Consider the following 144,179-nt stretch of genomic DNA (forward strand, 5'->3'; position numbering starts at 1 on the left):
TGATTGAGCGATGTAACAGGCTCTTGAAGAATGGGTTACGCTTGCCTGTCACACCCTCGTCTTTGCGGGGCTGGAGTTCCAGGCTGGACCTGATGCACCAAACCTTGAATGAATAGCCACAGAAAGGTGGCCTGGCCCCAGTGGAGGCTTTGTTACACCAGGCCACCACCCTCATTCAGTTACAGATACATACCAAGGATGACCTCCCCTGACCAGGTATGGGGATGAACGGTAACCTGCCGTGATGAATGTTGCTTGCCCCAACACCCCTGAAGGCGAGGGAACAGAAAACCTGGCTGTGGCCATGGACCCTCCAAGCCCCCACTGTGGTGGTTGCCACTGTAGCTCCCTTGGGGGAAGGCCTACAGTATGACTTGCTTGTCATTCCTTGGGTGTTCAATGCATAGTCCCCACGGTTGACTGTTCATAGGGGAATGGCCAGGGAAGGAACCCTTCTCAGGGGACATATGTACTGTCTGTGTGGCATGTTATGAGCTCCCCCGTGACTTTTGCATGGAGACGGGACTCAAAGGAACCATGGGGAGCTGAGAAAGTATGGTACCATCTCCCAGGGCAAAAGCTCGTGGTGACCACGTTGTTATCCAGGGATGAAAGTTTAGCTTGTATTTTGCCTGAGGGACGTGATTTACCTCTGTTAGTACCTGTGCCTGCTCTATCATTTTGGCTGTAGGTTAACATGCTCCAACTGCATTGTGGACTGGGCCCACACCTACGCTGAAGTGACCAATGTTTCCAACTCTTCGATCTGTACCACCCTTCCAGCAGCAGCTGCGGACTGCTTTCCTTGGCACATACACCCCGTGTCTTCAGTGAACTGGACATGGTTGGAGACTTGGGGTCCCACGGCTGATGCCTCGAATGCAATGCAGCAAGCTTTGGACAAAGGCTGCCACAAGGCCCATGGTGCACCCACCCCCTGGCTGGCCCATAGTGTTTATAATGGGTGGGGCTGCCTAATGGGGGAACATGTAGTACCCCCAGCCCAGGTGCCATGATGCATAGAGCAACATTGGGGTAACACCACTGTGGGATGCCTACCCATCACAGCCTGTGTAAACATAACACATGTCACCATATCGAAGGTATGGTGGAACAAGTGGCCCCACCAAGGTTGGTCCCCGATAGATGTTGTGCCCCCGGGGAGTTTATGGATCTGTGGGGACACAGGGTGGCCTTACCTACCAGCACACTGGACTGGACATTGTACCTGGGGGTGGCCTTATGTACCTGCCACCCCCATGCCACCTGCCATGTGTTTTCCCCACATTGCCCAGATACCCACATAAATGGGAGGCACTACACTCTCAGTTTTTGTGAGTGCAACAAGCCCCCTGATGGTTGGCAATGACTATCCCTGGAGCAGATGTCATAACTGTAGAAGCACAAGTTACTGCTCTTGCAGAGCACAGCACTCGGGCTCTGAATTACATCCGAGTGGCCCTCCTGTTAACAGATGAGGTTGATCAGATCAGAAAGGTTTTGTGGAAAAATCGAATGGCCTTAGACATAGTAATAGCTTCCCAAGGAGGCACCTGTGCCTTTTTAGGAACACAATGTTGTACCTTTATCCCTGACAATCAGCAGAACATAACAGTAGCTCTGCGACAGGTCTCATGGGAGAGTAAGGTGGTCCAGAGCCTTACTGATGACCCCCTGCAGAAACAGTGGGCATCCCTAGGCTCTGGCCTACTCTGGGCCCTAATAGTCATAAGTAGCATAGCTGGGATCCTAGTAGTGAGCTGTTGCTCTCTGTATTGTTGTTATTGTTACGGATGCAGGGCTCTGCCCTACAGGCACATGTCCCTGCCCAGAGGGCACTCTCAGCCTAGGGGGTAGAGTGTAAGGGAAATGGCTAAGCTTTAGTCAGGAGTAGGCTGAAGTGCCCTTCCAGCGCAGCATGACTCATCTGGTTTGGAGTGCAGGTGCACAACCCCACACATTATGTAACCACACCATGTGAGGTGCATTAGGTATCACCCACGTGATCTTGTGCTTAGCTCGAAGCCACTGTTGTCTGTAAAATGTATAATTACCCTGCTAACGCTGTACATATAGCTTGCTCATGCCCAGAGAGAGAGAGTAAAGCCACGTCAAAACTGTCTACGATTCCTTGAGTGTTTTTGCAGCTACCCACCACTCGCCCACTGACTCCCCTTGGACCTCAGTTAGAACCTGACATTTTATAAATGAGGAAAACAGTTTAGAAGTTTAGTTACTTATGGCTGGTAAGTGGCAATGCCAGGATTTAAACTTAGTTCTGTTTGTCTCCTGAACCAAAGTCTTTAACCACTACACTGTACTGCTGAATATTTTATTTAGTAGATTCACTTTTGCAAATGATTCTAATCCCTCATTACTTTTTGAATTCTAAGTTTTACCCTCATCATGTGTTCTCTCTACCTCCTAAGGATATCTAGTACAGTTGTTTTCAAACTTGGTTAGGTATCAGAATCACCTACTTGAATATGCTTCATTCATTTTGTAGATATTTCTGATATATACCAAATTTTGAGAACCATTGAGTCTGTTAGAATAAGGTTCAGCTATAATGAACAGAAATAGTGCTATAAACTAGTTTCTTTTTCTCCCCCATTAAGAAGCCCAGAATAGTCATTCTAGAGCTGGTATCGAGCTTGGTGTGGGGAACAAGACTCCTACTTTCTTTGTTTTGTGTGGCTTCCATTCTTCTAAAGTCATCTCAGTGACCAATTGCCTGTTGGAGCTGCATCTACATCTGCATTCTAGCTAGCAAGAAGGTGGAAGGGTGGAAGAATACATACCTTCTCTTTAATGATTGTCAGGAATATGCACCACTTCCACTTAATCCCATGGGTCAGAATTGAAACATACAGCCATGCCCTCCTGCAAGGAAGGCTGGGAAAAGTGGTCTTTATTCTGTGTGGCTACGTAGGCAGCTAAAAATTAGACATTCTCTTATGATGGAGGAATTAGGAGGAATAAACCTTCAAGAATAATTAATCTCTGTCACACTCAGCAGGGAGGAAAATTTACCTAATCCTTATATCTACATTTGACCATGAGACCTAAGAGAAATTCTTTCTATAAGAGGTTTTTAGATCTCATAATGAAGGTGGCTAAGGCAGTGGCTCTCAAACTCTGCTGCACATTAGAATCAACTGGGATCTTACAAACTAATGATGCCTGACTTCCACACCCAATCATTCTGACTTAGTTGGTATGAAATAGAACCTAGACATTAGGGTATTTAAAAGCCCCCCATAATGATTCTGATTTGCAGGAAAAGTTTGGACTAAAGGAGGGGAAACACTCCTAAATCTTTTCCTTAACTCTATCACAGGATCTTCAACCTAAGATACAAGTAGTGTGGATAAGATCCACTGAGTGTTGTTTTGCTCCATTGATGGGCTCCTATTTTTTCCTGTGCCATTGATATCTCAGCAGTTGAACTAGTGAATGTTACTGGTAATAAAGTTACATGTGACCAGGGAAGATTCATTATCGGTATTGCAAAAGACAAAGACAACTCAGACGATATGTCCTACTCACAAAAGCCAGTGACATTTTCATGTACAAAGAACACATTTTAGTTGTAGCTATATTTATACACATGTTATTTGTATGTGGCATGAAAATAGCTATTTTGGTTTTCTGTGTGTGCACGCATGTAGCAGGACCCAGACACAGTAGTGAATCATCCTTAAGTACAGCATTTACATTTTAAACACAGGAACCTATTCAAATCAAATGTGGAAGGCCCTCTCTATTTGGCAGTATATTTGTCATCCGGAAGCTCAAAATAGCCTTTTAGAGATCTAAGCAGTTTGAGCTAGTGGCATCTCAACCTATTACTAGCTGTCAGATATTTTATCCATTCAAGCAGATAGGTGGGCAAAGGTTATGTTTTCTTTGAATTGCTAATGCAGAGGTCTGCCTTTTAAGTTGAGATGTGAAATGAGAAGAAGAGGAGTAAAAGAGGAAATTCTCAAAGACGAAAGCTAGATAGGTCATTTCATTCACCTCTTCACCTTCAGAAAGAATGACATTAAAACATTCTAAACAGATGAGAATCTATACTATTTTTATAGCTCTTCAATGACAGGATTGCACAACCACATTCCAACCATACCACATTTCATTGCAACAATTTGCAGCTAGGAAATTTCTTTTTACATCTAACCCAAGGATTCTGACCAGGTTGATCTCATTTCCTTCTCGCTGTTCTTCAGAGGGACAACACCATTCTTTTATAAAATTATCTTGGTACTTACATAATTAAATTAATCTTCAGGTTTCTCTTTTACAGTCCAAATACTAATAACATCCCTTCACACCTTCCTTTTAAATAGTTTTCAAATATAATCAGCTTTGCAGCAATCTTCTTTTAACCTAGGGGTTCCCAGACTTGTTTGCACATTAGAATCATCTGAGGAGCTTCAAAAACTACTGATGCCTGTGTCCCACCCCCAGAGATTCTGATTTAAGTGTCTGGAGTATGTACTAAAGTGGAGATTTTTTAAAAAGATTCTCAAGTGCTTCAAAAGTGCATCAAGTTCAGAAACCACTATCTGAACCTGCTGCAGCCTATTACCCACTTCTCCTTCTGTTTGCTAATAGAACCTTGATAATAGTCCCAGATAAGAAATCATGACTGGCCTAAAACTGTGGTTTCCAGTTCTGCTACCATTAGAATCACCTGGAGAGTTTTGACTATATGGAAGCCTGGACTCCACCAACAAATTAAATCAGAACATCTGGGGGTGGGACCAGGAAACGGTATCTTTAAAAATGCTCTCCAAATGTTTTTAATGCACCACCAGGGTTGAGAGCCATTGGTGGAGGTCAGTGACTCTCAAAGTGTTTTTTAAAGTCCGGAAGCATCCGCATCAACTGAGATATTTAAATAATACAAATTCTTAGGTCCAAACCCAGGCCTACTGAATCAGCATCTCTGGGGGGTGGAGCCCAGCAATCAGTGTTTTAACAAGCCCTCCAGGGGATTTCAATGCTTGCTAGAGTTTGAGAAGCACTAGTCTAAGTCCATTATGATAAGCCTGTTCCCTGATTTCCCAGCCTTCCTTCAACAACAGGTGGCTATGTGACCCAGTTCAAGCCAATGCCACCCAGCAGAGTTCTACTGAGAAAAGGTGGTTTCTGGGAAAATTTTTGCTTTCTTGGTACAAGGGAACACACATCATGCACTTCTGCTTCTTCTTTCCTTACAGTCTTGGGGGTAGGTAGTCCCTGAAGCCTCAGCTGCCATTTTGGGATCATAAGCAAAACACACTTGTGGAAAGTCCAAGAAAATCACAGCGATGCTGCCCAATACTAGCAGTAACCTACCCCCAGACTTCTAGTTATAAGAAAAACCCTACTTGTTTAAGCCATTGTTAGTAGAAATTTATGTTGCTTGCAGCTGAATAAAATCTTTATACAGAGTCAAATTTCCAAGTACCTTTTACATGGAGAAAACTCAGAGCTGAACCCAATACTTTTACATGGAGCTAGTAACACTAAATTTCAGGGAAGGTCATCTTCTAATTGTGATATTCTAAACACTTCATCAGTAGATCTTAAACCTGGCTGCCTATCAGGATTACCTGAGGAAGCTTATCTTAAATGATTCATGGACCTCACCCCAGATATACTGAATTTGAATCTCTCAAATTGGGACTGGGAGACTCTGTAACTTAGCAAGGCGATTAGTATGCCCTCAGCTGACCCCAGTCCACAGCATGGCTGAGACTAGGGTGAGGCAAGTAAAGAGCCCAGGGTGCAAAATTTAAGGAGGCACTCACTCTCAGGGTTGTGCAAGCATAGGGTCAACAGTTGCATGTCCAGAGAGTAGATGCCTTCTTAAATTTTGTGTCCTAGGCACCTCATTTGGCCTCTTCCTAGCCTCTACCCTGATTCAGATAAGGTAGATGTATCAGGTGGTGCCAGTCATTTGTCATGACATGGTGGCAACCCCAGCCAAATATTCCTTTACAAAAATTCACTGATTGTTCCAACTGAATTATTTTTTTAGTGGTGGTTCCTGCATCATAAAGACATAGCCTATACTCTATAAATAATGATAATGTATAGTTTATTTTCAATTTGGGTTATGCATCTAGGTGTCAAATGACAACAATTTCCTTCTGAGTTGAAAAATAACTACAGCACTGATTGTCTCAGTCCCTGTTCACCCACATAAAAACAGGAATGTGATCCTGAGAGAGAAGAATTTAATTAGGTGAGTCAATAGGTGTCAGATATCAGCATGTTGGTGGCAGAATCCAGGGCTGCAGTCCTCATGTAGCTACTAAATAATCAAGTATTGGTTACTTGAATTAAAAGTGGAAACTAGTAGGTGTTGGTAAAAATGTGTTGAGCTTGGCTACTCCTGTTTTCCAAAAGCATTTTAGGACACATATATGCTGCAGTATCCCAGAAATAGAAGTGTGGGTAACTTAACCCAAAGTTGTGGTTCCTGTGTCCAGCCTGTGTTGGATGGTGTGTCAGCACAATGAATGCTGAAGAATCTCTGTGGACTGTCATTCTAGAGCCTCCTAAGAATGCCTCACTAGGGTTGGCAGAGAGGTAGGGGTGCTGGCCAGGCAGACGAAGGGAAGTCCACACACGGCTTTGGTTGAAGCAGTGCCAAAGGCCAGGATAAAAGCTGTAGACCTGTTTAACTCCAGATTTTAGGGCTCTCGCTTTTGATTTTATAGATGTAGTACTGATGGGAATAGCTGGTGGTATGTAGCGGGAGGACAGCCTGAACAAAGTGAAATATACGAGGTTCCTCTCATCATCCCTCCCTACTTCTGCAGAGGTGGCATTAGAGCACCTTTCATCTTAATGTGACTGGTGAATACCCCAGCATCAGGCAGATATTTCACATGTGCTTGCCAAAAATAATAACCACTCTTTTCTGCCCAATGGATGCTAGACACTCTGATTCCTCAATCTGTGATTGTCCCTCAGGTCTATGGCAGCAGGAATAGATGTCCTGCATCTTACCATGGAGAGGGAATTAGTTACAGTTCTACTGGTGAATCAGGAATTGAGTAACTCTCCTGGAGGCAGCTTCTCTACCTCCTTTCCTGACAGTCGTTAAAGCAGGCAAGGCGGCACTCAGCAGCAACTGACAAGCTGGAACTGAATTAAATCAACACCTGAATGGTCAGAGGGTTTAGAAGGAGCCAAAAATGTGTTTTCCAGCCAGGATGATTGAGAACCCACACCTGGTGCCAGAGTACAACACACAGGTGCCTGCCAGGGCACCCAGGCAGATATGCTATGCTCCTGGTATAGGGTGGGTGGAGGGGGCTCTGCCTGCAATGTCACACTCCTTTAAACACAGGTTGGGTGTTGCTACAAGATGCATCCTGAGGTATGAAGAGAAGAAATGACACAATGCCTGGGGCTTGTTTTAACATACTTCAATTTAAGAACTTCAGCAAAGAAAAATAATAAAGGGGGCCAGATAAAGCAAATGTAGCAAAATTGTGATCATTATTGAATCTGGATGTTGGATAAATAAGGATTTTCTATTAGGGTAAACAGGATTATTCTTGCCCCAATAAGACAAAAAGGAATAGAATAATTTTATGGCAAATAGGATTATTCTAATTGTTCTCACTTTGTGTACCTGAACACTTTCATAATTAAAAGTCTGTTTAAAAATTCCAATCAATCATTATAAAGCTTGTAAACCTCACATTAAGTTGATGTATGCCTTTGAATACTACTCATTTCTTTCAGGTGACAGCAAGCAATAGGGAGCCAGAACTGCATGGAATTTGGTTTGAAATGTCCTCCTCACCCAGCCCCATCCACCACCACCTACTCGGGCTCAGAACCCTTATTTTTTAGTGAAAAGATGGCAGGACTGAGGCTTATGAAATCTGAACATGAGTTCTTGTTCGTTCATTAACAGTGAGACCTGCAACAACTCACTTGCCTGCTTGGAAGCCTCCTTTCTTCCTCTGTAAAATGGGGATGATCCTTTAATACCAGCTTTGCAGGTTACTGGAGAATCACATGAAATAATGTACACTGTGAAGTGTGAAGGCAGTGTTGGTTGTTATTAACACCAGCAGCCTGACCTTGAACCAGGCAACCAAATGCTCTGTCTCAGAGCCCTCATCTATGAGATGAGTGAGGGGATTACATCATGGTACACAGGCTCTGTGAGAACCACTTAGGAGGCATGTTAAAATTCAGATTCCGGGCCTGCCATGGTTTAGATATTTGACCCTCCAAACATCTTGTTGAAATTCAACCCCTAATATTAGAGGTAGGGCCTAACGAGAGGTGTCTGGGTCATGGGGGCCGATCCTTCATGAATGGCTTGGTGCCAGTTGTTGAGGTAATGAGTGAATTCTTGCTCTATCAGTTACCATGACACTTGATTGCTTCCTCTCTGGCTATGTGACCTCTGTATACACCAGGTCCTCTTCCCCTTCTACCAAGAGCTTGTCCCATGGTGAGCTGAAGCCCTCACCAGAAGCAGATGCTGGTACCATGCTTCTTGTACAGCCTGCAGAACTGTGAGCCAAATAAACTTCTCTTCTTTATAAATTGCCCAGCCTCAAGTATTCATTTACAGCAACACAAATGGACTAAAACAGGGGCCCACCACAATCTACTAATCAGGATTTCCAGATGTGGGGCATAGAGAAGTTACACGGCTGATTCTGCTTTGCAGCCTAGTTGGGGGCAGCTGAATTCAGTAACTGTTGAGGTCCTTTCACGCTCTAACAGCCGAAATGGCTGTTTGGGAATTTCGAGTCGATTGAGCCAAGTTATTTTGATGGTTAGGTGCAGATCACAGATTTGGGGTAATTTCATGGTGATAAACAGTGAAAGAGAATCAGAATAAACAAAGGAGAGGAAGCTGGGCACTGGCATGGTGGACTGAGGCCTTCATAGCTAGGAGTAGACACACACATTAATAGAGTGGAGGGGGCCAGCTGTTCCGCCCATGCAGCTGTCATATAAAAATGACTGGTGACAGGGGCTTCCCAAGCCACCTGAAAGAGCTTATAGGAGGAGAGTGAATTGTCTCAAGTCACCTATAACTCATACAGTCTGTGGGACTCTTAGGGTGGCTTGTCCAGGCAGCAGGCCACATGTGGGAGGGTGGCCTTGAAGTCCTGGCTTCAGGCCTGCAGCTCCTTCACTGCCAGGCCCACATGATTGGCTGCCTACCACGCCTGCACTCATCCTACTGGCTGCTCCTCTGCTTATCCTCACAGTACATTCCAACATTTGTGAACGCTTGCTCACAAGTCTCTCTTCCCACATTCTAACTTCTTTCAGAATTCTTGTTTGTCTCGTCTGAAAAGCAATCCAGTTCAGTATTTGTTGACTGCCTGTTATATTCAATGCCTTGTGCTAAGGACCTCAGTTGATACAAAGAGGAGAAAGGAGTTGTGCCCTTGAAGCATCAGTCAAATGTGGGGAGAGAGGAGAGAATCAGACAAAGCACACAGATAACCCAAACCCCAAAAAACTAGCAAGTACCCTGAGAATAGCATAAGTCGTGAAAGGATTTCAAGGAGGACGATCACATTCAAAACACTTCATGGCAAAAGTGGTATTAGAAAGGGGTTTTGAATGGTAAGTAGATTTTTACCAGGCAGGGAAGGATTGGGGTACAGCAGGAGCAAAGACACAGAGGTGGCAAAAGAGGATATGTGTTTGGAGAAAAGCAAGCAGTGACATCTTGATGAGGTCTTGGAAAAAAGAGGAGGCCAAAGGATCCAAAGGTAGGCTGGGACCAAACAGAAGCAGCACTTACTTCAACTTGGTAAATAAGAAAGGTTCCTAAAGGTTTTTGAGAAGAGACCTGACACGATCCAAGCAGTACTTTGAGAACTTTGACTTAGTGCCAGTGTGCAGACTAGAGAGCCAGATGGACTAAGTGACCTAGAGGGGATGGGACAAGAGAGTAATGGGCCACAGGGGTTCCCCAACACCTCAGCTGCCAGAGTCCAAGAAACCATGGAGTCAGGGCTAAGAAGGAGGGTGTCATGAGGTGTTATTCTTAAAACTCGTAGGATAAGATAAGAAGCCCTCCACTCTAGACCTATACCTGAGATCGGGAGAGGTCAGCGTTTTCCTGCTGTAAACCAAAGGCATACAATCACCATTCCTGAGAGAGTTTTTTTTGAACATTGGCCAATTTACCTTCCACTAATATTAACAGCCATTCCATGGGGATCTGCAAAACAAAAACAAACAAAAGTGATTGAAATGAAGGCTAGGGCACCTTGCTTTCTTTGCATCTCAGAACTTCTAAACAGTCCCTGAGCGTAGATTTTACTCTTTCATGGAAGTTTCTCTCCTCCCCCTCTTTATAGGATCTGCAAGATCGCACTTTCTGATGGCTTCATCCCCTAGCATCATCTGGCTACTTCTCCTGCTCCAAACCACCACTCCTCCTGCTCCAAACTGCCATCTCTCATCTAAACTACTTCCAGAGCCTTTTAGCTGCCTGCTTGTACTCATGCCCTCTCCCTCTTCCCCCTCCAAGTCACAGACAGTCAGAAACAAACATCCAGTTCTGTTAAAGCATAAATAACACCATATCACTGCCTGGTGTCAGCCCTCCAATACGCCTCTCATACTTAGGTTAACATCTGAAGTCCTTAGTGTGACCCACGTGGTCTTCAATGATCTGGCCCCTGTGTCCCCCTTTACCCTTACTCTCCAGCCACTCTGGCCTTTCTGCTGTTTTCACACCCACTGAGCATGTGCCAGACTCAAGCCTTGCCCTTGCTTTCCCTTCTGCCTGGAATGCTCTCCCCCAGATATTTGCATGGCCAGCAACCTCACTTCCTTTAGAGTTCTTTTTAAATGTCACCTCCTCAGAGAGGCCTTTCTGAATCCTCCAGTCCCTCTCTACCCACTTGCCCTGCTTCATTTTTCTTCATAGAGTTAACCACAATAGACACTTGTATAATGTCTGTGTGCTCCGGTAGAATGTAAGATCCCTGAGGCTAGATCTCCATTCTGCCCACCTCAGTTTGTTCGGGGCCTGGATAAGGGCTAAGTTCTCAATAAACAGTTGTCAAATGAATAAATTGTAGCTCTTCTCTCTAGCAAACACCTTCCTCTGGCTCTGCCTTTGTTTCTCAGTCCTCATTCTCTTTAGTCTTTGCAGAGTTTGATCTAACTTAGCACCATGTCTTTCCCCTTGATCAGCATGGAGCTGAATTCATCTATTATGGCTCTGATACTTTCATGGGCTCCCTAAATATAAATACGCCTGAGGATTCAGTCCTTACTCTTCAGCTCTTTTCCCTACTTCCCTCCCTCTGCCTTTCCTCCATCTTCGTCTCTTCCCTCTATGCAGATGATATCCTAATATTTACTTTCAGCCTAGACTCCTCTAGAAACTCTCCTTCCAAATGCCTCCTGGGCATTCTAAAGGGACCTTATGTCTCATATACTTAACAACTTCATTCTCTTCTTCACTTTTCTATGTCTGTTAATGGCACCACTATTTTCTTGACCCCTGAGTTAAAAGCCTTAGTGTTGTTTTTTCCTTCCTTCTTCAGATCCCCTTTCAATTAGTCACAAAGTTCCTATTGAATCTTTCTTTCAAATGGCTCTTACATCACTCCCACTGTTTCCATTGCCACAGCCATGTTCCTGGTCCAGCCTTTACTACATGGCCAGAACCAGCTTGACCTCTTTGTTGGTAACTTTCCTGCTTATAGGACCCTATTCGAGGCCCCCTTCTCCTATATCTCTACTTCAAGGAACTCCTCCAGGCTCTGAGCCAACTAACCTAACCTCACTGATGACCATGCATTTCCAGTCCAAGTTAGGTTCCCTGTTCACCCCTGCACTGCCCAAACCTGCCAACCCTGATCTTAATGTGTAGAAGCCACACGGAACAAGCCCACCAATTCCACAGCCTGTGCCCAGCTCCTAGCTCCCATTTCCCCAGGTGTTTTACTCTGTTTGTGCAGCTAACAAAATACCTGAGACCAGGTAATTTATAAAGAATAGAAATTTATTCTATTTATGCTATTCCAAGGAGGCTTGGAAGTCCAAGATTAAGGCACTAGTAGGTTAGGTGTCTGGTGAGGGCCAGGTCTCTGCTTCCAAGATGGTGCCTTGAACTCTGCTTCTTCCTAAGGGAATGAACACTCTGTCCTCGCATAGTGGAAGACATAAGTGCAAAAGGGTCTACAGTGCTTCCTCCAACCTCTTTTATAAGGTTGCTAATCTATTCACAAGGGTTGTGTCCTCATGACTTAATCACTTCCTAAAGGCCCCACCTCTTAATACTATCATATTGGTGATTAAGTTTTATAAGAATTTGGGGGAGATACATCCAGACCATAGCACCAGGCAATGAGGTTTGAACCCCTTGCCTTTACTTTCCTATCCTCATTCCCAGCCTCAGATAAAAATCAGAATATTTTTTCAGAATCATTTTGAAAGAGCTGTTTTAAGCCTTGGCTTCTCTCCCCAAAAATTATTAATGGGGCCGGGTGTGGTGGCTCATGCCTGTAATCCCAGAACTTTGGGAGGCTGAGGCAGGTAGATCTCTTGAGGTCAGGAGTTTGAGACCAGCCTGGCCAACATGTTGAAACCCCGTCTCTACTAAAAACACAAAAATTAGCCAGGCATGATGGTGGGCGCCTGTAATCCCAGCTACTCGGGAGGTTGAGGCAGGAGGATCATTTGAACCCGGGAGGCAGTGGTTGCAGTGAGCTGAGATCACACTACTGTACTCCAGCCTGGGCAACAAAGTGAGACTCTGTCTCAAAAAAAAAAAAAAAAAAAGTATTAATGACTCTCTATTTCCTATAGAATGAAGACCAAATTCCTTAGCTTGGAACTCGAGTTTGACTACAATCTACCTTTTAAGCCATAGAATTCATAGAACAGGCGTAAGACTCAAATGCCAAGTCCTACCCCAGGTAGACTTCAGAGGGGCTGGGAAGATAATAGAAGTGAAAAATATGGGTCCTATATTAACAGTAAGGAGTAGTATGGACTGTGGCAAATGGGAGAACATGTGGCCTATTTAAAAGCGAGAGCTGGGTGTTGCTATGAAGAAATTTGGGCTGAAGGTTGCCAGATGTTCTATTTATTCAACAGAGGTTATAAATCTGAATTTTTAGGCAAAATTTCCTGAGTTTTTAAATGTTGGCTCAAAACAAAAAGTAAAGTGCAGTGCAAATAAATCATATCTGCAGGCTGGATTCAGCCTCAAAGACGCCTGTCTGGAATTCTGCCCTCTATAGCAACCAAATTGGTTTATTCACTGTCTATCAAACACTCCTTACAAGTTTTTTTTCACTGTTCCTGATCAACCTGGCAGGCATTCTCTGTTGGTCTTCACTTGGAAGTCCTGGCTCCTTCTAGTCCCTTTACTTCCTCCATGAAGCTTCCTCGGGCAACTCTCACCCTGAGTAATCTTTTACCTCTGCTGTCATAGTACTCATAGCCCCCGGCCAACACAGAGAGTGAAATAACTAAACCAAGTGTCAGAGGAACTGGGTCACACTGCTCCCTGCTAACCAGTTAGGTGAACTTGGCAGGACCAGCATCTTTCAGAGAATCAATTTTCTCATCTACAAGTTGGAGCCAATAATTTTTGTCCTACCCCAGGTAGACTTCAGATGAAATAACAAAATTATAAACTGTAGAACATAATATAAATTAATAATCATAAACCTAAGTAGTGCCTTTTATATGGCCTGAGAAGCATGTTCCACTTCCCTGATCCATTCAAATTTCTACTCTCCTAGATAACTATTTCATACCCTTCTTTCTCTCTTCGAAACTTCATCCCTAGGCTAGGCTGATAACCTTGTTTCCTATTTCACTGAGAAAATGAAAACAATCAGAAGAGAATTTCTACAAGTTCCCACCAACACATCTACCACCCACCAGCATATGCATCCAAACTCTGCTCTCTTTCATTACTGTGGATGAATCTAGCAAAGATCTAAGTGTGCACTTGATCCTATTGCTTCTCACCTACTGAAGGGCACTTCTTCAACAATTCTCCTTTGTTCGGCATCATCAGTTTTTTTCCTTTCTACTAGATCTTTCTCATCAGCTTAGATCTTTCTCATTGGCCTATAAAACTTAGAGTAAACAAAAAAAACCTCTGTCTTGATTCTACTGCTTCCTTTATGTATCTCCTTGATTTTATACCGAAACTCAAGAGTTGTCTGTGATTGCTGCCTCCAATTCCTCTCTTCCCATTTCCTCTTCCCCACTCCCCCTGTCTTTCTCCTTCTGTGTAAAGCCTACCCTAATCAGGCTTTTGCTCCCATCCCTCCACCCATATTGCTTTTGTCAAAATCTCCAGGCCCCTTTACACTGCTAAATCCAGTGGCAGCTCTTAGTCTTCATCTTATTTGGCTCTTGAGCAGCATTAACAGAGTTGATCATTAGGCTTCCAGAATACCACACTTACCCACTTTGTCTCCTACCATGCTTCTGACTGCCTCTGTTGTCTTTGCTGATGCTTTCTCATCTCTACAACAACTAAATGTTGAAGTGTCCCAGGTCTCAGTCCTTCAACATCTTATCATTTCTTTTGCATTAACTCTCTTGGTGATCTCATCTAATCTCGTGGCTTTTAATGCCATCTCAATACTGCCAATGCTGATGATTCCCAAATTTATAGAAGTCTAACCCTTCACTACACCCCTAACCTAGAAATCATACTGCCTATTCACTTGATGCTAATAATGATCTCAAACTTAGCACGGCCAAACCTGAGCTCTAGCTTCCCTTCATACCCCAAATCTCTCCTCCCAAAGTATTTTCTTCTCTGGCAGAGCCCATTCCTTCATCTATTAAATATTTATTGAGAACCTATTCTGTGCTAGAGCCTGGTACAGATGCTTACAGGCTTACTGACGGTCCGGGGGTAGAAACAGCAAAATTCATGTAGGGTTGGCATCACTCATGACGCCTCAGTTTTTCATGCTCTCAGCTTTACTTTCATAACATATCCAGGGTTTGGCCACTTATCATCACTTCTACTGCTGTGATTCTGGTCCAAGCTGCCTTATCTCTCACCTGGCTTACAGCATTACACTCCTAATTGCTCTCCCTATTTTTTTACTCTTGCTCTTCTATGGTCCATTCTCATGCCAGCAGCCAGAGTGATCCTCAAAATGCAAGTCAGAGCATTGTCACTTTGCTGCTCAAAATCCCCTGATGGCTACTTATCTCACCCCACACAAAGTCAAAGTCACTGCAATGGCCAACAAAGTCTTTCCCACATCTTGTAATTTCTGATTGCCCCTCTGATCTCATTCCCTACAGCCCTCTCTCTTACTTACTGTGCTCCAATCATTCTGTCCTGTTTTTTGTTTGTTGCTTTGATTCTTTCTCTTTCTTTTCTTTTCTTTCTTTCTTTGTTTCTTTCTTTCTCTTTCTTTCTTTTTTCTGTCTTTCTGTCTTTTTTTCTTTTCTTTCTTTCCTTTCTTTCTTTGGAAAGGTGAAAGAATAAATGTAAGAACTGGATAAATGAAAGAATGTCTACATGCCACTAAAAATAAAAACACTGTGAAGGGCTTTCCCTCCCTCCCTCCCTCCCTTCCTTCTTTTCTTCCTTCCTTCTTTCCTTTTTTCCCTCCTTCCTTTTTTTCTTTTTCTTTCTTCTTCCTGGAACCTTTTTGGCATGACCCTGTCTCAGACCTTTGGACTTGCTATTCCTTCTTCCCACAAGGCTCTTCCCCCAGATATCACCATGGCTCACTCCCTCAACTCCATCACATCTTTACTTAAGTGGTACCTTCTTAGCAAGGCTTTCCCAGGTCCCCCTATTAAAACACTAATTTCCCTTTCTCCCTCATGCACAGTTCCTTACATTCCATATTTTCTTTTTATCTGTTGTTAGATGGTATCAAATCTATTGCATTTGTCAACATCTAACATGCTATATATTCAGTTAACTTGGTTTTATCTGTCTCCCACCCTAGAATGTAAGCTGTACGTAAGCAGGAATTTGTCTGTTCATTTGTTTGTTTGTTTGTTTGTTTGTTTTCATTGATCCGTAGCACTGAAACAGCACCTAGCATATAGTAGGCATTCAATAAATGTTTTGGGGAATGAATAAATGAATTTGGCAAATTGATCTTGTCATCTCTTTGTATTTTTTGTTGTATTTCATGAACATTTTATTAGCCTTTCCTGTGAATATTTTAACACCTTTTACCAAATTATAAAATCATGAATTTACATATTTTTGTTCCATAACCCAAATAGTACTTCCTACTGCACACAGAAGGTTCCTTTAAAATGAGAACAGTTTCAATAGTTCTATTCTTCCCTAGACTTCAACTCATGCACTATTTCTTTCTTTTTTTGTTTGTTTGTTTGTTTGTTTGAGATGGAGTCTCACTCTGTTGCCCAGGCTGGAGTAGAGTGGCATGATCTCGGGTCACTGCAACCTCCGCCTCCTGAGTTTAAGCGATTCTCCTGCCTCAGCCTCCCCAGTAGCTGGGACTACAGGCAACTGCCATCACACCCAGCTAATTTTTGTATTTTTGTACAAGTGAGGGTTTCACCATGTTAGCCAGGCTGGTCTCCAACTCCTGACCTCAGGTGATCCGCCCACCTTGGCCTCCCAAAGTGCTGGGATTACAGATGTGAGCCACCATACCTGGCCCCTCATGCACTATTTCTAAGGTCCAGTGGCTTGTCTTCTATTTTGCACTCAGCCATGGGTAGCCCCAGGTCTACTCAGTACTGGGAACAGGCAAGGGGATTTCCCATTTGGGTGGAATGGGCAGATCTGTTCACCAAGACAAAGTTGCAGTCAGAGACAATCCAGGCAAACAAAAAATTGTAGAAATGCAGCCTTGTTAATTTACATTTGCAAATTATGGCTAACAAATTCTCACACTCCTGCTTGTCTTCATGATGGCCTTGTGGAAAATAAAAAAACTAAACTTTCTAGATTGGATTATTGCTATGATGGATGTTAAAGGCCTCCCTCAGAAGGATTTTAGCCATTCTGGCTAATGACCATCCTCCACTTGCTTGATCCAGGGACAGCAGTGCCCACCTCACCCACCTGCCTTGAGGATATCTCTCTGAGGCATTAGAGAACAGGGAAGTGCATGGAATTAGCTCAGTACTGATTCTATTACATTACATTTCTATTATATTTAGACTCTTACTCATGGGTCCTGACAACCAATTGCTTTGTAATATATATTCTGTCTTCAGTATTACATTATAAGCTTCCTGGGGTTTTAATTAATTTATTTTTAACTTATCTCTTGTTATAGTCATCCTTTTCTACTCCCCTCAACCCCTACCTCCTGGGGTTTTGTGTAATATCTTGCACATAGTAGATACTCTCTGTTGGATAAATGAAAGAATGTCTAGATGGTACTAAAAATAAAACAACTGTGAAGGGCTTTCTCAACCTGGGTAGGCCAGTATTCCCTCTGAACTATCTTTAGGATTAACTTGCTTGATTTTGCTTAGGCAGAACTCACCTTCTACTTCCAAAGTGTGATGGAACCAGGAGCAGTTGCTCATATCTGTAATCCAAGCACTTTGAGAGGCCAAGGTGAGAGGCTCACCTGAGGTCAGGAATTCAAGAAGAGCCTGGCCAACATGGCAAAACCCCATCTCTACTAAACATATAAAAAAATTAGCCCAGCATGGTGGAGTGTGCCTGTAGTCATCCCAGCTACTCGGGAGGCTGAGGCACGAGAATCACTTGAACCCAAGTGGTGGAGGTTGCAGTGAGCTGAGATGGTGCCACTGCACTCCAGCCTGGGAGACAAAGCGAGACTACATCTTAAAAAAAAAATAAATAAATACATAAATAAATAACAAAGTGTGATGGGATGCTGGTCCGTGGGGGGTTGTAAGAATTCTGTGGCAAGGTAAGTGCAGAAACAGAAAGTAAGCATTTAATAACTTATATAGCAACATGACATTGTCCTTAAACCCAAGCACATGATAATGTTTATAATAATTCATTTTTATTATATTTTACAGCAGCAATTGGTCATGATAAATTAAAAACAATTTTTAAAAAACCCTAGTTGTTTCCTATGGGTAGCAAGAAACACTGTTTTAATGAGTTTGCTTTCAGTACTTTATCAAGGTGCTCTATAATATGTGAACACTGGGTTTCCCAAATTTTTGAACATGCTTTTGCCACGTTGCACAACATCATAACTATTTCTTTCTTTAAATAGAACTTTTATGTCTGACTTCAGTTTATTTTTTAAAATACATGATCACAACATAAAGGGAAGACCAATATCAATGGCCATGAACAGAAGTTAATTACAAAAATAAATGCAACAAAAACAAAGCAAACAAATTAAATTCTAGCCAGAAACCTGCCAAAAAGCTCTGAACATATGGCCTGTTAAAACAGTAATAATAGTAACAAGCAAGTGTTGGAAAGGTGTTCAAATCCATCAGCTCCAAACTGAAACAACCTCCTTGTTGTAATCAGAAGGAAAGAGAATTAGAGGGTCTCACTGTGTAATTCAAGGGCACTTCCTGCCCTGTCATTGTACATCCCAGAGCACTAGCCGCAGTGACCCAGTTTATGAAAGCACTGACAGTGTTTCAAAGCCTGGCATAGGATGCATGAGACATGTTTGTTTTAGTAAATAGGTGGCATTCCCAGAGGCTACAAGACATTATTCTTTAAAGAGTCTGTGTTTCAGATGTTTGTTTATCAGGGTTTTTCTTGTTTTTTGCAACATAGAGCACACTTTCTCCAGAAACAATGATATAAATAGGACCACAGAAGCAAGAATGCAGATGGATTACTTCACATTTGCAATGAAAAAGAGTAGCAAAGAAGGCTGTTGCAAATGTGTGGTGAGGCATTTCAAACTCACAGGCTTCCTCTGCCCTAGTGGCTGCTGGTTCTAAGCTTCTGGCAGGCAGTCCTTTCGGGAGAATGGACAGAAGGGCCAGGGACAGTCTTTGGCAGACCACAGGGCTTCCGAAGTCCCTAGAAGGGAAAGTGTCAGCCCTCCAACCACTCCCTGGACTTAGCAGTTGTCACAGGAATGGCTCTTATTTGAAGCTGGGAGGCTTAGTGGTTATGGCCAGAGCAAGGAAGGTGAGCGCATACCGTGAGGAGCATCCCTCCTGCCAACCTAGAGCTTCAGGGAGCCATGGTACAATCCTACTGTCTTTCCTGACGAGAGCTAGCACAGCGAGCCTGAGTGTGGGGAGGGAGCACATCTGGAAATATCTCCAATTTAGTCAGGGCAGGGGTCCCTCTCACCTCCCTGCACCTTCTTCCCAGTACTGCCTCTGCCTGGAAGCCGGCTGGAGGCATCTCCTTTACCTAGTGTTTCACTCTTTCTCCAGAAGCTCAGCAAGTAGAGCTGACAGTACCCCAGGGGACTCCTACAATTTCCTCAGTCTCCAGGGAGATGCCTCCTGAATGAAACGATCTAAGAAAAGAAACACACACAAATACACACTCCTTCCTGTTCTCTCTCAAGCACCAGAATATTTTCTGCACTGGGCTCCCACACTCAACAGCCTCATTATTCTCTCTGAGATTTTCCTCTCCTTCCTCATTCCCCTGCCTCTGCTACCACTCCCACCTTCCACGCAAACACATGCGTGCCTGCACTTACACACACACTCATGCGGTTTCCGCACAGCTATCTCTGAGGGTAGGGGCAGCCACTAAACAGAGGAGGAACTAGATCATCTATCTTGAAAATTTGCCTCAAGCTCAGTAGGTGAAAACTAAGAAAGCTGTTCTCGGAGGTACTGGAGGGCACATAACTCTTTTCCCATTCCCCTGTTGAGTGTGGGAGCCCAGAGCAGAAAATAGTTTCCTCCCCTCAACCCATCCCCCTCCATCAGTGAGCCTATAACTCATTTCAAGCCTGCTGTTGAAACCTAACTTTCCTCAGCCAGAACAGCCACAAGAAGTTATGGCTTATCTTCCTCCACCTCCCTTGCTCTGCTCTGCCATCCCCCCAGTTTAGAAGACTATGTCTGGCTTTTCTATTTTTGCTGATGAGATAGATACAGTGCTAAGGGTAAGACAGTGTGTTCAAAATAGTGAGGATACATAGGATGAATTTGTTTTAAACAATATTTTAGTTATATTTCCAAATAATATGCTGAATATTTTTTTCTTCAACCTCCAGACCCCCTTTCAGGTGAAGCATCTCTAAAAATAATGCAATGGGTCCAATTGTTGATCTGAAAAAAGTACAATAAAAACACTACAAGAGCATCCAGAAGTCTGGAAACACAGGTGAAATTGTGCACTTCTTGTTTCAGATTTACAACTAAATCCACTGCCTTAAATGTAGAGATTCATCACCTGAAACATGGTTGAAAACAAAAATATACTGAGTATTTTTTAAATGTGAATACCATAATTTTAAAATGCCAGTTTCTCCTATGCTTTGTCCTGTAATTTAAAAAATTTAACAAGGGGACACTATGATTGGTGTACATTCCTGCCTACAATCTTCCAAGTTAATTGGATTAATGTAAGAGCTACTTATCTACACATAAACCATCCTATGAAAAAGACTGACCAATTCAAATTAGGAGTGAGCTTCTAATATTTTTCAGAAAATACCAAAACTGAGCATGATTTGGAGCTTTGCATTATAGTGAAATCCTGAAGCCTCCAATAAGAGTAGGAAAGGGTCACAGTATCCTATTTCTCTTTTACTCTGAAAATAAAATTCTAATTACATAAATATTCTGTCTGTATTACACAATAAATCTAAATAACTGAGAGAAAACTTTTGCCTACAATCTTGTCACCTCAGCAAATCCAACTTTTTGTTTGGCCCTGATCTTTTCTAGCCATTGTGGATAATCACAGTGGGTGCCTTCTGCCATTTTCAATTAATACAATTTCAGAAGCATGTTCCATGTTGCTGTGTAGTCCTTGTAATCTACATTTTAATAGCTACATCATCTTTTACATTATTTTCCTGTTGTCCAACATACATTTCATAATCTTTTCTATAAGAAATAATGCAGCGCATCTTTGTTTATTTGGCTTTTTTTCCCTTACGAATTACTTGTTCAGAATCTATTCTAAGAGGTAGGATCAAAGGTCAAAACCCTGGATATGAGGAGGTTTTTATTTCTTCTAGTGACTAAGGAACTCTGAAGGTTCCACCCACAGCCTCCCACTTTTACATTTGAGATAGACATTTCTCCATCAGAAATGTATCCAGCCACTGCAGCAGCCCCACTGGAATGCTGGGACAAGCTCACGGTTCATTTTCGGGAAAGTAGAGGCTTAAACAGTATGATTTAACCCATACAAGCTTGTTATATGTTACACATAGTTCCTACAAGGAGTATCAACAACACTTTAAGATTATAACAATTTCACTGAAAAAACAACTCATAATCAAGTGGTGACATTGAAAGAGTTGTGTGCCCCTTTAATAAACACAAAATAGTCCTCATTTTTGTTTTAATTTGCATTTCTTTTACCACTAGTGAGGATGAAATCCTTTCCATGTATTTGTTTACTGGTTAGTTCCTCTTGGAAGAGGCATCTCTTTCCTCAGCTCATTTTGTATGAGCATTTTATAGAACACAGATTTTAAGCTTTTTCGTTAACGCTAGTGATATTTTGCAGTTTCTTTTCCCACTTTAATGTAATTTTAAAGTTATATTAATGAGCTATATTCACCTTCCGTTCTCACAGAATTGCTTCAGAAAACTTTGGATACTGGTTTTTATTCAAAGGGCAGATACAAATCACTAATATGCATGTTTCCAAAGACAACAATAGAAAAGTATCAAGTGTTTGCATTTTTATAACATGCCAGGTATAAAGAATAGAAATGTTTTTTGTCAATGCTAAATTTATATGGTTAACTCACTTTTTTGCACAGTATAAAAAGAACAATCAATTAAAATAGACTAGGACTCTGGGGAACCTCGAGGTAGGTCATGGGGTTAGAGCCTTTGGAATGTGTAGAGACAGGAGCTGGGCTTTCTTGGGATGGCATAAGATAAAGGCATGTGATGCAGGATGGATATACGCAGGTGGACTGGCAAGCAATGAGGTAAAAGAACGTTTTCCTTTCTCTCATCTTTCCCATTTACTTCTCCTTACCCCTTTCTTATCACTGCATCTGATTTCCTTAAGAAGTAGTTTGCAATTATTTTTAATATCTTGCTTCCTTTCCTTTCTTTCTGCTCATTCCTTCCCAGCTCCTTTCTTTTCCTTTTCTCATTTGATAGCAGTATAACACAATTACACTAGGGTCAGACAATCTGGGACCAGGCTTTACCATTTCATATTGTTTGACTTTTGCCAGGTTACTCTCTGAGCCTTAGTTTATTCATCTCTAAAATAAAACAATAATAGTACCTATTTCTAGAAGGCTGTTATGAAGACAAAAGGAGAAAATATTTGAGTGCTTAGTACAGTACAGTAGACTACTTTATTGTTCACAAATATTTGGTGTTTCTCCCTGGGGGAGCATTAGACTTCCCAACCCCACTGATGTCAGCCTAGGCCATGAGATTTGATTTAACCAATGAAATATGAGTGAATGTGACACATGACATTTTGAGGAAGAAGATTGAAGAGCCAATACACCATTTGTCATGTTTCTCTTTTCCCTCTACCATAATGACCTGCAATGTTCCAGACAGCTATTGCTCCATTCCTCAAAGTCACATAGTAAAGAAAATATAGACTAAAATCAGAGCCAGCATACAATAAAGATCTAAAATAGCAAGAAAGAAACCTTTGTTATTACAAGTTATAAGTCACTGAGCTTTGGGGATTGCTTGTTATCACAGCAAACCTAGGCAATACTGACTAATGAACACAATATATGGCATATTGAAAGTGCTTAACATTCATTGCTAATATTATTCATGATTATTCTCTTTTCTCCTTTTATCCTCCTACCATAAATCCTAACTCTGCCTCATGGGGTGAAGTAAAAATTGAGGAAAGAAGTAGATCAGAAGCTTTGAAGAGTTTTTTTCCAGGTGATGGTAGGACCAGCCACTGGGAAGGAGTCATATTCAGCAGACATAGGAGAGAAAAAAGAGTTCCTGAAGATTCCATTATTTATCTGTAACTAATATATGAAAGTTTGACTGGGTTTTTCTGAACATTCACATAATGCAAATACATAACATGGAATGTATTTCTGCTTTACATCTATTATCCCTGGAGAAAGAAGATGAATGAATGCATACTAAGTTATGAAATGGGTCATAATTAATGTGAGATATATGTAAATGTATTATTTATGAATGAATAAATAAGCACTACTTGCTGAAATCCTAAAAGCTGGCAAGAATCATTAGAATCCTTAGGAATATTAGCTCTGGCTTAATTCAAACAGAATAATCAACCCTTGATGTCAGGGGTACTAGTTAAACTATTTTTCAGAGTTCCTGAAACTCTTGAAATCTAAATATTTCCAGTATTTTTCAATGGATTTTCTCCTTTTAAAATTCACCTTAGTTTATGTAAGCTATAATTTGTGAATATTGTAGTACTTTGGCCTCTTTTCAAACGTTACTGACTTCTGTTTCTAATCATGATGGAGTAACTGGGTCTAGACATACCTTCCCACTCTAAGCAAAATGTATGAACAATTGTTTGTAGTCATTGAACAACAACAGGTAATTCAGTGCTCTGAACCCTGAGAAAAATGAGATGAGCTCTGCAATAGTACTAGCTTTCTGCCTAGGATACTTTTCATATGGTGGTGTGGCATGGCCAAGCAGAGTGTGGCAGTCTTGCCAAGTTGAAAGATTAGAAATTCAGAAGGTGGGAACAGCTGGGATTGGAATAGCAGAGTTGCAGGAGGGGGAATTCTACTAACAAAAAAGAGAGAGAGAGCTTCAGAAAATTGAGTAGGGGTAGGGTTGCCCTTGAGATCGTTGCTGAATAAGTCATCATGAAGACATAGGGGGAAATTCCAAAGAAGCTTCATAACGAAATGACTGGGGAGTTGTAAACCAAACAATTCACAGTGTTCTCAAAGGCCTGGAAGTCATTTGACTTCTTTCCAGCTAGAGAAGTGTGTCCTTAATGACACCTAATAACACAGCTTCCAAATACATGAAGTGAAAACTAATAGAACTGTGAGGAAAAATAGACAAATCCACAATTATAGTCAGAGGTTTCAATACTTCCCTCTTGATAATCAATAGAACAAGTAGACAAAAAATCAGTAAGGACAGAAGACTTGAACAACACTACTAACCAACTTGATGTAATTGACATTTGTAGTCTACTCTACCCAACAACAGCAGAATACACATTCTTTTCAAATACACATAGAATAATCATTGAGATAGACCATATTCTAGGCCATTAAACAAGTGTCAATAAATTGAAATCATTCAGAGTATAATATCTGACCACAGGGGAATTTAATTAGGAATCAAAAATAGATACCTGAAAAATTCCTAATTATTTGGAAATTACACTACACACTTCTAAATAATTTATGCAGCAGAGAAAAAAATACAAGGGAAATTAGGAAACATCTTGAAAATAATAAAAATGAAAATATGACATATCAAAATTTATGGGATGCAGCAAAAGCAGTGCTTAGAGGGAGATTTATAGCTCTAAATGCTTATATTAGAAAAGAAGAAAGGTCTAAAATCAATAAAGCCTTCAACTTACATGATAAAAAGAGGAAATAAAACAAAGTAAGCAGAAAGAATAAAATAATAAGGATAAGAGCAGAAATGAATAAAATAGAACACAAAAGACAAAATCAATGAAATCAAAAGCTGGTTCTTTGAAAAGATCAATAAAACTGTTAAGTCTCTAGCTAGACTGATCAAAAAGAAAAACATACCAACAATAGAAGTTAAAGAGGGAACATTACTACAGATTCTATAAATATTAAAAGCATAAGAATGGAATATGAACACCTCTGACAATAAATTTGACAACTTAAAAGAAATGAACAAATTCCTTGAAAGATGTAAATAACCAACCTTGATTCAAGAAGAAATAGAAAACCTTATTAGCCTCATATTTATTAAAGAAATTGAAGTTCTAATCTGGGTTTTACTGCAGGCCCAGGTGGCTTTAGTGGTGAATTTCATCAAACATTTAAGGAAAAAATAATATCAATTCTTTACAAAATTGAGGGGGCAAATTTCCCAACCCATTTTGTGATGCCACCACTACTATGATATCAAAACCTGATAAAGACATTACAACAAGAAAAGGAAAACACTGACTAATATCTCTCATGAACATAGATGCAAAGATCCTCAGTAGATATGAGCAAATCATATCTGGTAGTATTTAAAAGGATGCTGTATCAGAATCCAGTGAAATCTCAGGAAAATAAGGTTGATTTGAAATTCAAATGTGATCAGTGGAATTCACCATATTAACAAAAAAAAGAAGAACACTATATGGCCATCTCAATAGATACAGAAAAAGCATTTCATAAATGCTTCATTTATGACAGTCTCTCAGCATATCAAGAACAGAAGGGAACTTCCTTAACATAGTAAAGGACATTTACGAAAATCTGCAACTAACCACATACTTAATCATAAAAGACTAGATGAGAAAACATGGGAGAAAATTTTTGTGAACTTGGGATAGGCAAAAGTTTCTTAGAATAAAAACAAGGACAAATCATTAAGGAATGATAAATTGGACTTCATAAAATGAAACCCTCTGCTCTTAGAAAGACAAAATTAAGGAAGTGAACAGACAAGCCACAAACTGGGAGAACATATTTGCAAAATATATATTTGACAAAAGACTGATATCCAGAATATATTTTTTAAAACCCTCAATAGTAAGTAGTCAACTCAATAATAAGAAAAAATAATCTAATGAAACAAGGTGCAAATGATTTGAAAATAAGATATATGAATGTTGTGTAAATACAAGAAAAGATACTCGCTATTTATCTTCAAGGAAATACAAATTAAAACCACAGTGTGTCACCACTGCATATCCATTAGACATTAGAAAGGCCAAAATTAAGAAGACTGAAATACTCGCTGTTGACAAGGACATGGATGGTCAGAACTCTCATACGTTGCTAGTGGGACCATAAAACACTACAACTGCTTTGGAAAATAATTTGGCAGTTTCTTTCTTTTTTTTTTTTTTTTTGAGGCGGAGTCTCGCTCTGTCACCCAGGCTGGAGTGCAGTGACGCGATCTCTGCTCTCTGCAAGCTCCGCCTCCTGGGTTCACGCCATTCTCCTGCCTCAGCCTCCCGAGTAGCTGGGACTACAGGGGCTTGCCACCATGCCCGGCTAATTTTTTTTGTAATGTTTTTTAGTAGAGACGGGGTTTCACCGTGTTAGCCAAGATGGTCTCCATCTCTTGACCTCGTGAAGCGCCCGCCTCGGCCTCTCAAAGTGCTGGGGTTATGGGCGTGAGCCACCGCGCCCGGCCGCAGTTTCTACAAAGTTAAACACATACTTACTATATAACCCACCAATCTCATTTGTAGGTATTTATCCTAAATAAATTAAACCCTACATTTGCTTATATTAGTACATGAATGCTTACAGCAGCTTTATTCATAGTAGTCAAAGATGCAAACAACCCAAGGGTCCATCAACAGATGAACTGATAAACAAATAACAGTAGTATATTACTCAACTGTTAAAAGAAACTATTAACGCCTGCAACAACATCAGTGATCTCAAAAAAAGTTTACTGAGCAAAAGAAGCTAGACGGAAAGCAAAAGAAGCTAGATGGAAAGAGTACTGTTTGAATCTATTTATATGAAATTATAGGAAGGAAAATCTATCTAATCTATAATTAAGCAGTTTAGTGGTTGCCTAAAACTAAGGGTTATGGGTCAGGGAGCACGGACTGCAAAAGGGCTCAAGGGAACATTTTAAGGTGATGAAAATGTGCTATTTCTTGATTATGCTATGCATGGTTGTAGTCACTTGTTAAAATTCATTGAATCATAACTTAAATTGGATGCATTTTACTGTATGTCAGTTATACCTCAGTTAAAAAAATTTTTTAAAGTTGCACACAGTGGTTAAGGGTACATACTCTGAGTGTGTCAGCCTGGGTTGGAAACCCAGCTCCAACTGTTATTAGCTGTGTGACCTTGAGCAAGTGACTTAACCTCCCTTTGCCTCAGTTTCATCACTTGCAGCATCAGGATAATAATAATTGTACCTGCCTCATAGGGTTGTTGTAAAGATTAAATGAATTAATATAACTAAAGTGCTTAGATAGTATTAATATTATTACTGGTGTTTTAGTTGGTCGACTGGCCTCCAGAGGCACCAGTTTCTGAAAATGGGCCACTCTCTCCATTGTTTATTCTTTTCATCTCACATTGTTCCCATTGCTCATCTCTAGTTTCTAACAGAGGGTTACACCGGTGGTAGATACTTCATAACTATTTGTTTAATGGATGAACTATTTCTTAATGAATAAACATTTATTCAACATATTGCATGAAAAGTGCACCTGATGATAGAGTTTCTGTTTGGGGTGATGGAAAAGTTTTGGAAATAGTGGCGATGATTGCATAACATTGTGAATGTTGCTAATGCTACTGAATTGTATACTTAAAGTGATTAAAATGGCACATTTTGTTATAGATATTTTACCATAATGAAATAAAAAGTTTATGTATACCTAATGGAAAAAAAATCCTACAGCTTTGTGTTCCAGCTGTGCAGAGGCTTTATAACCTCAGAAGAGTCAATATACTTGTTTCATCTTGTCTATGGCTAAAACATGCAGGAAAATGACATTCATTTGTAAAGTTCTTTAAAGTCTTAAGGTGGGAGATGTTTGTGAGCATCTCGACAGGAAAAAGAAGTGAAATTTGGATCTATTGTGAGACACTTTAAGTACCAAAAATGCTTGATCTATCAAGCATTTGTCTAGTAAGATAAAATTGCCACCAACTCCACTACAGCTTGCTTCCCACACAAAAGCTATAAAAATATAGAAGATTCTGCACCTGTTAGCAAAATTATGAATTGAAATATCTTGAGTTCCGGTGTTAAGTTGCTCAATAACTATATGATTAACAACCTTTATCTTCAGAACTTATGTAACATGATTTACCTGAATATCTTTTTTTTTTACTTTCTTTATTATTATTATTATTATTATACTTTTAAGTTTTAGGGTACATGTGCACATTGTGCAGGTTAGTTACATATGTATACATGTGCCATGCTGGTGCGCTGCACCCATTAACTCGTCATCTAGCATTAGGTATATCTCCCAATGCTATCCCTCCCCCCTCCCCCCACCCCACAACAGTCCCCAGAGTGTGATCTCCTGTGACCATGTTCCCCTTCCTGTGTCCATGTGATCTCATTGTTCAATTCCCACCTATGAGTGAGAATATGCGGTGTTTGGTTTTTTGTTCTTGCGATAGTTTACTGAGAATGATGATTTCCAATTTCATCCATGTCCCTACAAAGGACATGAACTCATCATTTTTTATGGCTGCATAGTATTCCATGGTGTATATGTGCCACATTTTCTTAATCCAGCCTATCTGAATATCTTAAATACCTCTATAGAAACACTGATTTTGCTAATAATGGTCAGTTTTTAGGAAATGTTCTCAAAGAGGCAGCTTGAAAAATATCATTAGTTTGATTATTTCAGACCCGTCTAAAGCACATGGATGAGTGTTCATCTTATGTATATAAAATATTTACATATTCTTCCTTTCCTTGACAAAAATTACTTCTTGAGAACCCATGCTGCCTGAAATGATTAAAATTACATGTACATGTTCAAAGGAAGAACAAAGAGCTTAAGTAGCTAAATTAGTTTGGACTAGTGTGTAGTGTTACTTCCTACCATTAAGGCAGGATAAAAAGAAATACAATAGTTTCACTAAAAACGAAAGTTTTGTTCATTTTTTTGTCTTCATTTCTCTGTTTACTGCTGCATGACAAGTAGAGAAAAGACGAAGCATGTTAGAATCCATGGCAAAATCTGCTATGTATTTTGGCTCTGGTAGACTATCAAAACATCAATTAACTCATTTTCAAAATACCGCTATGATATAAGTTTCTCTCCCTCAAGGAACCCGATTCACTTATAGTTACTAATCTGCAAAAAGACACAGGGAGACTTTCATGAAGAAAAAAGATACATATGGTAAACAAACCTATGTATTATTTTCTTTACAAAATACACAAGCTAAAGCTTTGAATGAAACACCAGGTGGGGGTTGGCAAGATATTTTAAATATTTCCAAAATCTCAGTAAAAATTTTATTGACATTAAAACAAAAGTTCCTGATCTTGCTTTTGGCTTGCATTGCTATGTTGACTAAATGCCCTAATTAGGGGTTATATATGTCTAATTGGGGATTACATATGATTTAAAGTGAAAAATAATTATCACATGGTAAATGTAGTTTGTTTAGTAGGCAGATGTTTTCAAAAATATGAGGTCCTTGTGGGAAAAGCATAATGAACAAATCCTTACTGATGAAAATGTTGGAAACCATGAGCCTGTACTAATCATTTGGCAATTAATTGTCTTCTGTACTTCTGCTGCCAGTATTTATTATTTATATCTTAACTTCTGCTGAAAGCATTTACATAGTATCACACTACATATTGTTCTGTCAATATTTTGATTATTTTTTAATCAGCCCTATGAAATCATAGATCTTTAAGGAAAAGGAGATATAGATATCTATAAGAACATTCTGTTTTTCTAACAGGCAGTTTCTGGCACTTAGTGAGTGGTTTCCCTTTGTCCTCCTCGCTGACCAACGGGTTGTTGGTAGAATTTTTCCAGTCAGATCCGTTCATTGCACTCATTCAACAAATACTTACTGAGAGCCTACTATGTATCAATTGTTGTACCAAATGTTAAGTGTAGTTAGGCAAAGGAGATATATATATATATATATATATATGGAGTAGGCAGAGAGTGTTCAAGGAAAAGGGAACAATTTATGCAAAGCCTTGAAGCAGGAAAAAGCTGGGCTAGCCCCAGGAACTGAAAGGACAGCAGGTTTAAGCTCTGTGGGCAAAGAGGAGAACGGAATGAGATGAGCTTGGAGAGACTAGCAAAAGCCAAATCATGCATGGCCTTGTGGGCCACAGTAAGTTCTTAAAAGTTTACTCTCCAGCTGTTCTCAGTGAAGATATTGGGGCAGAGTTGGACTGAAGATGTCAGGAAGTATATCAGAGAAATCAGTTTGGAGGCCATTTCCAGAGTCCAGGTGTTGGCTTATATCAAAGTGGTGAAAGGATAGTAGGAACCAGAGAACTTACAGATGAATTAGATGTGGGAGATGAGGGAAAGGGAGAGATTTCTGATCTGTATGAAATGGAGTGCCGTTTACTGAGCTGGAAAGACTTGGGATTGACAGAGCTGGGAGGCTTTCAAGGGAATCTAGAGTTTGATGGAGAGTATGTTATGTTTGAGATGCCTGAGAGACATCGAGAGAGAGAGAGAGAAATAGAGAGAGAAAGTTTGAGTTACTAATTACATTTTTAGGTCTGGAGCCTATTAGAAATATAGTTTATCAGCATATATTGATAGTATTTAAAGAAATGTCAGAAGAACTCTATATTTTAGAAGTTGAAGAGAAGAAGACTATATAGAAATAGCCAAAGTAGATGGGAAACTAGATGGGTAATGTACCAGAGGTCAAGAGAGGAGAAAGTTCAGCTGAGAAGTATGCAGCTTGAATGCTGTTGAGCAATGAGCATGAGGACAAGCAAAGAGACTATTCAGTTGCATGCTACCAGGGTCACTGGAAGCTTTAACCAGGCAGCTTCAGAAATATCTAGGATGCTGAAGACGGATCAGAGAACATGGGAGAAGTATAGCATTTTGAGACAGCACAAGCAGACAACTGTCTTTGGGAGTTCAGGAGAGTACATAAAAAGAAAATTCAAGAGGAGGAGAGAGATTTGGGGGAGGGAGATGGAGGTGAGATGTGAACTAAGTTTTTAGGTATGATGAGCTTCATTCAGGTAGCTGCAGAGCATCCAAGTGAAAATATCTTACAGAAGGCTGGATTATGACTTGAGAGAGAGCTTGGAAAGCATGCATGTGTAGCCAAAGCTGGGATAAGAATCTTTAGCCCGGCCGGGCGTGGTGGCTCACGCCTGTAATCCCAGGACTTTGGAAGGCTGAGGTGGGCGGATCACAAGGTCAGAAGATAGAGACCTTCCTGGCCAACATGGTGAAACCCCATCTCTACTAAAAATACAAAAATTAGGTGGACGTGGTGGTGTGCACCTGTACTCCCAGCTACTCAGGAGGCTGAGGCAGGAGAATCACTTGAACCCAGGAGGCAGAGGCTGTAGTGAGCCAAGATCGTGCTACTGCATTGCAGTCTGAGTGACAGAGTGAGACTCTGTCTCAAGAAAAAAGAAAAAAAAATAGAATGTTTAGCCCAGATCCCCTTTCGACATTACCCTGTCTGCTCCTATAGTCCACGCTCAAGGTCCTGACATAAAAAGGGAGATTCAACACAAAACCCCTCTTCCAGGCATAAGTCCTGGACTGCTCTGCTCAGCTAGCAACCATTGGCTCTATCTTCTCTCTAGAATCTGTAAGCCACTCAGTCCCTTACCTTTCCCTTTGACTTTTTTTTTCTGCAAGCTAAATTTCTACAAGTAGCATTTCTGGACCACAGTATGTTTTGATCTGATGGGTCACAGGCAGCCGTGCACCCTCTTAGGGACCACTGGACGTTGAAATGGGATGTGGTATGTTTCTATGTTCTTGCTCTGAATGGCACCTCACTTCTGCTTGGTTTCTGTAGGCTTTGCTAAATAAATTAGAAATTTAATATTTCCTGGGATCAGTTAGTGTGGTCTGTTGGGCCATCTGTGGCCCAAGACTTTCCTTCAATATTAGGGAGAGGAGAGAAGTTATGAAAGTCAAAGGAGGTGGGCGGACTTTTGAAAGTGGAACCCATTATGTATGACTGCTGAGTTTTCTCAGCACTTTTGTGAAAACTGGTTTAATAAAGATTCCTCATAAGAAGTGCTTTCTCATGAAAGTAGCATACAAGTATATTTATAGGCTTATTTTCCTTTTTTCAAAATAACTTTAGCATACACCTACTCAAATAAGCTACCAGTCTCATATGAACTGACTCATTTGTCAATAATAAATGCAGACGCCAGTGTGGGGGCTGACTACTCCATCAAGAACACGTAAAGTATATTGTGTTTTTAGCTTAAGCATGTTGGGAAGCAGTAGACTTTTCTTTTTCTTGTTGTTCTAATGGCATCTGCTGACTCAAACATGGTTTCTCTGTCCTGAGAGAGACTGTAATTCATTGCAAAGGGGACAAAAACACAACATGGGCAGAATGTAGGAGAGATGATTTATGGCACACCAAGAAAGGAATATCTCAACTTTATTGTATTAGTTTCCCAGGGCTGCTGTAATGAAGTATCACAACCTGGATGACTTAAAACAACACAAATGTACTGTCTCAGTGTTGTGGAAGACAGAAGTCAACATTAAGGTGTCAGCAGGGCCGTGATTCTTCTTAAACCTATGGAGGAATCCTTCTTTCTCCCTTCATAGCTTCTGGTGGTTTTGGCCTTCCTTGGTTTACAACTGCATAACTTTAATCTCTGCCTTCATTATCACATGGCATTCTCACTGTATGTCTCTGTGTCTGCATGTGGCCATCTTCTTATAAGGATGCCAATTATATTGTGTTAGGGACCCATCTTAACTGATTACATATATTTCCAAATTATCATGACTCTATTTCCAAATAAGATCATATTCTGAGGTACTAAAGGTTAGGACTTCAATAGATCTTTTTCAGGGGAGATACAGTTCAATCAACAACACTCATATTCACAAAAAGAAAAAAAATGAAAAAGAATAGTTACGGATAATGGGTTGAGAGGCTAGTTGACCCTATTACTGTTCTCAAACTACTACTTCTTTACCCTCATGTAACAAAAAGAAAAAAATTGCTTCCTGGGTATTCCTCCTATTTGGCTAAATTGCCCTCTCTTCCTTTCTTCAGGTAGATATGGTTATGTACCTATTTATCACTTACTACTCACCACTAAATATTGGGTAGAGGTTCTCAAATTTTGTTGTGTATTTCATACTACCTGAGAACTTGTTGAAAACATACAGAAGCCCAGGCCGTATCCTATTTCAATAAGCCTGGGCCCCTCTATCTTCTAATGGCTCTCTAGGTGGATTCTAATGCGCTCTAAAGTTTAAGAACCACTGGCCTTGGGCTTGCAGTCTTTCAACCCCAACCTTTGCCAGCATCATGGAAGAATTCATTATCTACAAAGATGACTCAGCCATCACCAAGTCTTCTCATACCTTGCCTTATTCACCCTCAATGACCTTCTAGTCCACTCCATCAGAGCCAGCTACTTCCACAGCCACACTCTGGACCTTGTTATCATTATTTTACTAAACTGATGTGATCAGTATTATAGTGAATGAACTGAATTTTATACAGCAGAATGATAATACAAGTTTTTTTTTTTCTCTAAATCACTCTATTAGTCCATTCTTGCACTGCTATAAAGAAATACCAGGGACTGGGTAATTTATGAAGCAAAGAGGTTTGATTGGCTTATGGTTCTGCAGGCTGTACAGGCAGCATAGCAGCTTCTGCTTCTGGAGAGGCCTCAGGAAGCTTTCAATCATGGAGGAAGGCAAAGGGAGAGCAGACATCTCACATGGTAGGAACAGGAGCAAGAGTGGGGAGGTGCTATGCACTTTCAAACAACCAGATCTCGCAAGAACTCACTCACTATCTTAAGGATAGCATCAAGAGCAGTGGTGCTAAACCATTCATGAGAAACCACCACCATGATCCAATCACCTCCACCAGGCCCCACCACCAACATTGGGGATTGCAAGTGAACATGAAATTGGGGCGGGGACACAGATCTAAACCACATCAATCACCCTTTTCCAACTCCTCTATAGGCTAGTTGTTTTTTTGTTTGTTTTCCTTGTCCCTAGTGCAGACTTACTTTCCTGGCTTCTTTCAGGTCATAAAAATTCTCCTGGTAACTCAGCCACAAGAATGGTCTCAGTTCAGTAATTAAAATGTTCAATAAAATTTGAATGACACTCATAAAATTTGAGCCTCCCCACCCCCATCTTGTTGCTGCAGCAGACTGGAAAACCTAGGGGGTGGGGAGAAGGGATGGAAATACAGACGGCTGCTTCTTCCCTCTCCTTGCTCTCTGTCCACCCACATCCACCTTCTTAAACCCCCAATTAACTACCTCTGTGCTTTCAGGGTTGGATCAGGAAAAGGGAGGAGAGATCATCAAGGTCCCACTTGGTAGGCACAGACACAGTCACCTATGGCAGCCTCTCGGTATGGCAGAATCCTGTTGCTCACTCTTTACTTCACTGGGTATTTTTGTGAATTTCAGGGAGATACTCCCCTTGGAACATCCAACTATGCTCCCATTGTGAAGGCAATGTCTCTCCTCAGGCTGGCCCTCTACAATTCTCTCCTCAGCCCCTGGCTATCTGGTGGCCACTCCCTTCCCTGTGGTCACATACCCCCTCCAGCCAGTTTTGGAATATGAGGTTGCCCCAGGCAAGCTTCTCCACAGGCCCACATCTGGCTCAGGAAAAACAGTCACCCACCCTTGCCTCACTGCTTGTGGATGTGCAGTTTGCTCCCAGTGCCCCTGCCCACTTCTCCCCTTTCCTCCCCACCTTCTCTAACCTGGATGATTTGCACAGAGCTACTCGTACCAGTCCTTAATGCTCTTCAAACTCCAGAGGCACATTTAAACCTCATCAGGTGGTTTCGATAAAGTATCCTTTTTATTTGAGCTAAGGAGACAGGGATGCCACTATCTTTGCCTGGGAGAGAAGGAAAGAAACACCCAAGGCACTCCAACAATTCTCCAAAGAAAACAGGTCCCCCCTATTTTCCCCCTCATCACTAGCCCTCTTCTACTACTAATTCCCTCCCAGGTTAGATTTCATGGTACATACTTTCAGTAACCTCCTTGCCAATACCATAAATTCTCTTGTCTATCTTTTCCTCACATCCATCTGGAAAAACCTCAATCCTGGATGAACTCAACAGCCCACACTCTCCATGCCTGCACCAAGGCAGCTGAGCCACTGGCAGCTGAAGTAAGAAACACAAAAGGGCAGGCTGAAAGAACTATAATTTTAAGGTCAGTCACTCTGGGCCCTCCACACTGCCAACAATGCTGTTATAGTTATTTGGCCAGCTGGCTCTCTTAGTCTCTGCAAGAGCCATCTCAAGTCTTCCACACTCTCTTCAACCTCTAATCCCCTATTGTGCTGTTCATGCTCAGAAAATGCCTCACCTTTTATTTCTTGGAGACTACAAAATTAAATAACTTCTTCCCCCTAGCAAAGTTACTATCCAACCTATACCTTCACCCATCCTATTCTCTTTCCCTCCTGTTAAAATAGAGAGGGTCTTAGTGCAAGACCAACTCCTCTGTTTCTTATTTGGATCCCATCACCTCCCACCTTCTTAAGAAGCGTACGCCACTAACTATCTCTTCTCCTAGCTTCAACCTCTGTCTTCTGGATACTTATTAGTATCTAAAGACAGTAAAGTCTCCCCATCTTAACACATCTGTACACTTAGAATTACTTCATATATGAAAGTTATTTAACCATCCATATTACCCTATGAAGTAGATATTCTTTTAGCCCTAATTTTTAAGAGAAACAAGTTCAGAGATATTCCATAACTTGTCTAAGATCACATGGCTGGTAATTAAAGTGAGATTCAAACCCAGGCGGTTTGATTCCATAGCTTTTTCTAGTCTCTGGATTCCCTGTTTGTTTTTATTATCTATTCTTTTTTTTTTTTTTTTTTTTTTTGAGACGGAGTCTCGCTCTGTCGCCCAGGCTGGAGTGGTGCAGTGGCGCGATCTTGGCTCACTGCAAGCTCCGCCTCCCGGGTTCACGCCATTCTCCTGCCTCAGCCTCCTGAGTAGCTGGGACTACAGGTGCCCGCCACCATGCCCGGCTAATTTTTTTTTTTTTTTTTTTTTTTTGCATTTTTAGTAGAGATGGGGTTTCACCATGTTAGCCAGGATGGTCTCAATCTCGTGACCTCGTGATCCACCCGCCTCGGCCTCCCAAAGTGCTGGGATTACAGGTGTGAGCCAGCGCGCCTGGCTTATCTATTCTTTCTCTAGATTTTCTGTTGCATTGTCTTATCTCCTTATGATCTGCTTCCTTCCCACCCTCCCACCCCTAACTTTTATTAAGATAAACTTGAAAGTGACAGAAAAGCTGCAAGAATAATACAATGGGCTACCTATATAACCTTTTTCTAGATTCACACACATAACTATGCATATATGCATATACACATACATACACAAAGGCAGTTACCCAATGACATGATTCAAATTTCAGTGACTATGCCTACTAAATGTAATTACACAAAGCACAAACTTCACTGCAAGAACTTCAGTCTGCCAACCATTATGTAATTAACAAATGTGCATCATCATCAATGACAGTAACCAATCATTCACTGCTTTGAAAATCTGTCAGCAATTGATCACTGCACATCTGTTTTTCAGTTCATGCACAGACAGCAAGGCGTGAAATTGTGTTACTTCCTTGTCTCCCAGTGATAAACTCACAAAATATTTTACAAAAATAGATATTAAAGGCCGGGCACGGTGGCTCATGCCTGTACTCCCAGCACTTTGGGAGGCCGAGGCAGGTGGATCACGAGGTCAGGAGTTCAAGACCAGCCTGGCCAACATGGTGAAACCCTGTCTCTACTAAAATTACAAAAATAAAATTAGCTGGGCATGGTGGCTCCTGCCTGTAATCCCAGCTACTCAGGAAGCTGAGGCAGGAGAATTGCTTGAACCGGGACCTGGGAAGCGGAGGTAGCAGTGAGCAAGATTGCACCACTGCACTCCAGCCTGGGCTACAGAGCAAGACTCTGTCTCAAAAAAACAAAACAAAACAGATATTAAAAAGAGGAAATTGGCCAAGAAAAATGAAAGTGAAGGAAAAACATGAAAAGTAGTAACACTGGAAGTGAAATTCAGATCAAACATAGAGTTACAGAAACGATAGTTGGCTATGGCAATGTTGACACTGTGATCATTAGAAAGACTCTAGGTATGCAGTCAGGGGAACTTAGTAAAGGTGGAATTATTGACATTAATGAAGAAAGTGGCTGTGACAAAAAAAGGATGAAGATGTCCCAGAGGTAGTGACATTGCCAAAAAACTTCACAAAAAAGTAGGTAGATTGATAGAATTAGAAAATCTCTTTAGAAACATTTCACAACACTGAAAATGCAAAGGATAAAATAATATAAGCTAATCTAAACTTAGAAAGGAATATGATGATTTGTGAAAGTGGAGAAAAGATGCTTCATCCATAAGATAAGTTATATAATCAGAAGAAGCAACACTGTTCAAATTATTCTTGGTAAGCTTTTTATTGTTGATGTTGTTTGTTTGTTTGTTTGTTTTTGAGATGGGGTCTTGCTCTGTCACGCAGGCCGGAATGCAGTGGCATGATCATGGCTCACTGCAACCTCTGCCTCCTGGGTGCAAGCCATACTCCCACCTCAGTTTCCTGAGTAGCTGGGACTACAGGCACACACCACCATGGCTGGCTAATTTTTGTATTATTTTTGGAGACACAGTATTTCATCAGGTTGCCCAGGTTGGTCTCAAACTCCTGAGCTCAAGCAAACTGCCCATCTTGGCCTCCCAAAGTGCTGGGATTACAGGTGTGAGCCAGCATGCCTGGCCTTTGGTAATTTTTAACAAAGAAATAAAACACTTTAATCCTCAATATTTCTAATGTTTTAAATTACAGTGCACTAAATACAAATTAGTTTTGTGTGTGTGTGTTTTTTTTTTTTTTTTACAATTTTCTGCATTTATGACTGACCGTAAGAGTGTTCTTAATGTTTTGGTAAACATTTTTAAAGGTGACAGAACAACTGTGATTTTCCCCATTGATTATTAAGATCACTTTGTAGTTTCAGCTTGCATGGTCATTTTTATAATCTTGTACTACCATATCTTTTTACAGTCCTGCAAAGTGAAGACTGCATGCATATGTATAGATATAGATATTACAGAGCCATTTGAAAGTCCTCTACATATAAAAGGATGTTTCATTTCCTACACATTTCAACATGTATCTCTTTTAAGAACAATGATATTCTCCTACATGATCACAATATCTCTCTTATCACACTCAAGAAATTTAACATTGATACCACAATATATCTAATATTCAGTACATCTGCAAATTTCTTCAATTGCCTAAATAACATCCTTTATAGCATTTTAAAATATCCTGTATCTATATTAGGTTTAGGCATAGCTTTTACTTTCCTTTCATCTAGAATAGTTCCATTGCCTTTTTTTCCCCTCTCATGACATTGATAGTTTTTAAAGAGTTCTGTAGAATGTCTTACTATTTGGATTTGTCTAATGCTTAGGTTTAGATTAAATATTTTGGCAACAACACTACATAGATGATGGTTTGTCCTCCCTTATTCATTAATATCAGAAGGCTCGTAATGTTCATTAGTACCATCAGTATTCATTTTTAAGTTTGATCATTTGGTTAATGTGATATATGTTGGATTTCTCTATTGTCAGATTATCTCTTTGTGTTATTAATGAGTAATGTATAAGGAGATACTTGGAAACTATGACTATTTTCCAACCTCTCACCTATTGGCATTAGTATACATTGATAATCCTTTCATTGTCAATGAAGAGCCATCCCTGGCTCTTCAGTTTACCTCGTATACCATTATTATTACTTTTGTGATTCAAAATGGTGATTTTCCAATTCTATCAATCTGTCCACATTTATTAGCTAGCATTCTTCTAAAAAGAAAAGCTTTCCCTCTTTTTTTGTATCCCCTCCCTCTCCCTTTTTTTTTTTTGTTTTGTTTTTGACAAAGAGTCAGGAGTGCAGTGGCTGCGATCTCAGCTCACTGCAACCTCTGACCCCAGGGTTCAAGCGATTCTCCTGTCTCAGCCTCCCAAGTGGCTGGAATTACAGGTGCACGCCACTATGCCTACCTGATTTTTGTGTTTTAATAGAGACAGGGTTTCACCATATTGGCCAGGCTGGTCTCAACTCCCAGCCTCAAGTGATCCACCCACCTTGGCTTCCCAAAGTGCTGGGATTACAGGCATGAGCCACCATGCCAGGCCCCCCAACTTTTTTTGAGTATTTTTATAGACTCATGGATTTTCTTTTTATTCACTATTTTTTAATGAATTACCATCATTATTCTTTTTATCATTCAAATTGCCCTATTTTGGCCTGTAGGAGGACCTTCAATTTGCTTTCTTTGTCCTTTGACTTGTCCCACCAGTTTGTGAATGCTTTCTTGGTTATTTTTTATGAATGCTAGATATTGCATTTGGATCATTGTAAAAATAGTTTTAGACCAAGAAGAATGTTATCTTTCTTCAAGGAATTTTTATAGGTGCTTCTGGTAAGAGATTAAGGCCAGTAGCAATCCTACATCACCTTAATTCAATCCAGTTGGAAGGCCTCAGAGAATATGAAGTGGGTGGTTCAACCCTCCAGGAGGGTTGGCCTATTTCTATGTTACCCTTACTCTCATGTAGTCCTTTGGGTCCCAACCCAAAACCTGACATCACTCCCCTTTACCTTCCTTGAACTTCAGTTTTATCTCCCTATCCTTGTTAGTCTGTTAAAATTTCTATTCAGCTTCTCAGACTCCTCTTCGGAAAAGTGGTTCTAAATGCTCTACTCACCTCTCGGAGTTTCTTTCTCCCAGATATTATCCCAGATGTTGTCATGTTAACTCTCAGAGTAATTTTCAAAATATTTTGTCCAACTTTTGTGGTTTTACTTGGTAAGAGTGTTAGCCGAATTGCCTAATTCATTACTGGAAGTGAAAGTTCCCCTCATTACAGCTTTACTTTTAAAAATTAAAATATAATCATGTCATTTTCCTAATTAAAGCACTTCAATGACATCCATTTTTCTTCAGAATTCTTACTTAGGAGGCCTGAAGGTCTACATTCCCAAGTAATCTCCAGCCACTCTCCTTCTCACTTTCTATTTTGCAGACACAGTGGCTCTCTTTGGCATGCCACAACTTCACAATTCTGGCTTTGCACTTAACATTCTGTCCCCTGACCACCATTAGCTGCTCCCACCCATATCCTTTTGACCTAGTTCATGCTTACTCCATCATCAGAGCCAACCAAATGTTTCTTCACCAGGAAAGACTTCTTCCAAAGCACTTATTAAAGTTTACGGTTGTAAGTTGATTTGAGTGGTTATTTGAGTTAATACATCTTCTTCCATATGCAACACGAAGGCAGAGATCATGTCCGTTTTTTTCACTACTTGCGTGCCCAGCAACTACTTGTAGCAGACATTCAACAAAATAGAGGAATAAATAAAAATCATGTCAACCAACAAGTTCTTTTCTGGGTCACTTATCTGTGTAACCATACTATTTATTTTCACCAACTCCCTGTACCTAGGGTTCTGTCAATGCAGCTAACATTTCCTGCCTTTCAACTTGAGGTCTGATAAAAAGTTTTGGTTTCCATTTCTCTAATGCTGACATTTATTTCATTTCAATAGAGAGTTATTTTTAACCAAAGTAACATTGTTTTTTGGTGACTTTGCAAAACTTTCAAACCAAGAGGTTATCTTTGTTTCAATGTAAACACACTGATAATTGAAAAAAAGCCATTCAGAGCCTTGATGTCTAATTTAGCTAACTCTTCAGAAAGTGAAAAATAAAAACCAAAGAGTCTCAGGCAGGTGATGAAGTAAAAATAATGCATACACTAAATAATGCTGCAAGTGTTTTATTTGGCTTAGTATAGATTTCCCTGGTACCATAAATTTCCATCTGTTTTGCATTTGAAAATAAATGACAGCTGCTTCTTTAAAGTCTGTAGGCAAGAAGCCAATAAATAATAGGAATGCTAATTGATACTATAAGTTTTTGTTTTAAGGCCAAATTTAGGCTTACATTACTAGAAGCTTGCATGAGCCTGTATCGATTTTTTATTTTCATATGCTTGGCCTGACTATTTTTTCTTTCTTTAGTCACATAACATACAAATATCAACTGTTTGATTTCTTTAGCCTCAAAGTCATTTCTTAGTCAGCTTCCCAGAATGGGGTCATGAGGTCACAATTGGGTAATGGGAACTTTAAATTCGCTCATGTTTATAGGGATTACAGCTTCCTTCTGCTAGAGAAATGTGATATGAGTGGACACACTACTGGGCAACACTTCACTCCCAAACTTTGTGAAAATAAATCTCCCTCCTCTGCAAATGCAGAATATGGCCCACTGCTCCTCTTTTAAAAAACACACTTTTAAGACCTCCTAATTAACCTACATGTAAAATGGATGAATAAACATGTTTGCTATGTAAGTTTGACAGTGAGGACTTTCTTAGGTATGGTAGCAAGTGGCTCCAGCGTCTCCCCTAAACTTTAGATTTAATTATGCAATATCCTACTAACTTTCTCACTTAAATATCTAATATGTGTCAATCTTAACAAGTCCAAAACTACATTATTGTTTCTCCCTGTTCCCCAAAACATGTTCTTCCTACAATCTTCACCATCTAAGTGAAGGACAGATCCATTCTTCTAGTTGCTCAAGCCAAAAACTGAGGACTTATTTCTGGCTCTTCAGTTTCCCTCATACACCAAATCCGCTCAGCTTTACCCTCAGCATGTGTCCAGAATCTAACCACCTCTCTCCATTATCATGATCCAGGCCACCATCATCTCTTGCTTGGTCTATTAACTAATCTTCCTGTGTTCACTCTTTCCATCCTCTCCACATAACACCAGAGTGATCCTTTTAAAAAGTAAATTATATAGATTTCTGTCTCAGGGTAAAATCCAAAGTCCTTACTATGGGCCAAGCCTAAAAGATTTTATGAAATCTGGCCTCTGGTCATCCCTTTGACCTCATCAACAGTGTTCTTGTTCATTCCACTCCCATCAGACTGGCTTCTGTGATTTCCCTCTAACATGCCAAGCTTGTCCCTACACATACTATTCCATCTACCTGGAATGCTCTTTCCCTAATAGCTGTGTGACTTATGCCTTCGTTTTCCTCAGGCTTCTGCTTAAATGTTTTCTTTTTGGGGAGGCCTTCTAGTAACAGCACATCATATTTTTTAAAAACACTTCATTTCCTTTTCCACAGCACTCTCTAACACCTTATGTAGAGTGACCACACATCTTGGTTTTTCCATGACAGTCCTGATTTCAGCTGTACTATATTGACATAATTGTGAATAATTATTCTCAAAGTGTCCTTTTTTGATAAAGTATGTGGTTGTCCTACCCTTACCATGTCTTATTTTATTTTTACAGCTTTCATCGCCACCTGATACCACCTGTCTTCCTCTTATTAGAATGTTAAGAGTTGACCATTTATTTTATTCTCTACTGTATTCCTAGCACTTAGAAGTACCTAGAACACAAATGCTCAAGAGTATGTGTTGAATGAATAAGTGAAGTCATTGATTACCTGATGTATGTCCAGTGCTCTACTGGGAACCAAAGAGGAGAAGACAAATACAACACAGTCCCTATTCAATGCATAAGGCCCATGAAATTTAAATATATATATTTATATATAATAAATATATATTTATTTATATAATAACTATATTTATTAGTTATATAAATAAATATATTATACAATATATATTATTTATATATATTTATTTAAAGTGGCTCAAGTGATTCTCATGTGCAGGCCAGTTTAAAAACCCAGGAGCTATCTGCCTAATGGAGGAGTCAGAGATGAAAGGCAGGTGAGCATCAGAATGATCTCTCTTTAGTGAATGGCTAGGATGTCCAGTCTGCCAAAATCACCGTATTGAATTTGGACATCCACATGAAAACGTATGCTGTGTACAAGAGACTGCACAGTGAGGCTGCCAAGGGATATTAATGAATTCAGTTCCTAAATTCTATTACTGTGCTGGGGAAAACAAAAACAAAAACCAAAAAAAAAAAAACAAAAACCTTCTTTACTATAAAAACAGAGTATTGGCTTTTCAGTGCCTGAATAGCAAAAGTGGGAACTCTTCATGGCCCAGAATGTCTTTGACAGTATAAGAAGTGGGGAGAAGAAAGCTTTCCCACAGAGAACTGTGTCTGGGGCTGGATTAAAATGAGCACTCAGTCACAATTTATTTGTTGTAGGAAAGAGATTTGTAACCAAACCCATGCACATAAACTCTAATTATTTCCTCAGGATAAATTCATACAAGTAGAAGTGCTGTTAACTCAGATGATCTCTGCACACGATTATCAACATCTTTTAGTTGGGAATTCACTTGTTTTTTTTAAGTAGAGGTTTTAAATTTTTTTTCTATTGGATTTTAGATGTACCCCAAGTAAAAAACAGCTGAGTCTCTCAACATTCTAAAGAATAATACTTCCAGCTACTTTAAGAAATCTGCTGATGGTAATCCTCTTCTCTGACAATATAGTTAGGCTTAATTCATCATCTCTATGCAACTGTTCCTCAGGGACATGGTTCCAGGAACCCCCAAGATACCAAAATCCGTGGATGCTCAAGTCCCCCATAGAAAATGGCATAGTATTTGCATACTATGCACATCCTTCTATCTACTTCAAGTAATCTCTAGGTTACCTATACTACTTAATAAAATGCTATGTAAATAGTTATTATATTGTACTTTTATTTGCATTAATTTTTTATTGTTTTCTTTCCTAAATATTTTTGATCTATGGTTGGATGAATCTGTGGATGTGGAGTGTGCAGATGCTGAGGGCTGACTGTATTTGGCCTTGCATGTAAATCTCTATTATGGCACTTACCGTGCTAGTGTGCTTGTTTTCCTACTTGGCCACACCCATAAGCCACCTCCTCCCCACCCCCAAGTGTTTTAAAAGACTATGAGCTCTTAAAGCAGTAGTGCCTAGAGAATTTCTGCAAAGTGCAGATACTCCTGACCTGTTCTCTGAGATTCAGGAGGACTACGGTGGGACTGGGGCATCTGCAGCAGGCTTTCCCAAGTGATTCTGGGTGGTCAGTACACAGACTTCCCTACAAGAAACTAACAAGTGGAGACTGTCTTAGTCACCATTGCATAACTACCGCTAGATAAATGTGTGTTGAATCAATTGATTGAATGATCAGGAAAACATCTGGGGATTTCTCTGAGGAAATCATCACATACAGACCTAAAGCCAGTTAGATCAGACAGTACTTTCAGTATGTGCTGTAAGAATTACTCAACAGGTCCAAAACTGAAGGGGATTCAAGAGAATACTTGACTGTTAGGGATCTTGAGAAAACAAAACAGTCAAGCAGATGATTAGGCAATTTACAAATGCAAATCTTAGATAATCAGAATAGTTTGTGATCTTGCTTAAGCATTTTAGAACTTGTCCTATTCACACTTTTATCTGTTTCATTTTCTACTAGGCCTTTTAACCCTCACCTTTCCTAAACAGAAGCACTCTGGTGCCTCGTCAGAGGCAGAGAAAAAAGTGAGTTTCAAGAGGGAGGAAACTATAACTGAGAGATATTTTTAAAACTTGGAAATGGTCTGCAAGGTGCATGTTCCATCACCTTATGAAAATATGAATTTTAAGTTTACATTTATCAAAGCATGTTCATGACAGGCTCTAAACCAACCTACCTTTGAGGTTACCTTTAATTCATTAATTCACGTTTGTTAACTTCCCTACCTTGTTGCTTGACATATTCCCTAGGAGCATTTTCTAATCTTCTCTCGCCAACATCATATTTGAAGTAAATAAATTACACCCAAATCTTATCTTGTTCTAGAATCCCACGAGTGCAGAACTCCTTCTCAGGGAAATAGGAAATCTTCCTTTGTGTAAGTTCCAGGAGTTGGTTCATTACAACAACATCAAGACAGTATTTTTAATAATAAATTTTATAGGTTTAAAAACAACAGTACTTCAGTTGCCTAGAGAATAATAGTTTCATTTTATTTATTTATTTATTTATTTATTTATTTACTTATTTATTTAGACAGGGTCTTGCTCTGCAGCCCAGGCTGGATTGCAGTAATGCGACTGCTTATTTATTTATTTATTGAGGCAAGGTCTTGCTCTGTTGCCCAGGCTAGATTGCAGTAATGTGGCCATGGCTCACCGCCACCTCCTTGGCTCATGTGATCCTCCTGCCTCAATTGCCTAGTAGCTGGGACTATAGGTGCATGCCACCCTGCCTGGCAAATTTCTTTTAAAAAATTTTTGGTAGCCAGGCGCGGTGGCTCACGTCTGTAATCCCAGCACCCTGGGAGGCTGAGGTGGGCGGATCACGGGGTCAAGAGATCAAGACCATCCTGGCTAACACGGTGAAACCCCATCTCTACTAAAAAATACAAAAAATTCACTGGGTGTGGTGGCAGGCACCTGTAGTCCCAGATACTCAGGAGGCTGAGGCAGGAGAATGGCGTGACCCCGGGAGGCAGAGCTTGCAGTGAGCAGAGATCATGCCACTGCACTCCAGCCTGGGCAACAGAGCAAGACTCCGTCCCTGCAAAAAAAAAAAATTTGGTACAGATGGGGTCCCACTGTTTTCCAGGCTGGTCATAAACTCCTAGCCTCAAGCAATCCTCCTTCCTTGGCCTCCCAAAGCACTGGGATTATAGGTGTGAGCCACTGCATCCAGCCTCTTTCACTTTAGATATATGAGATTCATGCACATACGCAACTTTGAGTTAAAGAATAAATTACTCTTACATATACACTCATAGAAAATGTTATAGCTTGGACTTAGCTCTCTTAGATAAGGAGTTGTCAGTCTGCCATTTATACAAGTTGGCTGTATTTCCCATATACAGCATGGGGAATACTGTCTTTTAGAACAGCAAAGCTACTAAAGCCTTTGTTTTCAAATCCCAGGTTTTTCATTCTGCTCTGAGTCATGTTATTCACAGTTTCCTTATGTGGTAACCAAAAATGATTATCTTTCCACAAGAAGGATGTTAGGAAATTAACTAACAATTATGAAAACAGAAAGCAATAGAATATTGGTATTTACATTTGATAGCACTTACTGTTAATGAAAATGAAAACCGGAGGCCTTGGGTCACTTGAAATTCAAGTAAGAAGGAATGGCTTTTATATTAATAAACTGTTCATTGTAAGTACTCTACTGATAACTGATCAGTAATGCTAAAGGGAAATCCAGCAGATAAGAATGACAGAAATTATCAATAAAAGGAATTGGAAATTAAAATATTTCCATTCTATAAGCATATTTAAAGATAATTTGGCCAGGCACAGTGGCTCATGCCTGTAGTCTAGCACTTTGGGAGGTCCAGGCAGGTGGATTGCTTGAAGCCAGGAGTTTGAGACCAGCCTGGCCAACATGGTGAAACCCTGTCTCTATTAAAAATACAAAAATCAGCTGAGCACAGTGGCCCACACATGTAATCCAAGCTACTCAGGTGGCTGACGCAGGAGAATCACTTGAACCTGGAAGCGGAAGTTGCAGTCAAGATTACGCCACTGCACTCCAGCCTAGGGGACAGAGTGAGATCCTGTCTCAAAAAAAAGAAATTAAAAAAATAAAGATAATTAAATAGCTTATTAAATAGCTTAGAGTCACATATAAAAAGTATACACACGCATATGCCATATATACATATATATTGCATGTACATGTGTCTTTTGTAGTTTTGAAGAGTGCTCAGGGACGAGCCACATCTTATTCATCTATGTGTACTTATAATATTTAGTCCAGTTACTAGAATGTAGTAGATACGCAGTGAATAAGTTATGAAAAAAAGTGAACTAACATGTGCAATTAGAATGAACTAAATAAGCAAAAAATACTATAATTACTTGGAATATTGAACAGCTATTTGTTTAAAAGACAATATTAACATAGAAAGCTGTTTATGACATGTTAAGTAAAATAATATAGAAAAATACCTTGAATAAATAAGACAGATTATAACTATATCAAAGTGTTAAAATGAGATTTAGACAGGGTCCTGTTCTGTTGTCCAGGCTGGAGTGCAATAGTGTGACCATAGCTCACCGCAGCCTTGACCTCTTGGCCTCAAGCAATCCTCCTGCCTCAGCTTCCGAGTAGCAGGGACTAGAGATGCATGCCACCGTGCCCAGCTAATTAAAATTTTTTTTTCCGTAGAGATAGGGGTCTCACCATGCTGGCCAGGCTGCTCTTAAACTCCTGCTCTCAACTGATCCTCCGGCCTTAGCCTCCCGAAGTGCTGGGATTACAGGCATGAGCCACTGCGTGGCCAAAATGAGACTTTAAAAGGTTCAACTATGGGCATCGTTATTTCTTCTACTTCCTGTTTTTAATTAACATGTTTCTTAATCTTACAATGATTTGGTATATTTACAGAATTATCAGGAAATGTTATAGGAGTTGTATTGCTTTGTGACAGCTCTTGTATTTCTGACATACCAACTCACATTACTATCTAACTGGTAGAGCCTAGAAGACTAGTTAGGAGACATGATAGTTTATTAGCTAAGAATGTGTTCATATATACATAACAGATAACAGTTTAATAAAATTGGGATTTACTTTCTAAACATATTAAGTCTAGAGGCAGCCAGTCTAGGATGGCTGCAGCAGTTTCAAGATGTCATGAGTAACCCAGGTTCCCATCTTTCTGCCCCAGCATCCTTAGCTTGTTGCTTCCATCTTTGTATTTTCCACATCATATTCACCTTCATTTTTGTCATGAAACTCCATCTCCATCCTGTTATTATTCTAGAAGAAAGAACAAAAGGAAGAAATTCAAGGGGTGACTCTGTATTAGGAAAGGAAACGCTTTTCTAGAAATCTTAAGCATGTGTCTAGAAGTGTATCCCATGGCCATCCATAACCCCATGGGCTCTAGGGAAATGAATTTTTCAGCTAGGCACATTGTCATCCCTCCTTCAAAAAACGATGGGCCACATCCGAGGTAGAGATTGTAGAGGATACCTTTTATGGAGCAGTAAAACTTCAACAGTCTGAGGGGCCTAAATCCAAGATTTTGAGTCCAGAATTTGGTGCCATTTTTCCCTTCGAGGCAATTAACATTCAGAAAGCAGTAATGGAGAGAGGCTGAGAAACTAGCCAGAGTTTTCAACTGCCTCAAGGGGAGTGGGTGTGGGATTGGGTGGGTAAAAATATTGAGTTCAGGACCTAAGGAGGAAAGATTTTAAGTTGGAACTGGGCTATACCCTGAAAGTAACTTTTAATTATTCTCTGATTGGATTAAGGTGGTCTGTCCCTAGTCTAAATCACTACCAATATGTCACACCTCCCAATATTCACAATCTTGTGTAGTTCCTTCCCACACTGACGCTGAGCTTGGCCATGAGACTTGCTTTGGCCAGTGACACATTAGTAAGCATGATAAAAGTAAAGGCTTGCACATTGAGGCCTGTCTTTTTGGAATGTCCCCTCTTGCAATCCTAAGATTATGATGCTGTGAGGAAGCCTAAATTAGCCATATGGAGAAGCCATGTAGAGAAAAACCAAGGTATGTAGCTAACAGCCTTCTTTCTGTTCCAGCATCCTTAGCTCGTGGCTTCCATGTCCATATTTTCCACATCATGTTCACTTCATTTTTGTCATGAAACTCCATCTCCATCCTTAAGTCCCAAGACTTACGACCCTAGTTAAGCCATTCCAGCCAGGCCCCAGTATGCCCACGCTAATTGAAGCCCCAGACATCATGGAGCAGAAATGAGCCACCTGTACTATGCCCTGACTGAATTCCTGTGCCAGAGAATTCAGAATCATGAGTAAATAAAAGAGCCATTGTTTTACGTCATTATATTTTGGGGGTGGTTTGAACACAGCAATAAATAACTGAAATACTACTAAAAGCATAAAGAATGTATAACAACCTAATTGTTACAAGGGAGTGGAATTAATAATCTACAAGAAGGCACAAAAGGACAGAAAAGAAACAGAACAAACGAGAAAAATAGAAAGCCAACAGTAATATGGTAAACTCAAATATTAGCTTCTAGGCAATTCTATGTATGAGTAGACACTGACCAAGATCTTGTCTCAATAAGATTTTAAATGTAAAGATTTTCATCTTTTACCTATTGTCCTCTGAATTCCGCCCATATCATTCTCACCTTAGTTTAATGGCCCTGCCTTGATGCAATTTGAAATAAGCTGCTAAGGAGATAACACCCTTAATCTATTCATTGCTGGTGCGCTTACCCAGTCTGGTTTAGAACAGTTTAACAAAGGCTTAGAATCATAATGTCTATGATTATTACCTCTTAGGTCCTAGTTTTACTGACTTCCATGTCTGGAATTACCAGCACTTTTTTTTTTCGTACATATGGATTATATGAACTAAATGTATTGTTTCTTCCCTCACCACTGAAAATCTATTCAATATATGGAGTTACAATTCAAAGTATTTTACAACCCAGAAAATATGGCCATTCCGTATGTGGTGTGTATTTCAGAGGTGCTCTGCAAGCTCCATGAGGACAGGCATGAAGTTCAGGCTACATGCCTGGTACGTAATAGACGCTCTGACAGACATTTGCTGAATGAATAAGTTAGTCACTACGGCGTTTGTGGGCTTTAAAACACAAGTAAATGCGCTTCTATCGCCAAAACCTCACAGCTCGGTTTCCCTTCTGCAAGGTGGCGTACAAGGCCCACGAAATAGTCGGCCGCCGCAGGTGCGCAGCCCGTCCAGCCTGTCCGGCTCGGAGCAGGCGACCTCGTCTGGTGGCAGTGGGGGAGGCAGCCGTTTGCTTCCTCACAGGGTGTGCCGGAATCAGAGGCTGGAGGCGTCAGGGGAGGAGGCAAATAAACAAAGCCAACCGCACCGAAACGGGTCGTTCCGTTTCACATCCTCCCTCGGGTGCCTGCGTCTTCTCGGAACAAAGTGACCCTCCATCTGTCCGCAGGCAGGTGGAGCCCGTCCCACGCGGCACGCGCCTTCCTTCCTCACAGCCGCGTGTAGACGCGGACCCTCAGGGACACTGCGGGCGCGAGAAAGGACACGCCCCCTCGCGGGAGCACAAGTCCACCGCACAGAACTCGCGCGCCTCCCCTCGAACGAACGCGCACGCGCGCGCAGGGGGCGGGTCTTCTTCCCGACACCCACTGAGCGCCCGGCCTCCTCACCCCACCCCACCGAACTCCGGCCGCCCAGGCTCCGCCTCCGCGACGGGCCTTCGGGAGGAGGCGACCGGAAGCCACTTAAAGCAGAGATCGAGGTGACAGGCGAGCTGGCTGGACTCGGAGCGCGGTCGGGGCTTTCTGCGTTCGCGGCGGCGGAATGGCCCGTGCGCGGCTCGCCGCGTCGCGGCTCTGTGGTCCCTAGACGTCGGCTCCCGCCCTCGGCGCTGATCTCCGGCGCGGACACTGCTTTCCACTCGGCTCCTGTCGTCCGTTCTCTCAGGCTCCCGTTCAGGTAAAGGGCTCCGGGAGGGCACTGAGGGGCTGAAGAACCCTAGCGGGGAGTGCGAGCGCCGGCCTCGCGGCTCCGGCCCCGGCCCCGGCCCCGCGCCGGCAGTGTGCGGGGCTCTCGCGGATCGGGGTGATAGATTTTGAGACTGCCCTTTGTACCGAATTCACTCAGGTCCCGTCAGCATGAAGATGGAATTGGTTTACACTTCTTAGGCACTTAGAGCCTGTGGCAGGTGTGTACATCAGACCGAGGCGCCGAAGGATTTAGTTGGGGTCGCCGGCGCCTGCCCCTTCCCCGTTCGTCAGGGTGGGGGCGCGTCTATGCGGCCTCCCCCGCGGGCCGACCCCGGGTGCTCTGAGGCGCCTAGGAGCCCTTCCCAGACCCCGGGGGAGGGCACGGCAGCTACGGGAGCCTTCCGGCTACCCCGCGTTTCGGGCTGCAGCCCAGAAGTTTGGAAGATGTTTTCACATTAACTTTGAGAGCGCACAAGTCTTCGTCTTCCTCCCCGCCGCCGCGGGAAGCGCTCGCCGCCTTTCCCCCGCGCTTCGCGGCTCAGTTCTGCGAGCCCCCAAGACCCGTTGGACGCTCCTCGGGAGGTGAGCTGAGGGGGTAAAGAAGAATGAGAGAGAGAAGGCGCTGCGAGTAGTCTCTGGGATGCAGGGAGGCCGGGGCGGGTCGTTGGTCCGAAGGAGGCTGGACAGGGGTTGGGGGGCGCCCAGGCGCCTGCTGAGGGGAAGGCGGGGGCGGGGACGCCCGGGAACACCCGGAATTGCAGAGCCGGGCGGCGCCTCAGCTGCGCTGCGCGGATTTGGCGCGGCCCGGGACCAGGAGCTGAGCAAACCGCCGCGGCCAACAGGAGGCGTCGCTCGGACCCGGGCTCGGCGCCGGGGTGTCGCGCGGCGGCGGGCGGGCAGGCTTTGGAGCGGCGGTTTTTTCGGAAAGTGCTTTTGGCCGGGAGTGCCGCAGAACCCCGGCGTCACGAGGTGAGGGGTGTCGCGGTGTGTCGCCTGCCGCTGGAGACCGGAGGATGTGTTCTTCTCATCTTTATTTTTCTGTTATGAAAGTTAATTGAGGAACTAGGTTCTAGTGGCTTTCCCCCTCCAGCCACTTCTCCAGTTCTCTGCTTCTTCCTCCCAGTTTTGTTTCCGAGTTTGATGAAAGGGCAATAATAGGAAAAGTTGCGCGCGCTTGCTTGCGTGTGTACGCGCAGACACACATATAAATAAAATCGATTTAGTGTCTATTTTACCTTGATTGGGTTTGATAGGAGTGGTTAGAGAGTGTGCGCGTGGGGAAAGCACAGGCCGGTTTGGTATGGTGGAGAGGGAATACCACAATCTGTGCCAATTGTGCCTTGAGGCAATAACACCAAATGATGAATAATAACGCCTGGCTTGGCTCCTTTCCAGTTGATTTATGTCTCATGTCAGATCCCTCCTTCTTCGTGAAGCTTTCCCTAACAATGCCAGCTTACAGTGAACTCTCCTTTTTCTGCCTTTTCCTTTTGTACTTATCATGTAAATTTAATACTTCGTTATAAACTGCTTTGTATTTTACTTTTCTGAATTTGATGGACTTCTTACACATAGATTTATGACTCTCCAATTAAATTTTTAATATTCACTTTTGGGGACACTCAGTTTTACCTTTTGTTGTTGACCCACAAACAACAAAGAACTAAGCATTTAATATGTGCTTTTCTTAACTAATTCAGCCAACAAAATATATATGGAACACCAGCTGTGTGCATTGTGGTAGCTAGGCACTTTATTGGGCACCTAGGATGCATATTTGATTAAGTCATGGGACCTTGCGTCACAGATCTCTTTCAGTTTATTGGACAAGAGAGAAGAGGATTAATTGCTCATCACCATTCCTTTCTCACCTGGCACAATCTCAGTAAATGTTTTCAAATTTCAGTTTTTTTCAAGGGGTCTGATTCTTGGAAGAAAGGACTTTTTCGTCTCTTTCAGTAGTTGATTAGGAATCTGAAATTTGGTGTGTGTTTTATATATTTTTTTATTTTTCTATAGTATGCCTTCATTTGCTCTTTAAAAATGTATATATGTAACTTTTCTGAAGGCAAGAACTAGGAGGCTTTTTCTGTGTTACCAAGTTGTGCTTGTCTTCTGACACATCGTGCAGTGGTTGTTGCTAATGGGGCTTCTGTTACTAAACACACCCTTGTATTCCATCAGAAGTGGTAATGTTTTTGGGGGTTGTAAAAGTAGACTCTTAACATTCTTGGATAGTATATTAGAGCTTTCTGAATAGAGAAATGCTTAACAGACTCCTGGCTTTCTCCCATAGAACATTTCAATTGAGAGCCCCTGTTACTTGTGTATATTCTTATACCCTTAAATTGACTCACTGTTTTAAGTTTGAAGTTTATCTTTCATTTGATGAACTTTTAAAGAAACTTTGTCAACTCATGAGATAGGTGATACATAAACAACTATAAAGAGAACCGCAAAGCTGAGTGGAAATGTGGTTTCCCTGCTGTCATCATCTAGATACAGTTATTTCTACCTCCCATTTCCCACCCCACTCTAACCTTATAGTAGAAATTCTTAACCTAGCAGAATTGCAAACTCTTATGTATTCAGTCCACAAATGCATGCCAATGGCCTATTGAAAGACTCTTCTACTTTTACCTGCTGTGTGCTTTTGAATAGCCTTGGGTGCTTTGGAGCCTTAATTTCTCAATAAAATTTAAAATTGACCTGTAAAAACTAAATATAGTATAAGAGGAATGGTTTCAGGGAATCAGTCAGGACAAAAACAAAACATTTTAATGAATGAATGAAATCCAGTTGCTGTCAGTTTGTAAATGATCATCTTCCTTCCTTTCCTCGTAGGATTTTTAGACTCTGAGGAGCAGTTGGAGCTAATCCACATTATGGAAATGGAAACCACCGAACCTGAGCCAGACTGTGTAGTGCAGCCTCCCTGTCCTCCTGATGACTTTTCATGCCAAATGAGACTCTCTGAGAAGATCACTCCATTGAAGACTTGTTTTAAGAAAAAGGATCAGAAAAGATTGGGAACTGGAACCCTGAGGTCTTTGAGGCCAATATTAAACACTCTTCTAGAATCTGGCTCACTTGATGGGGTTTTTAGATCTAGGAAGCAGAGTACAGATGAGAACAGCTTACATGAACCTATGATGAAGAAAGCCATGGAAATCAATTCATCATGCCCACCAGCAGAAAATAATATGTCTGTTCTGATTCCTGATAGGACAAATGTTGGGGACCAGATACCGGAAGCCCATCCTTCCACTGAAGCTCCAGAACGAGTGGTTCCAATCCAAGATCACAGCTTTCCATCAGAAACCCTCAGTGGGACGGTGGCAGATTCCACACCAGGTCACTTCCAGACTGATCTTTTGCACCCAGTTTCAAGTGATGTTCCTACTAGTCCTGACTGCTTAGACAAAGTCATAGATTATGTTCCAGGCATTTTCCAAGAAAACAGTTTTACAATCCAATACATTCTGGACACCAGTGATAAGCTGAGTACTGAGCTCTTTCAGGACAAAAGTGAAGAGGCTTCCCTTGACCTCGTGTTTGAGCTGGTGAACCAGTTGCAGTACCACACTCACCAAGAGAACGGAATTGAAATTTGCATGGACTTTCTGCAAGGCACTTGTATTTATGGCAGGGATTGTTTGAAGCACCACACTGTCTTGCCATATCATTGGCAGATCAAAAGGACAACTACTCAAAAGTGGCAGAGTGTATTCAATGATTCTCAGGAGCACTTGGAAAGATTTTACTGTAACCCAGAAAATGATAGAATGAGAATGAAGTATGGGTATGTATTTATAACAACTTGTAGAACTGTTGTTAAATGCTATAGAGAAGGTAAAGAAGCTAAAAGCTTAGTAGGGTGGTTTCTTTCAGTAGTAACAGGTTTTCTTTTTTTCCACTATTATTCTTTTGACTGTGCTATCCTGATTTTTCATGGTGGGTGAATGCAGGCTATTAACTCAACCGGACAATGAAAGTTTTACGATTTGAACAATTCATATGTCAGTTCAACGTGCGTGTGACTGAGAAGTTGCACATACATTAAATATTGTGAATCAAATACTGTTTTAATCACCCAAGGAAAGCTGGCTTTTGAAAGAAAGTCTGGCGAATCTTACTATAACATAAATAATGAATCTCCTAATTTATCTAATTTTAAAGCTCTGCACATTGAGTAGCTGTTATTTTTTAAAGAAAAATAGTATTGTCGAGAGATGTTTGTGACCCTCTTCATTTTGAATGGTATAAACATCTTTTCTGTGAATGATTCAGAAGTTCCTCCCATACTTCTGGATCTTTTATTAGTTTCCTTGGAACTTTTCACCATTAAGTTTATATTATAGATAAAATAAATTTTTCCAGAATTTAGGGTATTTTTTTTTTAACCTGGAAGAGTCCTTTAACAATCCGTGAAGGGATGAATTTATGGTAAGGTATGTTTAATACTCAAACAATTATCCTTGAGTTTTGGTACACAAGATGTGTGTATACACATAACTCAGTTCTTTTAGTATGGATGTCTAAGCAGCATTCACTGGCAGGGAACTGGTATTTCCACATCTGAATTCTTCTTTAAACTTTAAAATGAAGAAAATGATAGTTGCCTCATGTAAAGTTGCTAGTGCAAAAATGGCTATATAATAAGCATTAATATTTACATCTGTAAGTTATTTCTCCTGTAGCATAGAAGGAGCTAAAGTGTGTGGTGTTAATAGCTATTTGTGTATGACCAAGAGTAAGGATTAAAATTAAAAGGGAGAGAAGAACACTTCTGTCCATGCTCCCTGATTGGGGAGGCCATGAAGGCAACCTAACAGCTTCATACTAATGAATGGCCTGGTATAGTACTGAGATGACCCATATTGGAGGGGAAAATACACTGAATATACCATCCCAGAAGTCCAAGAGAAAACAATTCCTTGAGTCATCTTTGTTCACAGATATGTTGATTTACACTACCTATGTGTCTAGAGAGTCAGCAAATGGTTGCAGTAAACCATTTCCAAGTTGTCTGATTCTGGTGGTCTTCATGTCAACCTTCTGAATTCTGACTGGTGTCCACAGAGCTTGTTCGCATTCCAGAAACATGGTTTTTGTTTTGTTTTGTTTTGTTTTTTTCATTTATCTCGTTCCCATTCAGTAATGGGTAAATGGTTGTCTTTTAATAATTTTAATATTTCAGTTATATAGTACATAAATCCATGTGTCTTTTTAGCAACTTAATTATCATGAGACTAGAACTTTGCATCTTGTGTTTCAAAAGGGAAGTGCCGAACAAGAAGAGAAACAGTATAAAGCCCACATTGAAAAGTATTACATAGAAGACCCTATAAGATAAAAGTAAGGTCACATCAAGAGTGTAGTTTTCCTGACTATAAATGTATTATCTTGATAATATATTACACTCAAGATTCCACCTTGCTTCAGTAGTGAAAATCTTATAATACAGCTAAGTACTTTTAACTTATTTTTTTAAGCCGGCATTGGAAGAGAAAAATGTTTTTCCATTTTATCTTAAAAATCTTTTTAATAAGGTATTTTCCAAAATCTCTGTTGCCCATGAGCTAGCAATTCTAATTGCTATGTCAAGGGTAATTAATTTTATATACTCTCAAAGCCACTCTAATCCTTCTATCTCCAGATTGCAAAACTTTGCAGAACAGTGGCTCCCACTTCACCTTCATGAAGCAAATTTCCAGTCTGCTGAGTACTTCAGCATCTTGGTACATTAAGTTTCTATCTGTTTGAATTGATCAGGAAGAAACTAGCAGGATTATTGGCCAACACATGACAGTCTGTTACCATGAGAACAAGGCAAGATAATCATTTTGATCCCAGAAAATCCAGGAATTCTTAGGTCAGGAGCATATAGGTGTTTTTTATCCTTTGGTAAGATTGTTTTGCTTAAGAATAGACATAGATATAGGCCCATAAGCCTGCATTGTTGTATTATGAGGTAGTTGCAATGGGTGCTTGATTTCCAAATCAGTTTTAATGAAGTAAACTAATGTTTATCTGACACTTGGGAGAAGAAAAGTGTGAGTGAAGTATTATAATTACCATTGCTCCTACTACATTGTTAGTGGTAATAAGTGGTCCTGTCCTAGGAAAATAGCAAAAAGTATTAACTGTTAAATTACTAGTAAAGTGAAGTTCTCTGAAGATTACAGGAAGAAATGTTGTAATATAGTAGATAGCTAAGTGTCAAAAATTAGGCTTTTGGGAAGTTGACTTGTGGTCATTGCAACCTGGTTTTCCTTGTATTCCAAAGCGATGTTGTGTTTCCTGGCAACAAGATGCAGATAACGGCATGTTGAGCCTTGCTGAGAGATTCACAAACAAGCTGGAGCAGCCCAGGTTCACATGGTTACCACATTATTTGGCTAAAGCTATTAATCTCTGTGGTCAGGCCTGTAAAGCTGGTCTATCTGTGCAGATTGCGCATAACCAGGAAGTGTGTGTTCAGCTGTGTATATGTCGAAGTTGGAACCAGCAGTCTTTGGATTCAGAAATAATGAATGGCAGTTGTTTATCCCACTGTTTTCAGTAGTTTATATGGCTTGGTAAATCATTATCATATTCTGTATCCATAACATCTTCATTGTGTGATACTTGGGGAAAGTTCATAGTTCTGGGTCTCTAGCAGAGATGAAAGTTCATAGTTTCAAACTGTACAGATAAAATTTTTTATTTAGCTTTGCAAATGTATTGGATTTAATACCTAAATCTAAATTATATGTATAGTGTTCATTTTGTTCTCAGGAATGAAATTGGAAAGGAAGTTGAACTAGATAAATTCACAGGACCTTTCCAATTTTTTAGTCAAGATGCTTAGATACTAAAAGCACATTAAAAAAGGATTTCAATAATACATGCTTATTTGTTCCTTGTAATGAAATTATGATGTAATCCCACTTTGCTTTCTCATTTTGCTTTTGTACATCTACAAACGTTCATTGCCAACATAAACTGCATACTAGTGTGTATGTACTTCCCAGATATAGATGCTGAGGCTTTTTTGCACACGAGATGAGCCTTGGAGAATTTCCAAATTCCAAATATACAGTTGAGAAACAACATTGAGTGTTGTGTTTTCGATTAAGAAAACAGAGTCTCGAACAGTGTAGGCACTCATCTTTAGTAGACGATGACATTGGATGGCAGAATTAAGCAGTTTTAAAAGAGCCTTGCACACTGTGGAGTACTGTTGTGGATAATTGAAATTATGGAGGTTGTGCAAATCTCTCTTTGGCAAACAAGATCACCACTAGTTTCATATTACATTCATTTTAAATCGAGCCAGAACAATTTTCTATTTATTTCCACCTGTCAAGAAGGGACACACTGCAAACCTTATTTTGGAGGCTACCTGCAGGTGCACACGTGACCAATGATTATTTCTAATTCTGAATTTATTGAAAGAGAGTGGAGGTGAAGAGGAAGAGGAAAGTTGCAAACCCTGAATCCATTATTAATTTTTTTCAGAGGACAGGGTTTTTTTCTTTTGGGATTAATGCTCACTGATAAAAGAGGGAGCTTTAGTTGCTTTAAGGCTTAAGGCTAGAGTATTGTCATAGTTTTAGTTGCTGAGTGATTTTGATTGCTAATTGCCCTTAGAAGTCTATTTTTAAACTCTGTCCAAGGGACAATACCATTAGATGACTTCACAGAAACTCTATATAAAAGAGAAATGTATATTAATGATCATAAAAAGCATATACTGTTACAGTCCCTATATGACTTGCATAGTGAATTAGCTAAACTAGAGCAAGCTCCTGACTGAACTCTACTGGAGTAGTTAAATTAGCCAAGTTAGCTCTGGCGTGCACAGCTGTGATGATGTATGAACTAACTCATTATGTGTTATTGATAACACTGGAGAGAGGAGAACAGCTGAAACTTACTATGCCTTGTGACTTTTTGGTAGTTCTTGAATATACACAGCTGGATGAGTTTAAATTTATTTTAAAAATTTCTGCCTAAGAGAAAGACAGCTCCATAAGCAAGAACTGTGTTTGAAGTGACTTTCAAAATGTGTGCCTTGTGCTTTAGGATAAAGCAATCCAATGAATTATTTTTTGTACTTCTTTATGCTACTATTTACATATGAAATAAAACTAATTGGCTTCTGTCTATACTAACCCAGAGAAGTTACTGGATCTGTGTAGAGCTATCATGGCAATCAATAGCAATCATTTATTTATTCCCTTTTTGGTTTTTCATCAATAAGCAGATTAGACTTTTTGAAGCAGCTGCCACCTGGCTTCAGGTTGGGGTCATTCTTTTCCTGATGTATTTATGGTAATGAAAATGAACCTTGTCAAAATGATTTATAACTTTTAAATCAGACAGTTGGAGGAAATAGCTTGTAAGGTTATGTGGCATTCCCTAAAAATAATTGCATGATACATTATATATTTTATCATTGAGTTGAATCCAAAGCTCTTACTTTTTATTGTAAGTAAGAAAAAAAAGGAATACAAGTTGAATATCCCTTATCCAAAATTCTTGGAGACCAGAAGTGTTTCAGATTTTGGATTTTGGAATATTTGCATAGTACCCCAGTTAAGCATCTGAAATCCGAAATGCTCCAGTGAGCATTTGGGTATCATCTTGGTGCTCAGAAAGTTTTGGGTTTGAAGCATTTCCGATTTTCAGATTTGGGGTGCTCAATTTATAGTAGTAACTCCATTCAGCATTTAAAATTTCATTCTGCACATAGTGGGCATGCAAAAAAAAAATGCTGACTTTTGACTGATAACTCTGTTGTGTCCCTGTAAATCTATTTCCTGTTATACTAGAATTATCCTATTATACTAGAATTTCTAGATCATAGATTTACAATCTACCATAAAGCAAAGATAAACTTCATAAGTTCTTCTGTGTATTTCTAATCATGGTCAGTGATCCTTAGTTTTATTCTGGGTTTGGGTGCTATTCCTAAAGGATAAAGCAGTATGTAGTCCATGCAAACCTTGACTACTCAAGGAATGCTACAGAAATACAGCCATTTGAGATTATGACTTTTTTCCCATGGTCTCTTTTATTTTTATCTCCTGATTTGAGACCACCAGATTCTGCATCCTTTGTCTGATGGTGATGATTCTGGATTGCATTTAAATTAGGACCTTAAGTCCTCTTAACCTTAGCCAACAACCTTTAATAATTATCAGTCTCCAATTTGTGAGTTGCAATTGTCTTTTTGTGGAAGGAAAACTTAGTACATGTGTATATCACTTTTTGCAAAGGAAAAAACAAATATATTTCAAATTGCAAGATAATTATTTTGGCACAACTTGTATGGCTAGTTCAAATTGGACACTGTAAAAGTTTTGAAAGAAACTCACTTTGTAAAAGTAGGAGAGTTTCTCTTTTATAATAAGATTGGGGTCTTAAGGTAAAGTGAGTTCGAGAGATTTTGTATCTTTGAAAAAGACCACAGTGCTGAAGGTTAAGCCATTTTCCCTTTGATTCTGGGTTTGAAATAGGTGATAGCCTGAGATCTTGATTTTACCTCTACTTTGCAACACCTTAAACAGAAACTGTACAAGGAATAAAATACTTCTGAAGTTCACCATTTCTAGGAGCAAACAAGCCACATTTTAGATGTGAAGGAATTCCTTTTTTTTGAGACCCAAGTTTCAGGCTGGAGTGCAGTGGCATAATCTCGGCTCCCGCAACCTCCGCCTTCTGGGTTCAAGCAATTCTCCTGCCTCAGCCTTCCTGAGTAGCTGAGATTACAGGCATGCGCCACCATGCCCAGCTAATTTTGTATTTTAGTAGAGACAGGGTTTCTCTATGTTGGTCAGGCTCGTCTCGAACTCCCGACCTCAGATGATCCACCTGCCTCGGCCTCACAAAGTGCTAGGATTACAGGCGTGAGCCACTGCGCCCAGTGATGTGAAGGGATTTCTTTAACAAAACTAAATAGGGCTTATTTTTATATTTATAGATTGTTTATGACAGTGCTTTCTAGGGACTGAGAATTATACCGTATACAGACTCACCCCAATTTAAAATTTCTTCCTTCAAACGTTAAACCTAATCCACCCCAATCCCTGACACAGTAACTGAAAGCTTCAAATTTTTGAGATTAATTCACTTGTTAATAGTGAATTTGAAATTACAAGTGGTAGGTTCTGAAATACATTTTGAAATTTTTGAAAATTAAGGATTTTATGTACAATAAGTTCTGTTTGTAAAGATTTATATTCAGTCTGTGAAGAGGACAGTATTGCAGACTTGAGCTAAATATAATCAATTCTGTGATTAGGAACTCAAATTTTAGAAGTTGATGACATTAGTAAACTTCTAATTGTCATTTGTGAAACTTCCAATTTTCCTTGCTGACTTAGCTAGTTACTGTTACTAAGGCAAGCATAGAAGAGAGTTAACTAAGCATTCCTATTTGCCGTTTCCACACAACAAAATGTGTCTGTCTCCTGGATCTTTCTCTGCTCTATGCTGTTTACTTACTGGTAACACCCACTTGACAAGTAAAGAACCTTTGCATGGTCATCACAATGAAAGGATAAGTTCTTACAAGAGTGAGAATGCTAGAGCAACTATTCCTTTTCACCTTCTACAGAAACCAGTGACTTTCGAGTATGTGTACCACAAAAAGTTGTGTAAGGAGTGTATTGAGAATCTCCCATGACTAAGTTGTCTGAGGAAGAGTTCAGTAAATTTGTATTCTTCATGCAAATTGAAGTCCTCTGTTTTGGTGCTATTGCCTCTGAGTATAAGGAAGGATTTGTGAGTAATCTTACGTTGAAACATAGTACTTCTGGTAATGATTAGAAAATATGTTTAGACCACACTTACAAGAATTTCTCTTTATTACATTAGCTTTTCTTTTTGAATTAATTGAAGAATTCTTAAATTGTCCCACTTATACGACATAGCCAAAGAGTTTGGATGATCATCTTTGGTCTAAATTTTCACTAGCACTTGAACAGTCAGTGAAGAATGGCAAGGGTGAGGACCAAAGGGTGAACTTTGCTTGCAGTAGTGCATGTGCTTTCAGAATCTTGCATGCACCCTGTGATCTTCACAGTTCCTGCAGCTGATCAAGGTGTAGAGAGGGCAAATGGCACAAAATACTCTAAATAATTTCCTGCTGTGGTTGGTCTTTGGTTTCTGACTGTCACCTGGTTTAGCTCTTTCATTACCAGGCATTTAGAGAGTAAAAATTAGCACAGGATAAACACTGGGTTTGCCTTCTAAGGTTTAATTACTCATCCTAATAAAAGAAAGACATCCTTGAATCTGGGCAGAGTATGTGAAACAGAGTCAGGGTAAAGTATGTGAAACAGAAGGAACTTTGCTTGCTTGCTTTCTGACATTTGGATTATCCAAATGCTGGCAGACATCAGAAGCATTATGTAAAGTGTTCTACAAATTTGTTACTCAGAAATAATTTCGACTCTCTTAACTAATTGATAAAATTGAATCTATCATAGAAACTTGGCTTTGTAGAATCCAACTCCCTCAGAAAAAGTTACCAATTTAAGACGATGTTTGAAAGGTTTTGTTATAGCTTATAAAACCTAGACAATAAAAAGACTCTTTGTCTTTTCTCTAGGAAGTCTTTTTCTCTAGCAATTTGTTTAAAGAACTATCAGAGTGATGAATTCTCTATATATAGTTTGCTTGTATGCATTCAGATCTCTAGTCTGCTGAAAGCTGTTTACTCTTCTCTGGGTTCTTAGCATCAAATACGTAATAAGTCACCAATGAGTATATTTCTGATTCTTTCATTGATCAGTTAGTTCATCTGGACTAATTGGGGAAAAAGCCAAAGCTAAATAATAGAAAATTCTGAGTAAAAACCTTTTTATGGGTATCATTTGTAATTTAAAAGTCAAAGCAGAAATAAATTAAGCTAATAGTTTATATCTTACTAGGCCTTATTAGAAAATATTTTTATGATAACTATAACTAGTAGTTATGTGTAAATGAGTGCTGAATTGTATTTGAAAGCAACTTATTTTTAAGTAATTTTATCATTTACATATAGTATTATATTTATGTAGAAAAAATTATAAAAACGTTTATTTTATCCCTTTTTAAGGGATGTCAAAGTCTATATTCAAAAAATTGAATTAACCACTATTTGTGCCTTGAATATATGGGAGGCATTTTTTATTGTTTACTTTGAGATAAGATAGAAACCTCTCAGTTTTAAAAATATTTTTCTTAACAGAGGGGATATCTACTCTTTATAAAAATCAGTGATTGCATAATTTAAGGTAGTATAAGGCATGCTACCAATTTATAAAAACTAACCTGTGCCTTCTATCCCAGCTGTTCTTACAGAAATTAAGTTTCACTTTCTCATCAGGCCATGGTTGAGAAGTATGTCTCACTTATAGTGCCTTCTGTGATCTTAGGACATGTGACTAAACTTGAATAAAAGTTAAGGCTGTATGACATTTCTGGTACCTTCATGATGCAAAATTTAATCCCACACTACCATAAATAGATGGCAATGAGATCTTCTGATCTCATAAGTGTAATTTTTATTTATGAAAGATTTTAGACTTATCCACATTTTATTGGAAAGTGTTTTTGTGTTCTTTGCTTTGATCTGTAGTTGTGTAATAGAAAACAAACAACAAAAAAGCCAGCATAACAATATTTCAGTAGGTTCTTTTCCTTAAGTAGATACTGTAATTTGCTTTTAGTGGTTGCATTGGGGCCGGTGGACTTCATTGTATGGTATTATTTATTAGGGGTTTAGCAAACATCTAGATGTATTCAAATGGCTGTGTCTTAGTATCAGTGTGTTTTGAGAATAAACTGTGTTATGTTTGTTTAGCTCCCCACATGCTTTTGGAGAATATACAATTAAAAAGCTTAAAAACAGATAATCTTTTTCATTTAGGAAACTTACCTGCCTCTCTTCATTTCACTGGGTTTACTTCTAGAATGACTTTTAAGACTACAGATGTCTAACGATTTATGAATCAGACATGAGGTTTGGCACACAGATAAATGTGATTTCAGACAGCATCCTTCTCACTAACTTGCTGCCTTCTTGGAATAAGAATTTCCAAGATGTCTCAGGAGGTACCAAGGGAGCAGCAACAAAGCCTAATGATCACTTCTGCAGGAATTTATCCCAAGAAATGCATTGTATCTTAAGGTGGGGAACACTTTTACCTACTCAAAAATCTATTGAGGTATTCAGATAAATCCATGATCTGAGTTTTATGTTAATAGTTTTACAGTGTCATAGTGTGGTAATTAAGTGTAGAATTTTAACCTCTGAGGCTGGGCGCAGTGGCTCACGCCTGTAATCTTAGCATTTTGGAAGGCTGAGGCAGAAGAATTGCTTGAGACCAGCCCAGGCAACGTGGCGAAACCTTGTCTCTACAGAAAAATACAAAAATTAGCTGAGTGTGGTGGATCATGCCTATAGTCACAGCTACTGGGGATGCTGAGGTGGGAGGGTAGTTTAAGCAAGGGAGTTTGAGGTGGCAGTGAGCCTAGTTGGCACTATTGTACTCCAGCCTCGGTGACAGAAGACCCTATCTCAAAAAAAAAAAAAAAACTGAAAGAAAAATAAATTTAATCTCTGGTGAGTATTAAAAGATGTTGCTTTGGATGTAAGCATTTATGAATAAGTTTTATTGCCGCCCCCCCCCCCCAATAAGTAGCCCTGTGCTACTTATTTGAGGCAGTGTTAGCAAAAATCTTAAGTAGCAACAGAATAAACAATAGTTTTGCTTCTAAAGAAGAAAGTTACGAATACATATCTGAAGTTTAATAACTACACTGTTTTCACAAAATGTGTTGGTATTGTGTATGCCATGGCTTTGATTCTCATCACCTTGTAACATATTTGAAGGGATATAAGCTGCCAGATATTCCAGCATTGCTAAATGAGTCCTGGAAATATCAAAGCCAGGTATCAAAAGCCAGCTATATTTTGTTCGCCAGTGAAATTTCTTTAGCAGCGGCAAACATATCCCATCTGCTGTGCCTGTCTCAAGCCAGTAGCGGAACCTCAAGTACTCTCCACATTGCATTTAATCTTTATCTTTCTATCATTATGACACTCCGTGTTGGGAGATATTTTCACTTTACATCATAATAATAAAATAAAAGGACACTACTAATTGTGTATGGTGAGTCTAGCTGATTTAGGGTGTGTGTTAATTAGTTTGAGGTCACAGGCTTATCCTTGGAGAAACCAGTTAACTCTTACAGGCAGGAAGCCAAGGTTCTGAAGTCTAACTGATCTGGTTAAAACTGTACAGAGTAGGATTCAGAAAACTTTGTATTTAATCAACCTATGCCAAAGTCTGAGTTCTATGTTTTATTTCTATCACCTTCCCACTTAAACCTGCTGTACGTCTTGTAATTTGTCTTGTTAATAGCACCATTATCCAACCACCCAGACCAGAAACATGGGACACATCCTAGACTCTTTTCACTCTCTTCTGCCCCACGTGTAATTATCCTTCATGCAGTTAAATTCTAACTCTTAAATACTTCAGCTCATTCCTACATTGCCTCCTTAGTCCTCTTTCATCATATGTCTCTTGGGCAGTTCTAATAACTATAGATGGCTGTTCATAGAATAATATTGATAAATATCCTAATATTTAGCAGATGAATGGTTTTTCTCTACCTGTCCACTGCCAAAAATAAATAAGTAAATCATTCTTCTATACCACTACAACTGGAGTGACCTTTATAAAGGCAAGTCTGGACTTTGTTGTAAATTCACTGGTGTTTCCTACTGCCCATAGAATCAAGATCTAACTTCTTAACACAGTAAACAAAGCTCTTCATTATCTGGCCCAAGCCAACTTATCCAGTCCAGTTTTATCCCTTATCTCTCATAGATACATATACCCTAACCTCCCACATGAACTGGGTGTGCCTCTTGCACACTATTCTTGTGTGCCTTGTTTGGTTAGCTTCTACACATGGAGTCACTCTGCATGTGGTGTCCTGCCTCCCATTGTTTGCCTGGTAGCTGGACCTGGCTCACATTTTATCCACTCTGGAACAACTCCCTTGACCACCTTCCTTGACACCTTTTCCAGCAGAGGTAAGCCATCTGCTTCTGACCACCTTTGTGCCACACTTCACACTATGCTGCAAGGTTTCCTTTTCCCACTAGATTGGTGCTCTGTGTCATTTTGCCTTTTTCATTTTCTTATGGCCAAAGCAGAGCCCAGTACCAAATTAATGTGTCTACTTTAAATTACTTTGCTTTTTTTTTTGGTCTCATTTTCTTCTTGGTTACAAACACTTTATAAACAGAGAAACTGCCTAAAATGGTTACACTCTTTACTGAGCTCCCAAATGTATAAACCCAAGAGCTATTTATCTGAGAAAGAAGTCGTGTTCTTACTATTTTCTGTTTCATTTAGCATCTTTTTCTTTTTTAGTTTTGGTTTGCATTCCAACTGTTTATTATTAATGTCATAGGTCCTTTTTACTTTCTTTTCAGGATCTTAAATACTAAGATATTAGTATACTTATTAAAGAAATGTGTGTGGCATACTTTCTGACTTAATGTGAGTGTTGGTGCTCTATGCATTGGTAATGTATGTCGGAAGATGTTAGCTTAATTGGTATGTGTAGATATTTGTTGAATAAGAGGAGAACCATTGTTATAAAGCATCTAAATTATGAGAATGGGCGTCCTTTTCAGCATTTTAAATTAGTGTTGTATATGGATTCTTATAGTGGGATGTGTGGTGGTGAGATGCGGAAAAACAGAATTGTTAATATTTCAGCGGTTCAAGTTCATTCTTCCCTTAATAGCAAAAATCAGCAGTCTGTTCACAAGGTTTTGTTTTCTTCTGGTTCATGATAGGGCTGTATCTTAGATAAAACAATACTGATGGATTTAGCCATCTGATACAAATAGCAAGATATAAATCCTACTGTACAGTGGCTATCACCCATACTCTTTTTTGGCTGTCCCTCAGTAGAGATGCCTTTAGACCAGATGGGGTTTTCATCCACAAGGATTATTGCACCTTGCTTTTACAGAGACACCCCCAATCTCTAGCACTGTCTCTCTTGCTCAGTTTCCAACATCCTGTATTTACTGCTTTGACTTCAACTTCATCTGCTCAATACTGTAAATTCCTAACCTTATATCTTAAGGCTCTGACACCGTGGACTTAAACGTCCACAGTTTGTTGCCTGAAGTCTCTCACATTGCTTGTTTTACCCCCTTATAGGAATTTACAGGTTCCCATTTCCTCATCTCTCAGATACACCTGTTTAGAAGGTCTCCTTTTCCAACTACTTGTACCAATCCTGTCTCCACCCGTCTTTCAAGAAGCAAAGTGCTTGGAGACCTCTTTTTCCTTGTTCTTACAGCTCTTTACTTACAGTGATATTTCCTGTTATTTAAACTGCTTCTAAGATTCTTCTTCTTGCAGAAAGCTATCTCGGATTGATAAAGTAAAACCTCTTAATTTTCCTGACCTTTATCCATTACTGGATGCCAATAACCACCTCCTCTCCCATATTGCTGCATGTTTATTCTTTGTCTCTTATTTCCTGAATGTACTTGCCACTGATGAATTTAGATAGGCAGATGTACTGCTTCTTTGGCTTACATTTTGTTAGTTATTCCTTTCTTAACGCCCCTGGAAGACAGGGACTACATCTGTTTAATTCTTCGTGTATTGCCCAGTAGAGCCCACCATCACGATTATCATACATAGATGACTCATAATTGCTTTCTGATAATAGGAAACAATAGTTTGATAAAGAAGAATGTGGTGGCTGTTGAACATTTGGCATCCATATTGCACACATTTATGCTGATGCAGATTGTGGAGAAAAAAACCTCTTGGCTTTAGATTTTTAAAGCATTCCCTGTTTAAGGGAGAGCAGGTGGTAAAATTAATCTTACAAAAAGATAATTTAATGTTTTTCAAATTTATGATTTTTGTCTCTGTCAAGTTTAGAAAAAGCATATTGAAAATCAAATAGAGCTAAAACAGTACTTTGATACATCAATCCAAAGAACAGTTGATTGTAGTAAATTAGGATTTGTCGTAGAAACTTCATAATGCCCAAAGGACTGACATGCACAGAGAATGTAGCAAAAGCTGCAGTTGTAGATGTCTTTCTCATGCAAATCATTATCTATGAAGTCTCAGTAATACAGGCTTAAACAGAAATTGCTAGAGTGATGTCCAGAATAAAATCTGACACTAAACAGCAAAAAGCATTGGCTGTTTATATTATAATGCATGTTAACATAATGACTGCTGTTCTAAGAACTCCTTAAAGGAAATACTGAGGATTTGTGACTCATAATTGGGAACAGTTGCTGGGCGATAAGCTTAAAGGGGGAAAAATATGTTTAGAAACTTGAAACAATCTTAACAGGGAGAAAGTTTTTTATCTCACTTCCCAATCATAACATCAGATTCTCCTAAAGTTAATGAAAATTGCTTAAGGCAACTTGATATGAAGTTTAATTTAGGCATAGGAGTTCCAGTTTACAGGACTTTTTTTGTTTTTTTGTTTTGTCGTGTTTGTTTCACTTTTTAGGATTTCCCAGAAACATTTTTCTATTTGAATTAAATATTCCCACTTACCATAAATCATTTTAAAACAGTGGCCAAATATTATTTTAAACTACATTATATTATCTTATTTCATACTTAATTAATATTATATGTTGTTTTTGAGACCATATCCAACTAGTTAGTACTCTTACTAAGCAAGAAGTTTGGGGTTTATTGGCAAGATCTTTAGGAATTTTAAAGGAGTATACTGCTTTTTTGTAAGTTCCATACTTTTTGGCTTCATCAGTTGGTTATATGATTGTTTTTTCAGTGTAGAACCTGATTCATAAATTGTGAACATTGGGATAGAGGATGGCAAGTATTTGTATAATCTGTTTTTCAAATATTTGACTGCAGAATCTTTTGTGCACAGAATACCTGTTAATAGTTTTTGAAACAAGTATTCTAAGAGCAGATTTTGGAAAATGTGCTAGCTAGCAAAACCCGTAGATCAAAATTTTTTTTTTAGACAGTTTCACTCTTTTTGCCTAGGCTGGAGTGCAGTGGTGCAACCACAGATCAAATTTAATATCCTTTTCAAAATCCTAATTTACAGCAAGGAAATAATTATTGGGAAAATCTGTCTCAACACCTAGACTTCACATGTACCAGTCTTTCTGAATGCCTGTAGATCTAGAGTATTTCCTGTGTTGTAGACATCCATTTAGAAATCTGTGGTACACTATGCTACAATATCTGTGCTGTTATCATATATTTAATTTTTTATATTTTCTTATAGTAACTTTCAAACATACACAAAAAAGAAAAGAGAGAAAAGTATAATGACCATTATGCCAGTTATTTGAAATAATGGTTCAAATGTTTCAAACTCTAGGTGAAGTTCCATAAAAGAGGAAACACAAATGTTTTTATTGGACTACCTTTTATAAATTATTAAATGAGTCTGATTCATATAGTGGGACTTCCCTCCAACAGTATGGAGACATTTGTAAAGGAATGATTCAGCAGCAGTCGACCAGATAATAAGATGACCAAAATATTCTCAAAGCTAAACCTCATAATAATCCAAACTTTTTTTTTCTTCATGTTTTGCCAACATTTTTCAACCCACAGGATAAAAGATAATATTGATGTTGGGTGGATTAATACTGGCTTTATCCGGATTCATTTTATTTTTCCCTTCTTTTATTCTGTCTTTGATCAGGCAATACTGTGTATTCCGGTATTGGCTCAAGTAAACTGATGGCCTCTGAAAAAAAGGTCAAGCTTGAAGAGAAATTTTCTGTTTATGTTTAATTTCTACATATAGCATCATAGTAAAACTGACTCCCTGATTGGCTGAGGCCAGCCCACTGTAGAGTGGAGGGTGGGCTTATTTTGATTGGGTTAGGCCAGTGGTGCTGTGGGGTTAAATCAATCTTACTATAATTCCATGGCCTAGAAATTTTGGTCTTGATTAGAAAGGGCATGTAGGAAATGGATGCTGTGGAAACAACCGGCAATAAATATGCTTTTACTCCAAGTAAAGCAAGTTTTGAAAATTCTACAACAGGCTATGCTATGTATTTTTAATGTCCAATGATATTTTTAGATATTTCTGTTTTACAAATTTATTAACAGGTTTTTGGTTTGTTTTTGTTTTTGTTTTTTTTAGAGGACAAGAATTTTGGGCAGATTTGAATGCCATGAACGTGTATGAAACAACTGAATTTGACCAACTACGAAGGCTGTCCACACCACCCTCTAGCAATGTCAACTCTATTTACCACACAGTCTGGAAATTCTTCTGTAGGGACCACTTTGGATGGAGAGAGTATCCCGAGGTATTTACAGATTCTTTGTTGACAAGTACATTTTTCAAATTTATTTTTTTCTTCCTCTATTCTTTTATTCTTTCTTTACAACAATGACTAGGCAGAACTATGCATATAATCAAACAGCTTATGAATATAAAATTGAGTCTCATTGATACAAGAAAACTTTTCTCTTTTTCTTAAAATTTATTTCTTTCCATTAATTTGAAATCCAAAGATAGCATACCACTATTATCAGATAAATAAAATGCTTTCCACAGAATCTTGCATTATAGAGATGAAATACTTTGACCTGTTGCCACCTGTGGAGTAATTTTCACGACATGAGAATTGGTATAACTTTTGATTATATCTGGCTCCTGGGCTTATGGAGATTGGATCAAGTGTTACACTTAGCATTTTAGAAGCCCAATGGAAACAATCACTCATGTCTCTGGAAGAAGTACTTGAAAATGTTTATTGAGCTGTGGTCAGGGAAATCAGTTATTTACAATTTTCTCCTATGTGCACTTGCATCCTTAGTCTGAGACAGTGATAATAGCCCTTCAGTCTCAAAGCAAGGTTTTAAAATGATGATGGTTTACTTTGCTTCTGAATGACAATTCTGAGTCATTTAAACACCCTCAAATGGACTTTAGAGATTAATTTCACATTCCAAAGATCTGACTTTTTCAATTTAAGTTTGTTTCCAGCATTACAAAAGGGGGGAACAACTTATCTACCTTACTTTTATTTTTAAAGACAATAGCAAAAGAAGAAAACCTAGTATGTTAATTATTGTTAAACACAATATTAAACTAAGTAAGTTTAAGTAATCACTAGTATCTACCTTCCAAAGAGAATACAAGGCTGTTTAAAATGTACTCTCAGAATACTTGGTAATCACTAGTTATCTGCCTTCCAAATAGAATACAAGGCTGTTTAAAATGTACTCTCAGAATACTCAGACTGTTCCTGTGTTTTTCCTCTGAGAAGTTTTTTGGGTTTAGAGCTTGAACTTTATATACCACCACCTTTTCAAATTTTATTTATTTATTTATTTTGAGAGAGAGGTCTTGCTCTGTTGCCCAGGCTGGAGTACAGTGGCACAATCATAGCTCACTATAATCTTGAACTCCTGGGCTCAAGCAGTGCTCCTGCCTCAGCCTCCCAAATAGCTGGGACTACAGGTGCATGCCACCATACTCAACTAATTTTTATTTTTTATTTTTTGTGGAGACAGGATCTTGCCATGTTGCCCAGTCTAGTCTCAAACTCCTGGCCTCAAATAATCCTCCTTCCTCTGCCTCCCAAAGCGTGGGGAGTGGCTCACAGGCGTGAGCCACTGATACTGGCCAACATCACTATCTTTAATTCCTCTTTTGAAAACTCCCTTAAGAAATATGAACGAAAACTCTCTATGATATTATTAAGGCTCAAAATAGAATAAAATAGTTCCCTGGGCCCCACATGTTTTGTAAGGTGGAAATCCATGCCTTATGAACAGGGAGCATCTTTCCACCCTACATACTTGGAAGGGAAAAAAAATCTTAGCATATAAAGGGAGTTATTTAGACTCACTGTACTTTATTGAAATTCCTGTGAGGTTAACTTTTGCCTTTGGTTAATTTTCATTTTTAACCATGATTATTAACTTTCCTTTTTTTTTTTTTTTGTTCTGTTTTCTCCTCCATAGTCTGTCATTCGATTGATTGAAGAAGCCAACTCTCGGGGTCTGAAAGAGGTTCGATTTATGATGTGGAATAACCACTACATCCTCCACAATTCATTCTTCAGGAGAGAGATAAAAAGGAGACCCCTCTTCCGCTCCTGTTTTATACTGCTTCCATATTTACAGTAAGTGTCAAGTATAAAGTTGCAATATTTACTCTCATTTTATGTAAATGCATTCCTGAATACTAGAGATAAAAAATAAATTAAGAGTCTACCTTGGTTAGTACCCCTAGAATGTGAAATTCCAAATTAGTCTTTGGATTTTAATTCCTCAACAAATTGAGTGTAAATAAGCTACAATAAATCCAGTTACACTAGAAGAATGAGTAACTTATTGGATTTTTTAGAGTTAACATTTTTCCACAACTAAATATAATTGTGTCTGGAATGAGTCACAGAACTTGCATTTACCTCCTTCATGGAAGATTTTTTCCTTCCATGAAACTACTTTCAAGATGAGACCCTTCTATGTTACAGGACAACTTAGCCAAACTGCCGGGGCAAGTGAGGAGAGTCCTACAAGGTGATTTCTTGTTTTCCTTTTACTTGAGGGAATTTGAATGGGGAAAGTTCACCTTTTCAAATAATTTACATTCTCATTTGCTAGGTAAGCCACCTCTTCTTGTGATACTCACTAAAATTACTTGTCATACTTACTAAGAATACAGTTTCTTAATGTAAGGTTAGGACTGAACTCACTCTTCTGAATTGTAGGTGAGCTTTTCTTCCATTTTGCCAAGAGTTGTTTCTTCCTTTGGTCTCCAGACAACCCAGTGGCACATCTTTATAGATACCAAAAGGTGGGGCACATTACCATTCACATGGCCACCTTTGAAAATTAGTATCTCTAGGGAAATCATTATCTACTCCAGTCAGATATGCTATTTTTAGAGACTGATTTTGAAAATGGTATAGGTTTACTTGGTTTTATGAACTTTAGAAGTCTAGCGTAATGGTTGGTTTTTTTGTGCTGATCTTTGAGGAAAAGATACCATTTTTATATTCCTACTGTTTTTATTTTAGCTCAAACTGTTTTCCCTAAGTTGTTATGAGAAAATCTTAGTGATTCTAATCCCATGTTTGGAAGGGGAACAGTAAAAACAAAATACAAATAAAAATCCCTGAAATGATCAGTATCCAAAAGAAATTTGTAGTAAGATTAATCTTAGAAATATATATTGGATTGGGTTAAGTGTGTTCTTTCTTCTAAGTGCCAGTTAGAAAAATTTTACCTTGTAGGGTTTCTTAAAAAATTAGAACTAGTAAAAATGCCATTTCTGTGATTTTACTAGCACAGCTGGAGATAGTGTCAGTGTCCAGTAGTTAGGAATATATTGTCCTCCTGGTGAGATAGTAGAACCCATTAGTGAGACCAGCAGCTTGGCATGCTGAGCCAATCAAGCAAGATAGAACTTCTGTGTGAGGGTAAGAATGCAAGTTCTGCATTGTTGGAAAGTTTCAGTGAATGGTGAAAATGCATCTGTTTTTATCTCATGATAAGTAATTATGGAATATGCCCTCTTTTTTTTTTTTTTTTGAAACTTAGGCTTGTTTTGTAAAAGTATGAACTATAAAGATAATATAAGCAGCAATACAATTAATGCCACAAATATGCCTTCATTATACAGGAATATCTTGTTTTATGGTGCTTTGCTTTATTGTACTTCCCAGATAATTGTGTTTTTTACAAATTGAAGGTCTGTGGCAGCACTAGGTCAAGCCAAATCTATTAGTGCTGTATATTCAACAGCATGCGCTCATTTTGTGTCTCTGAATCACATTTCGGGTATTCTTCGGATATTTCAGGTGTTTCATTATTATTGTATCTGTTATGGTGATCTGACCGGTGATCTTTATGTTACATTTGTTTTGGGGTGCCAAGAACAGCACCCACATAAGATGGCAGAGTGTTCAAGTGAAAGGAAGAGTTACACATCTCTAAGTCAAAAGCCAGAAATGATTAAGCTTAGTGGGGAAGGCATGTGGAAAGCTGAGATAAGCCAAAAGCTAGGCCTCTTGTGCCTTAACATTAGCCAAGTTGTGAATACAAAGGAAAAGTTCTTGAAGGAAATTAAAAGTGCTACTCTAGTAAGCACACGAATTATAAGAAAGTAAAACAAGCTTCTTGCTAATATAGAGAAAGTTTTAGTGATCTGGATAAAAGATCAAACCAGCTACGACATTCCCTTAAGCCAAAGCCTAATCCGGAGCAAGGCCATAACTTTTTTCAGTTCTTTCAAGGCCGAGAGAGGTGAGGAAGCTGCAGAAGAAAAGTTTAAACCTAACAGAGGTTGGTTCATGAGGTTTAAGAGCCCATCTCTCTAATGTAGAAGTGCAAGGTGAAGCAGGGAGTGTTGATGTAGAAGCTGTAGCAAGTTATCCAGCAATCTAGCTGAGATCATTGATGACAGTGGCTAAACTAAACAAGAGATTTTCAGTGTAGACAAAACAAACTTATATTAGAAGAAGATGCCATCTAGGACTTCATAGGTAGAGAGAAGTTGATGCTTGGCTTTCAAGGACAGGGCTATCTTGTCAAGGGCTAATGCAACTGGTGACTTTTAAGTTGAAGCCTAGGGCCCTTGAAAATTGTGCTAAATCTACTCTGCCTGTGCTCTATAAATGGAAAAAGTGTGGATGACAGCACATCTGTTTATAGCATGGTTTACTGAATATTTTAAGCCCACTATTGAGACCTGCTCAAGAAAAAAAGATTTATTTCAAACTATTACTGCTCATTGACAATGCACCTGGTTACCCAAGAGCTCTAATGGAGATGTACAGATTAGTGTTTTCATGCCTGCTATACAACATCCATTCTGCAGCCCACTTATCAAGTAGTCATTCTGACTTTCAAGACCTCCTATTTTAACAGTATATTTTGTAAGGCTATAGCTGCCATACATAGTGGTTCCTTTAATGCATCTGGGCAAAGTAAATTGGAAAACTTTTGGGAAGGATTTACCATTTTAGATGCCATTAAGAACATTGTGATTCATGGGAGGGGGTTAACATACCAACATTAACAGAAATTTGGAAGAAGTTTATTTCAGCCCACATGGATGATTTTGAAGGGTTAAAGACTTCAGTGGAGGAAGTCACTGCAGATGTGGTGGCAATAGCAAGAGAGGTAGAAGTAGAAGTGTAGCCTGAAGATGTGACTGAATTGCTACTATCTCATGATAAAACTTGGATGCATGAGGAGTTGCTTCTTTTGGATGAGTAAAGAAAGTGGTTTCTTGAGATGGAATCTACTGGTGAAGATGCTGTAAAGATTTTTGAAATAATAAAGGGTTTGGAATATTACATCAACTTAGTTGATAAAGCAACAACAAGGTTTGGGAGGATTGACTGCAACTTTGAAAGAAGTTCTGCGGGTAAAATGCTTTCAGATGGTACTGCATGCAACAGAAATCTTTCATGAAAGGAAGGGTCAATTAATGTGGCAAATTTCATTGTCTTATTTTAATAAATTGCCACTGCCACCTCAACCTTCAGCAATCACCACCCTGATCAGTCAGGCCATCATCAAGGCAAAACCCTCCCACCAGTAAAATTACTATGACTCACCAAAGGCTCAGATGATTGTTAGTGTTTTTTAGCAATGAAGTATTTTTAAATTAAGGTATAAATATTGTTTTTTTAAAGAATGAATGCTATTATGTACTGAATAGACTATGGTATAGTGTAAACATAACTTTTATATGCACTGGGATACTAAAAAATTGTATTACTCACTTTATTGTGATATTTGCTTTATTGCAGTGGTCTGGAATAGAACGCTCAATATCTACTAGGTAGTCATATATTGATAATATGGGCTTACAAGAGAACAAAAATAGTTACTCTTTATTTTCCTTTTTCTTTTAAAAATTTTCTATTTTAATCTTTCTGTCTAAAACTGATAAGTATAAAGTAAGAGATCAGCAAATCAAATAAATATTAGGCAGATAAACTTCAGTGAGAAAAGAGCAGAGAAATAGCCAGTCCACCAGGGTGGGATGGGTAAATGCAGTGATCCTATCTACCCTAGAGTGTGGGGCTGAAGGACCTAGTAGGGAGAAAGATGAGGGGAATTGGTTCCAAAAAGCATATTTTAGAAGTAGATTCCAGAGGCTATGATCTTAGCCCGGGAAAATGTTTCTTTTTTAAGTGGTTTTTGTTTTGTTAAATTTTTAAAACTTTTTTATTTTTTATTTTTTTTATTTTTTAAAACTTTTTTAGAGACAATTTCCTCTGTCGCCCAGGGTGGAGTGCAGTGGTATGATCATCATAGCTCACTGTAACCTCGCACTCCTGGGTTCAAGTGATCCTCCTGCTTTAGCCTCCCAAGTAGCTGGGACTTACAGGTGGATGCTGCCATCCCCAGCTAATATTTTCTTTTTTTTTTCTTTGGTGTAGAGACAAGGTCTCACTATGTTGCTGGGGCTGGTCTTGAACTCCTGTCCTCAAGCAGTCCTCCTGCCTCAGCCTCCCAAGTAGCTGGGATTACAGGCATGATGTTTTGTTTTTAAGTGTTATCAAATGCAAAGGATAAAAAAAAAATAGGTGTTAAAGAGGCCACAATTCTCAGGGAATCAGATGCCTAAGAGTAGAAGGGGTGGGGTAGGAAGTTGACTTAATTAATGAATTTTCTACAAATTCAGCTGTTTTTAAAAGGTTTCTCCTGCTTTTTAATGGGGCTGATAAACAGGAGTTTATTCTTTAATAATCTTAGAATACTTGAACTGAGACTGCATAAGCAAACAAAGCTTAGGGGTTTGGTGGTTCAGTGCTTTCAGCTGAAAGAACATTTATCCCATGCAGTCACCTCATGGTCATGAGAATGCCTGGCACAGTTTCTTTAATCCCCCCTGAAAAGGATAAAATGAATTAATTTGTATTTCATCGCTGAAACTGATTTAGTAAACATCTTTCAAAATGGTAAGGGGAAGGAGGGAAAGTAATAAAAGGTGAGTTTGGATTCTGAAATTTCATTCTTCAGAGATCCTTGTGTAGAAGCTCAATTCCCTTTGACTCCCTCTCTAGAGAAGGCTGGTGTCGGTCTGTGAAACATGCAGTATATCTTTGGAATACCATGCAGTGAATACAAACTCATTCTCAGAAAATAAAGGCACATTTGTAACTGCGCTTGAAACATATTTTTTTAACCCATGGCTATTAGAGTGTTGAAGCCCATCAGACAGATGTGTATATGCATTTTTATGTTTTAGGCAAGTTAGGATGTTGGCTTGTTAAAAGTAAGCATCTATGGGTTGGAATGGATGTTAACCATATACATAGTCCAGTTTAATATCTTAGAATGGATAGGATTTATTTATCTCGGCTCATCTTCAAGCATATGTTAGTAATAATGGACCTCCATCCCCTGCAAAAAAGGAAAAGCTATATTTGAAGTTTTCATTTTATGGAACGGGTCCATAGTAGTGATATCAGAAAGAAAAGGGGCAGAATCTCTTCTGTTGTCACAGCTAGGTTTGCTGTACAGGCTGACAGTCTAAAACCTCTAGAGGAGAGTGTTTGCAGAGAATCTTACCTTTTTCTTTCAAACCAGAAGCCTGTGTTGGTAACTTCAACCCCTGATAATAATAGAAAACCTGGTGGGCTGGGGACTTACCCTTTTCTTTGCAAAGCTGGATAGCGGGAGGAGCTATTAAATAAAAATAAGGGGCTTATATTCTTTGTTTCCCCACCATTCCTCCAGATTAGTGATGGCTTTTTAAGGAGTTATAGATATTTGAGAATCTGATTAAAGCAGTCAGACCTCTCTTCAGGAAAGTGTACCAGTGAAAAATGTACCATTGTACCAGAAAAATGTATCAGTACTGAGGATCCAAAGGAATCTGTGTGGGCTCTGAGAAAATGCTACAGAGGACAAGGACTGTTGTGCCTTTTGTTGTGAAGGTTGGAGAAACCAGCAGCACTTTAAATCTCCCCCTGTACTTAAAAGCACCTCGGAGATTCAGTAAGCCCTGGATCCACCCATCCATCCAGGACTCTGTCTCACAAAGGACTTTGAGGCACATTAAATTGAAGGCACAGTCACTTGTAGAAGGTGGGGGTTAGAGACGGCAGTCATGCTTCCATTGTTTTAGCTTCTTGAAAGTCATCTCCTAAAAGACTGTGTGTTGATGATAATGCGGTGGTGGTGGTGGTGGTGGTGGTGGTGGTGGTGGTGGTGGTGGTGGTGGTGGTGGTGGTGATGGTGGTGTCAGGCAAAACTAGGTTGGAATCCTAGTATCCTGTCGATCACTTTCTAGCCTTGTTTTAAAAAATATATATATAAATTGTGAAACATATGGAACTGAAAAGAGTATGAAATTAGAAACTATCTAGATGGGCCTGGCCTAGATTCAAATTCTGTCTTCGCTCTTTGCTAGCTATACTCGGGCAAATTATTTAATCTCTCTAAACCTCAGTTTCTTCATTTGAAAAGTGGGAATAACCAAGTCATCTTACAGGGTTATTGTGACAATTAGTGATATTGTATGTAAAATGGCTGGCACATAGTATTAATTGGTTATGATTATGATGAGAGAGATGGTCAGCTATGCTCTTTGGAGATGAGACACACAAAGTTGTAGTCTCTGTGTCACAAAGCTCTTATGAAAATTTCAGTTTCCTAATACATTTTGGCACACATTATTACTTCCTTGTGACCAGTGTGTGCCAATGAGTGTTATAGCACCTGGCCCTGAACTAGGTCTCAGGGTCAGGATTTCCTTGCTCTCTTCCACTTCTCTTTTTCTCCATTTCGAAATGGCCAAGGAATATGATTTAAATTTAAGCATTTAACTAGGCAGGAATAAGTAACTTACCAAAGCTGCTGCTTGTCTAAAATCATTGTTCAAAGTAACAGACATGAATTTAAAGGCTCACGGATATGCATTCTGGTATCTAGAGTTTATAGTAATTAGCTCCATCTTAAGCACACTCAAAGCTATAAAAGTTGAATAGTATTGGTGGTTTTGTTTCTATATGTGATCTTAGAAAACGAAGCAAATGTCAAATATTAGCATTCAGGTCCTGCTCCATGATTTTTGTTTGTTTTTATACAGAAATTAAAGTAGCTTTTTTTTCTCCCTATAAGCTCCCTCCTTGCTGCACGCCTTACTTTGTCTCCCACCCACACATCCTTTAGTAATGAAATCTTTTCTGCTTAGTATCAGCACATTTGGAAGAAAACATATAACAAAGTTTCTTTAGCTATAGGTAATAAAGAGGAGTCTAGGATTCAAAAGTAAAGGTATTTGTGAATTGGCTCTTGCTTGTTTGCCTTGTAGCTATACATTGCAGAGTTTTCTTCACAGGAAGGAGGCCCAGAGAAGGCTAATAATAGGTTATTCATGTACAGGCGATGTTTGCTCCAAGACTTTTTTTTTAATTAAATAGATAGCATTTTTTACTTTTAAAATAAGCACTTAAGCTATACAGATTATAATATTAAGTAGACACTGATATAGATCACTATAATGTGAGGTGTACTTATTTCTTAATGTTTTACATTGATGTTTCTTCCTCTCCATTTTAGGACACTTGGTGGGGTTCCCACACAAGCTCCTCCACCTCTTGAAGCAACTTCATCATCACAAATTATCTGCCCAGATGGGGTCACTTCAGCAAACTTTTACCCTGAAACTTGGGTTTATATGCATCCATCTCAGGACTTCATCCAAGTGCCTGTTTCTGCAGAGGATAAAAGTTATCGGATCATTTACAATCTTTTTCATAAGACTGTGCCTGAGTTTAAATACAGAATTTTGCAGATATTGAGAGTCCAAAACCAGTTTCTTTGGGAGAAATATAAAAGGTGAGTCAGATGTATGAAAAGTTCAAGACGGCCGGGCGCAGTGGCTCAAGCCTGTAATCCCAGCACTTTGGGAGGCCGAGGCGGGCAGATCACGAGGTCAGGAGATCGAGACCATCCTAGCTAACACGGTGAAACCCCGTCTCTACTAAAAATAAAAAAAATTAGCTGGGTGTGGTGGCGGGCACCTGTAGTCCCAGCTACTCGGGAGTCTGAGGCAGGAGAATGGTGTGAACCTGGGAGGCGGAGCTTGCAGTGAGCCGAGATTGTGCCACTCCAGCCTGGGCGACAGAGCCAGACTCCGTCTCAAAAAAAAAAAAAAAAGTTCAAGAATCAAGAGAGCTTTATTGTAGCCAGTGTCAAATGAGGAACATAATAGTAAACATTTGCACAGAATTTATGTTCATATTTTCTGTGTATTGACTGACATATAATCCTCATAACAGACATAAGTAGGATTATTACAATTTATATCCTACAGAGAAGAAGAAACTGAGTCACAGAAAGCTTACTTTGCTGCAGGTCATGCGGCTATTATGATATGGTGCTGGAATTTGAACCCAGGCCGTCTGGCACCAGAGGCCTTGCTCTTAATCCCTTTACTGTGGTGCCTCTCAAGTCAACAAACTAATGTAGGACAAATGGAGGGAATACATTTAGATTTCAGGAATCTCAGAATCTAAGAGACCCTCAGATTGGAGGAATTAGGCAAGGAGGGCATCCTGAGGAAGGAAAACATAGGAGAACTCTTAATAGATTTAAGATGAAAGAGAAAGCAAGTGAATGATTGGTGGAGAAAGAAGGAAAAGGCCTTTTCTACAGTGGAAAGATAAGTTTCAACTTTTAATAGGATCTTTGATGGCATTTTGCCCTTGATAACTCCTCATTAAAACCATAAAGAGAAGTTTATGACTACATCATGCCTGTTAAATTGACCTGTATTTCATCCTTCTGAATTCTCTGTCTGTTCTTTCCATTAGGAAAAAGGAATATATGAACAGGAAAATGTTTGGCCGTGACAGGATAATAAATGAGAGACATTTATTTCATGGAACATCCCAGGATGTGGTAGATGGAATCTGCAAACACAACTTTGACCCTCGAGTCTGTGGAAAGCATGCTACAATGTTTGGACAAGGCAGTTATTTTGCAAAGAAGGCAAGCTACTCTCATAACTTTTCTAAGAAGTCCTCCAAAGGAGTCCACTTCATGTTTCTGGCCAAAGTGCTGACGGGCAGATACATAACGGGCAGTCATGGCATGAGAAGGCCCCCGCCAGTCAATCCTGGCAGTGTCACCAGTGACCTTTATGACTCTTGTGTGGATAATTTCTTTGAGCCTCAGATTTTTGTCATTTTTAATGATGACCAGAGTTACCCTTATTTTGTTATCCAATATGAAGAAGTCAGTAACACTGTTTCCATTTGAAAAATCTTGGTACTGCTAAATTATTTGATATGAACTCAATCCAGCATTTGTAGCAGGTTTTGAATGGGTGGGACTGGGTGGGGAACAGCATTGGACATTAATAGGGCACTTTTCAGACCCATTTTTTAAAGTGCTAGAAAATGCTTTTTTGAAAAAAAAAAAATACAAGTTTTAAAATGACCACTTACTCTTTAATTATTTACTAATTGTTAGTGTACTCAGTGTGGAAAAGACAGATTACACACTCTTTTCATTCACACTTGTACATATAGACAGCAATGTTATTAGGAGCATTAAATTAAAAAACTGAACAGCCTAATTTAAATGTGGCTTGGGCCTGGTAGAAGTTTGACCAAATGGAATGGAGGCTGTGAGCAATGTGAGGATTCTATTTATTTATTTACGTTTGATAAAACTTACTGGAACTAGTACTACCATGCATATTCCCTGTCCAAAGCATCACTGCTTTGGTATAGTATAAGTTCATGAAATTCTGGTGGGTAGAAAGAAATTTTTATTTCTATCAGCAGTACTAAAATATATCAGCCAACCAGAGAACATCAGTGACTTTAACTTCTGCAGAGTTTGCCCCAGAATTCAGAGTTCTATTTAGAGGAAGTTAAAACAACAACAACAAAAAACAACCATTTGAAAAATTTTTGTCACCAGCAAAACTTTTCACTAATTAGTGATATGAAATGTGATTTTTGTGTTGTTAAACTTCAGCTTTGGAAAACTCAGTCTCTTTCATTATCATCCATTCCAATTTGAAGGAGTTGGGCAGCTAATTTGGTTAAAGGCAGTCTTGAGGGTTAGAAGTATTACTTCCTTTTCGGGTTCCAGACCTAGCTTGTGACTGAAAGTTTTAGAAAAAGGAAGTACATCTATAGCTGAATTGATAAGGTTATTACTGTGTTTTGCACAAAGTATATTAGCAAAAGTATTTGCTGGAATTATTGGTAGATGGCAGTCCCACTCCTACACCTGCTTTGTCAGATACAGCTGGGTTCCCTGGCTGACTGTACCTTACTTACACTACTTACTTAATAGAAACACAAACTTGGAAATTGTGCCAGTGGTCCAGCTGGAGCACAACGTTTGGTGAATATGCTGTTTCCTCAGTTGAGAGAGGTAGCAACTAGGTAAACTCCTTATAAAAAGCAAATACCTGGATTTACAAAAGTGAAAGTAGTTGTTCACAAAAGAATTCGCCATGGAATTCTTTCAGTTACCAAGCTCTCCTGGTAATGTTTGTGGTTATATCATTTACACAAAACTTTTCAGGAACTTCTGTGTTGTTTAAGCAAGATGTATCTGTACTGATGTCTCAGTGAATCAGTCTGTTTATTAAGCACTTATCAGGGCTTCCACACAGTTATTTATTTTGCCCTAGTTAATCCTGTTGTTTGCTGCCATTGGCATGAAATGGCCAACTGTGGCTGTTACAGTTCTTTCATTCAATTATAACTTGTAAACCAGTGACTCCTAATCTTTTCCAAGTTAAGACACCTTACCATTGCTTATTTGGTTTTATGAGACTTGTTCCTTTTTTTCTCCCTAAGGAAAAAGAAAGCTTTATGACATATTTATTTTTTTAATAAAACTAAGCAAAAATAAAACTTATGGTAATTCTTTAAAATTTGTTGTTGTTTTGGTTCCATTTAAGATCACTGGATTAATACATAGTTGGTGATCTGTAAATGTTGATTGGTTGGTTAAATGTATGATTGAGTGACTGAATGAACAGACCTAACCAGAACTTGCTGCTTAAACTTTTCTGCAGTGTGAATCTACAGAAAGTACATTATCTAGCAGCCCACTATCATTTACAAGAGAAGAATCAATATTTTACTTTGCAGGTAATACTTGGAGGAAATGGAAAAGTTTTTTTTTTTTTTTTTTTTTTTTTTGAGGCGGAGTCTTGCTTTGTCGCCAGGCTGGAGTGCAGTGGTGTGATCTTGGCTCACTGCAACCTCCACCTCCCAGGTTCAAGCGATTCTCCTGCCTCAGCCTCCTGAGTAGCTGGGATTAAGGCGACTGCCTCTGTGCCCAGCTGATTTTTTTTTAATTATTACTTTTAATAGAGACAGGGTTTCATCGTGTTGGCCAGGCTGGTCTCAAACTCCTGACCTCAGGTGATCTGCCCACCTTGGCCTCCCAGAGTGCTGGGATTACAGGTGTGAGCCACTGCACCTGGCCTCCAAAACTTTTTGAGCATCAACATGATACTGAAAGAAAATGCTCATTGGAACATACCAGATTCTGGATTTTCAGATTAGGAATGTTCAACTGGGAAATACACAAATACTTAAAAACCTGAAATCCGAAACACTTCTAGTCCCAGGTGTTTCCCATAAGGGAAACTCAATCTGTATCAGCAGACAGCTGCAGAGAAAAACATAAGCAGGTTGTCCCTTTCACTGGGTGTGAAGGAAATATAAAAAGGATTTGTATGGCCAGGCATGGTGGTTCATGCCTATAATCCCATCACTTTCGGAGGCTAAGGCAGGCGGATTGCTTGAGCTCAGGAGTTTGAGACCAGCCTGGGCAGCATGGCGAAACCCCGTCTCTACAAAAATAGAGAAATTAGCCGGGTGCAGTTATGTGTGCCTGTGGTCCCAGCTACTCAGTAGGCTGAGGCTTAAGCCCAGGATGCGGAGGTACAGTGAGCCGAGATTGTGCCACTGACTTCCAGCCTGGGCAACAGAGTGTAACTGTCTCAAGAAAAAAAAAGTGGGGGAATGGAATTGTAGAAGTCTCATCAGCTCTCAAAGCCCCTTAGATTTCAGCCAGCTAGCAAAGTCATCTGATTAGTATACATAAGCATTTCTAACAGTGCTTTTAGCCCCAGTGTAATGATTTTTATATCCCTGTAATAGCATCGTATGTTGTTTTAACTAAGTAATAACTACCAAGTCAGTCTAAATTTTGTAATGGTTCTATGGATTTAAAACATACTAAAAGGCATTCAGTAACTTCTACCAGCACAGCTGTAATTTACACCATTTCAAGAAGCTGGAACTTGCTCTTAAACTATGGTTAAGATTTCCAGGAAAAGAGAGTCTACAAACTCCCTGAGATTCCAGTCATACAATCCTATAGACGGGAAGATTTTGTATGTGTGCAAAGTTTATAAATATTGGATCCTTGGTATTATGAATCTAATACCCATCTCTGCACCTTGTTACAAACCTGTTTGTTTTAGTAAACAATTAGTTGGTTATAAAAAGTCACTAGGGCCTGAAATACTTGTAAAGAAATTTTATTATATAAGGTCTGAAAATGACTAAATAGAAATCCAATACCATACTGTCAGTTTAAAGAGAGGTTTTTTCCTCCTTCATTTAAGGAAAGATTACTGCAAGATGTTTCTAGATTTCCTTAGTTTGAATCTAACAGTCAAAACACATTTTAGAAAATCCTACATAGTACTTTTCTGGAATCTAATCCATACCACATATGTTGTTGCTATTACCATGCGGTTTTAAAAAAATAACTTAAGCTCTTCTATTGTAACTAAACTATACAGCCTTGAACAAATCACTTAACCTTACCACATGGTTAGTTTTCTCATCTTTCTCGTCTTTGACTTTTTTAAATGACTATAAATGATGAGACTATCTAACTTTAAAACACTACAATGCAAAAATTTTTTGTAAAGTGCTATACAAACAACTTATAGCATGTACTTACAAATTAAAAGCCAGATACATTTTCCATTAAAAGATAGTTTTAAAAACAGTCCCATCTAGTTTGTTGATTTAAGTCAAGTTAAAGAAATTAAACAGTGCTTTTTACCTTCTTTAACTTTCTAATCTTATTTGTAAGCCATCATTATAGAAAGAAAAAGATGCTATTGAAAGATTTCATCAGCATTAATTAGTTGGTCTTATTTTATTGCTTAACTCATTTCTTCACGTATCTTTTGGAAGACAACTCCTGCATAGAACAGTCAGATGGCAGCTCTTTTGAAGCTTTAATCTTACGTGAATGGAAGTGTTTGTGTGGTAGAAGTGTTTCATGAACACTTGCCAAATTCTTCAAGCTAGAGGAGCAGTGCCCAGCCATTTTAAATATGTCAATTTCATCGATTATCATAGTAATTCTTAATTACCTAATGATTTCTAAAATGCAGAATGACCAAAAGCTACCAGGAATTCAATGATTTTTTTTTAAATCAAACTTGGATTACTCGTCACAAATATATATATCTACATTTGATATGTGTGATATACTTAGTCTATAGACATATATGATGCTTAAATGGATTAATGGTTCCTTATGATAATTCCAATATGCTGCTGGTGTTCATAGTTAACAGGCTAGAACCACTGGGCTAGACTATTTCTATATTCATGTTTAAATAATTTCCTTTTTTAACTAGGTGCATGTCCTTAATTATATCCAATCTTAAAATAGCCTTAAATCAGATAGCTAATAGGTTCAACCCAGTTCAAGAGCCTCTAACCCTTCTAATGCTTAGCAAGTCTTAGGTGCCGAATTGTCCATTTGGTGGGCCTCATGTTAGATACATCACGCTGCTCTTCAAAGTGTATCACAGTATATTAAGGATCTTATTTAACAGATTTGAGTGGCAAGAGTACACTAAACAGGTGCTACACAACTACATGATAATATAGTACTCGTCAATAAGAATAAGAAATTCTTGTGCAACCATCAGTTTATAAATTGTTTTTTGAACAGCAGTGATAGATTTGGGGCATTAAGCTACACTTTTTTTGTCAAAGGTCTCACTTGAAGGTCATGCATTTTATAGTATTTTGGATAAGGGTTTAAGTCATAGTTTCTAAACTGGGTGTAATTAACTATTCCCTATAGAAGTAGCAATCATGAATCTAATTAGCATTAGTCTCAGTGGTCTAAGCTAATTGAATCCAGTATCTATAAGCATCAGTTCCAACCACTCATAAATGTAGCTGGATTTCTAAATGCCAGTTTCTATCCATTACTATAGATTTATGACTATATTTTTCTAAGCTACAAGTTTGCAGTCTTATTTATAATTATTAATAACATAGGCACATACAAGTCAGTGCTAGACAGGAGTGGGAATGCAGATTTTGTGGGTCATTGTTAGGGGAATTCAATTTTGTGATAAATTAGTGTCATTTACTTATCAGAAAGCAATGGCTTAGTCACAAGCCTGCCCAAGAAAGTTATTTGCACAATTTGAATATGTGGCTTGTTGGCTGAGATAAAGAATGTAAAGCAGAAGAGTGCCTGGCTCTTGATATACAATCAAATTTTAATGAGTGGTAGTAAGAATAGCAGTAGTAGCAGCAGAAGGAATAGTAAGTACTGTGGTAGGCTGAATAATGGCCCACAAAAGTGTCCAAGTCCTAATCCCAAGAACCTGTCAATATGTAACCTTATATGGCAAAAAAAGCACTAGTGATTAGGAATCCCGACTCCTGAGATAGGTTATCTTCTAGTGGGCCTAGTGTAATCACAAGGGTCCTTATAAGGAGACAAGAAAGAGATGGAAAGATGCTCTGCACTGCTGGCTTTGAAGATGGAGGCTGAGACCATGAGCCAATGAATGCAGATGGCCTTTAGGAGCTACAAAACATAAGAAAACACCTTCTCACCCAGAGCTTCCAGAATGAATGCAGCTCTGCCAACACCTTGATTTTGGGACTCTGACCTCCAGAACTGTAAGTATAAATTTGTGTTGTTTAAAGTTGCTAAGTTGTAATTTGTAATAGCTGCAATAGAAAACTAATACAAATAGTAAAAATAATAGTAATGATATTGGAGAATCATCAGAGAACTGTTCCAATATAAATTAATAATTAAAACGAGCTCTACAAATGTGAAAAATTCAAAAGCCTGTTGAAAGTGTTAAAATTTGTGTGAAATTCCAAGAGTAGACTACCAGTGGCTTTCCGAAAGTGGTATATCTACATGCTAAAGATAAACCCATTTAAAGTAAGGTTTCTTCAAAGGAGCAGTTAAATACTGAATAATGGCAAGCACTACAGTTAGTCAGATAGCCCAGTAAAACAGATCTCTTGTGGAAGATGGGGGAGAATGGAAATTGGTTAGTGAAAAAGATGTAGGATGGAAAATCTTAGCATTGAGATTGTCTAATAGTAAATTTACTTTGCAGATTCAAGCGTCCTTTAAGCGTTCTTCTTATGTGGGGAAGAGAACCAAGCTACTTAGAAATTATTTATTAACTAGCTCAGAGCCCAGGAAATTCCTTTCTCCAGGATATAAAGTAGCTTTCTTAAGCTTAGCAAGGTACAGAGTTTTCTTTAACCCCTTGTTCATAAAGAATATTATCTTTCATAAAGATGTTGTTAAGGTCTCAAACCTTATTAAGAATAATCCCAGCTCTAATCAGCTTTTTATTGTTCATAATCAGGAGCTTCTTACCAGAGGACCTCATTTGAAGCTTTGCTTTGAAGGATGGGACATCCACTTAACTTTGTTCTCTATTGTACCTTTCTCCAAAGAGTCATGTGGAGAGGGTCAAGGTGATCAGATTGTTTCAGTAAAGACACATAAAAGTATCTTAAATTATAATATAATGAATTCCATATGTCTCCTAACAGAAATCTAGAACAGATTAATTCAAGACTGATTAATTCAAAGGTGCAACATTTCCAAGGAATCTATGTGATTCTCTTGGCTCTTCCCTCATGACTGCAAGGACTGCTCTGGCTTCAAATACCACATCTCATTTGCAACATCCAAATGTAGAAAGGGATGATCCTCATGAAGTGCCTTTGTGTGTGTGTGTGTGTGTGTGTGTCTTATAAGAGTTAGAAAAACCTTACAGTAACACTCTAGTGGACTTTCAGTTATGTCTTACTATTCCGGGTTGCATCACAAGACCATGCCTAAACCAATCCCTGGCAAGGGGGACAGATTGACTATGAATGCTTTGAACTAACCAACATTCACTCCCTGGGGAATAGGAGTTATCCATTAAGCAAGTGGTCACCCATACCTGAACAAGATTGGGCTTCTGTTTGTAAGGGAAAAAGAAAATACAGTTTGGCCTACAAGCCATAATTTGCCAACTCCTATGCTAGTGCAACATTTTACAACTTCCCTGAGCCTTCTTATCACCACCTGGGAGTGTGAAAACTAGATTCTGGACCCTTTCTCAAACCTCCTGAATTTTGATAAGCATATTGGATGATGCTTAGACAAGGCAAGTTAAGGACCCTGTGCTCTGTGAGGCCTTCTCCCTCAGATTGTGTGATGGAAAAGATAGAGGAGCCCTCCACACTAAAGTAGATGCATCGGCTCTTTCTTATCCAGACATGGGCTCACAAGAACATTAATGCTATGATTGTGTCTGAAAAAGCCAAGTGACATATAACTGAAACAACTTTTGGGATAATAGAACTCATAGGTGCCAGACACTGTTCTAAGCACTGTTCATTCATTAACCATTTTAAGCCTCATAACTTTGTGAGGTAGGTACTGTTATTATTCCCATTTTACTGATGGACAAATTAAGGCCTCAAGAGGTTAAGTAACTTAACCAAGGTCACATAACAAGTAAGCAGAGGAACTAAGTTTAAACTCAAGCAGTTTGGTTCTGGAATTTGTGCTTATAGTCACTGTAGCCTGCTTCCACCTATACTATATACCACTTTCATTCAATCCAGATAATCAAACCAAAAGTTAGTTTTTGATTTGTTACTTGAGATGTTCAGGTACTGTTTCAACTTTTTGCTTCTAGCTCCTACTATAGAAGTGCTTCTAACTACAGGGAAAGCATTATTATTTTTTTATTTTGTTTTTGAGACAATCTTTTTCTATTGCCCAGTTTGGAGTGCAGTGGCGCAATCATGGCTCACTGCAGCCTTGACCTCCCGAGTCAAGCACGCCTCCTACTTCACCCTCTTGAGTAGCTAGGACTACAGATGTATGCCACCACACCAGGCTAATTTTTAAATTTTATTTTGTAAAGATGAGGTCTCACTATGTTGCCCAGGCTGGTCTCCAACTCCTGGGCTCAAGCAGTCCTCCTATCTTGGCCTCTTAAAGTGTTGGGCTTACAAGCATGAGCCACCATGCCCAGTCTCCTTTTTAAAATCTGATTCCCATTCCCTCTCTGTTCTGTATTAGACCATATTCAGTTTAAAAAGAAAATGGAAAGCCTTTAGGAAGGCTGTGCCTTCATGGCCAATGTTGTTTGTGAAGGCCTATGCCACAATGCTTATATTTTCCACTCAGGGATCAGTGATGGATCCTGAAGCTATTGCAAGAAGGCTTCCACCATTGCACTGACACATCCTCCAAGTGAAGGCATTCCCAACCCTGCTGTTCTTGTTCAACAGAAATCTCCCATTTCTGGAGGGTGAGAAACCAACTGGCTCCAAGAGTGGCAGATGTTCAATCTCTTACTGGGGTGCCAAGTGGATTGAAAATTTTTCTGACTTTAGAGTTTTCTGTCACAGGATAACCAAGGACCTGAGGGAGCCGATAAAGGCAAGGGGTCACTTGTAATTACCATTACCCCTTTTCACGAGTTAGAGTTGTCTGGATGGCGCTAGGTCCAGGAAATAGAACAGGGAGTTTTCTCTAGAGACAAAAGGAAACAATAGGATGAAAAGGGTAGAAACAAAAATACGGAAGCTTGGTTACGTGCTTAACAAAGCTCAGGATCAATCCCAAACCTGAAGATGCCAATGTCAGAGCCTACAGTTGGGCTGGGTGGAAGCAAGAGATCAGGACTTGGACATGAGTTTTGTTCTATCCTTTTCTCTAGAAATGGGGGGAAAGGGTATCTGGCTAGTACACAAAGTCAGAAGCAGACAGCTGGCAGACATGCCTATAGAATTCCCAGGATAAAGAACTTTAGAGAGCTTTGGCAGCTTTTCAGACAATTGCCACAGGGCCTCAGAAAAGCCAAGTAGGTAGTGATGGCTGTAGTGATAGTGATCATTATTGTTGGGGTGATGATAGTGGTCCTTCATGTTGATGGTGATTGTGATGTTCATGATAGTAGTGATGGTGATACAGTTGACTCTTGAAAAACATGGGAGTTACGGACACCCCCCACCCAGTAGAAAATCCACATATAACTTTTGACTCCCCCAAAATTTAACTACTAATAGCCTACTGTTCACCAGAAGTCTTACTGATAGTGTAAAGTTGATTAAACATATATTTTGTATATGTATTATATACTGTATTCTTAGAATAAGCCATAGAAAAAATGTTATGAAGAAAATTATAAGAGGAGAAAATATATTCACTATTTATTAACTGGAACTGGATCATCATTCAGTAAATGTCCATCAGTAAAATGGGAATAATAACAGTACCTACCTCACAAAGTTATGAGGCTCATCATCTTCACGTTGAGTAGGCTGAGGAGGAGGAGGAAGGGGGGGTTGGTCTTGCTGTTTCAGGGGTGGCAGAAGCATAAGAAATCTATACGTAAGTGAACCTGCACAATTCAAACCTGTGTCTTTCAAGAGTCAGCTGTATAGTGGTGACTGAGATGGTTATGGTGGTAGCGGAGGTGGTGATGTTCATGGTCAAGGCGATCATGCAGGTCATGATGATGGTGATGGTAATCATAGTATTGTTGCTATTGGCAGCGGTGGTGGTGAAAAGGGGAGGAAATCTAGACACACAGGAGTTGATTGAGAAAGGGGTTTAATAAATGTTTTATTGACCCAGTTCCAGCACAGAGACTTGTAGAAGGGAAGTACAAAAATGTTGACCTTGATCTCTGCCTAATAATTCAATCTAATAACTTTGGAGTCAAAAGCTTTTATTTATTGTTTGTTTGGGGAGAGATAGCGATCTATAGTGAATGGCATTTTTATTTAATGTACTCTTAGCTAATGGGCTTCTTGATTTTGAAAGTGAAGTTTTCGCATTCACCCCATTCTTGATGGAAAGAGGCAGGGCTATCTTACTGTACAACTCCAGGGAGCATTCATTATTCAGTTGTCAGTGTGAATGGCACCCCCGGAGAAGTTTAGTGCCCAGACTGCAGCTGTACTCATGGCCTTGGCATAATAGAGTAGCCTGCAGTAGTCTGAGAAACTGGGGGCTGGGCTCTGAATTCAGGAAACATTTAGAAAGGCAGAAAGTTTTCTGAAAGGAAAAGAATAGTACCAACAACAGGGAAACAGGCCAGGCTCAACACTGGACAGAATTATTAAGACATTCCCAGCAATGGGCAGCAGTGCATGAATTTAGGAAGGGCATTGTTTGATGCCTAGATTGTAAATTCTTTCCAGTTCTTAACTGTATTTACCCTGTGTTATCCACAAGTCTTAAGGAAAGTCTTATAATAGTTACTCTTGGAGTCATGTAGATTAGGAATAGATAAGCCTGCAGGTGATAGAGAACTGAGCCAAGAGAGGGACATTAGGCAACCAGAAAAAATCTAACATAGCAGAAGAATTCAAGTACTGCTCTAGGCTGAATGTTTGTGTCTTCCCAAAATTCGTATGTTGAAATCAATCCCCAGTATGATGGTATTTGGAGGTGGGGCCTTGGGGAGGTGATTAGGTCATGATAGAGCACTCAGTGGGATTAGTGTCTTTATAAAAGAGACCCCAAAGAGCTCCCTCTTCCCTTCTGCCATGTGAAAACACAGCGAGATGATACCTGTCTTATGAACTAAGAAGTGGGCCCTCACCAAATCTGCCAGCACCTCAATCTTGGACTTTCCAGACTTCAAACTGTGAGAAATAAATTTCTGTTGTTTATAATTTCCCAGTTTATGGTAACTTGTTATAGCACTCTCAATGTACTCAGACAGGACTTTCTACAAAAAAATCAGGGGCATATAGTAGCTTTCCCATAAGTGGGATGGGAGGAGTTGAATTATTTTATTGAAATATTAAAGAAAAGGGTGACCCTGGAAAGCTGGAGAACTTGGAGATATATAGGTACAATAATTATATTTACTGATATTTATTGAACATTTACTATGTGCTAGGCTTTGTATTAAGTGCCTTATGTGCCTTATCTCAATTTACCATTAAGAAAATAAAACATACAATAAATTATTTTAATCAAGAGAATGTAGCCAATATGTGACAGAGCCCTATTTAAGCCTAAATCTACTAAATTTCAAGTTCACACTACAAATTATTGATCACTAAATATTTTGACTATAAATTTCTATCACTGAAAACTTTGGGAGCATCCACTCCAATCTATGTATATTTATATATTCATAAATTATATATGTATTTTCTCCATTAATAAATTAAATACATTATAAAACAAATACAAAAATAGAAATAAATTAACAAATAGATTAATAAGTAATATAAAATAAAAGATAAAAAGATTTTTTAAAAAGAAATGTTAGTATTTTTATATTTATTAAATATGCACAAAATACTTTTTTGTTCTCACTAAAAAATATTAATAGTAGCTGGAAAAAGAATATCCCAAAGACACATCTGAATGGAAGAAGCCCATCACTGGCTGAGCTTACTAAATCATAATACCACTTTTTCATTCTTAATCTCCTTAAGCAAAAATTTCTGTTGAAAATCAGCTAGGAAATATTCATAGTTCTAGATGTCAATCAGTTGTTCTTGCAAACTAATAGAAAAACGTATTTTTATATTTTTAACATATCTCTTCAAATTTTACTGAAACTCTTCATTTAGATAGCATTTAAATGAAAATTCTGCTTCCAGGTGTTTCTAAGAATGCAGATGTGGACATTTTTATGTGATAATACTTTTTAAGAAACAATTACATAAAATGGAAACATATCAAAATTTTATTTTTCAGAATTTTTCATAGTAGGTTTCTTGTGAAATTACATATGTTTTTCTCACTATTTAAAAATGTCCTTTTACCTTGAAAAGACAGTTTAAATTTTGAGTCTTTTTTTATTTTTCCCCAAAATATCTTCTAGGTCACTAGAATCAGCTACTTGTCGTCAGGGGAAAAAAAAAAAGGTCAGCAACTTTGAGATATGTGTTCTCATAAAATAAAAATATCGTGAGATAACCTGGGTGTAATGTAAAGATTTTCATGGGTACAATTCTCCTTCCCACTCTCATCACCCCCCTCCCCCACAGTCTTATAACATTTTGCAAAAGTGGAACTATTTAGGACAAGGTTTGGCAAATGTTTTCTGTAATGGGTTTGATAGTAAATCTTTTAGGTTTTGTGGGACATATGGTCTCTGTCACAACTACTAAACTCTGCCATTGTCTGAAAGCAGCCATAGACAATATGCAAAAGAATGAGCATGCTGTGCTCCAGTAAAACTTCATTTGCAAAGATAGGCAGCAGGCCAGATTTGGTTCAGGGAACATAGTTGGCCGACCCCTAATTTAAATTATATAATCCTAAACCCACTTAACCAAGAACCAACAAAATGCAATATGTTACAACACCTTGAAAGGGAAAAAAGGGTGGATACCTCCCTCTGCTCCAGGAACCTCTCATTCTTTCTGGAGGGTACTATGCCTACTGTACATGATATGTGCTCATTCAACAGACAGCCCCAATGAGAGTGTTAAAATATGAGGAAACAGCATTTTTTCATTTTTTAAAGATAAAAATAAATATAAACATGTTATAATATTTGTGTCTTTCATCTCAATTGATCATTATATGCACCCCACTTTCAAGATACTGGCTTAAAGCTACTGCACATTTGCCTGCAAAAGCAGGTCATTGAGGTAAAAATGGTAAAGGTACACAGGACCTTTACTGTCTTTTATCCAACTTTCAGATGTGAGGCACCAGTGTGATAGCTTGGTGCCTTCAAGGATGAAGTTCAAGTGTTTCAGAGATGAAACAATGGATGAAGAAACAGAACAGGGCTGTGTCTCTTGGACAAACTTGTTAATCACCATCCAGACAAGGTCTATCTAGACAAGGTCTAGAAACCAGATGTGTCAAACACTGAATAAATAATTTTTCCTTAGTGAATGACTGCAGAGACCACAGCGAGGTGCAGAAAATTTGGGACCCATTCTTTAGGAATAAGTTTAACTTTAGATGAACTAAGACAGACACATCAAAATATACTCTATGTCTGCCAGAGTGTCACTGTGCATCACAGACCCACTCCCAAGTAAAGGAGGGAGGAAATCACTCTGACTCAGCAGAATGGTGTATTTCACCATCTCTAGGAGATGTGTTACCTGAGAAGATATAAGATAAGGCACCAGATTTTTTTAATTGTGTTCTTTCACAGATAGCCACAGTGGCAATAATTTAGTTTATTTGATCAAGATAGACTGCCAAACTGGAAAATTCTGGTAAAACATGATCTACTTGATGTAAAATGATGTGGTTTGTTTAGACTTATTGAACTGGAAAATGCCAAATTTCTTTTTCCTTGGCACCACATGAGTATTGTCTGCAATTACTAAGTGCAGAATCCCAGACCAAATCAAGACATCACTGAGCTGACGGTGCATTGTCCTTAAGCAGCCATGGCTTCCCCTGAAGACAAAGGGGAACTCTATCTTCTCTATTTCATAAGTTTGAGCTGGAGTCAGTTTCTATGTGTCAAGTATTTGTAAATCTGGACATTATTTGTCAATGAAGATTCCTCTGATCACATTAAGTTTTGTAGGCCCTTGTAGGTCCCCACCCCTAACCCCCTCTGGAAATTCCTGCTGAATCAACATATTCTGTTCTCTTTGGGACAGAGAAATGGACCACACAATTTGACACAAAATGAATAGAAATGTGAATAGAATGTGAAAGCAGGAAAGTAATGTTACTTTTCAAGTAGCAAAGGACTCTGCCTAGAGAAAGCTTGAATTCTAGTCTCAGCTTTTCTGAGAGCTTTGACCAAATAACTTAACCCCTCTAGGTCTCAGTTTCCTTATCTTTAAAATAGTGGGGCAGATCTTTACTGTCCTTTCCAACTCAATTTCTCTTACAAGAAATTGTAAATCTGTAGCTTAAATCATTAGTAGTAAAGACTTTGACCTTAGAGACATAATAAGCTTCATAGGGAATGTCATCTGATTTCAACTGAGTGACTCCAAAGAGGGATGTCAAAAATAGAAGGTGGAAAATACAAGTCAAAATTCAAGATTATTCGTAATTGTCACGTAGATCTCCACAGGACTCTCAAGGCATATTTGCTGCCTGTATTAGAGCAGTCCCTCCTTGGGATGGAGCTCCTTTCAGAGTCTTGAGTTCTAGAATTCTTTCTGAATTATTCTTTCTCTGTCTCTCTCAGGTTTTTCTCTCTCCACCTCTGCTATCTAGTGCCCACATGGCATCACTTTCCCTCCCTCCCACAAGAATACTAGAGGGTGTGTGTTGTTAAGAGCCACAAAAATAAAAGCCTTCCCTGAAACCTGATCATGAGGACAAGGAACCCTGATGTGGAGCTAGCCCAACCTTCTCTAGTGACCCACTTTTTGATAACTTCCTCCCCTACGACCAGGTTCTGTCAGCACACATAACAGGCCTGAGTTTGGAAAGGCCTGCACTGGGAAAGGCCTGCACTTGGAAAGACCTCTTGCAATACTGACTCTGGCTTTCTCCCCTGGGGCTTGTGACGCAGTGGAAGACCAATGGCCAATAAGCTGGTGTTCAGAAAGACCTTTCATCTGCACCCTACTTCACAGAGTGGGTAGACTCTGCCACCAACTGATAGCATTCATTTCTTGAATGGAGTATTCAAAGATTCTGCCAACAAGATGATGAGCAGTTTCTGTCCTCTTTTCCCCTTCTTGGTCAGGTTGTGCTCTCTGACTCAGCTCCAAATGCAGCTGCTCTCTGGGGTGTTACCATGGCTTTTTGTAATGAGCCATTTCTCCTTCCTGCAGCCCCAATGGGACTCAAACTGTAGGCCACTCTGCCAATTCTCCAAGCTCTGCCCCTGTGCAAATTCTCACATCCAGCTTGTAGTAGATGGAAATTTTTACAAGTGACTTAATTTCTCACAATTCCACTAGATACATATTTAATGCATTTTTAAAATAGATAATGTCATTTCCATGGCTCTTTCAGATTATCGATGGGACATTTTCAAATAAAACTTGTGTGTGCTTAAGTGCTTTATTTAATAGGAGACAGATTTTATTTCCACAAGAAGCAGAGATTGTAAGTATTATTTGGTGTCCTTCCCTGGCATAGCATTGTAGGAAGCAACAGAGATTGTGCTCAAAATACAGACAGCTAAAAAACATTTGATTTCCATCGTGTTTCTTAAAATTTTACTGGTAGCTAAAGGCTCTTATCAATCCGTAATTTTAAGTGGTCCAGAACATAAATTAGCTGTGAGAACTGAGAAAAACATTTCTGCTGGAGCAAGTTCATTCTTAGAAACCAAGGCCTATCCTACCTTAGAAGAGGAAAAATTATATATGCGTTGGAAAGTTTTTCAGAAAAAAATCAACTTTTTCCAATTCTCTATCAGAATATTGGTCAAGTTAGTTATTCAAATCTTTCAATGGATCAGAAATGAGTGCACTATCTTCCAAAGAGGATATCTATCCTACAAGAAAATGCCTTTCCTGAAATGTTTCCTAAGCTCAATCTTACAAAGACCATCATACTCAAGCCCGGGCTGAGAAATGCCTATATATTGGGCCAGCCAAGAAGGTAACTACACAACTGATTTTAGGAGCTTTTCCCCTTTTAACATTTAAAATTTATTCCAGCTGAAAATGTGATGTGTAAATACACATGGAAAGAACTTTGGATAAAATATATCTGTAATTATTTATACTGCAATGCTTTATTTTGCAAAACATCTATTTATTTAAATAGCTAATATATGCACAAGTAAAAACAATGTGAAAGTTACAGAAGGACATACAGAGGTTATAAGTATTGTTTGATGTCCTTCTAATTCTAATTCTCCCCTAACCCCTGCTGAGGCAAAAACTGTTATCAGTTTTTTTAAATATATCCTCCCAAATATTATAGCATATTAAAACACATAGTTCTTGCACCTTGCTCTTTTTCACTTAACAATTTATCTTGGACCCCAACCTCATTCTGTTTAATGGCTAAAAAGTGTTCTCTCATATGGATGTTCCATAATTTACTTAACCAGCCCCTGACTTGCATATGTACCATTCTTTCTATAGATTTAATTCCTAGAAGTGGGATTGTTGGATCAAAGGATAATGCATTTTAATTTTGGATAGATACCGCAGTGTTGCCCACCTTAGAGACTGAACCAATTTACCAGCATTCCCTGAATACGTCTGTCCACCAAAAAAAAAAAAAAGAAAAAATATATAGTATGAGAGGACAATGGTCTCCTAATCAGTCTCTTTGTTCTATTTGACTTTATATCCTTGTGGATTTGCTTTAAAAACAGAAAAGTAAATGTAACAGAATGTGATACAATTAGCATAATATTATCATTCAGGTCTCAAAATGCTACACCCTCAGCAAAGCTTCCGCGACCACCTCAACACTCACATCCTCAGTCACTCTCTGGGCCATTATCCTTTGTGCTGTCTTAATATTGCTTGCCACTATCAAAGCAATTACTTTGCTTCTTTGTTGATTTGCTTATTTTTCCCCCTACCAGCCACCCACCACTAGAAGTCTTGGGAAAGCAGGAAGCATTCATATTGTTTGCCCAGCATTTTGAACAGTACCCTGGCACTAATCAACACTCAATAAATGTATATTGAATGAAACACTGGGTCCAAAGATAATGGTACCAAAAGATGTAAGTTTGCTCTGGAATGATTTTCCAGAGCCCTCCAAGAAAGACACAGGCTTCAGGCTCAGAAGAGTTTCTAATACATTCTGAGTATATTCTACAGGGTTTGGGGGAGGAAAAAGAGGTTCCCATCAATTTCAAGGAAAACAAATGGTGCTGCTAGAAAGTATCCAGTCCTTTGATTAGGACCTGAAGAAAAATAAACTGCATTATTCTTGGTTCTGAGCAAACTATGAGTGAAAATGAAATATACATTAATATTTGTAAAGTGGTTTGAAGAACAACATTTTAAAATGAAAAAGCAGAGGTCTTTGACTTTTAGTCTATGAAGCACTGTGTTTTGAGGAAGTTCCGTCAGGCAGTATCTGCAGCAGAGTGATTCACAGAATACAGGTAGTAATAAATGAGTGTTTGTCGAAGGGGTGTTTCTAAATCCTGGAAAGGTTATTCAGCTGGGTCCTGGGTGTGGCTGACAGGTTTAGCTAGGCCTAATTAATTGGATTCAGCCCTGTGGGAAACTTTAGTAATGACTGTTGGTATAAACATTTCACATCACCCATTCACTGGCTTGGCACCAGGAAGACATGAAAATGTCATTTGAGCTTTTTAGACGTTATATATCCTGAAAGATAGAGGAGACTCCATGTGAATTTTCCCGCTGGAAAATATTTCTCAGTTTTGATTAATTAAATACCTGAAGCAGGTTCCTCTTAATTGCCGAAAAATGTGAATTTCTCAGAATAGTGAGAGAGTCTGCTGCTCAGTTTCTTATGTAAAAATTGCATCTAGGCTTTTAGGCATCAGTCCCGTGCCAAGGGGTGGCTTTGGGACTTTAGGCCCACTTTATCACCATTGGGCCACCTTCCCCAATTCTTTATATGAACAATTGGTGTTTTCTTAAGCTTATATGAAGTGCTACGAAAGCATGGCTTCAGGGTCCAGCTGGCACCCACTTCCAGCTGAAATGCTGTTCCTAATCATCCCTATAGAGAAGACACTCCTGGGCATGGTCATCCAGACTTGAAGACAAAGGAGAAGGCAGCCATCCCTGCACTGTCTAAAGACAGCCTCCTTTGTCAGGTTCTTCTGACAAATGAGCTGCTTCTTCTAGTCAGACGTACCACCTCCAGGAAATTTATTCTTAGTAGCCTTTCATAGAGTTTTCTGCTATAATCTCAGTGAGCCCAGCCATCTAAGTGAACTTCTGACTTTGTGGAAGAATGTGGTGGGACTGGGTGATCCTGTGTAGGACAAACCAGCAGCACTTGGTTTAGGAGAACTCCTCCAAGTCTGCCAAGTGGTTTCTTCTCAGGCTCAGGCTCTACAAGTAGAAACTTCCAAATATTAATATTTAACACTTAGCAAAAGGGCCTGATTGTCACACAGGACCCTCACTCTAAGGGCTGTACCAAGTTCTGACCCCTCTAGACCTGGGCACTTGAACAGCTGCCCTCTCCAAAGCTGGGAAGAAAAGACAATGTAGAATTGGGAGTGACCAGAGGCATTTGGGGTTTGTTTGAATCACCTGATTTCTAAGATATAAGGACCAAAGTTGATCCAAAGGGTTGATACTTTTTCACTTAGTATATTTTCCCTAGCTCTTTTGTAAAATACCCTTCACAGAAAAATGAGCTACACATTTGGATTTAAGAAATGTACAAGACTCTGAAAAGAGGTAATGCTAGAATTCTGCCCTAAGTAAGATTCCCCAATATATTTCCATGGAAGTTGTCAAATATCTATCTGCCTGCCTTAGATTTTCTATCCAGAAAATAAGAATTTTCCTACAATTAAGTTTCCTGAAGAAAGAGGAGGAGAGAAACACATACTTCCTAGCATGTGAAATGGGGAGCACTGTTAGATTCCCACTCATATGAACCACCAAGATTGTTTCTGAAACAAAATACCCTCTAATTGAGTTGCCCCTTACAAATGCTCATTTTGCCAAGACTGGCTTAGTCTTCACAATGTCTGCCCTTCAAATGATATCTCATAGCAACCTGTGTGTCGACTCAGTTTTCCAGGGCTGACGGCACAATGGTAAGGATAGGGCTTTCTCTGTAGTTTCTAAATCTTCTGCATAACTGTTCAGTCCAGGACCTGTGGACAGCCAGCGTGGCTATAGCTATAGCCTAACCCTGAGGCAAAACTGTATTTTAAAACCCAGTGTGGGGTATCAAGTCAGGAGATCTGAGATTTTGTCCTAGCTGAGGGAGTGTGAACAAATCATCTGACCTCTATATATTTGTACTTTGTCTGTGGCACAGAGGCCATTCTATGAATGGCTATAAATAGGCTTGTGACTGACTGTCTCTGAAGAAATCACAGATGATCAGATCTTCTGTGATTTCTTCAGAGACAGTCAGTCACAAGCCTTCTTAAATGTCCTTTCTCACTGAGGTGGGTAAGAGGAGTGCAGGGTTCTCAGGGGTACCAACCAGGCAAGGCCCAGCTGTTATCCCCAGTGGCTAACATAATGTAGTCAAGGTTCATTCATCACTCATCTAGTACTTATTGAGTCCCTACTGACCTGAGCCATGCACGGGTCTAGGCCCTGGGGATAGAGCAGCCAAGAAAACATCATCATTTCCTGCCTTCACGAAGCTTCATTTGCATATGGCACGAAAGGCTGGCCCACAGTCGTTCTGATACAGAGCTAGAGCCTTTAGAGAGCTAAGGGGCTAGCCCTCAACCAGTGCTTCATTTTTCATATGTATATTAATGTTTTCTCCCTGTCAAGCTTGCAAGATACCCCAAGAGTATGTGTTGTCCAGAGGCAGTAGAGCCACCCAGGGTGGGAGCAGATGAATGTGAGCCTAACCTCAAGAGTAGCACTTGATCCTGTTGCTGAGACACTTGTTGTGCACCCCTGGACCAGCAGCTCCCACTTTGGCCCATTTCTTTGTTGACAAAGTAGGGATGATGCTATGTGCTTGTCTCCTAGGGATGCCTGTGAATCATTCACCAGTCACTATTGGAAAAGTCCATTTCAGACGTAAGGGCAAGTCAATGAAATGAGCTTTGCAACTTGCCTCCGCACAGCTAACTTGCTGCTAGCCTTTCAGGAGACCCACGTGTAAACACAGGACCGTGTAATTAACCTGATGTCAACACCAGCTGTACAAAGGCACAAGGCTAAGGGGAGTCAGGTGGCCCAGGAGAGAGACAATCAGCAAACTTTGGGAGAGAAAGAACCCTCTTCTCTGGCTTTTTATTCACATCCCTTTAAGGGAGGAATGACCTACCAAATGTGTGTAAACAGTTTCCGGGACTGGTGAGTTTCATTCACACAGAAAGAACAGAAAGTTACCCTGGAAGGCATTTATTTTCTGAGAGGCCATGGGCAGCCAGCAGCTGTGGGCACTTATCCAGGTTCTTCAGGTGGAAGCCTGAGTTGCCCCCAGCAAATAATTTGAGATGGTGGTGTCTGTTGTGCTAAGTAGGGCATGGAAGATGCACTGTGTTTGGTCCTGGCGGCTGCTGACAGAGTTGGGGGAGAGGTGGAATTTAATGGTTAAATTTCTATCCCCCATTTTTCCCAATGTTTTTCTTCACATGGGAAAAACCTAGATATTTTGATGAGATGATTTATAGTGAATAAAGCAACTTGAAAATTGAAGGAGTGAAAGAAAGCCATGTTGTTATTATAGCAACAAAAATTGTAAAAGTGAATTCAACATGAGGCTAAAACATAAAGAGCTTTGAAGAATGTCAGGGCAAGACGTGGCATTGCTAAGGGATTCTTGTTTCCACAGTTTAAAGGAAAACTTTTTAAATCAACTTGTTATCCCTCCTCCCCTCAGAAATAATGTAAAGCTCATCTTAAGAAAGGTAGAGCATCCTAGCAAAGGAGGAAATGTTTTGGGTTTAAGCTAATATAAATTAGGAGCCAGACCTCTTGCTTATCTGTGACTAGTAGCCAACTGCCCACCAACCCTTCCTGCCTTCATTCCTTTTCTTCTTTTTCTTCTTGTCCTTACTCCCTTCTCTCCCCCTCTTCTAATCAGGATTAACAGGTTTTAGTAGTTGAAGTAAAAATGGACACCTTTTTGACCTCTCTGTCCTCTAAGATGTTCAAAGTGCATCACATGCCTAGCGTGACTGAAAAGTAACAAGACAGAGTTCCAGATCTGGCTCTGGGAGATCAGTCCCATCACTTTGTGGTCACAGGGCACTGTTTGGGGGATTATCAGCGTCCAGAGAGGGAGTTGGGCAGGCAGGCAAGTGACCCGGCAGGAATGTGAGTATGTGGCAAGCAGTGCTCTGAGTTAGTTTCACAGTAAGCTGCCCTCATTGCCTTCACTATGGGAAAGCCATCCCTTTAGAGCACCTGGAAGGCACAGGGACATGGCAGAGGGACCAGGTGCTGCACAACCTTCTCAGGACAAGGTGTCTGGCTGCAAGGTTTCCTGGCAAATTCCACACAGTAAGAACAAGACAACAAAACCAATCACTGCTGCCATGGACTTGAGCCCTTGTGCCTTCTTTCTCTCAATCCCAGACTTCCTGAGACTTCAGTGGGTGCCTCAGAACCTGCTGCAACATGCCATTCCTAACAGCACACTCCCCTCCAGAGGAGCCATCTTTTGCCCTGGATTCATAGAATAAGAACTAGATGATGATGAATCCTGACTTCAATTCTGAACAGTCAGCAGAGATGAACTCTGAACTACATTGGTGGTTGTGTGTTTTTTCCCTTCCTTTTCAAATTTTGTTTGTTTGGGCTCTGGTCATTCTTTGTGAAACTGATCCATTTTTTATTCAACAGTTAACTTATGAACAAACAAACGTTGGGAGCTGTAAGTTCTCACTGGGGTTGTTAGTATATTAGAGTGATGATTTAAGAGCAATGAGCCTTAGAAACGGCCAAACACAAGGACCACATGTCAGCTTGTCAACGTGCTAACACCTGCAAGGTCTTTTGGGAATGGAGAAGTCACAAATGAATGTGCTTCATACTCTCAAATGGAAAACTTTTGACCCAGCACACCAGGCCCAGGATTTCAGCCTCACAGTGCTTTCTTCACTCCGACAGGAGCTTCTTGGACACGTAGGTTTCTGCACATGATGTGCAATGGCTAGAAGGACGTGTTTTTCCTGTGTGGTTTTTCCAGTATCACACTGTTCCTGTGCTCAGACCAGCAAGGTTCCTTTGCTTTTCGTGAAAACACATCTGTTGGACTCAACCTTCCAATGCCACTGATAGCATGTTACCACAGCTGTTAGGAACTATCTGGCCCAGGCAGTGGACTTGTTTGTAGATACACCACACAGACCTATGGAACTGCATTGGGATGAATTTTGTACAGTTAGAACTTTGGGAAAAAGTCATTACTGCTTATCCATTTGTCAGGGATAAGTGCTGACTTACACGGGGTTTTCCTAGTGTATTTTTTTTCCTTCCCCAAAAAGGTGGCATTATCTTTTAGAAGGTTTAAAAAATACTAAGCATAGGTTACCATAGAAATTATTATATTTCTTACCACTTAAAAAAATTAAACAGAATTACAAGAAGGCAGAGCAATGTGTTGATAATTGTAGGAGCTAGGGAATAGCTATGAGGAGGGCTATTATGCTATTTTCTATATTTTTGTGTATGTTTGAAAGCATTTAAATAAAAATTTTTTAAAGACTCTGAACACCCAATTGAAATGATATAAAGACAATTTTTTTCTTTATTCAACTCAACTACTATTAAGAATTATCAGGCCGGGCACAATAGCCTGTACCTCTAGTCCTAACTTTTCAGGAGGCTGAGGTAGGGAGACCATTTGAGGCCAGGAGTTTAAGACTGTATTTTGCTATGATTGTGCCTGTGAAGAGCCACTGCACTCCAACCTGGGCAATATAGAAAGACCACATCTCTTTAAAAAAGAAAATTAAAGGATTATTAACTGAACGTTTGGAGGATATTCTATGTGCCAGGCTTTTATATGCATGATTTCTAAGCCTCACAACAACCCTGCAAAAACTGGATAATTGATCCAATTTACAGGTGACATTCATGGGAGCTAAATGATTAGCTCAAGCCGCTTGTCTAGTAACAGAGTCAAGAATTAAACTCAGATCTTTCCATAAGAAGAACAACTTTCCACAACTCCATTCTGCCTTTAGCTTTGTGTGAATGCAGAGTAGGTGATCACCTAGACCAGTGATTTCCAAGCTCAGCTGGTCACAAGAATGGTGCAGAACACAGACTTTTAGGTCCCTCTCCTAAAGAGCAAAGGTCAAGAGTAAGGCTGGGGAAAGTTGAGTTTTACCCTCAGGTGATTCTCATGGGGAGAATTTAGGAAATGACTATACTCCAGTTCTTCTTGATTGCTGAGTCTTGTATTCCTCCCTCTCCTAGAGCCAAAAAAGAAACTTGCTCCCTTCAAAGTGTCTTTAGAAGTTGTCTTTTAAAATGTATTGCTTCTGGGCAGCATAGACCATTACAACACAGTCTACTTCATTTCCTTTGAATTAATTCATTACATAGCTGCTTTTCCCCTGTTGGGAGAGGATGTAACATCCTAAGAGCATGGAACATCTCCTGCAGGGGAATTATTAAAAGATGATAAAAGGTTGCAAAACAGAGGGTGTGGAAAATCCAAGGTCCTTTCCTTTGCAATTTCATCTAAGACCAGCCAGCACCACATGCTTATGGGTGTACATTTGATCACTGTACATTGTAAAGTCTGAAAATAAAAGAAATCTCATTGAAAGAGAGCATCATGCCCCCAATTTCTATGGAATATTTGAATCCAGTAATCAGTTCTGTTTTGCAAAGGCCAATTTTGATATCTGAATTTTCTTCCTCATTGCCTATTCTTGACTAGTGTAGTATTTGCTGAACGGATGCAAGGGTCAGTCCCAGGCCAGAAAGAACAGTGGATGTATTAGAATTGCCAAGGGTCAGAAAGAGAAGCATTTCACATAATAGGTCTGAGTTCCAGAAAACCATGAAATTCCTGAGCTCTTTGGAGACACTGGCATTCAAAGAGGGATGGATTATCACAGCTTCTTTTCATGTCTCAGGGGACTGCATTGGGTTGTGAAAATCTGCAAGAACGAACACACGCACACACACACACGCACACACACACACACACCACCTAAGAAAACCACGTAATCTCAGTGACTCCTGACAGTCTTTGACAAAGGTTTATCCCTCTCAATATCATATTCACCCCCAGTGAGAGCGATCCAGAGGGCTTTTTAACACACCACTGTGAGAGATGAAAACATACACAGGCTTTTTTTCCCATTTGTTTGCTTCTCAAGGCTAAGAAAACATTCAAGCTGATGGTTTCTTCTCTCAGCCAGCTGAATCAAGGGCAGAGGGATAGTGAATAAGGTCTGCACTGACCTCAAGTCCAAAGATGGCAGCCTTCTTCAAAGAAAGACTTCCTTGAATGTGTCTGTGTAATCTTGAAACAGGGGATGAGGGTGGTTTAGGTCTGTGGGCACCCAGAGTAGGAATGGATCTTGTATCCTTCCAACCAGCATGCTAGGTTGGCTGGGGAAATGACTCAGACACATCACAGAGATGCTGGGGTTCACTATCAGCGATCACTCTGAGAAGAGACTGTATGGCCAACTGCTGTCAGAGTCTTCTCCTCTTGGGCCCTGTAGGCATCCAACGGGGACAGTGGCTGTTCCAATAGACAATCTCCTCAGAACCATTTATATCTTTATACGACCTTAGAGGCCCAGGCCTCCATGCATATAAAATCTTTGGCCTGGAAAGCCCCCTGGAGCCACCTCACTGTTGTGCCTGCTCATAGGAAAAGACAGATTTCGTAAGTGAACTTTCCACTTATCCCTTTAAGCTCTAAAATGTCTCTGGTAAGCTATTTTGAAGGAAACATTTCTAATCTAGGTTATCTACTATCCTGTTTGATTAAATAGATGTTAAACATAACTCAACAGTTTCTTAATAACTTGATGTCACCCTTAAGCTTGAGTTTTCCCATCTGTAAAAATGGATAAAACAATAGCCCTGACTTTATAGAGTTATTGTCAGGATTGAGTGAGACATGACATATAAAGTGCTCAGTCCAGAGCTGTACCCACCATCAGTGTTAAATAAATAGCAGCAAGAATCAGGACACCAGAAGTCCTAGCCAGAACAATCAGAAAAGATAAATAAAGAAAAGGCATCCAGGTAGGAAAAGAAGTAAAACTCTGTTTGCTGACAATCTGCTTCTATACCTAGAAAACTCCAAAGACTCCACCAAAAGGCTGCTGGAATTGATGAATGACTTCAGTAAAGTTTAAGGATACAAAATCACTGTACAAAAATCAATAGCATTTCTATATATCAATAACATTCAAGCTGAGAGCCATATCAAGAATGTAATCTCATTTACAATAGCAACACATACAAAAAATAAAATACCTAGGAATATATCTAACCAAGAAGGTGAAAGATCTGTACAAGAACTGCAAAACACTGCTGAAAAAAATTATAGATAACACAAACAAATGGAAAAACGTTACTGCTCATGGATTGGAAGAATCAATATTGTTGAAATGACCATACTGCCCAAAGCAATCTACAGATTCAATGTTATTCCTATCAAACTACCAATATCATTTTGCACGGAATTAGAAAAAAACTATTCTAAAATTCATATGGAACCAAAAAAAGTGAATAACCAAAGCAATTCTAAGCAAAAAGAACAAAGCCAGAGGCATCACATGACCTGACTTCAAACTATACTACAGTTACAGCTACAATAACTAAAACAGCATGGTGGTACTGATAAAAAAAGACACATAGACCAATGGAACAGAAAAGAGAACCCAGAAATAAAGCTGCACACTTAACCATCTGATCTTTGACAAAGTCAACAGAAATAAGCAAGGTGGAAAGGATGCCCTATTCAATACCTTTTCCATATACAAAAGTTAACTAAGTCATTGAATAAAGATTTCAATGCAAGACCTCAAACTATAAGAATCCTAGGAAAAAATCTAGGAAATACCCTTCTGCACCTTAGCCTTGGGAAAGAATTTATGGCTAAGTCCTCAAAAGCAACTGCAACAAAAGCAAAAATTGACAAGTGGGCCTGATTAAACTAAAGAGCTTCTGCATAGCAAAAGAAACTATCAATGGAGCAAACAGACAATCTAAAGAATGGAAGAAAATATTCACAAACTATCTATCTGACTAAGGTCTAATATTCAGAATCTATAACGAACTTAATTCAACAAGAAAAAAAACAACCCCATTAGAAAGTGGGCAAAAGACATGAAGAGACACTTCTCAAAAGAAGACATACAACAAGCCAACAAACATATGAAAAAATGCTCCACATCACTAATCATCAGAGAAATACAAATCAAAACCACAATGAGATACCATCTCACACCAGTCAGAAGGGCTACTATTAAAAAGTCAAAAATAACAGATGCCGGCTGGGCTGCAGAGAAAAAGGAATGCTTATACACTGTTGGTGGGAATGTAAATTAGTTCAGCCACTGTTGAAAGCAGCTTGGAGATTTCTCAAAAAACTTAAAACAGAACAACCATTCAACCTAGTGGCTCTATTACTGGGTATATATCCAAAAGAAAATAAATCATTCTACCAAAAAGACACGTTCACTCATGTTAATTACAGCATTATTCACAATAGAAAAGACATTAAATCAACTTAGGTGCCCATCAATAGTGGACTGGATAAAGAAATATGGTACATATACACCATGGAATACCGTGCAGCCATAAAAAGGAATGAAATCACATCCTTTGCAGCAACATGGATGCAGCTGAAGGCCATTATCCTAAACAACTTAATACAGGAACAGAAAACCAAATACCGCATGTTCTCACTTATAAGTGGGAGCTAAACATTGAGTACTCATGGATATAAAGATGGCAACAATAGACACTGGGGACTACTAGAGGGGGGAGGGAGGGCAGCAAGGGTTGCAAAATGAACTATTGGGTACCATGCTTCTATCTGGGTGACAGGATCATTTGTATCCCAAACCTCAGCATTACTCAATATACCCATATAACAAACCTGCACAGGTACCCCCTGAATCTAAAATAAAAGCTGAAATTATGTATATGTAAATTTTATATGTATACATGTATACATTATACACACACACACACACACACACACACACACACATATATGTGAACCAGGATACCATCACAGTCATGGCAAACCAAACTATCAGATATCATCTCTGTTGGCAACACAGTGACTGTCTCTAACAGCTCCCGGCCACATTCTCATTCAGATTGTTGTTTCTTATTTGCTGCATACTGGGGAACCAGAAAAATCAAACACGTCCAGAACTATCTGTTTATATGATCAATTAGAATCAATGCAAGTCAAAGTGAATGCTTCGATATGTAGCTGTGTGTGTTATATTTGATCTGGAGAGACTTCCCCCAACCCAGGGATAGAGTCTGCATTTTGAAGGGTGGAATATATCATAAATTAGTTATCCATGGTCTAGTTATCCATGAGCTATTACTGTACTTATTACTCCCTGCATATACAAGGCCATATTTCTCTTTAATAAAGTAGTTATAATCACATATCTTTGAGATCTTGTTTGAAGTTTGTGTTTTCACCTTCTGGCAGAGACATGCTAGAGAACACTGGAAGTGATGTCATCAATATAAAACAAAGCCATGGCTCCTTGGAGAACCATCCAGACATAGAGATACTAGATGAATATCAAGCCAGGAGAAATCTCTAGTCTTAACTGTGCAAAAACAAATCTCACAGAGGAATAAATTTACCTCTGACCCTGTAAGAAGGGTAATGGAAAATAATGATATGTTTCTGGGTTGGAAGTTTGGCATTGGCTGCATTCATCATAAGGGGGTCAGTGTAATATCATGTAAGTGTCCATTATGAAGCCAGATAGATATAGATGTGCTTTTGCAGTCAACTGTGGTTGATTATGCTAGCTTAGCACCATTCACTCTTCTTTTGCTAACAGCACTCCAGTCCAGAAATGGGTAAGTGACTGAAGCCTGGCCAATCAGAATAACCTATCTTAAAGGGCTCACAGTGATTGTTTCAGATATAAATATTCTAGCCAGTGAAAGCTTACTGGGATTTTATTGGTGCTAACAGAAAAGTCTCCTTTTAAAGTGGAGATGCAAGCCTAAAGCTGCTTGTGGCCATCTTGCTGATCTGAGCATCAAACAGAACCCCATGTAAGCCCTTTTATCCAGCAATATCAACACTTTTCAATTATATATGCAAGTTCTCTTTTGATTTTTTTTTTGAGCTAGTTTGAGTTGGGTTTTGGTCACTTGCAACTGAGAGATTTCTAATAATACAGTCTGAACACTTCTCAAAAGAAGACATTTATGCAGCCAACAACAACAACAAAAAAGCCCATCGTCACTGCTCGATAGAATGCACATCAAAACCACAATGAGATACCATCTCACGCCAGTTAGAATGGCGATCATTAAAAAGTCAGGAAACAACAGATGCTGGAGAAGATGTGGAGAAATAGGAACGCTTTTACACTGTTGGTGGGAGTGTAAATTAATTCAACCATTGTGGAATACAGTGTGGCGATTCCTCAAGGATCTAGAACCAGAAATACCATTTGACCCAGCAATCCCATTACTGGGTATATACCCAAAGGATTATAATTATTCTACTATAAAGACACATGCACACATATGTTTATTGTGGCACTGCTCACAATAGCAAAGACTTGGAACCAACCAAAATGCCCATCAATGATAGACTGGATAAAGAAAATGTGGCACATATACACCATGGAATACTATGCAGCCATAAAAAAGGATGAGTTCATGTCCTTTGCAGGGACATGGATGAAGCTGGAAACCATCATTCTCAGCAAACTAACACAGGAACAGAAAACCAAACACCACATGTTCTCACTCATAAGTGGGAGTTGAACAATGAGAACATATGGACACAGGGAGGGAAACATCACACACCGGGGCCTGTTGGGGGTTGGGGGGCTAGGGGAGAGATAGCATTAGGAGAAATACCTAATGTATATGACGGGTTAACGGGTGCAGCAAACCACCATGGCACATGTATACCTATGTAACAAACCTGCAAGTTCTGCACACATATCCCAGAACTTAAAGTATAATAAATTTTTTTAAAAGGCATTCTTATAGTACATTTAAGATGAAAAAAATACAGTCTGAAAATTTACAGCTCTTATCTCTGTGTGTCCTCATGGTAGCCAGCCTCCAAGACGGCCCCCAAAATGAACTTTGATTACTGCCATTCATATGCCTGAGTAGTCCCCTCCCACACTGACTTATGGCTGGGCTGTGTTACAATTGAAGACAGCAGAAGTAATACTGTGTGACTTCCAAATGTAGGTAAAAAAAAAATGCACTGCAACTTCTCCCTTGACTATTTGAATTGCTCATCCTGGGGGAAGTTAGCCACAGTACTGGAAGAACACATACACACACACACACACACACACACACACACACACACACCATGTGAAGAAGTTCATGTTGAGGAAATTAAGACCTCCTACTAATAGCCAATATCAGTTAGTCAGCCATATCAGTGAGCCACATTGGAAGCGGATCCTTCAGCCCCAGTCAACCTTTGCAAACAACCTTGCAGTCGTGACCATATCCTCATGAGGGATCCTGAACTAGAACCCCCGCCTACCAATTAGAGTCCAAATTCTTAACCCACCACTGTGAGAGATAATAAGTAATTGTTGCTGTTTTAGGTCACTATATTTCGGAGGGATTTGTTACACAGCATTAGATAACACAGACTTCTGCTACTTCTCATCCCCTACCCCTGATGGGAAAAACAAGACTCTGTCGTAATGTGTACTTCCCAGGCTTTTGTCCCTCCAAGTCTCACTCCGTTTCTGAGAGTTCCCAGAAGGGAGGTGACTGCCACAGTGAAATCCCTCCCACCATGTGCCATCACCTTCTCTGAGGATCACCATCCTCTGTCTGGGCACTGCCATCGCTTCCGCAGGGATCTGTACCCAGTGACTGGACTATCCTCTGGCTCCAAAGCCTCCTCCATAGCAGCTCTCAAGTTTCCAAAGCAGAGTTCAGGCCTCATGGACTTTTGTGAGCCTAGGGCTCACTGTGTCCCCTGCAGTAATGGGGCTTCTTCTCTTCCTCTTTCTGTTCTATCACTTTAAACTTTGACTTGCCCATGAAGTTTGGAATGTGAAATTTTGTACATTCTAAATGATATCTTGGCAGTCCGTCTTGGTCATGATCTCTTTAATCATTGGGACTAATAGCATTTTCTTTCACACAGAGCTGCTTAACAGAATTTTTTGTGAAGATGGAAATATTCTGCGTCTTTCAATATACAGATTCAATACAGTAGCCACTAGGCACATGTGATTACTAAGCATTTGAAATGTGACTAGTGTAATATAAGAATTGAATTTTCAATGATATTTAGGTAGCCACATGTGACTAGTGGCTTCTGCATTAAACAGCGCAGCTTTAGATGCAGTGGTTGGCAAGTAAAAAACTTCCTCTTGACCGGAGTTTGCAATAAGATAAATGTGACTTGAGAGCAATGCTTTAACACCAATGTTTTATCCAATTTTAATAAAAGTGGCTCTTTCACTTATTTCGGTACCTCCTCCCATCTTCTTTGCAGGACTCAGATAGGAGCCCAGGGCTGACTAATCCCACCATCCTCCAGACTTGTCCACACACAACTGAAGCCCAGTGACGGGTGTGACTCTCTTTCAAATGGATACTCTGCTATAGCTACAATCAAACCTAGAATCTCAGGGTGGGAAAGGATGTGGAAGCATACGTAATCCACACTTCCATAGGCCCCTCTGAAATTGTTTACTGGGCAGTCCCAACTCAGCAGAGCCTAAACAAAATGGCTTTACTATTTCCAATCACTATCTTCCAATTTGATTTGCTCCTAACAAATAAAAAGCAAAAGTCTTTTCCCTGAGCACATTGTAGATAGATTCCTTTACTCTTGTCACTTTCAAACACTAAACTGAGGTCGATTCACTCTAAAACCTCTTTCTCATATCTAATTCAGAATGCTCTCTGGCCTACTTCCCTCATTCAGTTTTAAAATCCTCCAGGTGTTGGAGTGGGATGGTGTAGGAAAGAGGGGACTACACCATTCCCTGATGTGGAAGATCCAGCTTGAAAGGACGTCTTCTGCCACTTCTCAGCAACGCTCTGGTGGCACACCCCACAGCCTATTGTTTCTGGGTCCCTATGCCCAGTGGGCAGGCCTCTTGGGTAGATCTTGACAAGAGAGTTCAAGACTCACACTTTCTCCAGGTGCAAACCACTCCTCAGCTGCCCTCTCTCTTCAGTTCACTTTCTCCTGCTCAGGTAGGCAAAGGGGGAAACCTGCAAGTCCATAGCTGAAGCAGATGTCCAGCTGGGGAATGAGGTGCCGCACTCCCCTTCTTGCAGCCCCTCCCCTATTTCTTTTGCCTTGGGGCAGGAGTGGACAGTGGGGAATAGGAAGTCTCTTCCTACTATAAACCTTGTCCAAGGCTGTTGACCTAGATGACTTCTTTCTGCTCTTCTCCATACAGAAGGAGCAGTGAGGTGGTAGGGATAGGAGCGGGGTTGACAGTGGAAGCCTAATCAGCTGCCTAGGGAAACAGTATCTGACCCTGGTATCTGAGATCTCTTTTGAATGTGAGGCATTTAGCACCTCTTCTTTTCAGCAGGACCCTAGATACCAGGTCCAAAGAAGCAGACAACCTCATTCCACCAACCATACTTATTGTCTTGGGCAGGAAGTGTGGATCTTGGTAAGCTGCTTATGGTCTTGTGTGAGCTTCTGGCAGAAGGGCTATAGGCAGAAGCCGGCTTTGGTGGGGCATGTCTGAAGATCAGAAGCTGGACAGAAACCCCAGCACCAGGAGTAGCTCCCTGGATTCTCAGGCAGTATCACCCCTGTTCTGGGGTCCTCACATTGGGCAATGACTGCCCTGCTGCCTTGCTAGTGAGAGGTGACAGCGTGCTGGCAGTCCTCACAGCCCTCGCTCGCTCTCGGTGCCTCCTCTGCCTGGGCTCCCACTTTGGCGGCACTTGAGGAGCCCTTCAGCCCACGGCTGCACTGTGGGAGCCCCTTTCTGGGCTGGCCAAGGCCGGAGCCGGCTCCCTCAGCTTGCAGGGAGGTGTGGAGGGAGAGGTGCGAGCAGGAACCGGGGCTGCGCACCGCGCTTGCGGGCCAGCTGGAGTTCCGGGTGGGCGTCGGCTTGGCGGACCCCGCACTTGGAACAGCCGGCTGGCCCTACCGGCCCCGGGCAATGAGGGGCTTAGCACCTGGGCCAGCGGCTGCAGAGGGTGTACTGGGTCCCCCAGCAGTGCCAGCCCACCGGCGCTGCGCTCAATTCCTCGCCTGTCCTTAGCTGCCTTCCCATGGGGCAGGGCTCGGGACCTGCAGCCGCCATGCCTGAGCCTCCCATACCCTCCGTGGGCTCCTGTGCAGCCCGAGCCTCCCTGACGAGTGCTGCCCCCTGCTCCACGGCGCCCAGTCCCATCGACCACCCAAGGGCTGAGGAGTGCAGGCGCACGGTGCGGGACTAGCAGGCAGCTCCACCTGCATCCCCTGTGCGGGATCCACTGGGTGAAGCCAGCTGGGCTCCTGAGTCTGGTGGGGACGTGGAGAACCTTTATGTCTAGCTCAGGGATTGTAAATACACCAATCGGCACTCTGTATCTAGCTCCAGGTTTGTAAAAACACCAATCAGCACCCTGTGTCTAGCTCAGGGTTTGTGAATGCGCCAATCTACACTCTGTATCTAGCTACTCTGGTGGGGCCTTGGAGAACCTTTGTGTCTAGCTCAGGGATTGTAAACACACCAATCAGCACCCTGTCAAAACAGACCACTCCGCTCTACCAATCAGCAGGATGTGGGTGGGGCCAGATAAGAATAAAAGCAGGCTGCCCCAGCCCACAGTGGCAACCCGCTGGGGTTCCCTTCCACATTGTGGAAGTTTTGTTCTTTAGCTCTTTGCAATAAATCTTGCTACTGCTCACGCTTTGGGTCCACACTGCTTTTATGAGCTGTAACACTCACCACAAAGGTCTGTAGCTTCACTTCTGAAGCCAGCGAGACCACGAGCCCACCGGGAGGAATGAACAACTCCAGACGCACTGCCTTAAGAGCTGTAACACTCCCCGCAAAGGTCTGCAGCTTCACTCCTGAGCCAGCGAGACCACGAACCCACCAGAAGGAAGAAACTCCGAACACATCTGAACATCAGAAGGAACAAGCTCCAGACGCACCACCTTAAGAGCTGTAACACTCACCGCGAGGGTCCGCGGCTTCATTGTTAAAGTCAGTGAGACCAAGAACCCACCAATTCCAGACACACTAGGGCAGGAAGACGGGCTTTCAGCATGCTGGCCTACGTCTGAGGGTAAAGCTCTTGGTTTCTTTTGTTGACTCACAGGTGGGCAGTGGAGGAAGTTCCAGCCTAAAGTGGCCTGACCCCTTGGGATCACAGACACCAGGGGCAGTTGAGTTTCCCTGGTGAAGCAAACCTTGAAGGTGGGGTCTAGGGGGCAAAGCAAGAGGCTGGGTGCTCTGCTGGGCCCGCTGCCATGGAGGACTGGCACAGCTGGTAGTTCACAGTGATTCTTGGGAATGGATTATTCTCCATTGTCACACTCCGTATCTGGCCCTTGCACATTATTAGGCCAAATGCCAAGCTATTGCCATTCTTAGGGACCTGCACAATCAATCTTTGTGCACAGATGCCTGTGGAGGCTAATGGGAGTGGTAGCTCAGGCCAGGTTCCAGCATCTGCTGCCTCCCCTTGACCTAAACCACTGTCCTGTCCCAGATATGCAAACCCTGTTCCCATCTACCCAAGAGGAAAACAGCTCCTCTTTCTTTTTTTTTTTTTCTCTCTCTCTCTTCTTCCTTTCCTTTTTAGACCCAGGATAGTAGGGAGAACTCACTGCATACCCACTGTTCTCAGGGAAGCTTGCTGCATTGATTCTAAGGTGGTAGTAGTATCTTGTGCTTCTCTCACTAAAGAACAGAAAAGAAAAAAAAACACAAACTAAATCTCCAGGACATGGTTCTGGTAGAGTACCTGCTCCCCATGTACAGAGGAGAAAGACAAAGAAAAGAGCACCATTGCTCTTAAAGCATTAACCTCAAATCGGCTTTTGGCAGACTTTTTGTAGCCTGAATGTGTCCCCATTCTCAATACCATCTGTTCTCACACACCTGCAACCTTTAAATAGGCCAAACATTCCTATGACAGGTGAAAGATTACCATAAGCAACATAGCCTATGAAGGAAATGTGTTCTTTAAACTCACTGAATTCTGAAACTTACTTATAATTCATAAGGAAAACATCCAAAATGAGTGCATAATAAAAATTATAAAATATGATTGCCGTGTCTCTGTATTAAAGGGAAGATATAGAAGCTGAAAGCTGGGTCAGCCTTTCCTCTATTCCCTCAACTGAATTGCTTTTTCCTTGTGGTTTGGCCAACTTTCAGAAGACTTTTTTTTCCTTTTCCTATTTATTTATTTATTTATTGACAGGGACTCACTCTGTGCCCAGGCTTGAGTGCAGTGGCACGATTATAGCTCACTGCAGCCTCAAATTCCTGGGCTCAAGCAATCCTCCCACCTCAGCCTCCCAAGTAGCTGGGACCACAGATGTATGCCACCACACCTAGCTTCTATTGGTTCTTAAAGATGAGGTTTTGCTCACTGCACTCAAGGTAACATTTTAATTAGAACTGTGGTGGCAATTTAGGCTATTCATTTCCTCATAACAGAGCCATGAAACAGTATTGTTCCATTGTATTTATGAGAACATTGAGGCACAAAAATTTAGGAAAGTTTCTCCAAGGTTATTACAGATTAATTGACCTAAGATTTTAAGTCATCATGCTGCCCCATATATTTAAGCAGTTCTGCCACTGTTGACTTTCTGATAGGCTATTTTCCTTTAGTTCTTGATGCCAACTCCTTATAATTTTGAGTTATCTGATGGTAGGTTTAGAATGATAAGTATATTAACTGGAAATGTCACAATTTTTTTATAGTGGCTTAACAAAATATATAGGTAAAATGTGCCCAGAATTTTGTCTCAATTTCTATATATTGTTTCAATTATCTTATTGGCAAATCTTATTTCTAATGCTTGTTTTAAATGAGTCCTTACTAGCCTCTTGGAGAAAACATAGAAGGGGGTAATAGTTTTAAGTCACCACATAAAATCCTCTTCTCAATGTTTAACTTTTATATGAAGGGATCTTCTTTCATGCTGTATTTTCATGTATATTACTACTTGGTCTGTGTGTTCTTGAATTATTTTCCTAGTTTGTTATCTTTGTTTCCCTTAGAACCACCAAGATTCCCCTCTTTTTCTACAGGTAGCCAACTGGCTTCTCTCACTGTTTCTGTTTAATTTTATTTTCTTTTGTTCATCCTTTGGTCACAGGCAGCACTAACATCGCACATCCAGAGAGTAAATGTTTGTATTCCCTGAGTGCTTGAATGTCTCAAACATGTAGGCCAGCAATGTAGGCGGGAGCTTGTCATTCTTGGTCACAGGAGTAGGAACTTAAGTTGGCCCTCACGGCCCTGTGTGTGGCAGCTCTGGGCAGCACTCATATGCCCGTCTGCTTCCGTAGAAACTGGCAGCACTCTTTTCTTCCCTTTCACCAGAAGCCTCTTCATGCAGCCACTAGGATGTGCTACTTGAGGAATTCAGGGCTTCGCCTCACCTACTTGCTGTCCTTTGACCCAACTTGTGAGAGCTTGCCATCAGCTGACTTCTCTGAGACTCCATTTCATTCTTTTAAATGAAGAAGGTACTTTAAAAATTACCAAATGCCCATGTCTTTTAGACTGTGAAAGGTTTAGAATATAGCACGGAGAGTTAGGGAGTGAAGCCATGTGAACCACCTAGAAAGCACAGAAGCTTTGGTAAATTAAGTGCAAACTATTGAAGCGGTGGGGTGATAGAAAACCTGACATTTGGAGAAAGAGAGAAAAAAACTAACATTAGGCTTGACAAGGACCTAGAACCCATCAACTCTAGATTTTGGTTCCCAAAAGTCTATCTCAGCACTGCTGTCTTAAAATGCCCAGTGGAAGGAAGTGGTGGAAAGAAGACTTTGCTAAAAATGTTAGTTGTGTTAGTCCATTTTGCATTGCTATAAAGGAATACCTGAGACTGGATAATTTATTAAGAAAAGAAGCTTATTGGGCTCACAGTTCTGCAGGCTGTATAAGAAACATACTGCCAGCATTTGCTTCTGGTGAGGGACTCAGGAAGCTTATATTCATAGCAGAAGGCAAAAGGGGAGCCAGTGTATCACACGCGAGAGAGGAAAGCAAGGGAGAGTTGGGAGAGGTGCTGGGCTCTTTTAACAACCAGCTCTCACGTGAACTAATAGATCATAGATCAAGAACTCACTCGTTACTGTTGGCATGACACCAAGCCATTCATGTGGAATCTGCCCCCATGATCCAAACACCTCCTACTAGGCCCCACCTTCAGCACTGGGGATCACATTGCAACACGAGATTTGGAGGAGACAAATATCTAAACCACATCACCAGATCTATGGACCACTGGAAATTTAGCCCTCTCTCCAATCCCCATTTTACAGATGAAGCCCAGAACAGGAACATGACTTTTCCAGTATCTATGGCCATTTAATGGCAGAACTAGGATGCGAAATCTCCCAACTTATTGCTCCATCCCTTTTTCTAATACAACACAGAAATAATGTACTAGAACTGTGCTTAAGGGGAAAAAGGTGTTCTACCAACACAATAATAAGAGCTAAAGTACTGAGCAAATGTTCAATGTCAAGGTAAAAGGAGTAGCAAGGGTAGGGATATAAAAGGCCAATCACCAGGAATATTGTAGAAGTTTGACCACATGTTCCCCACTGCCAAGTCTGAGTTTACATGCACACTCAAAAACACCAAGGCCAGGCATTTTACACAGAGAAAAGTAAAATGACCTAGATACGGGGAAAAAAATTGCCTGGCGTATGTTTATAACCCCTGCTTCCTCCTCTTTCCCTTCCAAGCTTTGGACTGGTCCTGAGGTGTAGAGTTTGATGAATTCACTATGAAGATTTAGAGGCCCAGAGCCAAAGACATCATTACAACTCCTGTGTTTCCAACACAGAGCACAAAAGTGAGGGTAAGAATGTGTGATGCAGGTGTTTTTTTGTGTTAGAAAACAAAAATAAAACAAAACAAAAACTCCAGGGAGGCACTGAAGGAAAGAACATTTTAGGTCAAAAATTAGGAAAAACTTGCTAAAACTCAGTCATTTCTCTGACGATCTAGGGAACTTGTTTCCTTGCCACATTCAGATCTAAATTTTTTTTTTTTCATAGCAATGCAGTAAGACAGAAACTATACTCTGCAGAACAAGTTCATGTCGATCTTTTGGATTGTCTGTCTTGCTTCTGTGCTTTAAGAAATTATCTCAGTAAATATAGCAGGCAACAGCATGACTGGCCTTTTCCCTAATTTGATTCAGGCCTCAGCATCACTGCTAGTAAGGAATAGGATCCTTTTCTTTAACCCTTCAGAAGGCACCAGGGCAAATTCCACAGTGCATTCATGAGTCAAGGGACAGTATCTCCATGTGAGAGATATCCGCCTGGCTAGAATTTCTAGATGGCTTTCCCACTATAGGAATCCAAGCAAACCATTGTCATTCTTCCCTCTCTAGCAAGAGAAAAGAGAATCTCAGCCTTTAGAGCATTCGTTCTGGCTCAAGAACATGGGTTTTCTTTCCTGGAAACAAGGACTGGCTCAGTGAGACCTCGAAAGTTGGTGCTTTGTGGTGTTGCCAAAATGCCTGTTTCTGGCAAGCAGTGGGGGTAGGTGCTGCTTGAGGGAATCTTGTTGCCCCTCCAAGTGAAACAACACATTCATTATTTAATAGTTATTCAGCATCGGAGAAATTTTAGCTCAAGAAAAGGCTGAACTTAGAAGACTTCACTAATAAGAGTATTTTAAGAATTATAAACAGAAATCAGACTACACTAAATAGTGTGTTTCTAAGCTGAGTACATGATAAATTACCTAACAGGCTGAAGAGGGAAATAAAGAACTGAGTTGTGGATTCACAGTCTTGTGAATGTGTCTGTAACTGGTAGCACTGGGTGAGCCCATTTGCTGTGCCCTCCAGCCTAAGGCCTCACAAGCACCTCAGCACCTGGATACTCCTAGGACTCCTCTGTTACCAGCCCCATGTGCTGGCAGTCACTGAGGCAATAGTGACATTGACCCAAATAAAGGAGTCAGAACCATGATATGGCACATAATTCAGTCTCTTCCAGGCCTCAACAATAACCATTTTGTATCCATAACTTCTCCTAAGAGATTTTGTTTCCCAAGTAATCACCTACTATAGCAGTTCTCTAAGATCCCTGGGGAGGCCAAGCCTACTTCAGGCGGTCCATTAGATCAATCTATTTCCATAATCACACCAAGATGCCATTTACCTTTTTCACTGTATTGACACCTGCACTGATGATGTCAAAGCAATGATGACGAAAACTGCCGATGCCTTAGCACAATTCAAGGCAGTAGCACCAAACTATATTAATAGTTACTGTATTCTTTACTGCCACCCATTTTCTAGTACTCAAAAAAAAACCTGCCAGTTTCATTTAAGAGTGTCCTCAATGAAGCTGTGAAAACTACTCATTTTATGAGATCTCAACCCTGAAGTATACATGTTTCTAATACTCTGTGTTATGAAATGGGAACATGCATAAAGCACATACATCTGTTACATATGAAAGTACAATACTTGTCTGAAGGAAAAGCACTTGTGCAGTTGTTTGTGTTACAAGCTAAACTAGCCGTTTTTGTCATGGAGCATCACTTTTACTTGAAAGAATAGCTGTGAGACAAACTACAATTACTCATACTTGGGTAATTTGCCAGGCATTTATTGATTGAATAAATATTGTACTATATTCAGTGTATCAATGAATGCTTTTGGTTGCAAGGAACAGAAATGACTTTAACAGTAAGAAAATTACATCTCATAACTAGAAGTCAAGAGACAAAAGAGCTCAACAATGTCGTAAGATCCAGGTGCTTTCCGTCCCTCTGCTGTGACCCCTCAGTGTTGGATTTCCTTGTGCTGCAGGTAGCAAGACAGAAGCAGAATGTCCGAGGCATCATGTTTAGGCAGGACAATGTTCTGAGACATTTTTTTCCCCTCCTGTGGCTTTCTCTTAGGGAAGAGGACACTTTTTCTAGATTGCCCCTGCAGACTCACATTTTATTGAGCTGAATTTGGTCACATGTCTATCCCTAAACTAATCCCTGGCCAGGGGAATGGGATATGCCTTTGGACTACTCAGGCCCAACATGGGGTCTAAAGGTGGGGTCAAGCTTCCCTGAGGCAAAGGCCTGGTGGGTGAAGGGCTGATCACCCTTCCAAACAAAATTTGGGCTTTGTTAACTAGGAAGAAAAATGGGAGACTAGAAGAAACCTGTAGGCAATCACACAGGGACCACTCCATTCAGCAAATGAAGGTCTAGAACAGTGGTTACGAAATGCAGGTCAGCAGCCGGGCTACAAAGGAATCACCTGGGAGCTTGTTAAAAATATAGCTCAAAGTGTAATGTGCATATGAATTGCCTGGGGATCTTGTTAAAATACATATTCTGCATTTGCAACAAGCTCCAGATAATATAGCCACTGCTGGCTTATGGACCACACTTTGAGTAGGAATGATACAGACCTTCAAATTATTGACTCAGAATCTCCCAAGTGATCCTGGTTTGAGAACTGGGTTCAATGTGGTGAACATCAACAATGTACAAGATTGGCATTCATTCATCCATTCACTCAATAAGTATTCATAGAAACCAAGCCCTGTGCTTACTGCTGAAACTACAAAGGGTCCACATGCTATTAGGGAGGAGGAGTGGGCTAACCTATATACAGTTATCTTTAATGCAAAGTGAGAAGGGCTCCAGTAGAGATATGCCAAAGCATTCTTCCATCTGATCAAGGAGCAAGGAGTGACTTAGTAGTGAAGGTGGGCTTGACAGGAAAGGTTTCACAGAAGAGGAGAGGACATTGGAGCTGAGCTTTCCTTAGGTGCCCAGAGTCAGACAATGTGTGTGCAAGAAAGCCTGGAAATATGAATGAGCCAAGTACATTCAGAGAACAGTGAGAATGTCTCTGTGGCTTATGTACAGGCTGAGATGGGGTGCTGGAAGGAAAAATTAGGCTGAGGCTAGATTATGAGAGGCTTTGAATGCTGTATTAAATCACACTATAGCAGCTGTTCTCAACCTTGACTGCACTTGGGGAGCTTTTAAAAATCCTGATGCCAGCCAGGGGCTGTGGCTTATGCCTGTAATCCCAGCACTTTGGGAGGCTGAGGCAGGTGGATCACCTGAGCTCAGGAGTTCAAGACCAGCTTGGGCAACACAGTGAAAGACCGTCTCCACAAAAAATACAAAAATTAGCCTGGTGTGGTGGTGCGTGCCTGTAATCCTAGCTACTTAGGGGGCTGAGGCAGGAGGATCTCTTGAATCTGGGAGATCGAGGCTGCAGTGAGCCAAGACTGCACACTGCACTGTAGCCTAGGTGACACAGTGAGACTCTGTCAAAAAAAAAAAAAAAAAAAAAGGTCCTGATGCCCAGGCCACACCCTAGAGCTTAAAATTAAATTCTACTTTCTTTAGGGGCAGAGGAGGGAGGAAAGCAGGCATCAGTACCTTTTAGAGGAGGTGATCCAGTGTGTTGCCAAAGCTGAGAACCATAGCTCTACAAGAGCTAGTGCCTGTCCAACCTGTTTGCATAGAGCATGTTCTTCAATAAGGATAGAGCCCTTCCTTCCTAAATGTACTTTTCACTTCCATTTGATATTCAAAATCAGAATTATTAAAAACCGTTTTGGCCTGAGAGGTCATGTGATGGGCACTGAAATGGAAGTCCCCTGCGCAAGGGCCTGTGGGATGCAGGCAGATGAAGCCTGCCCTTTGTTCCCCTGCCTGCATTGGTGAAAGCTGATCCCCGTGAAGCCACTGTCACTGGGCAGAGGGCACGTTTTTCTCTCACTAGCCTAGACCACAGGGATCTTTGACTAGAAATATCTGCAAAGTGTTTGCTGAATGAGAACACATTTCATCACCCCACCCTCTTTTCCTAACTGAATGCCTGTTCAAGAATTTGGGTATATTTTTATTTGATAAGATGAAAAGATGAACTCTCCACATTATGAAGGCTAACAGAATAATCTTTTTGTAGGTGCTTCACAATATGAATTTGAAATGCTTGCTCTTGTTTTGATCCCTGTACTCAGGTGCCAAAATGTTATAGTTAGGAAAAGTTGTCCCTTCTCTCATTTATCAGCATTAAAGTTCCTGAAATAATCTTTAAAGTGTCCAAATGTTGCCATAAAATGTTCGTCACTATTGTCTCCTCAAGTTGCTGAATTTCTGGGATGTTTTGAATTTTTAAAGTACATTTTAAGCACTTCAATATATAAAACAAACATAACTTAAAAAACAAAAAACAGCACTCTAAACTTTTTTACCATCTAACTCAGGCCCCCAGTTTTCAGTCAATAAATTATTCAACTCCCCCCGCCCCAACTTTAGTAGAATGGAACACGCTCTTCTGCTGTGTGACAATGGAGAAAGGAGGTTCATGTGTGCAACTGCCACAGCCCCCCACCTTCCTGGGAATGCTCGCCTGACTTTGGGCAGACATTGATGTGGCCCTAATGACTATTTTGACTGTGTTCTGTTTTACAGCTCTACCCAACACACAAGAGGTGAAGTACTGCTTTGTTTTCAGAATTAAACTGTCTCCCAGGAAGCCTTCTAGGGTCCCCTTTGCTTTTCCTTGGAAAGGCTCCAGATAAGAGACAGGCTATTGTTCCTCCACAGCAATTCACAGGCTTGCTTTTCAAATAATTTATCCAATCTCTTCCCTCCATGATAGCCTAGGCTTTCCCTACAATCACATGATGTGACCTGTAAAGAAAAATAAAACAAACACTTATCTGGAGTTCTGACTCAAAGAACTGGATTCTATGGAAATTACAGGCTTTTGCTCTGGCTGTACAGATGTGAGTAGGAATCCATGCCATGGCTAATGCAGGAAGGGAACTGGCCTCCATGTGCACAGGCCTGCCAGTGTGTGGGTGGCCCAGGATGAAGCCAGCCCCTCCTGGGCAAGCCTCAGCTGGGTTTGAGTCTCCGAGCAGGAGGCCTGGGACTCACACCTGTCCACTTAAAATGTGACAGCTCCCACCACTAAGCTTGCATTCACACAGCCCCAGAAGATGGACTGTCCCCAGCATCCTCACTTGTGTGGTGGCCTCTCATTCCTGTGGCCACTTTAACAGAGCTTGGCTCACCCAGGACCCTGCTTGGATACAAACAAGCTGGCCTTTGATGACAGGAAGGGAGTGGAGATTCCCTCAACGTCGGAGTTTTAATCTTGGTTCTGGGAGACATTACCTCCCTCTTTGTGGATCGCTGATTGCTTTCAAAACACCAGGAATCATTTTACCTTACGGGGCTAGTGTGTGCTATGATTAATTTAGCTAAGGCTCTTAGAAAACAGTAAATGGTGAGCAGCCCTGTTAGTTCCCTTTTTAGAAAGCACTTTAACACCCCTGGGCAGCTAGTTTGATGAGAAGTGCTACTCACCATGACTCTCATGCGCATTCCTTTTTCTTCACTGATTCTCGAAAGGCTTTTCAGTCCCTCTGATAAAAATGCACTGCTTCCAAATGAGTCTAAAAATTAAGCAGGAATACAAATTTTATCTTTAAAAAAATAAATCCTAATTTCTAATGAAGGAAAAACAAGAAGTAATTTCATGCTAATTAGGAGGGAGACACATAGCCTGCATTTTGGAGATAAATAGGACAAGCTTTTGAGTTTAAAGTTTAACTGGAAAATGTCTGCCTCAAAGGAAAACTCAATTTGAAGAACTTGCTCACAGCTTAGGGATCTCACTCAAGCCATTCTTACCCTTTCCCCTTCTCTTTCCTTTCCTCTCCCACCCTCTCTTTCAATGCCGAACCCCAGAGGCCACGGGAGTGAGTCTTCACAAGGCGCATTAGTACATCTTGGGTGGTGCCGAAAAGCAGGGATTACAAATGCTGGAGACAGTTTGGCAGCGGATGTGCCTCAACCCAGCTCTGCGGATTGCACATTCTTCCCCTGGAGGGGAGCCGTCGCCGCGGTTGCCTGAAAGCCCATACTGCCAGCAGCCAGGGGTTCAGCAAATGCCTGGGGAGCTGAAGGGTTTTCTAGAAACCTGTCCAATCTCTGCCTCTTTCTCTGGGGTTGCACAAGGATGTGCCAAACTCAACCCGTTTGATAGTTTTAAACTTGCCGCTTACATGTGTTTTTAATTTTTATGTAATAAAGGAATGAATGCTTCATAATTAAAGACCAGTTGGTGATTAAAATCAGTTTCGTTGATGACTAACACAAATAAAACCTGATATAAATCTTTATGAGATCTGTGAGGCCCACAGCAGCGACAGTTCCTCTTCTCCTGACCATGTTTTCTCTGAAGCAGCGTGTCTCTCCACTCTCCCTCAGCTTTGTTTTGGCCTAGTAATTCTCTCTGGCTTCTACAATTGCCTATCCTTTAACCTCCTGTTTTTGATTACCAACTCGTGTTTATTTTAAATGTAGTTACTCGCCAATTAAATAGAAATTAGCTACATTTAGAGACAGGGTTCCTGATTACTGCTTTTCCTTTGGCAACTATTAATTCTTCTTTAGGCAATCCTGAAAGCAGAAATCCCAAGGTCCAGATCACTTTGCCAGGGCACCTTAGGGTAGCTACCTATTAAATCCAGAGTTGAAGGAATCAGGGATGAGATGCTCGCTTCACCTGTTGGGACCTGGAGCAAGTTGGGCTGTACTGGAGACGTTTCCTGTTGTAATTCAGTTAACCCTTTTTTTTTTTTTTTTTGATGGAGTCTTGCTCTGTTGCCCAGGCTGGAGTTTGGTGGTGTGATCTTGGCTCACTGCAACCTCCGCCTCCTGAATTCAAGCCATTCTCCCACCTCAGCCTCCCGAGTAGTTGGGATTACAGGCACCTGCCACCACGCCTGGCTAATTTTTGTATTTTTAATACAGACAGTGTTTCACCATGTTGGCCAGGCTGGTCTCGAACTCCTGACCTCAAGTGTTCCACCCGCCTCAGCCTCCCAAAGTGCTGGGATTACAGGCGTGAGCCACTGGCCCGGCCAACCCATTTTTGATTCAAGACAGACTCTCCTACCAGTGAGTCAGGCTTATTTCACAGAAGGAGGAGGAAGAGGAGGAGGTGGGGGAGGAGGAGTGGAGCGGAGGTGGGGAGAGGAGGAGGAGGAGGAGGAAGAGGAAGAAGAAGAAAAAGAAGAAGGAGGAGGAGGAGGGAGAGAAGGGGAAGAAGCCATCTTCAACTTTTCTTTGTTTTTTAGGGCAGCTGAAATCCATCTTCCTTTCACCCAAACACTGATACAGCTGCCTGTTTGGGTGAAGGAGAGGCTCCCTTTCTGGGTTGGGTAGAGCACATAGGCTATAACAGTCAGCATCAGGGAACAGTCAACATGTAGCCTTCCTATTTTTAAATCAAAGCCATTGTGCTAATCACCCAGATAATCTGATATGGATATCATTTATTCTAAAATGAGAACAAGAAACACATCTGTGACAGAATTCATTAGTGCAGTCCTTTTTCAGTCCCAACATGTGCTTCTGCAGATTGCATAATGTCTATATAAATTCTATAGGTTGTATTTCAATTTGTATTGCTTCTTCATGAGGAAATGTCTTCTCCCGTTGCTGTGGTTTGAATATTTGACCCCTCCAAACCTCATGTTGAAATTTGAGCCCCAGCGTTGGAGGTGAGGCCTGGTGGGAGGTGTTTGGGTCATGGGGGTAGGTCCCTCATGGGGGCAGGTCCCTCATGGGGGCTCTCTTGCCATGTGATCTCTGCATACAGCAGTTCCCCTTTGCCTTCCACCATGAGTAGAAGCAACCTGAAGTCCTCAACAGAAGCAGATGCTGGCACCATGATTCTTGTACAGCCTGCAGAACCATAAGCCAAATAAACTTTTTTCTTTATAAATTACCCAACCTCAGGTATCCCTTTATAGCAACTCAGAGATGCTTACAAGGTTCAATTAACTTGGTTTATAATAGCAAAAAGTGGAAAATTGCCTAAAGGCACAATAATAAGAGATTGGGATTGGTTAAATAAAGTAAATTACATATTCATTTAATGAAATACAGTTTAGCCATTAAAAATGGAAAGAAAGGACTTACCACTCTGTAGAGAGATAGAAGAGACATCATTCTTACTCTTACAATGAAAGTAACTGAGTTAACTTCAAATTCAGAACTTTCTTTGAACTTATCAGAGAGCTAAAGTGTCAGAACAAACAACAGACTCAAAATCTGAAGGCACTGGGGTCAGCCTGATGCCTGAGGACACAGAATAGACCGGGTGTTGGAGCATCTTACAAGTTTTGTCCACAATTTCCAGCCTGGAGACTGGGACCATGGGGGCTTGCATGGCACCAGGTTTCACTGGGGCAGGTCTGGTGCTGTTTTCCAAAGTTTCTTAGGGGAGCTGAAGGGTTTTCTGGAAACCCTCATTTAGCTGACCCTTACTCAGGTCAGCTTATTTCTTCCCCATCCCTTTCAGAGAAGTTATATGATTAATTTGTAGCATAGTAAAATGCATTTATCACAATCTGCATTCCATCTTTTCTCTTACATCCTGGTTGAGGTTTTGTTGTTGTTTTAATTTTACTTTAAGTTCTGGGACACATGTGCAGAAAGTGCAGGTTTCTTACACAGGTATACACGTACCATGGTGGTTTGCTGCACCTATCAATCCGTCATTTAGTTTTAAGCCCTCCCTCCCCTTGCCCAACAAGGGAGGGAGACAGGCCCCCAACAGGCCCCGGTGTGTGATGTTCCCCTCCCTGTGTCCATGTGTTCTCATTGTTCAACTCCCACTTATGAATAAGAACATGCAGTGTTTGGTTTTCTGTTCCTGTGGTAGTTTGCTGAGATTGATGTCTTCCAGCTTCGTCCATGTCCCTGCAAAGGACATGATCTCATTCTTTTTTATGGCTGCATAGTATTGCATGGTGTATATGTGCCACATTTTCTTTATCCTGGTTGAGTTTTTTAAAAAATTTACATGTAATAAAATTCACTTCTTGTGGTACAGTTCTATCAGTGTTGGCAAATGCACAGAACTGTACTATGGACCACTATAATTCTATACATAATAATTCCATGACCCCAAAATTTCCCTGTGCTACTCCTTCATAGAAAACCCGCCCCCCAACCCCTGATCCGCTACCTACTCATCTGTTTTCCTCCCTATAGTTTTGCTTTTTCCAGAGTGCCATATGAATAGAATCAAACAATTCTGGGTCCAGCCTCTCAAAATGCAGGTAAGATTTATCTATGTTGCTTTGTGAATCAATAGTTCATTCGGGTTTATTGCTGGTGGCATTCCATTACATGTATGTACCACAATTTGTGGTACATCTAGGTTGTTTCCAATTTTTAAATTAGCTACAAATATTTATCTATAGGTGTTTGTATTGTAGGAGACCAGAATATGCCACCTCAAAGTATGCTTCTTTGGCACATGGATTGTTTTGTGCTAATCATTTTGAGAAACTGTAGATGCAGAAGAAGATCTGAAAACAGAGCAGAAGTTATCCTTTTATAAAGGACATTTATGTCTATAAAGGAAATCTCTATTTATAAGGGTGTCTCCCTATGTACTATGAAGAGAAGGATGACATTACATCACTAGGGACTCTTATCAATGGACAAGGCACCGGACTTAAATCTGTGTAAGAAATCTTACCCTTGTTATTCTGCTTTCCTGGGCATCTCCTTATGTTTTTCCTTCCTCACATCCTTCCCTCTTTGTTTCAGTAGACAATTGTATTTAAGCCTGAATTCAAAGCCACACCTTTGGGATTTACTTATTTCTCTGGGTATCTCCCATGTATACATAAGGTATACATGCTGTTAAATTTGTTTGTTTTCCTCTTGTTAATCTACCTTTTGTTATAGGAGTCTGTTCTAACTAAGAATTTGAAGGGTAGAGAGAATCCTCTCCTATAGTTTGCACATCTTTTCTTTTGTTTTGGATATATAGCTAGGCATGAGATTGCTGGGTCGTATGGTAGGTATATGTTTAACTTTATAAGAAACTGCCAAACTGTTTCCCAAAGTGGCTGTGCCATTTTGCATTCCTACCAGCAATGTATATGAATTCCAACTGCTCAAAATTCTCACCAGCACTTCATATTGCCAGGTTTTAAAATTATAGCTATTCAAATAGGCATGTTGTGGGTTTTTTGGTGTGGTTCTAATTTGTATTTCCCTAATGATTACTAAAGAGCATTTTTTTATTATGCTTATTTTACATCTAAATATGTTCTTTTTTGGGGGTGGGAGGGGGGATGGAGTCTTGCTCTGTTGCCCAGGCTGGAGTGCAGTGGCGTGATCTCAGTTCACTGCAACCTCCACCTCCCAGGTTCAAGCAATTCTCCTGCCTCAGCCTCCCAAGTAGCTGGGACTACAGGCGCGTGCCACCAAGCCTGGCTAATTTTTCCTATTTTTAGTAGAGATGGGGGTTTCACCGTGTTAGCCAGGATGGTCTCGATCTCCTGACCTTGTGATCTGCCCACCTCAGCCTCCCAAAGTGCTCGGATTACAGGCGTGAGCCACCGCGCCTGGCCTAAATATGTTCTTTAGTAAAAACTCTGTTTCAATTTTTTGTTTTTAAAAATTGGGTTTTTTGTTTTCTGGTTGTTGAGTTTATGAGTTCTTTATATACTTTGGATATAAGTCCTTTGACAGATGTGATTTTAAAATATTTTCTCTCAGTTTGTGGCTTGTCTTTTTTATTCTCTTAATCAAAGATCCAAAGTTTTTGCAGAACAAAAGTTTTTTAAAAATTTAATACAGTTCATCAATTTTTTTCTTTCATAAATCACACTTTAGGTGTCATATCTAAAACCCGTTTTCCTAACTCAGGATTTCTCAACAGATGCAAAATTGACATTTTGGACCAGATAATTATTTGTTGTGGGGACCTATCCTGTGCATTGTTGGATGTTTAGCAGTATTCCCGGCCTCTACCCATCAATGCCTGTAGTGTGCATGTGTGCATGCACGTGCAAACACACATACACAGGCCACAATTATAACAATAAAAAATATTGCAGACATTGTCAAATGTCTCCTGAACTACAAAGCTGAACTTTGTTCAGTGGCCTAACCCAAGGTCATACACACATTGGCCAGGCTGGTCTTGAACTCCCAACCTCGTGATCCGCCCACGTTGGCCTCCCAAAGTGCTAGGATTACAGGTGTGAACCACTGCGCCCGGCCTGCCTTTCTCCTGTTTTTTTCTCAAAAAAGTTTTATGGTTTTATGCTTTATGTTTAGGTCTATGATCCATTTTGAATTAATTTTATATGAGATGTGAGATACAGACTGGGGTTCTTTTTTGTCTTTTTAGTATATGGACTGCTATGGTTTAAATGTTTGTGTTTCTCCCAAAATTTACAGGTTGAAATCCTAACCCTCAAGGTGATGGTATTAGGGGGTAAGGCTATGAGAGGTGGTTAGTTAATGAAGGTCCTTATAAAAGGGAACCCAGAGAGTTCATTGGCCTTTCTGCCATGTGAAGACACAGCGAAATAATGGTTGTCTATGGACTAGAAAGCCGGCATTCCCTAGACAGTACATTTTCCCACAGCTTGATCTTGGAATTTCCAGCTTCCAGAACTGTGAACAATAAATTTCTATTGTTTATGAGCCACCCAGTCTATGATATTTTGTTATGATAGCCCAGATAGACTAAAATGTGGACATTCAGTTGTTCCCAGGCCATTTATTTGAAGAGACTTTCTTCTCTCTATTGACTTGCATTTGTATCATTGTCAAAAATCAGTTGACTGTATTTATGTGGGTTTATTTCTGGTTTCTCTTCTCTGTTCCACTGATATATGTATCTGTTGTTTCTACATTACCACAGTCTTCATTACTGTAGCATTACAATAACACTTTAAATTAGGGAGCCCTTCAACATTATTTGTTTTCAAAAATTTTTGGCAAGTCTAGTTCCTTTGCCTTTCTGTATAAATTCTTAAACCAGCAGTCAACATCTACATAAAAGGCTGCTGGAATTTTGATTGAAATTTCACTGAATCAGTATAACAAATTGGGCAGAATTAACATCTATCTTAACAATACTGAATCTTCTCATCTATGAATGTGGTATATTTCTCCACTTATTTGGATCTTCTCAGATTTTTTCTTCAGTGTTTTGTACTTTTCAACATACAGATCCCACATAATTTGTTTCAGTTTTATACTTATGTGATTTTTTTGTGCTATTATAAATGGTATTGTTATTTTAATTTTGAATCCCAATTTTCCTGCTATTATATAGAAATACCATTGATTTGTATGCATTGACTTCATATCCTGAGACTTTATTAAATTCATTAGTTAGTTCCAGGAAGTTGTGTGTAAGTTGTTTAGAAATATCTATATAGGAAATCTACATAGTTATGTTATCTGTGAATAGAGCTGACATCCCCTTTATTTCTATGTCTTGTGTTATTATAATGGCTAGTATTCCCAGGGTGATATTAAATGCAAATTGTGAAAGAAGATACCTTTGCTTTGTTCTCCATCTCCAGGAAAAGGTCTTCAGTCTTTTACCATTAAGTGTGATGTTGTGATGTTAGACGTAGATTTTTTGTAGATATTTTTTATTAATTTAAGCAATCTTTCTTTCTTTTCTTTTCTCTTTCTTTCTTTCTCTCTCTCTCTCTTTCTTTTTTTAGATGGAGTTTTGCTCTTCTTGCCCAGGCTGGAGTACAATGGAAAGATCTTGGCTCACTGCAACCTCCACCTCCCAGGTTCAAGCGATTCTCCTACTTAGCTGGGATTACAGGTGTGTGCCACCACGCCCAACTAATTTTTTTTGTATTTTTAGTAGAGATGGGGGTTTCACTATGTTGGCCAGGCTGGTCTTGAACTCCTGACCTTAGGTGATCTGCCTGCCTCGGCCTCCCAAAGTGCTGGGATTACAGGCATGAGCCACCATGCCCAGCCGCAAGTTTTCTTTTATTTCTACTTTGCTGAAAGTTTATATCATGAATACAAGTGGAATTTTGTCAGATGCATTTTCTGTATCTATTTTCTTTTGTAATCTGTTAATAGCTTACAATGATTGATTTTTTAAAAAGTTGAACCAGTCTTACATTCCTTAGATCAATGCCACTTGGCAATGGTGTATTATCCATTGTATATATTAAATTTTAATTTTAAAAATTAAAACATACATATACATATAAATATTTACAGAAAATTTACAGAAATAGATATATAGATAGATCTATGTGTATGAGTTAGTGTGTATACAATGTGTGTTTATATATGTATATATGTATATATGTGTATATATATATCTATGTGTATGAGTGTGTATATATACACATACACACACACACACAGATATATATCTGCATATATCTCCAAGCTGTATCCACTCAAAGGAGTTAGAAACAATGATATCTCAGTTAAAAGGAGAGCACCTAACTCCTAATGATACTGGTTTCTAAATACTGTCCTCCAACAATAGGAACCAGGAATCACTGGAGAACTATCTGATTCTAGGGCCGGGGCAATGAAATAAATATGAGTCTGGATATCTTGTGGTGTTTTTCAATGTAAGGAAATTTAAAAAAAATAATAAAAAGAAAAAAACATAAAAAATGTGCAGGAACCAATCTGAAAAAGCTCCCATGAAACAATTTGAGCAACAAAATAAATAATAAGAGTACAATGTTAGTTTGTAACTAAAAGAATGAGTACAATGTTAGTTTATAACTAAAAGAATAAATTAAATATCCATGATCCCACAAATAAATGAATAAATGATTAAATAAATACATAAGTGGGAGAAAAGGAAAGCTCTTCTTTAGAAAAGTATCTCAGTTATTATAAATATAGAAGGCCTGGGGAAAATACAAAAGTACCATTAAACCCCATAGTAACCATTGCTGCAGGTTAAATCCTCCAAGGATGCTAAAAAGAATGGGTGAATGTTTAAGTAGAAACAGAATTTTGCATAGTCTCCAAGTATCTCTGTACTACTTTTTATGACTCTTCTTTAACTTCAAAACTATTTCTAAATAAAAATTAAAATATAATAAGGCAGAGAATACTTAGTGATGTGGAAAAATGTTTATGATCTATTACATTTTAAAAAGCCATTAGATTCCAATTTTATGCACCTACACACTTACACACATGAACACACAACTAATTAAAAAAATTAAAATTTGATTTAAAATAGCTTAAACCAAAATGTAAGACATAGGTATCTCTTGGTGGTAGCATAGAGTGCAATAGTAGTGATTTCAGTTTTATAGCATCATTATTATTATTATTGCTTATCAATATTTTCTAAAATTTTCTATCATGACCATGCATTCATATTAGAATAAAAAATATATTTAAAACATTCCTGGAGGATATGTTTCATGCTTCATATTCTGCATTGTGTTGAAAACAATAGTGGGTGCTGTCAAAGTGAACTGGTGAATTGAAGCAGTGCCTTGTTATTTTCTTTTGCAAAATAGATCATCATCCACCTAATTTATATTTGTATACAGAACCTATCTTAGTGCTTTGGATAAAATACTCAGTAATAGTTGAGTTATAAATATAGGTTTTGCTCTATTTAAGTTAGTATGAAGTTAAGAACATCTGGAAAAATAACATGTATAGCATCTGATAAATAGAAATCACAGAAAACATTTAGTGCTAAACATTATCCTAAGCACTTTACATATCTTAATTTATTCAATCCTTAGCACAACGCAGAGGGGCAAGGATAGTACTATTACCCTCATTTTACAGATGAAGAAACCAGGGCACAGAGATTAAGTAATTTGCACAAGGTCACACAGCTATAGCAAGTGGCAAGCAGTGATATAAAGCATTTCTACATTTATTGTTATTGAACTTCTCACAGCAACTCATTGAGTTAGGTGTCTTTATCTCCAATTGTCAGGTGAAGAAACTGAAGCTCAGAGAAGTAAGTGACTGGCCTAACTAAAAGTGTCAGGGCTGGGACACTTGACCTCAAAACCCTTGCTGTTTCAGCTATAACATGCTGCCTCATGCATTAACATGAAGTGGGCAAACCAAAACAGGATATTACCAGAGAGCTGTCAAAACACATCTCCAGTGGAGAACTCCACATGTGGATTAGTTCTTTCCCAAGTCTGCTTAAATTTCACACCATCCACCTACATTTTTTTTTTTCCCTACCAGCTGAGAATGGTGACATTTCTTCTTCTCTGGTCTAAATCAGAAAAACTTGCAGCACTACAACCACCAAAGAAGGTATATATTAGCTTACAGAGGTTTTTTTTCCCCCTCTCCCTTAATTTAAAGAGGCAGAAAAAAAAAGAAAGATACAATCCTGCTTCCATTCCTGTCTGTGAGAAAGTGACTGTGGGCATTCTCAGGCAAAAAATAAAGTAACTTCATTTTTAGAGTAAATGCCCTGTTGACAAGTTGGCAGGGCTGCCTTGTTTGGAAAAGAATGTGCAGAAAACTCAAAGGATAATTAGTGTGTGGTAGCCTAACAGCATGCAGCAGGGCTGTAACGTGTCTGGCAGAGGCAGATGTGGCCACACAGTTCATTAACGCTGTAAAGTTTGTTTAATTCCAGTTGGGGTAATTAGAGAAGGCTCTAGAACCTGCCTAGAGCTCCAAAATAGACTCTGATCTCAGCAGCAGTGGGGTGGATCTAAGCCACCACAGTGGGCCCCAGGAGATTAGAAGATTAGAATTCCTCACAAACCCATTTGCTTTTCTTTGACAATCATCTCTGCATTGGCCATGATGACAGAGGGGAGGAACAGCATGATGGTCACAATAAAGGAGAATTTTTAAACTGGCTTTAAAATGCACGCTATGATGATTCCATTATTTAGCTTATCTCTTAACTTATATTTTGCTTAAGTGTCCATTAAAATCACAGGAGTTTCTCATTTTTATAGAGTGAATAAATTTTAGTAAAATTGTTTATGAAGTAATTTTTCTGTTAATGTAGTTTTGTCTTTCTAACAATTTCTTTTAAGAAAATTAAAGCTGTTCCATTGGAGAAAAAAATTAGCTAGGTAATATTGGATGTTTTGTTTATAAAAATGCTTGATAGGCCTTTGAGAATTGTATCACTTTTCTGATTTTTCTCCTATCCTTACTTTCTTTTTTCTCCCTTCTTTTCATATTGCTCTTCCTCAGACCATGGAAATCACACCTGTGCCCAAGATTCTCTGTCTCCACATTCACAACTCTTGAAATTCAGCTCTGACAGATCTCTTTCTGCTTGTGTATTTATACTGCCCAACAGAGCTAGGATGCACTATTACACATAGCCAATAGATGCCGCTTTAAAATATGAAGGAGCCCCGACTTGATGTATCCACTTAGTAATTCTCTCGTGCAAATGAGTATTGCATTTTATAAGTTCACTGGACCTGAAAAATCTATCACATGAATTTGTTTATAATGCTACACTTGCAGTGTATACTTTCTGATCCTAGCAACTGATGTGAGGGAAGCAATCCAGCTATGCTGAGCAAATAGGGAAAGCTGAGCTGCTGCTAGATATTTTTCAAAAGTTTTCCTCTATGTGGTTAACTGGCCAATAGAAAACCAAGTGGCTTTGAGTCTTTTAAAAAAAAATAAATAAAAACAGATTTTTTTTTCTAGGTTACATGTGTAGTCTGTCAGAGAACACAACTATTTGCCAAATTCCTATAGCCCCTGTCTTTAGCAGAAGAAAGAGAACATGTGTGGCTTTTGTTTATAGCTGTAGGTCAGTGTGGTGTGTCACTGATCTGATCAATGCTACCATGTACCCTGGGCATGACTCCAGCCTCCCAGCAAAGGATCGCTGTATCTTTCCAGGATTTGCATTGAGACATTACGTATGTTTTCTGTCTCTCTTTTTACCTGTCTTTTCCTGACTGCCTAGGAGGGGTAAACTTGCTTCACTTACCCATCCATCACCCATTTGGACTCCCACATCTATTTTTCTATGGAGTAAGGCAAAAATAATTGTGAGACTTCTCTCCTACCACTTTAGAGGAGTGGTGACCAACATCCCCAACAGAAAGCTTATTGTTGGTACCATGCCCAGTCCGGCTTCTTATCCCTGGTGAAACTGAGTAGTTCAATGAGAACAAGATATTACCCAAAGCCAGCTCCATTCAGCAAATGGTGTAGGCTTGCTGGCTTTGTTTCCTCAGCTCTGGAGTTCATCACACCATAAACCACAGGGACTTTGTAGGCATGTTATTGTATTAGCACCATACGGAGACTACTCATGGAACTCACATGCAGAGTGTGTGATGTCAGAGCAGTTCACATGAATCCAAATTTTGTGCAGCTCTTAGACACAGATGTTTCATTTCATTTTTTATGTCAGCACCATCCCAATAAATCCACTGATCGTGAGATTAAAAAGTAAAGAAAGCTCTGTGTGCTTACACATGTTTCAGAGCCAGGAAGCTCTATACCACTTATATGTAGATGTACACTCACTACCAGGGGTCACATCAGGCTATGGCTCTCATACTCATAGAAGGACAAACATAGCTGTGGAAATCAATAGGAAAGCAAATTCAAAAGGACAGTAGCCTTCACTCAAATCAGAAACTATTATCTAGAATCAGATGCACTCTTTGCAATAGGTGCCTGCAAAGGAAAATTTCAGGGTGGACATCGCAGTTTCTTCAGAAGACATTTGATAAAAATCATTTATTAAAATGAATTGGCTTCTGAAAAGTCTTGGCTAATAAGTCTCCCTGACTCTACCTTACAAGGCTGTCTTGGGTTTGCCGTCATCGGGGCAAGATATATCACTGTCTTTTACCAGTAAAAGAAAACCTTCAAAGATTGCCACCCAAATAATGCTCATATTCAAAAATAAATAGCTCTCAATGTTTCCTTGGATTTTAGAAGGCTACACACTTGTTTTTAAATGCCTGGATTTTTAATTTATATGTATTTATGACTCCCCATAATATGACTAGATGTGTTATTTAAAAATAAATGCTGAGACTGGATTTTCTGTTCTTCATTTTGGATAGGTTGTGGTTCTTAATGACTTCATAAAGAAATAGAACTTTGGGGATAAAAAAAAGAGGGCAAGAATTCTCTGCTTTTCTGGACTGGTGTGGGCACGCTTTCTGGCCCCAAATTACGCCTTTGTTTCAGGTTTTTTTCTCCGTCTTTGCCTCATCCTTATCACCTCACTCCAGGGACTTTTACAGAGTCATCTTCTTTCATTGTGAGATGGCAGAGTAAAGCCTTGCACACATATTGCCCTGTCTGAAAGTGGCTCATGCACAAGAAACATGTGGAATTGTTTGTTTGACTTGTCTCCCCTCCCCATCATGTTTTGTTGTACTTTTTTTTTTTTTAATCGGAGAAAACAAAACAAAACTACTCCAGCTTATCTTCTGAAGAAGATAGAAAACATTCAACTGCAATATGCTGTGAACATTTTAGGGCATGCTTCTCATTTCAGATGCATGGCGTGCCTAGCTACTTAAGACAGAAAATCCCCTGCTGTGTTCTCTAGGCAGGCACTAGAGCAGATTTTGTGAGATGCTGGACTCAGTTTAGACTCTGGCTCTTAATGCTCAGTCATTAAACTGCCATAGGAGATGTAACTCTATTTGGTATTTTGGGGAAGATCCACTATGTGGCTCCTCCCAAATTTGGTGGGGAGAAGAAATGGATTTCAATTTAGCAACAAGGGAAAAGTGTGCTTGACATGTGGCTTACTCAATTTGATTTGGAAGACATTGCTCTTTGAACAGAAAGTTACGCTCCATTGCACCATCAACTTCAAAGATTCTTTTTTTTGTTTTGTTTTGAGACAGAGTCTTACTCTGTCACCCAGGTTGGAGTGCAATGGCTTGGTCTTGGCTCACTGCAACCTCCAACTCCCGGGTTTAAGCGATTCTCCCGCCTCAGCTACTCCCGAGTAGCTGGGACTACAGGCACGTGCCACCACACCCGGCTAGTTTTTGTATTTTTAGTAAAGATGAGGTTTCACTGTGTTGGCCAGGCTGGTCTCAAACTCCTGACCTCATGATCAGCCCATCTTGGCCTACCAAAGTGCTGGGATTACAGGTGTGAGCCACCGTGCCCTGCCAACTTCAAAGATTCTTGAAACTCTTTGGACCTGGTAAAAGATGCTAAAGGGCTCAGGGTCCCTTTTGAGTACAGTGCTGGCTAGACTGTCATAACTCAGGGGAGGGAACTCATGTAACAGCCCATGCCTGACAAGAAACTGCTGGAAATTCTTACCTAGGAAAATCAGAAGGTTTGCATGGAGGCCTCATGACAATCATAACAATTACACAAATGCCTCAAGTCGTGAAAGCTAAACCTTGTGAAAGGTTCAGCTCTTGGTGAATGAGACTGTTTTGAATGTTTTTTTTAATCATTCTTTTCGTGACTCATGCCACTCAAAACTAAGCTGTCATCCTTCTATTAATAATCATATTGTTTTCCCTGTGATATATATCCATTTAATGAGTTCATGTAGGAATTTGCAGCATAAAACAAATCTTATAAAAAAGTTATATTCTTTATATATACATATATATATATATATTTTTTTTAATTTCCTTTTGAGACAGGGCATTCCTCTGTCACCCACGGTGGAATGCAGTGGTGCTATCTTGGCTCACTGCAACTTCTGCCTCCTGGGCTCAAGCAATCCTCCCACCTCAGCCTCCAGTGTAGCTGGGACTACAGGCACACACCACAATGCCCGGCTAATTTTTTGTATTTTATTTAGAGGGGAGTTTCACCATGTTGCTCAGGCTGGTCTCAACTCCTGGGCTCAAGTAATAGGCCTGCCTTGGCCTCCCCAAGTATTAGGATTACAGGCGTGAGCCACGTGCCTGGCTGTACTCTTATATTATTGCTGTTTTCTATATCCCTCACTCTCAACACCTCATTCCCTGAAAAGATAACTCATCTTTGAGTTGAAAAAGAAATCCATCAACTCTTTCACAGCAGAAAATCCTCTAGACTGTTCCTACCAAGGTAATGAGAGACTTAATGATCAGATAGTCAAATACATGTGATGAGAATACATAAAATTTATAGGTGGACTAACCAAACTCCTTTTTGGCTTTATCCCAAATAGGCAGTTTATATGTCTGATAATCTAATTTACCAAGAAATATTTATTTCAAATATTTGATCATAATTTTTTGTTCTCTTATCCTTCCAGTATTTTAATTATGCATATATTACCCCTTTTGATATTGTCCACAGTTCTTCATTGTTCTGAGTTTTTGAGATTCTTTTTCCTCTTTGTGCTTCAATTTGGGAAGTTTCTATTTAAACTATGTTCAAATGCACTGATTCTTTTTTTTCTTCAGCTATGTCCAGTAGGTAAACCTGTTGAAGACATACTTCATTTTTATTACAGTTTTCCATTTCTAGTATTTCCTTTTGTTTCTTATATTAATAGTTTCTATCTCTCTGCTGACATTATCCATTTGGTGTTACATGCTGTTTATTTTTCCATTTCAGCCCATAGCATAAATCAGTAATTTTAAATTCCTTGTGTGATAATTCCAATATCTGTGTCATATCTGATTCTAGTTCTGATGATCTCTCTGTCCCTTCTTCTGGCTGTCCCTTTCTTATCTTTTAGTGTGCCTTGTGATTTTTTGTTGAGAGCCAGATATTACGTATTTCTTTCTTTTTTTTTTTTTTTGAGATGGAGTCTCACTCTGTTGCCCAGGCTGGAGTGCAGTGGCACAATCTTGGCTCACTGCAACCTCCGCCTCCTGGGTTCAAGCGATTCTCCTGCCTCAGCTTCCTGAGTAGCTGGGATTACAGGCACATGCCACCATGCCCAGCTAACTTTTGTATTTTTAGTAGAGTCGGGGTTTCACCATGTTGGTCAGGCTGGTCTCGAACTCCTGACCTTGTGATCCTCCCGCCTCGGCCTCCCAAAGTGCTGGGATTACAGGCATGAGTCATTGCACCCAATCAATATTATGTATTTCTAATAGGTACTGAAGTAAACAGGCCTTTGGTGTGAGGATTTATGTTAATCTGGCCTGGAGTTGGGTTGTGTTTAATTATTGTTGTAGCTGTAAGTTCCAGAGGCTTCAAATTCCTCTAGTGTCCTTGTTTTTTTCCTCTCTCTTGCCTTTGTGGTTCCCTTTGTGTTGCCACTCAGAAAGAGTCTAGATCATGCAGTTCTTTCAACTGTAATCCATTGAAAGTATATTGATATGGTGGTAAAGTATGGAGGAGGGGAGATGTTCTATAATCTTCTAATTAAGTCTCTCTCTTTCAGTGGGCCTATGTCTCAGGGCTGTGGCCTTCACAAGTGTTTCTGTCCCTCTTCCCTGATATAAGATCCCACATCACCCGACCTCTCCTTCTCCTACCATACTCTATTCCTAGTGCCCTACTATGTTTGTTTTGGTTTTCCTTTTGTTTCTTTTAGGTTAGACAGGAAGGCTAGTAAGTGGAGTAGGGTGACAATCCACTCCACCAGGTGGAATAAGGCTTCAGTATTGCCCTATACAGTAGTCTCCACTTATTTGTGGCTGATACCTTCCAAGAACCCCAGTGGATGCCTAAAACCTCAGATAGTACTGAACTCTACATATGCTATGTTTTTTTTTCCTATGCACCTGTGGTAAAGTTTAATTTCTGCATTAGGCACAGTAAGAGATTAACAATAACTAATAATGAAATAGAAAAATTATAATGACATACTGTAATAAAAGTTATGTGAATGTGATTTCTCTCTGAAAATATCTTTATAGTATAGTATAGTGTACTATACTATACTATACTATACTATACTATACTATACTATACTATACTATACTATTCTACAGGTAACAAACCATGAAAAGCAAAACTATGGATAAGCGGGGGGAGACTATTGTAGTAAAGACTTTACCCTTGGAGAGTAGGCTTTTGTTATAGAGAAGAATCTGGGAGGGTTACACTATTGTTACTCTTTCCATCTCCCTTCCAGGGCCACAAGGGGGGTTTTCTTAGCTCCTTACCCTGAGAACTTGGTGGGATTCCGAGGGAGAAAGACCTCAAAATTGTGGGAAGAAGTATTTAATACCCCTATGATTGTGGATAATGTGTTCTCACTGTCACATTAGTCCACACTCAACTTATAGTAATTCTTCACATTTACCAGTGAAGTAAATGTTGCCACTCTTATTCCTCCAGTGGCTTCTGCTGTATCTCTCTGGATGCACCTGTCTCCAGATCTCAGGGTGTGGTTTACTCTGAAAGTTCAGTTCTCTCATAGATCCAAAAAAGTCATTGATTTTTAGTTTGTCCAGCTTTCTCATAGGGATGGGAATGGTGACTTCCAAGCTTTTTACACACATCAAAAACAAAATTACCACAGATTTAGTTATAGATCTAATTGCCTCTTATTTTCAACTCATGAATTTGGGCATCCTCCAATTCTACAAAAATAGAACAATAGCTCACCCTGGGCAATGATAGAACAGTGGGTTTTGTAAAGTGGGACAAGGAAACAGAACAACAGAAAATAAAAAACCTGACTGAGCCCATACCTGTAATCCCAGCACTTGGGAGGCCAAGGTAGGAGGATCACTTGAGGCCAGGAGTTCAAGACCAGCCTGGGCAACATAGTGAGACCTCATCTCTACAAAAATAAAAATAAAAATAAATGAGCCAGGCATAGTGGCATGTACCTGTGGTCCTAGCTACTCAGGAGGCTGAGGTGGGAAGATGACTTGAGCCCAGGAATTCGAGGCTGTAGTGAGTTACGGTCATGCCGCTACACTCCAGCCTAGGTGACAGAGCCAGACTCTGTCTATAAAAATAAAAATTAAAAGCTGATTGGTTAATGTCAGATTACTTTTTACGTAAGAGTTAAAGCAGATGAGACTTCCTTAAGCTGACTCAGGTAGACTGGAGTCTCCTGTTTTCATGAAAAACTGGTCTGTTTTGTGATATGTCTGCAGCTGTAAAATTTCAATTTGTTTATGTGGCATTTAGCATGAGTGACTCCATTTTGATTTGGTCTGGTTTGTTGGAGCCTAATATGGGATCTCAGTCCCAAACAATGGCCTCCATAATTTTTGTTTAACATATGTCAGAATGGACACCAGAAATCTACAAACCAAAATAAAATCCCAGGCTGGGAATGGCGGCTCACACCTACAATCCCAGTACTTTGGGAGGCTGAGATCAGAGGATCGCTTGGGGCCAGGAGTTAAAAATCAGCCTGGGCCACATAGTGAGACCCCATCTCTACAAAAAAAGAAAAAAAATTGGCCTGGCTTGGTGGCATACACCTATAGTTCTAGCTACTCAGGAGGCTGAGGTGGGAGGATCCCTTGAGGTTGTAGGAGTTCAAGGCTGAAGTGAGCTATGATCATACCACTGCACTCTAGCCTAGGTGACAGAGTGAGACCCCCATCTCTAAAAAATAAAATGAAATCTTATTTTTTGCCTTTCAGATTGGCAAATATTAAGAATGATAATAATATTCAGTATTAGAGAGGGAGGGAAGAAATGGGCATTCTCATATTGTGCTAATATTGCCTTTCTTGAAGGCAATTTCACACTATCTGAGTTTAAAACGCACAACCCCTTTGATGCAGCACTTCCACTTGTCAGCTTGTAGGAATCCATCCTATAGACAAGCTCACATAAGTGTGAAAATATAGGTACAGGGTATTTACTAAATAATTGTCTATAATAGCAATACACTGGAAACGATCTAAAGTTCCATCAGTAGAAGAATGGTTAAAAAACAACTATGATTTATTTATTCTATGGCTATTGTACAGCACACTAATGAAGTAGATAGATTGATAAACAAAATGGTAACATGTTCATGATATATTGCTGTGTTAAAAATCAAGTTATAGAATAGCATGTAAATGTGATATTATCATGGTAAAAACAAAACAAGTACAATGTGTACATGTGGGATGAGGGTATCAGAAATAAGTATTTGTATCTCCTTAGAAAAATGTGTAGAAGTATAGACATTAAATTCTAGTGATTAATAGCTTCTCCTCTAGCAAAGAGGAGAAAACTTCCATTTTAAAGGAGATTAATACATTTTAAAACAAGTGTGTATTATTTTTGTAATTGAAAACATGCACACACAAATCAAACAGGTTCTATTCTTTGATTAAAGAGAAAGCCGTCTGGGAAAAGATGGCAATAGCCTTTGGTTCATGTTTCTAAGCAATTCTAGGAATCTTAAACAAGTTGCTTTTCTATCTGAGTAAAAGACCTCTTAGGAATTTAGCAGGGGAAGAAAGTCATTTCTCTGCCAGTGGAATGGGTTGGTGAATCTTGGCATGTGTAACAGTGAGGGCAGGGACTGTGTCTATTTTACATATCTTTGTCACTCTACTGTCTATACCATGTTGGACACCTAGCAGGGTCTCAGTATATACTGGTTGAATTAATTGTGTAAAAAAGTTACAATGTTTCTGTGACAAATTACTATACTATGTGCAACAGGGAAATCTGGCAAGCAGTTAATAGGAAGTTTCTGTGTTCTTAATGAGTATTCTAGAATTTAAATACTGAAGTTACTAGCACCATAGCAATGTTGAAGAAATGAACCAGACCTAGAAAGAATGCTGCTCACTGACTGAGAATCTTTCTCAAACTGAAATAGCAATCAAATTGCCTGGGCAATTTTCTCTCTGCCAGCTCATAAAAAGGACCACAGACTCAGGAAACGACCTAAAAGTGTAACATTTTAGCTTTAATTTTTGCATTCAAAAAATAATGTAGCCAGTGGGGCCACAGTTAGGATTTCTTGGGGTTATCATAGGTTGTAGTGTTTGCCCATGAACTATTGAGATTAAAAGACAGAGAAGAGACCAGAATTTATTAAGCACCTCCTACCTACTCATTGAGGAACTAGGCACATCGTACCTAATCCGGTGACACTAGTCAATCAGTATATGGTACCTCGTTAAATCTCACAACAAGATAGTGAAGTGTTGTCATCATCTTACAGATGAGGAAACTGGAAATTGGAGGACTTGGATAACTTGTCTCAGGACACACAGCCAGAAAGTGGCAGAGCTGGGATTTGAACCCAGATGGGCCTGGCTCCAAACGCCATGCTTGCCTCTCAGGTAAGCCAACCTGGACTGGTTGGCTTTGACATGCCTCACTTATCATATTAACATGAGAAATGTCCCTGTAGAAGACTCCTAAGGGCTTGGTTACAAAGAACTAATTAGACTGAACCATCCCATCTGTAAAACTAATCCAGAGATTTTACACCCATATGTAAGATCCCCACCCCATCTTTAACTTCTACAAGCCATGGGGAAATGACTCAGTGTTACTGAACAGGACTCTCAAAATGTTGAGTAAACACAGGTGTGCTTTATAACTCTCTGAACCCCTTCCAGGATGCAGACACCCCCATACTAAGACAAATCACAGTCTCAGTGAAGAACTGCTTACGAGGTCATCAGTGATACGGAGACGATCACTTGTTATAAACACCCTCATGGAATAAAGTTCTTCATTTATTTTTCCATAATATTTGCTAACTCAGATGAAATGATTTTCATCTTTATTTTCACCACAGCAGAAAGTTAACATGCCAGAGTGCTGCAGCTTTCAGCATGTTTAGGCAACGTTTGAGTCCTTCTCTCATGTATCTTATGCCTGGGGTTTGGCCTGGCCTCCATTTAGAGTACATTAAATGCTACATCTATTTCCTTGACACACTCTCCTGGGCCTCTACATGTTGGAATGCCTCACATTTTCTCCTTCTGCTGCCTGCTTTTCTCTCCTCCCATGGCGTTATATATCTTTTACACACCAATCACATCCACTCTTATTTCTCCAGTCTTCATACCTCCAGTCAGATGTCCAACAGACATCTTTATATCTCCAGTCAGATATCCAACAGACATCTTTATATCTCCAGTCAGATATCCAACAGATATCTTTGTAACGGAGCTGCAAAGAATAATTCTTGATTCCTACTTTCATCTCAAACCTGTTCCTCCCTTGCACCCTGAATTCGGTTCTCTATCTCAGTAAACATCGCCACCAAACCTGAACATTTTCCTGGTTTCCTACCTTTCCCTCACCCCTATATCTAATTCTTCAGCAAGTTTGCAGGTTCTACCGCCAAAACATCACAAATCCATCTACTTTATCTCATGATATTGCCAACATTAAGCCACCGATCTCTTGCCTCAACTACTCTAAGCTGGTCTTCTTGCTTCTATCTGTTTCCCATAAGGCAGCCAGAATGATAAATTTAAAACATAGGTAATATTGATCTTTTGCTTGAAATCACTCAATGTTTCCCAGTTGTATTTTACCAATGTTCTACAGGACTTGCATTATCTAGCTCCTACCAATCTCTACTCCCCCACCTCGTATGTCTCTTCTAACTTGCAGCCCCGCAGTCATGTTGTCCCCCTATTCTTTGAACATACCAAGGTTATTCTCCTTAGGGTTTCCCTTGCTGCTCCCCAGGTTTTCCCCCCAGACTTTCCATGGAGTCTTTCTCATTCTTTAAGTCTAAGCACAAATGTTACTTCCTCAGTGGTTCTATGACAATCCTAAAGTAGTTATCCTTTACTTTATCAGTCTCTATCACTACATCCTGTTTTAGTTTCTTCGTAGCACTTATAGTTATTTAAAATTATTTTGTTCAGTTGTTTATTTACATG

General features: G+C 39.9%; 3 protein-coding genes across 4 annotated transcripts; 1 reads left to right on the forward strand and 2 right to left on the reverse strand.

Annotated features, from left to right (window-relative positions):
* Positions 1-8,889: 8,889 nt before the first annotated feature.
* Positions 8,890-50,654, reverse strand: LOC112208604 (uncharacterized). The gene is made up of 6 exons (XM_063806364.1): positions 50,616-50,654; positions 49,826-50,454; positions 47,699-47,741; positions 40,174-40,351; positions 15,318-15,461; positions 8,890-10,213 (listed from the first exon to the last, which is right to left on the reverse strand). The coding sequence occupies exons 1-4, from the start codon at positions 50,652-50,654 to the stop codon at positions 40,241-40,243; spliced, it is 822 nt and encodes a 273-aa protein (XP_063662434.1). The 3' UTR covers positions 8,890-10,213; positions 15,318-15,461; positions 40,174-40,240.
* On the reverse strand, positions 49,422-51,999 carry LOC134809496 (uncharacterized). Its single transcript, XM_063806365.1, has 2 exons — positions 51,970-51,999; positions 49,422-51,464 (listed from the first exon to the last, which is right to left on the reverse strand). Exons 1-2 carry the CDS (start codon positions 51,997-51,999, stop codon positions 50,877-50,879), a joined length of 618 nt encoding a protein of 205 aa, XP_063662435.1. The 3' UTR covers positions 49,422-50,876.
* On the forward strand, positions 49,882-82,364 carry TIPARP (TCDD inducible poly(ADP-ribose) polymerase). 2 transcript variants are annotated; one of them, XM_009446731.5, is made up of 6 exons: positions 49,882-50,415; positions 53,271-54,228; positions 69,618-69,786; positions 71,453-71,613; positions 79,022-79,300; positions 80,278-82,364. In XM_009446731.5, exons 2-6 carry the CDS (start codon positions 53,312-53,314, stop codon positions 80,723-80,725), a joined length of 1,974 nt encoding a protein of 657 aa, XP_009445006.1. In that variant the 5' UTR covers positions 49,882-50,415; positions 53,271-53,311; the 3' UTR covers positions 80,726-82,364. The 2 variants fall into 2 exon arrangements, with proteins under 2 accessions (XP_009445006.1, XP_009445007.1); XM_009446732.5 differs by having other exon boundaries at positions 50,204-51,008.
* Positions 82,365-144,179: the final 61,815 nt, after the last annotated feature.

Source organism: Pan troglodytes, chromosome 2 (genome assembly GCF_028858775.2).
Source record: "Pan troglodytes isolate AG18354 chromosome 2, NHGRI_mPanTro3-v2.0_pri, whole genome shotgun sequence".
NCBI lineage: Eukaryota > Metazoa > Chordata > Mammalia > Primates > Hominidae > Pan > Pan troglodytes.

Excerpts from the sequence above, each read along its gene's own strand:
- LOC134809496 (XM_063806365.1), bottom strand. The coding sequence starts at position 51,999 with ATGTGTAAGAAGTCCATCAAATTCAGAAAA. Across the intron at positions 51,465-51,969 it reads AGTCCATCAAATTCAGAAAA|AAAAATAAAGATGAGAAGAA; the intron begins GTAAAATACAAA and ends CTTTCATAACAG.
- TIPARP (XM_009446731.5), top strand. The coding sequence starts at position 53,312 with ATGGAAATGGAAACCACCGAACCTGAGCCAGACTGTGTAGTGCAGCCT. Across the intron at positions 54,229-69,617 it reads AGAATGAGAATGAAGTATGG|AGGACAAGAATTTTGGGCAG; the intron begins GTATGTATTTAT and ends TGTTTTTTTTAG. Across the intron at positions 71,614-79,021 it reads ATACTGCTTCCATATTTACA|GACACTTGGTGGGGTTCCCA; the intron begins GTAAGTGTCAAG and ends TCTCCATTTTAG.
- LOC112208604 (XM_063806364.1), bottom strand. The coding sequence starts at position 50,654 with ATGTACACACCTGCCACAGGCTCTAAGTGCCTAAGAAGT. Across the intron at positions 50,455-50,615 it reads GCTCTAAGTGCCTAAGAAGT|GGTTCTTCAGCCCCTCAGTG; the intron begins GTAAACCAATTC and ends ACTCCCCGCTAG. Across the intron at positions 40,352-47,698 it reads GTTTCATGACAAAAATGAAG|TTGCTGGGCACGCAAGTAGT; the intron begins GTGAATATGATG and ends TGCTACAAGTAG.